This window comes from Eumetopias jubatus, unplaced genomic scaffold (genome assembly GCF_037043125.1).
Source record: "Eumetopias jubatus isolate StellerSeaLion01/CBP00866 unplaced genomic scaffold, mEumJub1_p1.0 scaffold_2, whole genome shotgun sequence".
Taxonomy (NCBI): Eukaryota; Metazoa; Chordata; class Mammalia; order Carnivora; family Otariidae; genus Eumetopias; species Eumetopias jubatus.
In genome coordinates, this window is record NW_028274808.1 from 117804627 (window position 1) to 117948805 (window position 144179).

The 144179-nt window shown below is 36.4% G+C and overlaps 1 protein-coding gene across 1 annotated transcript; it reads left to right on the forward strand.

Annotated features, from left to right (window-relative positions):
• Positions 1 to 2264: 2264 nt before the first annotated feature.
• On the forward strand, positions 2265 to 76919 carry TACR3 (tachykinin receptor 3). The gene is made up of 5 exons (XM_028091229.1): positions 2265 to 2800; positions 38836 to 39024; positions 41462 to 41612; positions 74949 to 75145; positions 76610 to 76919. The coding sequence occupies exons 1-5, from the start codon at positions 2265 to 2267 to the stop codon at positions 76917 to 76919; spliced, it is 1383 nt and encodes a 460-aa protein (XP_027947030.1).
• Positions 76920 to 144179: the final 67260 nt, after the last annotated feature.

The following is a 144179-nucleotide window of genomic DNA, read 5'->3' on the forward strand; positions in this document are numbered from 1 at the left end:
AATCCAATGAAGGCGGAATTACAGACCTGATACTCTGTATGGGATAAGTAAAGCACAGAATAAACTGAATGGATTTCTACACAACTAGGTAATTTTACAATGTTAAATATTTGATCAAAATATGCAAAATTACCAAGCGACCACATGACTTATTTGATGACTGATGAATGTCATACAATTTTTTTTTTAAATTCTTCCTTGATTTCCTTATGGAAGAAAGAGATTTTCATTTGCAACTCAAGTAATTTCTAAGTGGTGAACTGGCAGAAAGAAATAATCTGCCTTTCAAAAGAAAATGGTTTAGTTTAGAATTAGTAAACAGGACATGTGGAATCTCTATTAAATTCCTTTATGATTTATCACATATTTTCACAGGTCTTTCTGAGAAGAAATCATAAATAATAACTTGATAATTTTCAGCATGCATTTATTTTGAAGCAGGGTTGTATCAATATATTTATTATCAGGTTGCCTCAAAGTTATTTCTATACACTACCTTGTGTGTCATAAAAACTACAAGAAAGAAAACATTATTCATTACCAGACATCCAGGTCTACTTGTATAATAATCACTGCAGAGTTTTGGAGAAATATGTTCTACACCAGGAAACTAAAGAATACAGAATGTTCACAAATCACATGCTACCTTTTCTTGAAGCTAATAAAACTTTCTGTGCCAGTCTATTTTACCTGAAAATGTTTAGATGAAATAAACAATGATAACAAGAACAAAGGACGCTAACATGTATTGAGGTCTCCCTCTTGCCTTCTGTTGTTGAAAGTCTGTTGAAAACTACTTGCCCCCTAATTATTCTGTAAATTAGATTTTTTTAAATATTAACTTTCAAATGAGGAAACTTGGGTTTAAAGAAGTCAATGTTTTGGGGAGGTTGCTAAAATATGTTTAACCCCAAATCCTGTTATTCCTGCCTCCAAGAAACTAATAAAGAGTTTCCTCTCTGGAACATACTGATAAATTGCCCATAACATCCATCTCCAGCTTGCACTCCATAAACACTGCTGCTCACCTGCTCCCAGCCAAAGTTCAAGAAGTCAGGCCCTCCGGGTCTGCACAGGAAACAGGTTACTGTCACTCACCCTTATCAGAGTGTCCTCATGGTCAGCCCGAAAACTAAGGCGCCAAATGTCCAAAGCCATATAACCAAATGAATGTGTTTAGATTGCTTACAAGATATGTTCACACCAGAGAAATGAAGAGATTCAAGTCTTGTCATCGTATTTCAAAAAAATCTGCATCTCGGGTTTCTGATTTACCCTCAGTGTGTTATGGCATTCCAACGTGAGCAGAATCCTCCAGGAGAAACCAGTCTCTGCCCGGGAGGAAGGCAGAGGAAACTGATTTCTGGTGACAGAGATTAGAATAGGACAAATGGGTAGACTTCGGAAGTGGGTGAGGAAAAGGGATCTGAGAAGTGAGAACACACACACAAGCAGAAAGTGGAGCGAAATTCCAAAGGCCAGCGACACCTACCAAAGTGAGCGTCTAGCTGTACCCGCAGCCTGCAGCAGTTTACACACACACACACACACACGCTCTTGACGACAAATCTGGGATAGTGCCTCTGCTTTAGGGATGAATGGTTTAATTGGTTTAGAAAAGAACAGCTCATAAGAAATGTCTGAGAGCAGGGACCTCAGCAAAAATATCTTGAAGTTAAAAAAGGAAAAATCAATCATGTACAGATTTTAATTACAACTGAGAAAATGCAGCCCTTCCTGAGTGTCTCAACCCGCCACGCTCCAGCTGCGTGGCTACAAGTAGCGAATGAATGAAATACGAAGGGCAGGACGGAGGAAAGGAGCGCAATCATAGCCTGCGAAGGGGTTCGTCAGCTCCGCGGCCCCCACAACGTCACCAAAGCAGGGGACTGTACGAGACTATAAAGCCAGCTGCAGCGCCTGAACCTCAGTGCTCCAGCCAGGGCCCGGGAACCAGAGAAGAGGCAACCCCGGAGTTCCCCGCTGGTGACAGCTCCTAACGTCTCCCTTCCCTCCCATCTCATTCTTCCTGCCTGCTCGAGTCGGAAACTCCTCCGAGAAAGTGACTCCCCTGTTACGCATCACCTGCTGGCTCCAAGCATCTCATAACCAGCAAGGGCTGCGGTAGCTTCTCCACCTTGCTTCCAGGAGGGGCTGAGGTCCGCCCAGCAGCAAAGGGACCAGGAAGCAGAGAAGAACTTCGAGGGAGTCGGCTCCGGCTGGCGGCGGTGAGTGGGGAGATCCGGGGCTGCAGACCCGTGGCGATGGGCTCTCTCCCCGCAGCCGCAAACTGGACGGACGGTGCGGGCACCGCGGGCGCGGACGCCGGGAACCTGAGTGCGGCGCTCGCGGCAGGGGCGGCTGAGGCTGAGTGGCTGCATCTGCTGGTCCAAGCCGGCAACCTCTCGGCCTCCTCTTCCGCGCCGGGACTGCCTGCTGCCTCCCCGGCGCCTACGCAGCCCCGGGCCAACCTCACCAACCAGTTCGTGCAGCCGTCCTGGCGCATCGCCCTCTGGTCCCTAGCATACGGCGTGGTGGTGGCCGTGGCGGTCTTCGGGAATCTCATCGTCATCTGGATCATCCTGGCCCACAAGCGCATGAGGACCATCACCAACTACTTCCTTGTGAACCTGGCTTTCTCCGACGCCTCCATGGCTGCCTTCAACACCTTAGTCAACTTCATCTATGCGCTTCACAGCGAGTGGTACTTCGGCGCCAACTACTGTCGCTTCCAGAACTTCTTTCCTATCACAGCGGTGTTCGCCAGCATCTACTCTATGACGGCCATTGCGGTGGACAGGTGAGGAGAGAATAGGGAGGAATGGGGGAAAAGGGAGAGAGAAGACCTGGGCAGTGGGATAAGGTTACCAAGGACATGGTAACAAGATGGATTTGATGAAAGGAAAGGGCCTAGGAAAGAGTTCTTGGAGAAAGGAGGTCACCAACACATGGTGTTGGCTGAACCAGCTTCTGCTTCTATGGCCTCCCTCACTCTCCCCAACCCCTGATCCCACTAAGAGCATCTAGAGGGACTGAGAAGACCAAGGAGGGAGACGGGGAAAATCTGTCATTCCAAGAGGGACAAACTCAGCTAGAAACAATCCTAGCAAGTTTCCCAAATGGCTTCAAACTATTGCTACAAAACTTACATTCTCTGTAAAGGGTACTTTTTGGTCTTCCTTCTCTCTGTCAGTCACTATTCTGTCAGAGAAATGGAGGATGAGTCACCCTCCACCCTTCCCCCCTCTCCCTGGTCTGCTGGTCCTCAACCCCACCAGCCCTATTCCCTATCCTTGCTCCAAGGCCAATATTGGCTTGGCCCCCCAGTCATGGAACATCCAATAGAGGTAACGATGTCCTCCAAAAGATTGCTTTATGCTGAAAGTTTCCACAGTGACTTGGGTTAGATTTCACTTTCAATAATCTGAGGAGGCTATGACCTGGGTACACCTTGTTCCTGGAAGATTACCTTCAGCCAAATGTTTCAGACGATGGGGGGAGGATCCTAAATAATGAGATGTACCACTTTATAGCTATTTAAGATGATTTTTTAGAATGTTCCCCCATTTACAGTGGGGATTCTGAGATCCTTAAGCAATTAAAAGAAGCCTGACAGACTGCCAATATTTGTCCTCATAATTTAGTTTTTAAAATTTCTGTTTGCATTTGCTTTCTCCTATTGAACATTATGAAATATGCATAATTGTGTTAATTGTGTTAAGACAATGGTAAACCCCTACTTATTACTGAAAGCTGGTTACACTAATTCAGTATTATTCTAAAACCCAACACCACCAGTTGATTCGTGTCTGTTCTGTGACTGGCAGCTGCATGGGGGATGTAGGGGGGTGACGTGACTTTAACTTCAAGCCTCAAAGTTCTTGACCATGAAAAGAAAAGAGCACTTTTTTTCTATATTAACAACCTGTTTCAAAATGAAATGAGACTTAATATTCTTACTACATTAGCATTTTTAGAAGGCCTCTAAAATTGATCTTCCCTTTATCTCTGATCTTCCACATGTATCTCTTCCCTCACTTTTGTAGGAACACGAGTGAGTGCAAAGAAGGAACAAAATCAGCTCCAAGTTGAGGAATAGGTGAAATTGCCTCTAATTTTGCTCCACCAAGATAGAAACAAATGTTCCTTTAGCTTGAGCATCTTCCCTTTTGTTTTGTTTTGGTTTCCTTTTCCTTCTTTTTTTAAATTACTTGTAAACATGTGATTTTCAATGGGATCAGGAAGGGAATTAGCATATCGTGTTATAAAATTCTCACAATCTTCTTGAAATATTAATAATTCCTAATGAGATTTGATGAAATTTTAGTGTTGTGAAATTGGTATTTCAAGTCTGAGGGGAAAAAAGTGGTACTTTTCCAGTTATTTTCTGCCAACAGTTAGACAAAATCTGAAGTGGTCTTGGAGTTATTTTAAGTGATAATATAATGCTATGTCATCACAGTCACTGATTTGAAATTAATGAATACTTTACTTCTTCTTTACTATTTCTTTAGTAGAAAACATTATTTAATCAGCAAAAAAATGCAAAATTTATCAAGCATGTAATTTGCAACAAAATTTGAAGCATGCTCAGCTTTGTTACTGAAAATGTTTTTAAAAACTGTTACTTAAAGTAATATTTTGTGCACTCAATTGATGAAAATCAATACAGACCTATAGAAAAACCTGTTTAAGATAATTTTTAGAATCAAAGATCATTCAAATATAACAAGTTATTAGAATTTTCAATAGTTTACCATCCTTGCTGGATGGATGGAATCTTTCTACACTAGTGTCTTATCAAACATGAACTGGAAAAGCTAGTCCTGTGGTATTTGCCATTACTTTATAGATTCAAGTTTGCAAGGTTGACCCTCTCTGAGAAATTTCAGGTGAGTCATGGTGCCTTTGGTTATGGCTGCATGGACTCCCCACCCCATATAGGATATAGGCAATAGTATGTGCTCACAGAAATTATATTTTCCTGTGTAATTAATGCTTTATTGAAATAATCATAAAGGTTACTAGTTCCCTAATTAGTTCTTATTGATAAAGGAATACATCATTTAGACTGTGATGTGAATACTTGTCTTATTGAATTGTGTTTTCTATCCTCATTTAATATGAACTGAATTGTATTCTCCCAGCCTAAATAGAAAACATATTTAACTCACTCTGTCCCTCTGCATAAAATCAAAAAGATCCTCTGAGCTTGAAAACTACTTCAGCTTTGACTCAGGCACAAATGGCTTTTCTTCAGCTAGAGCAAAATGGTTACAATCTCCTATGAACTTGGAAATTTTAGACCTGACTATAGATATTCCCCTAATGAACACATGTATTTTACAAATGGAGAACATCAAGCTAACTGCCACACATTTTGTTTTGTTTTGTTTTGTTTTTGTATAATTCTAGTAATTCTACCAAATATGTGCATGTGAGGTCACAGGTTCTGGTCTTACCCTGATACATGTTACCTTTTGTTTTGTTAAAAATTTCTGCAAAACTCTTTTTATTGGCTCAGAAACCATCTTTCAGTTCTACACAGTTCCCTCTTGCCTGGAAGTCTACTTCAGCATCCCCACACATCCATACCCACACCCACACACATACACACACACACACACACACACACACACACACACACACACACACAAACACACACACACACACACTGGAATTATTTGCCAATCAGGTCAATGTTTCTCTTCACCATCCTTCCCAAATTTACCATTTTTAACTTTAACATTTAAACATAACATTCATTCAAAAGATGCTAAACTTTCCCAAGATCATGCAGTAGAGCCAAGATTCAAACCACTGTAACCCGCTCAAGGGTCTGTGCTATTCTCAGCCTCTATGTTAGTAAAATGGCTCCTAAGGAATTCTGATGATTGTAGAGTTTAATTAGACAAATTATTACCTTCATTTAAATTAGAATTTAGTGCTTGTTTATACTATATAAACTATATATCTATATATTATATATCTTAAATGTACATTTAACACCTTATGTATATAGTACCTTTGTTGTAATTGAGAATGTAGATAATAGAAAATTATTAATATAATACAAATATTGTCATTTTATTTGTTTATGGCCATATACCACTTGATATGTGGGAATATATTAAAAAACAGAAAATTTTTTCTTCCGTTTCTAAGCACATTTTTGAGATTAAGTTAGAAACTCTAGGAAGGGTTTATTAATATGTAGTAAAGGAAAATTTCAGAGCTCATACTCCAGTATTGATTGTAATATTTAATTAGAGAATTTTTTAAATGACATTCACTCTTTCTTACCTGGAAATCTTAGGGAACTATTTCAATATGTCTTATTTAATAGTCCTAAAACATTAACAAAGACAGCAAAAAATACTTTATATTCTTCAAATCCAGGGACACACGCCCAGCATGAATAATTGTAAGAGAAGTATTTTATCTAACTGAACTGTTTTATTTTTCATCCAAATAGATAAAAGTTGATCTTATATGCTACTCTCCATTTTTTTTTAATTTCTTTAGGAGGATCCTTTTTCATAAAGCTGTTATGCAGAGTATTCATAGAACCTCTATTTATTTTGAAGTTTATTGTGGACAAATTAAAAATAGGTAGTTATAAAAAATCATGAGGCCTCGGAGTGCCTGGGTGGCTCAGTCGTTAAGTGTCTGCCTTTGGCTCACGTCATGATCCCAGTGTCCTGGGATCGAGCCCCGCATGGGGCTCCCTGCTCCGCGGGAAGCCTGCCTCTCCCTCTCCCACTCCCCCTGTTTGTGTTCCCTCTCTTGCTGTGTCTCTCTCTGTCAAATAAATAAATAAAATCTTAAAAAAAATCATGAGTACTCAATGTGATAAAAATTACCTAAATGTATTGTGGTTACTTTTACATCACTGCTATGAATATTATGGATATAAACACTTCAGTAAATTTTTTAAAACTCCCTCATCGGTCTTTAATTCCGGTGCCCTGAGCCAAACTCCTCATTCCTCTCTATTTTAGGGACAGCTACTATCCATGCAGATAATATTCTTTATTAGTGTTATGGTAAGACTTGATTCAATATTTAACCCAGATGATGAATTGGATGAGTTTAGCCTAAGATTAATTGCTCTATCTTTGCTTTATTTACAAAATAGTAACTAAAACTATGTTTGGGAAAAGATTGTTTTTAGGGTATTTACTATGAATCTTCAGCTCTTTCTACAATTTGTAGTTGTTATCTAAGGCTTTTAAAATATCCCATTTATATCTACTAAAATTACTGCTGTAGTGAGCTGTGAACATTCTGTTAAAATTATAGTGCAAATTCTTATAAAATTAATCATGAGCACATAGTGAAAGCAATAAATATACATTAATTGAATGGGTGAAACATATGATCATTATAGTATAAGATATAATCACAAGTGGCTCTTCTATAGCTAGCAGAACTCTAGTTGATATCAAGGTTACATTCACCGCAATGGGAAAGACTATGTTGAAAAAAAGTTTGCAGCATATTTAACAGACCTAGTGTAAAGACAGAACCTTAAAATATAACACATTCTTACACACTAATAAGAAGATACAGCATTAATATAAGAAGAACAAAAGACATAAACAGAGAGTTCATAGAAGAAAAAAATGTCTAACAAACATAAAATTATGGGCTGCTTAGATTCCATATCTCCATTTCTTCACCTGCTCTTTGCTCCTCAAGCTACTCAAATCTGAATTCGTCTCCCAAAACTCCATCTGAAGACAAGTTGTGAAACCCAGTGGGCATTTCACTCCTTAACTTCCTTGATTTTTCAGTAGCATTCCTATCAGGTAGCTCACTGCTTCTTGGCTTCCACCTTCCCAGGTCCCCTCCTTCCTCCTTGGTCTGTCTTCCATGCTTATATTTCTGATTCTCCGCCTCTATCTAGTGATTAAATACATAGGTTCCTCAATGCTAAGTCCTGGGCCTGAGTTTGTCCTAACTTTATCCTCTCTCCCCAGGTAAGCTCATCCAAGCCCATCACCTTATTTTTCACTTTTGAATAAAGAGCTCCCATTTTTTCTATTATCTAATTGGTTTTCTTCTGGATTATAAAGATACATGACCATCTGTACAGTAGACAAGTATAAATGAATGAAAAATTAAGACTGGAGAAAATACTAAAAAAGCAGGGTGAATTTATAACAGACATTTAAGGTAAAGAGTTCTAATCATTAATGAAAAGTTGAGCTTCAGATATGTCTGCAACTCTTGATGTACATGCAAAAAAACACAATTAGTAATATAGCTTACACCGTCCATAAAAATAATACATACACATTCATTAAGGGCTAAGGAATTTCTGGTATTGAGTTTTAAGAAATTCTTTGTTGGGTAATAAAGAGGACACTGTCTTAACCCATGCTGTCACAAAGGGTTGTTAAGTGTTCCTCTGGGTGAGCCAAAGCAGAATTCAGTGAATGAAATCCTCAAGGTCCCAATTCTCTATTTGAATAGTTTCCAGATGTTCAGGTTGGATGTATTGAAGAAACTACAAGAAGGGATAAGGTACATTTCCCCCAGAAGTATTTTTCTCGCCTGAACTTTGGATATAGTTTGAGAAGCAGAGAACTCAAAGTTGTAAGGTATGGCTAAAGCCCTCTAAATATTCTTCCTTTCAGCCCCCAGTCCCTGATCCTTATCTATCCTCTATGCCAGTCTTTTATTCCAATGTATTATTTCATTCATTCGTTTTAAGAGGCACATATGCACAGTGTAAAAAATACAACAATATACCTAACAATGAATCATGGATCATTACATCAAAAGCTAATGAAGTACTGTATGGTGACTAACATACCTACTCCCCAAATATAGCCAGCCTATGATCTTCATATTCATATTACAACTCTCATTTCTGTGAGATATGTATATAATCTCACATATATGTATGACATATATACACATCTCTCGTGCATAGTACATTATATACAGGCATAAATACAGATGTCTTTCCTTTAATTACTAAAATAATGTCATGTTACTGTCATTTTTAATTTAATAAACTTATTAGACTTTTATTGAACAAATTATAAATCTCGGACATTATTTGATATGAGAATATACAGATTCATCTTGCTCTATAATGTTCTTTAAATTTTTAATAGACAATACATATATTTTGTTTAAAACTCAGTAAATGCCTCACAATTTAAAATCCTATGTCTAAACCTTCTGCGAGCTCTGGTTATGTATATTCAATTACCTAATTGACATTTCCACTTGGATGCATAAAAAGCCCCTTAAACTCCACCCAATGCCATTACCTTACCTCTAAACCTTTTCCTTTTCCAGTGTTCCCCATTTCAACAAGCAGTACAAGCATCCATTCAATTGTTCGAATAGCTCCCAAATCTATTACCTTTTTTCTGTCTCTACCCCAGTTTCCCAAGTCCAAGCTACCATCATGGTCACACAAAGAATGATGCATTCAAAATAAGAACATGTAAGAACATGATTCTGCACCCCTGCTTAAAACCCCATGTTTGCTCAATGCTCTTATGAGAAAAAGAATTTTCATTTTAATTTTTCCTCTCATACCGTAACTCAACTGACCTAATCTCTGTTCCATGCACTCCTATCTTCTTTCAAGTCCCTATTTTTGCCACAAAGCTTTTTTGTTGTTTTTTTTTAATGCTATGTTAATCACCGTACATTACATCATTAGTTTTTGATGTAGTGTTCCATGATTCATTGTTTGCGTATAATACCCAGTGCTCCATGAAGTACATGCCTCTATAATACCCATCACCAGGCCAACCCATCCCACCACCCCCCTCCCCTCTAGAACCCTCAGTTTGTTTCTCAGAGTCCATAGTCTGTCGTGGTTCATCTCCCCCTCCAATTTCCCCCCTTCATTTTTCCCTCCCTACTATCTTCTTTTTTTTTTTTAACGTATAGTGTATTATTTGTTTCAGAGGTACAGATCTATGATTCAACAGTCTTACACAATTCACAGTGCTCACCATAGCACATACCCTCCCCAATGCCTATCACCCAGCCACACCATCACTCCCACCCCCCACCACTCCAGCAACCCTCAGTTTGTTTCCTGAGATTAAGAATTCCTCATATCAATGAGGTCATATGACAAATGTCTTTCTCTGACTGACTTATTTCGCTCAGCATAATACCCTCCAGTTCCATCCACGTCATTGCAAATGGCAAGATCTCATTCCTTTTGATGGCTGCATAATATTCCATTGTGTATATATACCACTTCTTCTTTATCCATTCATCTGTCCATGGACATCTTGGCTCTTTCCATAGTTTGGCTATTGTGGACATTGCTGCTATATACATTGGGGTGCACGTACCCCTTCGGATCCCTACATTTGTATCTTTGGGGTAAATACCCAGTAGTGCAATTGCTGGATTGTATGGTAGCTCTATTTTCAACTGTTTGAGGAACTTCCACACTGTTTTCCAGAGTGGCTGCACCAGCTTGCATTCCCACCAACAGTGTAGGAGGGTTCCCCTTTCTCTGCCCCCCCCGCCAACATCTGTCGTTTCCTGACTTGTTAATTTTAGCCATTCTAAATGGTGTGAGGTGGTATCTCATTGAGGTTTTGTTTTGGATTTCCCTGATGCCGAGCGATGTTGGACAATTTTTCATGTGTCTGTTGGCCCTTTGGATGTCTTCTTTGCAGTGATGTCTGTTCATGTCTTCTGCCCATTTCTTGATTCGATCATTTGTTCTTTGGGTGTTGAGTTTGATAAATTTTTTATAGATTTTGGATTCTAGCCCTTTATCTGATATGCCATTTGCAAATATCTTCTCCCATTCTGTTGGTTATCTTTTGGTTTTGTTGACTGTTTCTTTTGCTGTGCAAAAGCTTTTTATCTTGATGAAATCCCAATAGTTCATTTTTGCCCTTGCTTCCCTTGCCTTTGGCGATGTGTCTAGGAAGAAGTTGCTGCGGCTGAGGTCGAACAGGTTGCTGCCTGTGTTCTCCTTTAGGATGTTGATGGACTCCTGTCTCACATTTAGGTCTTTCAACCATTTTGAGTCTATTTTTGTATGTGGTGTAAGGAAATGGTCCAGTTTCATTCTTCTGCATGTGGCTGTCCAATTTTCCCAACACCATTTGTTGAAGAGACTGTCTTTTTTCCATTGGACATTCTTTCCTGCTTTGTCGAAGATTAGTTGACCATAGAGTTGAGGGTCCATCTCTGGGCTCTCTGTTCTGTTCCATTGCTTGATGTGTCTGTTTTTGTGCCAGTACCATGTGGTCTTGATGATGACAGCTTTGTAATAGAGCTTGAAGTCCGGAATTGGGATGCCACCAGCTTTGCTTTGCTTTTTCAACATTCCTCTGGCTATTCGGGATCTCTTCTGGTTCCATACAAATGTTAGGATTATTTGTTCCATTTCTTTGAAAAAAGTGGATGGTATTTTGATGGGGATTGCATTGAATGTGTAGATTGCTCTAGGTAGCATTGACATCTTCGCAATATATTTTCTTCCAATCCATGAGCATGGAACGTTTTTCCATTTCTTTGTGTCTTCCTCAGTGTGTTTCATGAGTATTTTATAGCTTTCTGAGTACAGATTCTTTGCCTCTTTGGTCAGATTTATTCCTAGGTATTTATGGTTTTGGGTGCCATTGTAAATGGACTCGGCTCCTTAATTTCTCTTTCTTCTGTCTTGTTGGTGTATAGGAATGCCACTGATTTCTGCACATTGATTTTATATCCTGCCACTTCACTGAATTCCTGTATAAGTCCTAGCAGTTTTGGGGTGGAGTTTTTTGGATTTTCCACATAAAGTATCATATCTGCAAAGAGTGAGAGTTTGACTTCTTCTTTGCCGATTCGGGTGCCTTTGATTTCTTTTTGTTGTCTGATTGCTGTGGCTAGGACCTCTAATACTATGTTGAATAGCAGTGGTGATAGTGGACATCGCTGCCGTGTTCCTGACCTTAGGGGGAAAGCTCTCAGTTTTTCCCCATTGAGAATGAATTCACTGTGGGATTTTTATAGATGGCTTTTATGAGATTGAGGTATGTACCCTCTATCTCTACACTCTGAAGAGTTTTAATCAAGAAAGGATGCTGTACTTTGTCAAATGCGCTTTCTGCATCTACTGAGAGGATCATATGGTTCTTGTTCTTTCTTTTATTAACGTATTGTATCACATTGTTTGATTTGCAGATGTTGAACCAACCTTGCAGCCCAAGAATAAATCCCACTTGATCGTGGTGAATAATCCTTTTAATGTACTGTTGGATCCTATTGGTTAGTATTTTGGTGAGAATTTTCGCAGCCATGTTCATCAAGGATATTGGTCTGTAATTCTCTTTTTTGATGGGGTCTTTGTCTGGTTTTGGGATCAAGGTAATGCTGGCCTCATAGAATAAGTTTGGAGGTTTTCCTTCCATTTCTGTTTTTTGGAACAATTTCAGAAGACTAGGTATTAATTCTTCTTAACATGAATATTTGGTAGAATTCCCCTGGGAAGCCATCTGGCCCTGGACTCTTGTTTGTTGGGATATTTTTGATGACTGCTTCAATTTCCTTAGTGGTTATTGGTCTGTTCAGGTTTTCTCTTTCTTCCTGGTTCAGTTTTGGTAGTTGATACATCTCTAGGAATGCATCCATTTCTTCCGGATTATCTAATTTGCTGGCATAGAGTTGCTCATAATATGTTCTTATAATTGTTTGTATTTCTTTGGTGTTGGTTGTGATCTCTCCTCTTTCATTCATGATTTTATTTTTGGGGGTCATTTCTCTTTTCTTTTTGATAAGTCTGGCCAGGGGTTTATCAATCTTGTTAATTCTTTCAAAGAACCAGCTCCTAGTTTCGTTGATCTGTTCTACTGTTCTTTTGGTTTCTATTTCATTGATTTCTGCTCTGATCTTTATTCTTTCTCTTCTCCTGCTGGGTTTAGGCTTTATTTGCTGTTCTTTCTTCAGCTCCTTTAGGTGTAGGGTTAGGTTGTGTATTTGAGACCTTTCTTGTTTCTTGAGAAAGGCTTGTATTGCTATATACTTTCCTCTTAGAACCGCCTTTGCTGTATCCCAAAGATTTTGAACAGTCATGTTTTCATTTTCATTGGTTTCCATGAAATTTTTTAATTCTTCTTTAATTTCCTGGTTGACCCATTCTTTCTTTAGTAGGATGCTCTTTAGCCTCCATGTATTTGAGTTCTTTCCGACTTTCCTCTTGTGATTGAGTTCTAGTTTCAAAGCATTGTGGCCCGAAAATATGCAAGGAACGATCCAAGTCTTTTGGTACCAGTTGAGACCTGATTTGTGACCTAGGATGTGATCTATTCTGGAGAATGTTCCATGGGCACTAGAGAAGAATGTGTATTCTCTTGCTCTGGGATGGAATGTTCTGAATATATCTATGAAGTCCATTTGGTCCAGTGTGTCATTTAAAGTCTTTATTTCCTTGTTGATCTTTTGCTTAGATGATCTGTCCATTTCAGTGAGGGGGCTGTTAAAGTCCCCCACTATTATTGTATTGTTGTCGTTGTGTTTCTTTGCTTTTGTTATTAATTGGCTTATATAACTGGCTGCTCCTATGTTAAGGGCATAGATATTTACAATTGCTAGATCTTCCTGTTGGATAGACCCTTTATGTATGATATAGTGTCCTTCCTCATCTCTTATTATAGTCTTTGGTTTAAAATCTAATTTGTCTGATATAAGGATTGCTACCCCCAGGTAAGTATGTAATGAACAGAGCATTTTTACATATAGTTTTAGATTGAGCCCTATGCAATTGCCATTTTTTATAGTTTATTTTTTAAAGATCTTATTTATTTATTTATTTATTTGAAGGGGGGAGCACAGAGGGAGAAGCAGACTCCCCGCTGAGCAGGGAGCCTGATGTGGGGCTCAGTCCCAGGACCCTGAGATCATGACCTGAGCTGAAGGCAGATGCTTAACCAACTGAGCCACCCAGGCACCCCGCCATTTTGTATAGTTTAATATGTCATATTTTATATGGTTTAGCCTAACAGTTGGATATATTTTGTCAAAACCTTCAGCAGTTCAATTTGCCAATATATTTGGGGATATTTTTCTTTCCTCTCTCTCTTTTTTTTTCTTTTTTTAGAGAGAGAGAGAGAGGGTATGCACAGGAGAGAGGAGGGGAGGGGCAGAGGGAGAGGGAGAAAGAAAATCCTAAGCAGGAGCCCATCACAGGGCTCAATCTCAAGACCATAAGATCGTGATCTGAGCCAAAATCAAGAGTGAGACCCTTAACCGACTGAGCCATGTAGGTGCCCCTCAAGGATATTTTTCAAACCAAAATTAACTGAAAACATTAAAAATCCCAAAAAAAGAAAATGACCAAATAAATGATGGGGTATCTATGAGGCCAAAATGAAATTTAAAAGTCATATGTTTGAATATTTTGAATATAACATCAGTCCTCTCAAGTCTCCAGGCACACGTGTATAAATGTAGTAACATTAGCATAAATATCCAAATTTTTTTAGCTCATAACCTGTGTCATTAGACACAGTCAGAGTCTGAATCCCATTTTAGACTCAGCAGAATCTCTAATACATGTGGGATTTTTAGACTATGGATTTAACAGTCTGATATAATTCCATATGTACAACAAGGTTTGTTTGCTCTGAATGGTGAGACTTCAGGGAATTTTATTTTGTTTTGTACTTTTCTTTTTAAATTATTTACAACATGCACTTCTTTTATATGAAACAAATTATTAATTAATTAAAGTTCTGTAGATAGTGGTGAAGGCTGCACAACAATGTGAATGTACGTAATACCTGAACTGTACACTTAAAAATAGTTAAAATGGTAAATTTCATGTATGTTTTATCACAGTACAAATTTTTAAAATATTAAGTAAGTATTTTTTAAAGAACCAATAGTGACTGAGCTATATGCCCAACAAGTTGGGACTCCAGAACAGAACAACTTGATTAAGCTTTGTATAGACATTCTTGTGGTAGATGTTTTATGGCAACATTTTAAACACATTTTCTAGGCTGAATTCAAATTTATGAAGAAATCTCTGGCAAGAGAGTACTGTTAACCTTATAATAGATTATTTTGTAGGCTGTGAAATCTTTTTCCCAAGAATTGTATAATAATATCTCAGATGTGTGGATAATATAACAGCCCGGCTAAAGGTACAAGGATAAACTTAGTTTGGTATGTGACATAGGCTTTAAATATTTGCTTAAATCCCCCATTTTGAGCTTTTATTGTCACCTATGAGATTTTCTTCCTTCCTATCTGCCCAACTATCAAGCTTATTTAAAATTCTTTTTTATGCACACCTGTTAGTAAGGAAAATATGTATATGATTTTTCAGGGGGGAGAGAAGATAGTATTGTTTTATTTTATTTTAAAACATTAAAGAAATTTTAATTAAAAAATTTTTAAGTTCTGGTACAGCTAACATATAACATATAACATATAACTAATACAGTTATATTAGTTTCAGGTGTAGAGTGTAGTGATTCAGCACTTCCATACAACACCCAGAGCTCATCACGACAAGTGCACTCCTTGATCCCCATCGCCTATTTCACCCACCTTTCGACTGACCTCCAAGATAGTATTATTTCAAACCAGCATTTAAGATCATAGACTAAATAATAAAAGAATAGGAAGGAAGGGGAAAGTGGATTGAGAGAAGTCAAAAATCATTAAATAAGTATATGATTATATCACTAAACAAGAGTGGGCTTAGTTTTGTGCTGGAGCTGCTTTATACTGGCTAAAGGGAATCATTCGCACACATATCTTCCCAACTCTGCACTTAGCGATGTTACTTTGGTAGCCTGAAATCATGGTAGGAGTTTACACCATAAAAATCTGCAAACACTAGAAATCAGAGTTTTGTTTTCAGTTTGATTTTTTTCCACAGAGTGCTTGTAGTTAAACATTTACCAGCACACAACTCATAATATTTGTAGTCACTCAACAGGTATTTCGTGAGTACCTCCTAAGTACTACACTTTGTATAGGAATGGTACATTTTGGCATAAATGAGGTAGATATGGCTCAAACACTAATGAAATGAATTAATATATCTAGCTTGAACCCCTCAGCTATATTCCAGAATCTTAAATCCAACAACTTATTCGACTTTACCATTGAGATGTCTAACAGGTATCTCAGACTTTACCGAGATTGAGGTGTCTCCAGCCTTCACTGAGTTCCTGATATTCCTCCAAACTTACTCCTCCTGCAGTCTTCTGAGGTCAAAAATCTGAGCCTCAGGTCAAAACTTTTAGACATATTCTTGACTCATCTCTTCTTTCATATTCCATATCCAATCCATCAGCAAATCTAACACCTCTATTTTCAGAATATATGTAGAATCTAATCACTTCTTAAGGTGTCTACCATTGCCTCCCCAGTCTTAGTCAATCCATTTCTCACCTCACCTGTTTTCCTACTCCTACTCTTGCTCCTTTTTGAGTTGTTCTAAATGAAACCACCAGAGTGATCCTGTTAATAATGAATCTGGTCATTTCCCCCTCAGCAAAGTCTCCAATAGCTCCCCAGTTCTCCCAGGGTAGAAATCAAAGTTCTTACAATGGTCTGTAAGAATTTGTAGTAACTGGTCCTTTGTTACTCTCTGATCTTATCTCCTGCTACTCACCTCTCCACCACTCTGCTCCACTATCACTAGTCTCCTCTGTTTCAGCAATATACTAGTCATATTTCCACTTTAGGTTCTTACATTCTACGTGAAACATGCTTTCTCCAGATAGCCACATTTCTCATTCCCTCTACTACTTCTGAACTGTGACTACTCTACTTAAAATTGCTTTAAAAAAATTGCTTTTTTCTCTATCACATGTATCACCTTCTGAAATACTATATAATTAGTTCATCTTTATTGCTTATTGTTTTTTGTCTGTCTGTCCTACTGAGTTATAAGTTCCATGAGGACCAGACTAGACCTGTATTTCAATTAAATGAATGAACAATAAAGTTCATGATAACTGTAAGAACACATAGTAGGGAAAAGCACATGTGAAGTGTTAGAACAGAAAAAGAAATTGTAGAAACATCTTTTAAAGTTCATTGTACAGAGGAATAGAAAATATCTCCTAATAAATTAACTATGAGTAGTAGTATTTAAATAAAATAAAAATAAAACAACTTAAATACTCTATTCAGCCTAAAGCATGATTATAGTATCCAGCTGAATTATATATAAAGAAAAAGACTTGGAGATTTTCAAAGCATAAGGAACAATTTTGAAAAGATAAAATACTCATAAATTTGAGTGTTATGTTGAGTAAGAACTATTAATCACAATTCAGAATTCCCAGATGAATAAACCTATTAAGTTTAAAAGATGGCACAGCACCATATATATTGATTTTCATACCTTCAGATTGAATAGATATATGTACGTAGTTTTTTCCAGTAAGCTAACTACATGGTATAAAATAAATTCAGAATTCTTAAACTATACATCATGTTTTCATTAGCTTAAAATATTTTACTCCTTAAATCAGAATATTTTCAGTATCTCTTCAACAAAGACTTACATAATCCTAATTTCATGGTGAAATATTTCAGAATCAAACAAAATGAGGATAATCCAATATTATTTTTTTAAATAATAGGTTAAAATATCTTTCCTGTACTATACTATATTAGTACTGGCAATCCTCATTCACCAGTCACAGAACCATTGCTGATAAATATCTTTAATGAACAGGAATGAAACAGAGAAACATATAAAATGATACCAATTTTATAGCTTTAGCAGCTCACGAGCAAAACACGTATGCTGAAGATTAAATAAATAAATAGATGAATAAATATTTGTATGAACAGATTGCCAGTTTTATACATGCACTTCTCACTTGGCACAAATTTCAGTTACCAGATTTAGTTATATATCAGTCCTCTCAAGAACATGGCTAAAATTTTAGTTACCAAGTCATATTAACTGTAATGTGGTGCTGAGGTGTGAAGAAAGGGCACGTGGTCTTGAGTCCTGTGATTAGGGCTAGTCATTTACTGAGCGCATGCCTCTGGCCTGTGAACTTCTGAAGTGTTTTGTTTTTTTTTTTTCTTCCCCCTTAGATGGCACAGGGTAGCTAGAGTGGGCTAGGGTGGGATATCTCCCTTCTACTTGGAAAGCCATCTGGGGCTGGATTTGGGTATAACTTTCCCCCGGGACAGTTAGACTCTGATAATACCCTATCTGATTAGACTCTGGATAACTAGTTTCCCCTGCAGGCAGACCTTACTAAGAACAGTCTTTCATGTGTTTCACTTGGTTCCTCTTCCCCTCTCCTTGCCAGAGCATGATAGTTACCATGGTAACATGGTCAAGTTCCTGGAGATAAATCTGATAATATTGTGGGGGCTCCCTTATGATTGGGCCTCCTTGAAGTCTTTAACACTCAGATATGTCCACTCAGAGCCTCCAGCAATTCACATAATACAGCGCAGGTTTTCCTAACCATACACTAGTTCTGATGGAATTTTTGCTTGTGTGCCTCTGCTCAGATAGTTGCCTGTCTGCCCAATCTTAGGGACAGTGGTTTTTCCCTGCATCCTACCCTCTCTTCCAGATCTGGGAATAGTTGTTGATTTTTCAGTCTGTGCACCTTTTCACTTGTTAGGATGGGGTAGCAGCTTCCAAGCTCCCTATATGCACAACCAGAAACCAGAAGTCCTGTGATACTTTTACAAAAGAAAGTATTTTTTACAAAAAAGAAAAAAAAACTTATTTCTAACATTTCTGTTTAAAATTACACTGTATGAAATATTAGTTTTACTATTTTTTCATTTCCTTATGTATACATAACTGAAAGTAAGATTTTTAAAATTTTTGACAGAAATTTTTAAAGGTCCCAGAAAATTTGTCATTTTTCTCATTATTTTTTTTAAAGATTTAATTTATTTATTTGACAGAGAGAGACACAGCAAGAGAGGAAACCTAAGCAGGGGGAGTGGGAGAGGGAGAAGCAGGCTCCCCGCTGAGCAGGGAGCCCAATTCGGGCCTCCATCCCAGGCCCCTAGGACCATGACCTGAGCCGAAGGCAGACTTAATGACTTAATGACTGAACCACCCAGGCGCCCTTCTCATTGATTATTAAGATCATTTTGCACAGTTTCAACTTACATGGTCATTTTGATGTTGCCATAATACTTGGTAAAGTGAGAACTGCTGGCATGGCAAGTATCACAACCTAATTGCCTAAGTTTGGTAACAAATAAATACTTTTGTCTCAGGCATTTGCACACTATATAGATAGTACATATAGACCATTCTATTCGCCAAACATAATTATGATATTATTCAAGAATAAATCTTGCCATTTGCAATGATGCGGATAGAGCTAGAAAGTATAATAATTAACAAAATAAATCACTCAGAGAAAGACAAATACCGTATGATTTCACTCATATGTGGAATTTAAAGAAATAAATAAATAAGCAAAGGGGAAAAAAGAAGAGGGGGGCAAACCAAGCAACAGACTCTTAACTATAGACAACAAACTGATGGTTACCAAAGGAGAAGTGAGGGGGCCAATGGGTGAAACAGGTGATGGGGTTAAGGAGGGCACTTGTGATGAGCACCGGGTGATGTATGGAGGTGTTGAATCAACTATATTGTACTTCTGAAACTAATATTACACTGTATGTTAACTAACTGGAATTTAAATAAAAACTAAAGAGGATAGTAGGAAGGGAAAAATGAAGAGGGGGAAATCAGAGGGGGAGACAAACCATGGACAAACTGACGGTTCTAGAGGGGAGGGGGGTGGGGGGATGGGTTAGCCTGGTGATGTGTATTAAAGAGGGCATGTACTGAATGGAGCACTGGGTGTTATATGCAAACAATGAATCATGGAACACTACATCAAAAACTAATGATGTAATGTATGGTGATTAACATAACATAATAAAATTATTTAATAAAAAAATAAAAATAAAATAAATAAAAACTAAAAAAAAGTACCTTTGTCAGAGATACAAATTATATAGCTGTGCAAAGAGAATTTAAAAGGAAAATGGGAGAAAGGAAGCATCCAGTAGGAAAGACAACCCAGGGAAATAGGAATTGGCTGAATACCAGAAACTATTAATATATAATGTCAAAAATAAGCAAATGATCATCGAAATGAATTTTGAAATGCATCCAAGATAACTCAATACACATTCCTAACAGAATTCTTGGTGAATTACAATATATGGTACTTTCTTAACATGATAAACAAATATTTATCCCCAAACACAATATGTGAGAACTATATGAAATAAACTTCACACACACACACAGGCTTGAAAATGACATATAGTAAAAAAACTAAATAGTAAAAATGTAATCATTGTCTTAAGGCTCAATGTAATTCTAGTAAAACCACAGTGGAAGTTGAATAGAATCTAAAATAGTCTACTACGGTTTTTCTGAGAGTTGGTGGGACTAACCAAGAAATGTTTGTTAATAATAAAAATAATAATAAAGGGAATTGCTAATGAGAATGAGAAAGTATTATAAGTTATAATAAATGAAAAAATTTGGAACTGTTGAACAAGAACCAAGTCAGGTTGATAATATATGTAATGAAATTCCTACACATATAAGATTATACAAAGAAAATATCACAAGCCAATAAAAGCACAACTAGTCAAAATAAGAAATTTGGAATTTATCTAATTATTTTGGAAAAACACAAGTAAGTTAGAGTCTCACTTTACACCATGTGCTAATAGAAGTATCAGATAGACTAAATAGTTAAAATATAACAATTAAACCATGAAGAATAAAATAGAAAAACTTATTAAATAATCTTAGGTGGGAAAAAAATTTCTAAGCATCAGGACAGGAAAAGAATACAGAGAAAGATATTAGTTGATTTGACTGTAAGAAACTATATAACCAAAACTTTATATAGTATAACCACAAAATCAAAAGTATTAAAGCATAATTAAATAGCAAGCAAACTGTTTTAGTTATTTTCAATATAAGTGGTAGACACAAGGTTAATAAATTTAACTTATAATGAGCTCCTATAAACCAGTAAGAAAATATTAACGCAAATATGCAAAACAACAGTTTTTAAAGGAATAAAACTACTACATAAATAAATGAAAAAATATTTATCTTAACAATAACCAAAGACATAGACATTCATTTAAAAATATTTTATGTTAATACAGTGCTAATGAAAGTTAGAAAGGCAGGCATTCTAATTTTTTGCTGGTGGAAACAGAAATCAGAACATTTTGAGAAATCAATTTGGTAACGTATATATTAAAATTGCTCATTCCATTAGACACAGCAATTTTAACTCCAGGTATCTATCCATAAAAAATAAAGTTGCAAAGGATGACTTTATTGTTTGCAGTTTTTTCACATCATAATAGTTCAGAAATAGACATTCTTATGCACGTTTTAGGATATTATGTAGTAATTAAGAATAGTATTTTGAGAATATTTATATTCAAAGAGCATGCAATAAAATATTAATTATAGAGAATGTAGATAATTATAAACAGGTACAAGATATAATTATATATGGGGCACCTGGGTGGCTCAGTCAGTTAAGCGGCTGCCTTCCGCTCAGGTCATAATCCCAGGGTCCTGGGATCGAGCCCAGCATCGGGGTCTCTGCTTGCGGGGGAGCCTGCTTCTCCCTCTCCCTCTGCCTGCCTCTCTGCCTACTTGTTCTCTCTCTGTATCTCTCTGCCAAGTAAATACATAAAATCTTTTAAAAAAAGATATAATTATATAATGATACATGCATAAGTACGCATATGCATAAATAAAATAGTAAAAAGGAAATGAAAAATGAACCAAGATATATAGCAATATTGTCCCTTAGTGGTGGGATTATGGGGAATTTGTATTTTCTTTTTTTTAATTTTATTTATTTATTTGAGAGAGAGAGAGAGAGAGTGAAAGCAAGTGAGAGAGAGAGAAAGAGAATGAGCACAGGGAGGGGCAGAGGGAGAGGGAGAAGCAGGCTCCCCACTCCGGGGAGGATTCCAGGACCCTGGGATCATGACCTGAGCTGAAGGCAGACGTTTAACCAACTGATCCACCCAGAAGCCCCTGCATTTTCTTAATATATCCTAGTATCCTCAGTTTAATAATCTGAAGGGAAAAATGTAACTTTCTATAAAGCAGGATAAGATTATTTTTCCACAATTTCATTTTGTAGAAAGACCTGAATGTTCATATGCTTTCTCGTTACTCTGTTACTTTGCTAGAAGCCTGGACAATGGTTTTCCCTTTGCTGTAACCTGTTCCTTAGAACTCATCCTGAGGTTTTTTACATGTACCTGTGCCAGCAAATCTCTGGAGTTATATAATAGGGGATATTTAATGACCTTTTGTACAGTATTTTCCATTCATCTGCTATTTGGATATGGTTCCACTATTCGATTTGTTAATTTTTAGGGAAAATCACTCTGAGAGGTTGTTTTAAAAAATCCTACAAGCACCACATATATAAAGTTTCAAAATAAATCAAGAGAAGTGTTGACATTGTCTGATGTGATGAACTCTCCTCCGTAAGTACATCAAGTTTATTAATCATGTTCACATCTTCTTCATCTTTTCTAGGTTTTGTTATTGTTGTTTTGCTTTCTGTTCTATCAGTTACTGAGATAATTATGTGATACTCCAACTGTGACTGGAATGTATTTTTCATTTTAGTTCTGTCCATTTTGTTTTGCATATTTTAAAGCAATGTTAATACAAATCTAGGATTTGTTATGCTTTCCTGTTGAACTTATTCTTTTTATCATTATGAAATGTCCATCTTTATGTTTAGTATCACTTCATGCCTTCAAGTCTAATGTTTGTGAAACTTATATAGTCAATCTTTTTTTTTAAAGATTTTATTTATTTGGCGCCTGGGTGGCTCAGTTGGTTAAGCGACTGCCTTCGGCTCAGGTCATGATCCTGGAGTCCCTGGATCGAGTCCCGCATCGGGCTCCCTGCTCAGCAGGGAGTCTGCTTCTCCCTCTGACCCTCCCCCCTCTCATGTGCTTTCTCTCTCATTCTCTCTCTCTCAAATAAAGGAATAAAATCTTAAAAAAAAAATAATAAAGTTAAAAAAAAAGATTTTATTTATTTGACAGAGAGAGCACAAGCAGAGGGAGAGAGAGGGAGAAGCAGGTTCCCTGCTGAGCAAGGAGCCCGATGTGGGACTCGATCCCAGGACCCTGGGATCATGACCCATGCCAAAGGCAGCAGCTTAACCGACTGAGCCACCCAGGCGTCCCTTATATAGTCAATCTTCCAGGGGAGGTGGAGTTAGTGTTTACATGATAACCCTTTTCACACAAATATTTTAATACGAAGAATATTTAATATGATTAGAAATCACAAATTTAATTTCAATGATGTGTGAAAATCTAAATTCCAAATATATAACTTTATTTTAAAATTAACATACAGTAAAATTGATTTTAATTGATGTATAAATGCAGGATTTTTAATGCATGAATAGATTCATTTAACAGCCACCACAATCAGAACACAAAATGATTTTTTTCCTTTATGCTATACCTTTGTATTCATACCTTCTCCCTGCCCTAAGAACTGATTATCACTGATTTATCTTCCACCATTTTAGTTCGGTCTTTCTGGAAAAATATCATATTAATATAATCATACAACATGTAAACTTTGAGTCTGGATACTTTCACTAACCGTAACATCTCTGAGATTTATCTAAGTTGCTGAGTGTTTCAGAAGTTTGCTGCTTTTTATTTCCAAGGATATTGCATTGCATGGATATACCAAAGTTTGTTTGTTCATCCACTGTTGGTAAAACATTTGCATTGTTTCTGGTTTTGAACAATTATAGAGTTGCTATAAACACCCATGCAGAGATTTGTGTATGAACAGAAACTTTCATTTCTCTAGGGTAAATAACTAAGAGTGAGATTGCTGGGCCATGTAACAAATAAAAACTTTATAAGAAATTGTGATATCACCTCATACCTGTCAGATGGCTATTATCAAAAAGACAAGAAATTAAGTGTTAGTGAGGATGTGGAGAAAAGGGAGCTCTTCTGTACTTTCAGTGGGAATGTAAATTGGTGCAGCCACTACAGAAAACAGTATGGAGGTTTTTCAAAAAATTAAAAATAGAACTACCATACGATCCAGGAATTGCATTTCTGAGTATTTATCCAAAGAAAATAAGAACACTAATTAGAAAAAATATATGTACCCCTGTGTTCATTGTAGCATTATTTACAATAGCCAAGATAGGAAAGTAACTGAAGTGTCCATCAATAGCTGGATGGATAAAGAAGATGTGCTATATGTATACAATGGAGTATTACTCAGCTAGAAAAAAAAAAGAATGAAATTGTACCATTTTCAACAACATGGATGAACCTAGAGGGTATTATGCTAAGTGAACCAGTAAAACAGAGAAAGACAAATATCACATGATTTCACTTATATGTGGAGTCTAAAAGACAAAACAAAACAAAAACAGACTCATAAATACAGAGAACAAACTGGTGTATGCCAAAGGGGAGGTGGGTGGGCAGATGAGGAAAATAGGGAAAGGGGATTAAGAGGTACAAACTTCCAGTTATAAAATACATAAGTTATGGGGATGGGAAGCACAGTGTAGGGAATAAAGTCAATAATATTGTAATAACTTTGTATGGTGATGGATGGATAACTACACTTACCATGGTGAGCATTTTGTAATGTATATAAATGTGAAATCACTGTGATGTACACCTGAGAATAATATAATATTGTATGTCAACTATACTTTAATAAAAAGAAAAGAGAAAAAAAATTTTGAAACTGTTTTCCACAGTGGCTGTACCATTTTTGTATTCATATCAACAGGATATGAGAGTACAACTTATTCCAGATCCTCATCAGCAGTGGATATTGTCAGTAGTTTTGTTTTTATTTTAGCAATTCTAATGTTTGTGTGGTTGTATCTCAATGTGGTTTTAATTCTCATTTCATTAATGGATAATTATGTTGGACATTTTCATGTGCTTATTTGTCATTAATATTTCTTCATTGGTGAAGTGTCTGTTCAAGCCATTTGCCCATTTTTAAATTGGATTGTTTTCTTACTGTTGAGATATTATTTTTAATAGCCTTACTGAGTTATAATTTACATGTCATAAAATAGTCATTTTAAGTACATAATTGAATAATTATTCATAAGTTTTTAGTTATGTAACCATTAACACAGTCTAATTTTAGAACATTTTCACTACCCCAAAAAGAAACCTCATTCTAATTGCAGTCACTCTTTGTTCCACACCCAGACCTATACAACCACTGTGCTATTTTCTCCTGCAATATATTCGACTTTTCTGGAATCTGTTATAAATGGACTCATACAATATGTAGTCTTTTGTGTGGACTTCAAATTGTTTTCTCTGCTTTTAAATTGGGTTATATATCTTCTTATTAAATTGTAAGAATGATTTGTGTATTTTAGACACAAGTCCTTTATTAGATGTATTATTTGCAAATATTTTCTCCCTGTCTTTGGCTTGTCTTTTTACTTTCTTCATGGTGAATTGAAAGAGCAAAATGTTTAATTTTGATGAAGTACAATATATCATTTTTTTCCCCTTCATTGTTTGTGCTTTTGTGGTCAGTCTAAGAAATCATTAGTTACCTTAAGGTAGAGAAGATTCAGCTCCATGTTTTTTTCCCAGTCGTTTTATAGGTTTAGATCTTACATTTATTTATGATCCATTTGGAGATAATTTTTGTGTATGGTGTGAGGTGTGGGGTAACAATTCATCTTTCTGTGTGTGGCTATCCAATTGTTCCAGTACTGTTTGTTGAAAAGACTACCCCTCACTAAATTGCTTTGGCACATTTGTCAAAAATCAACCAATAAATGTAAGTGTTTATTTCTGAACCCCCGCTCTTTCTAGATCATTGATCTATATGTCTATTTTTCCGCCTGTACTATACTATCTTGATTACTGTGGGCTCATAATAGGTTTTGAAATATGGAAGTGTAAGTCTTTCAACTTTGTCCTTATTTTTCAAAATTGTTTTGACTGTTCAAGGAGACATTTCCAAATTATTTCTAGGATCAGCTTTTTAAATTTTGAAATTAGAATAAGGATTTTTATAAGGATTGTGTTGAACCTTTCAATCAACTTGGGAAGTAATGTCAGCTTAATGAGACTTCCCATCCATGGACAGTCCCTCCATTTATTGAGATATTCCTTGATTTCTTTAGTATCTTTTGGCAATGTTCTGTAGTTTTCAATGTACCAGTCTTTCATTACATTTATTCCTAATATTTTATCCTTTTTGGTGCTGCTGAATGGAATTTTAAATTTTAATTTTTATTTAAATTCTAGTTAGTTAACATACAGTGCTATATTGGTTTTAGGAATGGAATTCAGTGATTCATCACTTACATACAGCACCCAGTGCTCATCTCAACAAGTGCCCTCCTTAATACCCATCACCCATCTAGCCCATCACACGCCACCCTCCCTCCATGAACCCTCAGTTTGTTCTCCATCTTTAAGAGTTTTTTATGGTTTTTTCCCTCTCTCTTTTATTTCCCCCTCCCATATGTTCATCTATTTTGTTTCTCAAATTCCTCATTGCTGAATGGAATTTTTAAAGTTCATTTTCAGATTCTTCATAGCTACTATGTAGAAATGCAGTTGATTGAACTTGTATCCCTGTGACCTTGCTGCACTTATTTATTAATTTTAATGGGTTTTGGCTTTTGTGCATTCCTTAGGATATTCAGTATGGAGGATCATGTCACTTGCTAATAAAGACATTACTTTCTTCTTTTCAATTTGCGTGTCTTTTATTTCTTTTTTTCTTTTCTTTATTTTATATTTTATTTTTGTTTGTTTGTTTTTTGCCTGATTGATTAACCTGGCTAGAACTTCCAGTGCAATTTTTATTGGAAGTGATGAAATTGGACATCTTTGCCTTGCTTCAGATTATAGGGAGAAAGAATTAAACTTTTCACAATTAAGTATGATGTTAATTGTAGATTTTTCATCAATGCACTTTATCAGGTTGAAAAAGTTCCTTTATATTCCCAGTGTGTGGAGAGTTTTTATTCTGAAAAGCTTTTGGATTTTAGACAATTATTTTCTGCCTCTGTTAATATGACCACATGGTCTTTGTTCTTTATCCTATTACTATGGTATATTATATTAACTGATTTTCAGATCAACCTTGAATTTCTGAAATAATTTCCACTTTTCCATGATGGATAATACTTTTTGTATGTTCCTGAAATAATTAACATATTATATTATATTAGTTTTGCATACACAACATAATAATTTGATTTGTATATATTATAAAATTATTACCACAATAAGTCTAGCTAACATACATCACCACACAGCTACAATTTTTTTCTTGTGATGAGTACTTTTAAGATCTATTCACTTAGCAACTTTCAACTATACAATACAGTATAAACTATAGCAGCCATGCTGTACACTACATTCCCATGACAGGTCATATTTTTTCATTAAATGTTTAAGCAGATTCATCACTGAAATAATTTGAACCTGATTTTTCTTTGTGGGAATATTTTCGATTTCTGATTTTATATCTGTATTTGTTGTATATAAATTCAGATTTTCTATTTTTGCTGAGTCAATTTCAGTCTTTTGTTTCCTTTTAGGAATTCTTCAATTTTACTTAAGTTTTCTAATTGGTTAGCATATTGTTGTTCAGAAAAGCATGGAAGGGTTATGGCCTACAAAGAAGAAAAGTTATTAAAATAAAATTATATTTATAGTTGTGTTGTAAGAGGACAAAAAAAGCAACTCTTACAAAGAAATGAATAGATACCTTTCATTTTCTCAGTGTATATCATGTGTGAACTGAGTGATCACCGTCTAAATAGTAGCCTCATGTTATTTTCTACCCACATATTGTGCTTTGTTTTTCTTCATAATATTTACTATTATCTATTTTGTTTACTACTATATTCATAACATCTAGGATAATGACTACATATATTTGGCACTCAATACATATTTCCTGCATGACTGAGTGAATGGAAAAAATTTTTAAAATTGTTTTCCTAACATTGAATAATTTGAGCACAAATTACCTTAAAAAGATATAATGAAAACATAATTAGAAAGAAAATAAGATATGAAAAAGCTTTCATTTTCCATCTTTATAATCCAAGTTTAAAAGCTATTACCTGTTTTCTTCCATTTGCACAGTTAAAGAAACCTTTACATCATCACAACTTAAATACCCAAAGATTTAGAAATCCTCCTGCTTTATGCGTGTCATCATCTCTACGAGTTTAAAGATAATCTAGTGGATTTGCTACACACCACTATTTATTTCAGAAAGGAGTTTGATATGGTGTAGATCCACATTAGACAAAATTGATTCCTAGTATACACAAAGAATTTTTAAAATCTCCAAATGTAACACTGAATATTTCCATTTAATCATTGAATCACTGAGCATTAGATGTCCTTATTGAAGTTGCATAGAAATTTCATTACTCCCTATATAGAAAATTGTTTCAGATGGAGAGATTTAGAAGAGAAATACCTATACTGTTGCTACCCTTATGGGATTGGTTTGTGTTGAAGAGCTAGGGACAATATCAAAAGATGTTTTTTCAATCCTTAGATTAGAATTTGGACATAAACGTGTTTCTCTTTCTTGCCAATCACAAGTTCTAAGAACCATGTTAAATTGTTTTGTTTGTTTTTGTCTCAAACTTACCACTTTAGCTGTTTTGTTTTTGTTTTTGTCCTAAGTGTTTATTTCATTTTATTCAACATAGTTAGGAATGTTTTAGATTGAGTGTCTACTGTGCTTGACATTAGCTAAGTCTCTTCGAATATACTGTGTTATTTAATGTTATTTTAACCTTATAATCATACTCTGTATTGTTTATTTTTCCCATTTAGCAAAGTTAAGAAAGCTATTCCTTTAAAAATTGTATACATGCTGAAGTTTCCATTTGTAATCAATTATTCACTCCATCCAAATATTCAACAACCATAGAAGTATTCAAGTATTCAACATCCAAATATGTAATAACCATTTGCAGTCACTATGAAACTATCGTGTCAACTACTGTAGATACTTTGTTAGGTGCTACAGAACACTGAGAAGAATAAATCAGTAATTCCAATGAGCTAAAATCAAAATATGAGCATAAGCCTGTTGGAGCCCTGAGAAAGTTAAAAACTAACTCTGGACAGAGAGAAGGGAAGGAATCCACGGTGATCATTCTGTAACCTGAGTGGAAACTGAAGGATGCCTAAAAGTTTAGCAGCTGTAGAACTTTAGAGTAAGTAAGGTATGAGCAAGAAAAATCATTCCAGCAAAGAAACTACCAGGTGAGAAACATGAAATTATTAAAGGCTATGTGAGCTGGACAATTTCCATGTCTCAGTTCAGATTTACTCTCTACTTAGTCTACTCCATTTTTCTGCCCCTTCCCCACCAGGCTGACCATAGCTGTGGACTTAATGCATCTATAGGGTCCCTTGCTCTCTGGTCTCTTCTTGGCTTTGCCTAATGGAGACACTTGGAGGAAATGGGAGGAAGAGAGAAGAGCAACTTTGGGTTGTATTTACTACCATTCCTTCCATTCAGGATTGCTGCAAATTGGCTAAGCCCCCAACATATCTCTTGTCACGTACTCCGCCCCCAAGGGTTCATCTCCTCACTTCAGATTATAGCATTCTTTCATCCTTCAGACCTGGCCAGGGGGGACACCCACTCCTCCCACTCCTTGCTATTGCTAATCCTAGGAATGTTCATTTCAAGTTGATTTCCTATTACACCTTTGTAAAATGGGGTTTGTAAATGGCTTATCTATTTAACTTTATAAATGACCTCTTTATTAAACTCTCTAGTTTTCCCATGCCAGTGTGCCATCTGTTTCTCCTGGAGCTCTGACTGATACAATGTAGTAAGTTTGAGTGAAAGGTAAGATATTTAGTGCCACTGTAGTAAAGGGTGTGCAGAATTGCAGTTAATCCTGTCAAAAGTGAAGAGACAGTGAAATAATTTAGAAAGATAACTTTAAAGACATTGTGAAGAAAGAGTAGCATCAGGGAAACCCATTATGGTGATGTTCCAATAGTTCAGGAATTGAGAGCTGAAAGGGAGGACAGAATAGATTTGGTGGTGTCAGAAGCTGAATTGATAAGGTTTATGATTGTGCAAAGGAAATGAGAAAAATAAAGGGGTTCAGAGTAACTCATATGTACATATGAATAATACTTACAATGAGCACACTCAAAAAGTATTCATTTTCCAAAAGTGTAAAACCTATTATTGAAACATAAACATTTTTTCATATATGCATAGTAATATTCATGGTTTTTTTTCTGAAGTCATTCACACCGTCAAAGAGTAGATATAAAATGTTTCCATCCAGGGGCGCCTGGGTGGCTGAGTTGTTAAGCATCTGCCTTCGGCTCAGGTCATGATCGGGCCCCGCACTGGGCTCCCTGCTCAGCGGGAAGCCTGCTTCTCCCTCTGCCGCTCCCCCTGCTTGTGTTCCCTCTCCCGCTGTGTCTCTCTCTGTCAAATAAATAAAACCTTTAAAAAAAAATGTTTCCATCCACTCTTATAATCTCTTAATGTTGCTGTTAGTTAAGAAAAATGTCTGCCAAAACTATTGACTTGTAGTGCTAATTATAATATGTAGCTTTTACTTAATCAATGCATATAAAAGTCATAAAAAGAGAAGTCAATTATAAGGGGAAGCTAATAGAGGGGAAGTGAATTTTGGCTCAATACTATTTGATATATGAGTCATACTTGCAAATTACACAAAGTACTCTGCAAATTACACAAAGTAATAAGTTACTTCACTCAGTTGTCCCAATAATCTGCTTCCTGTTGTAATTTTGATGACGAGGGCCTGGAACTATAATTAGTTTTCTGACAACCTCCCTCTGATGAAAATTAGGATCTCAAAGTTGTGTGGGAGACTACTTTTATCTATTTCAACAATTCACCTTACGTTTATAATCCTTTAATTCACTCAATAAATGGTGACTCATTTTATTCCTGATTCCTGAGTGCCTCAACAACAGAGAGAGAGAGAGAGAAGAGAAGAGAGACTTATTACCACTGGAGACAATCTATTGTCCCCTAGGGAGTTGTGATTCATCTTTCTCCAGAAACTGTAGTCTGAGCTCTACCTCCTATAGTGATCTCAAACTGCTCTACTATCTACACTACAGCTCCTTATACATTTGACTAAAGCTAGCAAGTGTCCTGAGTCTTCTCTTCTTAAGAAATTTCACTTCCTTTATCCATGGATTATAATTTGACATGTCTATTGCTCCCACCTGGGAGTTTCTTTAGCCCTTACTCGAATTCCTCCACTTTGGGGCAACCTTTTGAATTGTCTCTTCATCTAAAAACTCTTTTCCTTATAAAATGAAATTAAACTGGATTGAATATCTTTTCTTATTGTTCTGAAAAGGGGTTTTGTATGCATTTTAGGAAGCATATTACCTTATAGTATAAATAGAATATCATGTATAATTATACTATACACAATTACGTATTGTGTTTTGTGTTATCTCCATAAAATACTGAATACTAAAAATATTTATAGGTCAATTTCAACTTCAAATTTTTTTAAAGATTTTATTTATTTTTTTGACAGAGAGAGAGACACAGCAAGAAAGGGAACACAAGCAGGGGGAGTGGGAGAGGGAGAAGCAGGCTTCCCGCTGAGCAGGGAGCCTGATGTGGGGCTTGATCCCAGGACCCCGGGGCGATGACCTGAGCCGAAGGCAGACACTTAACGACTGAGCCACCCAGGCGCCCCAACTTCAGATATATTTTAATGAAGGCATTGCTTCCAGGAAAATAATTTGCCAAGAGTTCAAAAGTATTTTCAAGAGGAATTAGTTTCTTAGCAAAGAAACTAATTAACTTTTTAGTACATGATTGATAACATAAAGGTGACTTTGTGAAAGCAGTACTTTCGAAGTGATATATAGAAGTGGTGATGTATGTTCCCATTATTTTTCTGAACCAATATAGAAATGACACAAAATGTTAGTAAATTGGACTTTAAAAAAAGTGATTTAGAGTTTTATAGTATCTCATGGATGAAATAACCTATTATGTTCTGATTTTTGAATTATTTATCATCAGAGGTAGTATAAATAACATTAGAGAATCGTTAGCAGTAAGTTTTATATTGTCAATTTAGAAAACCACTTCTAAATTCGTGTCTGAAATTTTGAGGAGAAATTGTTTTATGTCATACTCACTAATGAGGTAGCATTTTGTTATAACTCATTTTGTAATTACTACAAATGGAATTTAAAGATTAAATAATTTATATATAAAGCTCTTAGAATAGCATCTGGTACAGGTGTTAGCAATTATTGCTTTTATTGTCAAAAAAGAAAATCTAAATATATATTGGATATATAATATCAGTGAAGTCATGATTAATACCTACATCTTCAGCCTCATTTGACACCTCTGCTTTTACCTCTTCTGTGCTGTAGAGAAGCTAGCTTTTTTAGTTCCTCAAATACCTCATGCTTTCTCTAACCTCAGGACTTGCTATTACTTTCTCTTCCAAATCCACCTTCATTCTAATTAACTCCTATTTATCATTCTAAACTGATGTTGCTTCCTCAGGGAAGCCATGCCTATTAATATCTCTACCATCATTTCAACCTATACCCCAGACTGAGTCAAATTGCTTGTTTTATGCTTTATAATTACTAGTACATGTCTTCATAACATCATGGTGTACACAAGGGAGACAATTTTATTTTGCAGACTTCCCAAAGGATTATGTTAGACAGATTAGCCTATTGACAGTACCCCAGGGAACTGGGTTAAACTTCTCAAGGCACTGTACATGAGAGGGTCACCCATGGTATGTGGAGAGTTTTTTTTAAATTACAGAATATAAAGTGAGTATAACAAAGAGAGAAAGTTGAGTTTAGAATCAGGACGAAGAGTGCCAGTATATTCTCCCCCGCCAAACTCCTAAATCCAATAAAATTTTGAAATCTGAAATGCTTTATATAATTGGATTTGTTGTGGAAATCATCAGTACAATTTCACAGCCAGCTTCACAATGGGTGAGATGAATGTATTTCATACAGATTCAAAAACAGAAACAGAGGGTACCAAATAGGACAGATTGGATTTCACTTAGAAATCATGGGGGAGGGTGCTGAACTTGCGCAGGCCATTACAATAAAGCGCCAAGGAAAGTTTAACTAAATATCACAGAGGCAATGTTTCCTAAGCAACATTTAGGTAGTAATTTCTTAACATATTTTGTGACTATCTGAATAATGTGTTTCTTCTGCATTAGACTCTGAACTCCACAAGAGTAGGAACTATTATCTATTTCATTTACCAATATGGCCAAAGATTGTAATACAATCTTGAAAAAAAGCATTCAAGAAATAGTTGAAAACAAATAGCTGATATTCAGTTAATAAATGAATAGATAGACCTAATTGCCAAATTTAAATTGAAAGTATATACAGTGAGAGTCAAGTACTTTTACTATTCGGAAACTTTATTTTTTAAATATAATCTCCCTCAAATGCCTGTTTATAAATTTTATTTATAAAAATCAAAAAACTTGGGATGCCTGAGTGGCTCAGTCCGTTAAGTGTCTGCCTTCGGCTCAGGTCATGATCCCGGGGTCCTGGGATTGAGCCCCGCGTCGGGCTCCTTGCTCAGCCGGGAGCCTGCTTCTCCCTCTGCCTGATGCTCCCCCTGCTTGTGTGCTCTCTCTCTGACAAATAAATAAATGAAATCTTTTTAAAAACTTGATTAAGTAGTGATTTGTTTCTCGCTTGATAATATTTTAAAGTTCCTATTATATGTGTACATGTATTTGAATGTATGTATATATGTTCATTTCAATAAATACTTGTTCCTTTCAAAATTCACTAAGACAATGTAACAGATTCATTGGCTCACTCTTGCTTCTTTAAAACACTTATGAAAAAGCACAAAATAAAATTTGTCTACAAAATGCAATTTCAGAAAAGATTATATTTCTCTCTAGTGACTTCTCAAAGCAGAAAATGCCTTAGCACCAAAGGTCAGAAGTTGAAATTTTATGTGTCATGAATACCTATTGCAACTAATTTTTACTTTGCGCAGACAATAGCTAGATAGCATTTTATATATGGGCTCTACAGACTAAGACTTTGTCTACTGTGGCCAGAAGCAAATTGGAAAACAGCCAGACCCATGTCATTTCAGGCAAATATTCTTTGCATTGTTAATATAATCAAGTACCCGTCTGAAGAGTGCACTCTGTCTTCATACCAAAATTTTAAAATTTGCAGAAGCATAAAAAGATCCAGAAACAGAGCTTAATAAAAATGTTAACAAAAAGAAGAATTATACCAGACAGATATCAAGAATTGCAAAATGGAAAAGGCTTACTTATTGAAAAAGTTATGTCAAAATATTCTATTTTAGACATCAGAAGGACCAGAAAAGACCCTTCAATTATATCAGAAAAAAGTAAGTGGTAAAGGAATTCATTAGAATGAAAAGGAAAATTGATAAAATATGGCATTAAAAATATGAGCTTTCAATGGATGCTTCTAAAAATTTCAGACTCAAAAGATAATAAAAAGTGACTTTAAACTTGTTTAAGTGATATGGTAATTGGAAGAGTGAAGAATCCAATCTTAGCTGTTACATATGAAATAATCAGACCGAGGAGACTAACATATTTGAGAATCTGTTTAGTGAGGGAAAAATGGTAGCAAGAAGCTCAGACAAAAACCTAGCAACAGCTAATGTGATCACATCAAAGATACGAATTTCTTGAAAGGAGAAATAAAAGTACTGACAATCATTTAGGTGATAATATAACTCAGATTAGACCATTTCTTCTCAGGGTCCAGAGGATATTCATGTGGATGAGCCCAAGGATCCTTTTATTTTTTATGCCTACTTTCGAGCAAATTATTATTGCTGGAGAGAGTCACAGAATAGGAAATATTGATGCCACAGTGAATTCTTAATTACCAATTTCAAATCGGTCTTGTCAGCAGTGCCTGGCAATCGTACCTACTTCTTTGGCCAACTGGCTCTCCCTTTCTACAATGTTTCAACATCCTTTATTTTCCTCAGACCATTAACATAATTCAATCTCCAGGTAACACCCTACTCCAAGCAGCAATCCTCTCATCGAAACAAAAACATAGCCAAGTCACTTACTCCCCTGCTTCCATTCTCCTCCTTCCTTCAGTCCATTCTCCATACTAAAATCTGATTATTCTCCTCTGATTGATCACCTCACCCTACTTGCCACAGGACAAGAGACCTAGAACCTGCTGTACAACCCCATCTCTAACCACTTCCCCCGTTCACTTTCTGTGTTTCTGTTACAGTAGTCTTTAATTACTCAAGTGCCCAATGCTTCCCCCCCCCCTTACCCATAGCTCTGGTTTCCTGGGGCTGTTGTAACAAAGTAACACAAATGGAGTGACTTAAAACAATAGATTTTTACAGTCTTAACAGTCCTGGAAGCTTGAAGTCTGAAATCAAGGGGTTGACAAAGGCCAAGCTCCCTCAGAAACCTGTAAGGAAACCCTTCCTTGCCTCCTCCTAGCTTTTTGTGGTTTGCTGGCAGTCTTTGGCACTCCTTGGCTTTTATTTATTTTTGTTAATTTAATTCAATTAGCCAACATCATTAGTTTTTTGGGGTTTTGTTTTGTTTTGTTTTGTTTTTTATTATGTTATGTTAATCACCATACATTGCATCATTAGTTTTTGTTGTAGTGTTCAGTGATTCATTAGTTGTGTGTAATACCCAGTGCTCATCACATCACATGTCCTTCTTAATGCCCATCACCCAGTTACCCCATCCCCCCACCCACCTCCCCTTCCGTAACCCTCCCTTTGTTTCCAGAGTCAAGAGCTTCTCATGGTTTGTCTCCCCTTCTGATTTCTTTAGATGCATCATTCAGTCCTCCATCTTCATATGGCATTCTCCATGTTTCTCTCTGTTCCCAAATTTCTCCTTTAAATCAGTCATATGGATTAGGGCCCACACTAACGACCTCATTTTGACTCAGTTGCCTTTATAAAAACTCGATTTCCAACTAGGGTCACATTCTGTGATACGGAGCTTTAGGACTTAAACATATCTTTTTTAGAGACACACAATTCAACCAATAAAATCCCATTAACACAGGAGATTTTCCCATGTCCTTTGCTCTTCTACAAATCTTCTGGCACTCCTTATTCTTCTGCCGCCTTGCCTAGTCACCTTTCCAAACTTCAAGCCAGAATGACTTTTCTTAGGGAAGACTGAGTCACAATCTAAATATGTTTTTCCCAGTAAATGCATTCACATGGCTATATGTTGCTTGCCTTTGTAACACTTGTCATATTTGTAATTTTATGTTTACATTATTTGATTAGTATCTATCTACTCCACTGGACTGTGAGCTCTGTGAAGGTCGTTTCTCCTCAGTGTTGTATCACTGTAGTGTTTAGCATACCACAGTAGGCATTCAATAAATGTTTGGTTGGATGAATAATGGACCAAACCAGAAATGATAAAAATGTCAGCTGGAAGTTCCTAAATTTCTATTTTCACTAAAGTGCTGGTTAACGAGAATATAAATTGATTGTTTTCATATAATTCGTATGAGACGATATTCTCCCTGTCAGGAAATAATTTCTGTAAATATAGAGTAAGTCACCGAAACAATCAATAAGCAACTTGCACCTTTTTTTGAATTATTTGAGTTGTAGTAACTGTGGAAAATTCTAACCCTGCTCATGTCACTCAAATTCTCTTTTTAGTCTCAAAAAATCAACTGTCTAAACATCCAAACTGCAGTCATATACTTCCAGGGCAAGCAAAAAAGCCAAAGATTATAATAGAGTTGGGGAATATTCAGTTCAGTACAACAAAATTTATTGGTAAGTGCCGTGCTTGGCTCTAGAAACGTCCATTAAGCAACAAGTCAATATAATGAGAGAAATGCTGTGGTGAATCGTAATCAGCAGCAGTGGAAACAGAAATGCCCAACGACAAATATTACCTATCTATGCTTGACTTCTGTCATTAACATCGCACATGAATGCTTTTGGATTCCGAGGCAAAATGTGATTCTTTCGATGGCATCTACCTTATATATTTTTCTTTCTCTTCCATGATTCCTTACATGAGCAGTCATATTCAAAGCCACAGTCTAAACATACGGACTTTGAAGACTGGCAGAACTGGTTTAGAATTCTAAGCCCTTACCATCTGGGTCATTTTGAACAATTTGCTTAATGTCTTCAAGCTTCAATTTTCTGTAAAATAGAGATAATAATATTATTTGGTTGACTAGATTGTTCTGGATATTAAATATATATAGTGTATATAATAAATTTCTTGCTTATGGTTGGCAATCAGTAAATGTTGCTATTATTCACCAACATAAGCACAAGAGGTACGTTTTCAGTTTTACACATATGCATTTTATTTTCTTGTGTGGTTTACTTAATTTTCTGAAACTATGGTACTGTTTTTATGATTTTTTTTTCATACCTAACATTCACTTATACCTATTAGCTGTCATACATAATAAACTAAGGATAGGGCGCCTGGGTGGCTCAGATGGTTAAGCGTCTGCCTTCGGCTCAGGTCATGATCCCAAGGTCCTGGGATCGAGTCCCGCATCGGGCTCCCTGCTCCTTGGGAGCCTGCTTCTCTCTCTCTCCCTCTCTCTCTCCCTCTGTCTCTCATGAATAAATAAATAAAATCTTTAAAAAAATAAAAAATAAAAAAATGAAATATTTGGGGTTTAACTAACACTCATTCTTTGATTAAATTGATTAAATTAAAGCCTCTGGAAATTTTGCATAAATCAAAATATATTTGAAAAACACAATATGGTCAACAGTAAAATAATTTAAATAATGTTTTATTGATAGAAGTGCAGAAATATAATTGATTTTATGTATAATTTGTAATTAACTTTCTGCTCTATTAGCCAGAATTTGGCAATTAGACATATTATCCAATTTAAAACTTTAACTGATTCTCCCAGACATGGCTACTATTTTACCAAGTGAAATAGCTTGACTTTTGTTACCATATTCAAAGAGTTTCCAATTTCCTAGAAAGTTGCACTACAAAAACCATATGTTAAGTGTGTTTTTAAGAGTCTCAAATATATTTTTCTTATAACTATTATGTTATACAGAGTTACATAGATACTGTGAAGGTTTTCATGATAAACCATGAATTCAATTTTAGAGGTAACAGCAGGGCACAGCCTCAGTCAAACTTGACTTATTCATTATTATCTGAATCCTGAACTTGTATCTTGATGTTTTTAAATGAAGTTGTTAATGATATCTTTATAGGGGTTCCTCATCTTTGTCCATCATATCCATATTAGTTCTCTAGAATTTTCTTTCAAACAGGTAAACATACAGAAGAAAAATGGAGGTCTTGAGGTACAGAACTCATATTTTTAAGCACTTACTACACACTTTTCCAATTCCATTCAGCAGACATTTATGAATTCTGATAATGTGCTAGGCACAGCACCAAATAATCAATACCTTTCACTTACATTATTTCTATTAATCTTGACTTCACCCCCTACGAGGTGGATGTTCTTATTTCTATTTTTAAAATAATGAAGCTGAGATTCAAAAAGGTTAAATAAGTGACAGAATAGGATTTGAAACTTAATCTGCCTGATTCCTAAGACTATGATGTGATTATCATTCTATGCTGCCTCTACCTAAGCAAAATCCTCATTAACTTGCTTACCAGAGAGATAACTCCTTTGAATCTCCATTTTTAACTCTGTAGCAAGAGATTCAACAAAATGGTTTTGTTTGTTTTTATATAGGTATATGGCCATTATTGACCCCTTGAAACCCAGACTGTCTGCCACAGCAACCAAGATCGTCATTGGAAGTATTTGGATTCTAGCATTCCTACTTGCCTTCCCTCAGTGTCTTTACTCCAAAATTAAAGTCATGCCAGGCCGTACTCTTTGCTACGTGCAATGGCCAGAAGGTCCCAAACAACATTTCACGTAAGTTAATTCTCTATTGTGGTTTTCAGTTCAATTTATTGAACACTTGAGAAACTACAGGTTGGGAGAAACAATTAAGCAAATAAGATATAAGCATTTCCTCCCAAGGGTTCACACATTACTTGGGAAAATAGACATATTAAAATATTGTAATACATGGAGTGCCTGGCTGGCTCAGTGGGTAGAGCAACTCTTTATCTCAGGGTTGTGAGTTCGAGCCCCATATTGAGTGTAGAGATTACTTAAAACTAAAATCTTTTTTTAAAAAAAGGTTTAAAATACTACAATATGATATGATCAATAAATTTTATAAGTTACAAAGGTTTCTAATAAGAAAAATTTGATGACATTTATATGGGGTAGAGCTAGAGAGTTTCCTGGAGGAGGTGATAAGATCCCTGGAGATGAAAGCATTACACAAACGAAAGCAGGGTTATTATTGATTGAGAAAAGAATGAGAAAAGAAGAACTGAAGCCCAAAGGTGTTGACTGCCCTTTTAAAATCCTGGCCAGGGAAAGGCAGTTCTAGTAGGCTCTTAGTTGTGTTCCTTTCTTTTAGCATTAAAGAAACATAAACACTAGGTTAGAACGGAAATACGAATTCTATACGATAGAATTTGGTATTTCATATTTTGGGCCCATCTTTTAAAAAGAAAAAAAAACATAACTGGGCAACTGTTTGCATTTTTTAAAGATTTATTTATTTGAGACAAAGAGAGAGAGAGAGAGAGAGAGAGAGAGACTGGGGGAGGGGCGGAGGGAGAGGGAGAGAGAATCCCAAGCAGACTCGGTGCTCCCAAGCATGGGGCTCGATTCCAGGACCCTGAGATCACGACCTGAGCCGAAGTCAAGAGTTGGCAGCTTAACTGACTGAGCCTCCCAGATGCCCTTGTTTGCATTTTTTCTTGTGATCATTTAAATTTTAATTCAGTAAAATCTTATGTAGTGTCCTATTTTTCCCTTTAACAATAACAAGTAATACAAATATAATGGTCATCTTTTAAAGCAGCTGTTTTATCACACTGGTCTATACCCAATGTCCAGATTTTTTTAAGTTTTTATTTTAATTCCAGTTAGTGAACATGCAGTATAATGTTAGTTTCAGCTGTACAAAATGGTGGTTCAACATTTCCATATAATACGCAGTGCTCATCACAAGTATATTCCTCAGTCCCCATCACTTATTTAATCCATCCCTCCACCACCCTTCCCTCTGGTGACCATCAGTTTGTTCTCTATAGTTAATAGTCTGTTTCTTAATTTGTTTCTCTCTCTTTTTCTTTTCTTTGCTCATTTGTTTCTTAAATTCCACATATGAGTGTAATCATATGGTATTTGTCTTTCTCTGACTGCCCAGAGTCCAGATTTTTAAATAAAAATGTTAAGAAATATTTACTGAAGGAAAAGAAGGCAGCGGTTATTAAACCGAGTACTGTTATTCTGATATTAATAAATCTTAGCTGTATAACAAAATAAAAGTAACCATGATAATAAAATTCAATTATTTTTTGCCTGAATTCCTTCCCACTGACGGTAATTCAATATTTAATAAGCTATCAGGAAACGGGAAGGCAAGGAGATTTAAGATTCTCTTTACAAAGAAACAGATATTGAGATGACTAGTGTTCTAAATTCTTTAATTACTTTAAAGCCTTCCTAAGACAGTGGAAATTATGCAAAACTTCTACAAATTCTAATTGTGTGGTTATATTATCAGTTGCCCTCCTATTCCTCCCCAACTGCATCCTTATAATTTTGACTGAAAGCTATGAAGTCCTAGAATTTAGTTTGCTAAATAGTATCATGACACTGGTGTGACTAAAACATCTGAATGTTATTTACCAAATTAATAATGCTATCAGATGTGTCATGACATTGGAAAAATGCATGAAAATGTCATTACCTGATTTTCTTAAATTACAGTCATATAGCTTGTGGATCCAAAATTGGCTTAGAGTATCCAGTTACATTTTTTATTCAGATAAAAAACAATTTATTTCAAATATGACTGTTGTTGCAGAGATATATAGAATAATTTTACATATGAGAAAATATCAGTCAGTTGATTCATTTAGTTGGCCTTACCTCTTTCTCTCTGATGATAAATTTAATTAGATTAACTGAACAATTACCAAGCAGAGAAATGGCATTCATCCTGAACCTCTAGGCAGGGAGAACAGGGATGGTTTAAATCAGCACTGCAATGCCCCTATAGTTTTTGCATGTGAATCAGAGATTGACCAAGATCAACTGGCAGCATTTGGATGCCTGTAGTAGACAATAACATGATATCTTGATGGATTTGGGAAATGAGGACTTGGAGCAAATGTGGAAGTAATCTTTGGAATTTTCCATTATTATTTAAAAGGGAATGAATTCAGAGTTCCACATATTGCATCTCAATATGCTCTTCAGCATTTTTTTTCATCTCTTGCAGTTACCATATTATTGTCATTATACTGGTGTACTGCTTCCCATTGCTCGTCATGGGTGTCACATACACCATTGTTGGAATTACTCTCTGGGGAGGAGAGATCCCAGGAGATACCTGTGACAAGTATCATGAGCAGCTAAAGGCTAAAAGAAAGGTACTGTTCCATTATCATTTTACCTAGCATTTGTGTTAGTGGCCCATCAGAGAGGGGAAAACCTAGTCATGGCATTTTAATATAATACAATGGGATGTTTTACTCTTATTTTTTTTGTCATGTTTTCACTCTCTCTATCAATTTTTTCTTTTAATTTCTTCATGTCTTCTATAAGCACTGTCTATGTACAGTATCAGTCTGGAATACAGTCGGTTTCTTACAGCAGGACTTGCACTACCTTTTGCAGAGTGCTCTCAATTACTCCACCTGAAACTTCTGAAATTTCAGTTGAAGTCCCAGTGATTATGTTTCTGCAGCTATAGCTACCTTTGTCCTTTATTGAACAGAATGCCTCTGATGTCCTCTAATCTTCCAGCAGCTTCTTTTACCCCAGGAATCTCTCCTAGTAGGTGCTATAATTTCCAAATATCTATCCACCCATCCCTCTCCCCCTACACAGGCCTCCCCTACGCCCCCAGCCCCATGTGGTTTCTAGCCAGCCATCATGCAAGCCTGGTGAAGAGATGCGGGCTGCACCAATGCTCTTCTATGACTTAGTGGGTGGCAAGAAAAAGCTTATTTTTGAACAATTCACATGAAACAAAAAGCTTCTAAAAATTATTATATTGACATTTTATTAGGATTTCTTTAATGAAGATTTCTTTTCTATCATCATATGACTCAAGTGAGATTTTTAAAAAATCTGTGGAGTTGAAAAGAATCCTAGAGTCATCTATTCCGTCTTCCTCTCTCCAGTCGATGTGTTCCTGATACAAATCAGAGAGGTTTTCCCAAAGATGAAAGAGTCATACTGATTAGGCCAATTATTATTTATTCCATTTGCGATTCATTTATTTATGTAGAACTACTCCTTACTACATGGACACTTCCCTTGAAAAAACACTCAACAATTTAAAAACCACTTACCTACAAATTCTCACTTAACAAAGATCAATCACATTTTAAAATCTGATGTAGCAAATTGATTCCATTTTAGTACTGTTATGCTTTTCCTGTTATCATTAAATAATGGAAGATAAGATTTATGTTCAGTTCACATTTTATCATGGTCTCTAGTATTTGAAAACAAAAAGTAGCATGAACTTCTGCACATTAATTTCGTCATTTCAGCCTATAATATGGATAAAGTTATAGACTTATTTCTCTTTCAAAGAAACTTACCTTAAAAATGAAGTGCACAATTAAACTATGCCTTTAGCACAAAACAACAACAAAAACCCTAAATCTAGAAGAACATCAATAACACACATCTTAAATGAACAGTTTCTCTTTCTACTTTGTGGTTTCAGCTCATTTTCCAACATCTTGCTCATATTTCAGAATACTTTTGAGAATCATATTTTTATAGCTATGTTTTAGGGGTTATCACATTAAATAACTGATAGCTATTTCAGAATAATGTCTGTGTCTATAGTACCCACTTAGTTTCCCATCTTTTATTTCTTTCTTTTGGTTTAGGCATCTCTTTTTTTTTTTTTTTACATTTTTTTCTTGTTCACTCCTAAACAAATTAAAATAAGCCCAGTAATTGTTGATGATTGTTCTCTTTTTCTCATATGCATGTAATATTGTCTAGCAAGAAATGAAAAGTTAATGTGAGTGCTCCGTTTTATTTTTTATTTGAGTCCCAGAGGGAAGAGAAGCAAGAGGGAATATTTTTGTCTTTGCCCATCTATAACTGATGAGAACAAGGCATAAATATTTACTTTTTATTTCATTACTCTACAATTCCAAAGTATAAATACCAATTCAAACTGAGAGAGTGACCCTTCTAGAACATTTCAAAAAAGTAAGACATTTAGAAGTTCCAGTCCATATTTCTGTCATACTGTGTTCTGGGCTAAAATAAGACAAAATGACATCCATGACATGGACTTCTCATAATAAATCACCTTGCCCTTGGATTTCTTTCGCAGGCACATATTAGAATGATCATCGGTATCTCAGAAGTAACACTCATTTTGTCTAAAACTTTTAAATTTCAAAATAGAGCTGGCTTTTCTCCTAATTTCTTTATTTGAACCTAAAATTAAAATATTGTCTGATATAGTCTGGGATACAGTTATTTATCTAGTAATCATCTGTTTTTTATATTTTAATATGACAACTTAGGTTTAAGATGTAAATCCTACTCTGGATGAGCACTTTAATTTTTTATATTTCAATATGACAACTTAGGTTAAAGATGTAAATCCTACTCTGGATGAGCACTATCATTTAAAGAATACATCCTTGATAATACAGATTGGACTTCAGAGATTAAATAAGAGGGTATCGGTTATGACAGTACAAATTCATGATGACTGTGGGGAAAGAAAAAACTCCATAAACAACTCTGAGTCAGCCTCCTAGTAATAAAAGAGTAGTGGAGCCCCCAAATACACATGAACAAGAATAAATGAAATTTAGGCAAGTCACTGAGATCTCTGCCACCACTGAGAAGCATTACTTCCATTTCTCTTTCTCCCACAATCTGCAGGAATTATGCTCAATTTCAAATATTATACATTAAATTCTCTGAAGAACAGCCAGTAAAATGTCTATTACTATGTCTAAACCATAATGAATTTAGCAACCTAAAAATTAAACTAATATAACACTTTCAGATAATTAAGGATTAACTTCCCCACTCAATCTTTACAGATGACCTGCCTAAGTATATGTATAGTTTGAAAATAATACCAGTAGTTCTAGCCAGCACCAGGTAAAAAAAAAAAAAAAAAAAAAAAAAAAAAAAAAAAAAAAAAACTAAATTATTAGTCTTGAGAAATAAGTTAATACCTCTAGAAATATTTCATCATTAAAATTGGAGTGTTGAAACTGAAAATCAGTATTAAAATTCGATGGCTCTAAACAGCTCACTAAACTCTAGGAGGTAATAGGTAGGATTGTCTGACATTTGAGTCACATATATAGAACCAGTCTTCCAAAAATATGTTAGAAATCACATTAATAAACTCTTATGTAAGTGTATTTTACAACTTCACAGCACTATGTTTACCTCATAGCACAATCAGATATCCTTAATTTATAGTAGATGTGCTAGATTTTAAAATATTGTATGTTACATACCCATTGGCTTTCAATATGTCTATTTAAATATGCATATTGAAATAATAATGTACCTTTAATGTATAAAGTGGTTAACTTAAGAATCCAGGCACTTTAAATAAGATTATCTTCAAATAGTAGAAAATATAAAGTTTCAATTAATATCACAGAATCCCCAGAGTCTTAGCTCTCATTGGTTCTGTTTTTTTTTTTTTTTTTGGTAGTAATTGGTCAATATTCTTGCCAAAGCTCTCCTTTCAGGAAATGTGTATTATTTTGTACACTGCTATAATATTCAAATTGAAAATTGAAATTATAATATTTTTATAAATTTTTAAGAGAATGCTTTTCTAACATTATCCTGTTTGCTGAGCTTGTTATACTAACGCTTACATTCCAGTGTAGGAAAAATTTAGTGTCCAGAGGAAAAGCTGATCCTGTTTATTCTACTTACTAGTGGATGTAGTCACAGATTTTGGCTACCTGTGGTTGAAACGCTATGCATGAAAGCAATCTACTTGAAGTCATAACAATTATATGACAAAACCTGAAGCTGTATCTCTTTATGTTGGCATATAAAAAGTCAGATTTTAAATATCTAGTGGTCAACTCACAAGGTGATTTTAAAATATATTTGCAGTTTAAAAAATGTGTTCTAGAATGACAGATCTGATCAGAACCTAAAATTTCATGAATCCCTTGCTTATTGCTATTCTGGATTAAAATCAAATGCAGTATAAGGAAGAAATGGGTATGGGGTGCTAACATCTCATATTTAGGATGTTTTGGTTAAAAAAAAAAATCAAGTATGTTCTTTGATGTTTTTTCACTCCTGTCAATATTGTTCCATTTCCTTAAGTATCTAGAAATAAGAAAACTATATAGATACTGTCTCAGAAGCCATTGTAATGCTTATTTCGGTTAGGATCTTATCTACAACTAAATCTACACAGCTACAGTTTGAAAGCTGCACTTTGGAAACAGAGAATAGTTGCTATCCATCTCTCCCACTTAGTATTCTCATATAATGACTACTTCCTTGGCAATGTGGGTGAAAAAAAGTAGTGACATTCTCCTATAAATAATATTAAATTCTTGGCAATGACAAAATATATCCCAAAATATATGTGTAAGTCTGCTGACATCTTGGAGTAACTATGTAGAACATAAATTCCAGAAGACCAGTGATAAGCAAGATGGAAAGAAAATAAATTATGTTTATTAATAGGTATATGAGTTGGACATAAAACATAGCTTAATACTTTAAATAATTATAATTATTAAATTCATCTATCAGAAAAATAAGTGGTGGCTAGATAGAGAATGAAAACACTGGTAAGAACTATATCAGATCAACTTTAACTCATTCATCAAAGGTGATATATTAAAAGTTCCTATTGTAGAAATACCACTGACAAAGTTTGTCTGATACCAGAAAAAAAGTTGCTATCTTGTAATATTCTTATAAACCAGATAAAGAAAAATGGCCTTGTTGCAAATCACATTAGTATTGATTGAATTTGGATGCTCCATGTGTGCTGATGAAGAGAATGATGTCAGTCTAAACAGAGGCTCTGAGGGGCACGCCACAGAGCTCTATCCTCAGTACTAGCTCATTCAAAATTGATCAGTAACAAGAATATCAACTCTGTGGCCATGATAAATAAATCTACATATAGAGACAGAATATTAGATGACTGAAGTAAGATCTAGGAAGGCCTAGAACACAGTGCCATGTGCATGATAGGTTGTGCATGCTGGATGGTCTTGATCCGTTGGCTGACCAAAAAGGGTGGGGTATTGGATGTCAATGATCTCTATCTCTATTCTTTTTTTTTTTTAATTTAAAGATATTTATTTATTTAGAGAGCAGGGGGAGGAACAGAGGGAGAGAGAGAATCTCAAGCAGGCTCCATGCTGAGTGCAGAGCCCGACCTGGGGCTTGTTCTCATGACCCTGAGATCATGACCTGAGCTGAAACCAAGAGCTAGGTGCTTAACCAACTGAGCCACCAGATGCCCCACCAATGATCTTTATTCTAGTTACTGTCCTATCAGTGTGATCTTAGACACATCTCTTTAACTTTCAGAGTCCCTGTTTACTTAAGACTGTGGAGGTTTGAAAAAGGACCTTTTGTATTAAAATTCGGTGGCTTTAATGCACAGCGTCATGCCTTTTACAAAGCAGGCACTTAGTTCCTGTTGATATTTCCCTCTTCTTGAGCCATTTTCTACCTTTTTCAACATGGAGAACATAAAACTGAGTGGAGAACTCATGCCCAAACATTTATATCTCACTCTCACTTTACTCCTTTAATAAATCAATGATTTGTATTTAAGATGGCTGTAGATTTTATCAAGACTTACAGTTAAGATAAATTCCATTAAAGATAAAATCCATTTCCAAGCGGTCAAGAGTTGTTTTTTTCTATGCATTAACTTAACAAAAAATATAAATAGAAAATTTCCTGTGACGACATTTAACCAAAGTAACAACAACAACAGCTCAACCACAAGGGGAAAAAGAGTTACTTTCCATTTTTCAGATTTAGCCTATAAGCCTCTTAGTCTTGGAAAATATCCATTAAAACAAGGTGAATCAATAATTTGATAGCACATTTCCTTCTCTGTGTTTTACTATTTACATCACATTTTATGCTATTAATGTGATTTTTTTCCTAGCAATTGTCTTCCTTTAGCTACCCAGCTGTAGCAAATAAAGTAACACAACATGTGCATATTTTTCTAAAAGAGCTCACTGTGCAATGTCAGCAGTGGCAGGCATTCAGATTAATTGAGAATCTGCTGAAATGCTGGCTTTGTGAATAAACTAGAAGTTTTGTGTCTGACCCTTTCCCCATAATCAGTTGTTTTATCTTTATGTACTTCACTTTGTTGCAGTAAAAAAAAACTTGATATTATCTATATGATTTAGACTTCAAATGCTAATACATTATGTAAATGTAAAAGGGAGTGTAATTCAGTGTGATTCTCCTATCTTTGTGTCCCTTCCTCATTTCTGTGTCTCCATGACACATTTCCACTTATTTCCATGCATCGTTCTCCGATAACTTGGCATAATATTATTATTCATATTATTAATCATAAAACCATATATCCCTTTTAAAATCTCTACATTTTAAGAAATACATATCTTCCTTTGTCTTCTTTCCTTTAAAATATATACTATAAGTATACATTTTAGGTGTAGGTATACATATATATATAGGTATATATATGTGTGTGTGTATATATATATATATATATATATATGTAAACCTAAAGTTTATACAGGCAAAAAACCAATATTTTAGTAGTAGATTTTCTATGGAAATGAAAATCAAGAACTATAAAATAGCTTTTTTAAGTTTTTGTCATGTATCACAAAATATCTCCCCCACAAAGAAAAATAAATATTGTAAGCACTTTTATATAGAAGTTCATGATAATTTATCAACTATTTTTCATTCATATATTTTGAGACCAGTTTGTGCTTTGGCTGATGAATCAATGAACATCATTAGAACATATCTGCTTTTTTTATTTTGAAAATTATATAAATACTTTATTCCATCAGGATATGATGAAAATTTATATGAATTGGGTCTTTAAAAACCTTGATGTCTTCAAGGAAAAGAACTAAGATCAAAACAAAGTCAAAAAATACCTGAAATTTATGATAGTTAGGAATAATATTACCACGAAATACTTCTAATTGAAATAGTGAAGCTTAAAGAAACTAAGAGCTGCTCTGTCTCATTAACTTCTACCCCACCTGGGACTACAACCCACAATTAGGAGTGCCTCCTACACCTGAGCTTTGCATTGACTGCAGATGCCACTTAGTTGCAATCTTCTCCCTGCTCTCTATGGGTGGCAGTGGATGGCAATCATTTTGAAAAACCTAGAAAAGTTTCTGTGTATTTCTTTCTGGTTTTCCAGAGGTACTCAAGAAGAGGAGGTGTATATGAGGAATTCTTAATCTCAGGAAAGAAACTGAGTGTTACTGGAGTGGTTGGGGGTGGGAGGGATGGGGTGGCTGGGTGATAGACATTGGGGAGGGTATGTGCTACGGTGAGCGCTGTGAATTGTGCAAGACTGTTGAATCACAGTTCTGTACTTCTGAAACAAATAACGCAACATATTTTAAGAAAAAAGAAGAAGAAGATAACAGGAGAGGAAGAAAAGGGGAGTATGTCAGAGGGGGAGAGGTACCATGAGAGATGATGGACTCTGAAAAACAAACTGAGGGTTCTAGAGGGGAGGGGGGTAGGGGGATGGGTTAGCCTGGTGATGGGTATTGAGGAGGGCACGTTCTGCATGGAGCACTGGGTGTTATGAACAAACAATGAATCATGGAACACTGCACCAAAAACTAATGATGTAATATATGGTGATTAACATAACAATAAAAAATTAAAAAAAAAAAAAGAAGAGGAGGTGTTTACTCCTTTTTGAAAAGATAGCACTTGTGGAGGAAATGTCTGCAGCCCTTCAGTGCTTGGCAATTACTTGAAAAGATTTCGCCATGGATTACCCATTAATAGTTTTCATTCTGCAATCACAGGTGCAGAGAATTTTGGGACCAGGTTCAGAAGTAGTGGAATTCTCACAGGAAAATTAAGCTTAGCATATGAAATCTATAACAAGTACTACAAAATCAATACGCAGGAATCTGTTGCATTTCTACACACTGATAACAAACTATCAGAAAGAGAAATAAACAAAACAATCCCATTTACAACTGCATCAAAAAAGAAAAAAATACCTAGGAATAAATTTAACCAAGGAGGTGAAAGACCCGTACACTGAAACATTGATGAAAGAAATTGAAGACAACACAAATAAATAGAAAGATACTCCATGCTCATGTATTGGAAGAATTAATATGTTAAAATGCCCATACTACCCAAAGCAATCTACAGATTCAATGCAATTCCTAACAAAATTCCAATAGCATTTTTTACAGAAAAAGAACAAACAATCCTAAAATGTGTATGGAACCACACACACACACCCACACACACACACACACACCACACACAAAACCTAAATAGCCAAAGCAATCTTGAGAAAGAAAAACATAGCTGGAGGGATCATACTTATGATTTCAAACTATATTACAAAGCTATAGTAATTAAAACAGTATGGTATTAGCATAAAAACAGACACATCAATCAATGGACCAGAAATGACAGCCTACAAATAAACTTACATATTATTTTACAACAAAGGAGCTAAGAATATAAAATGAGAAAAGGACAGACTGTTCAATAAACTATGTTGGGAAAACTAGACAGCTATATAGGAAAGAATGAAACTGGACCACTGTCTTAAAATTCTCAATACTTCAGGACACACAAACACACAAATGCACACACAAGAATGGTATCAAGTATTATAGGTTTTACAAAATCACCATATGGATAGATAAGATTGAATCAAAGTCTTCTACTGGTTTTTGTGTGTTTGTTATTTAAAACTTAGATCTATCTGAAGTTTATATAAGTTGTAGAATGAGAAAACAGTTTTATTTTCTAGATGTTCTTCTGTTGTACCTGCCAGTATTTACTGCATAACCCATCTTTTCCAACACTAACTTAAAATGTCACAATTATCATATCCTAAATTCTTAAATGTGTTTGAGACTCAGGAGAATTTCTATTCTCTTCTATCTGGCTGTTCATGCATTATCACCATACAGATTAAATTAATGAAACTTAATGTATTTTAATATCTGACAGGGCAACTCTCCACTCCATTTATCTTTTTTCTTTCCAGAATTTTCCTAGCTATTCTTCCATGTTTATTTTTACATAAAAATTTTATAAAATCATTTTGTCTAGTTAAAAATGATTTTTGATTTTGAAATTAGATAACATTTATTAACTTTGAGAGAACTGGACCACAAATATTTAGTAAGGGAAAAAATGGAATGGGTTGATGAATGGATAAACCAATGGTATTCTTTTACGTTACTTGAGACAATTGAATGTAATGACTGGGAACAGAGACTCTTAGTGTGCCAACTTCAAATGCTGACTCTGGCACCTATCTTGGGCTATATAACCTATCTGAGCCTCAGAGAGGTTACAACCCTTATAAAATGAAGGAAAAATAATAATAATGCATATACATGTGGTTGTATAGAGATTAAACAAGGCAATGAATGTTAAGTACTCCAAAAAGTGGCTAGCACATAGAACTGTTCTCAGTAAATGGTACCTGTTAATGCCGGTACTTCACTGTGAATATATATGCCAGTATTGCAGAGATCAGAAAGCATCATGTGATAGCAAAGTAAAGAGGTATAAAATTGGCCATTTATCTTTTTAAATATAATATTGACATACATTGTGTTTCTGTGTGCTCTTAATCCCCTTCACTTATTTTGTCCATCCCCCTATCCACCTACACTGACTTCCTTCCACATATATATTACTTAATTCTCACAATATCTATGTGACTTTTTCTTGCTTTACAGAAAAATGAAACTGAGTCTCAAGCTTATAAAATTCATAAGAGGCAGAACTTGGACTTGAATTCTGGACAGAAGTTTTTAGGGCTGTGTTCTTTTAGAGAACTACTTAGTTCAAAGAACCAGGTTTGAGAATGATACTTTATGTCTGAGTATTATTTGTTTTATACAAAGTGCATTCTTATATACTGTCTGTACTGAGCTTCATAATTTCCCTGAGGAAGTAGGCCTGGTGGAAGGTGTTTTCTTCCACTTAACAAATCAGGAAACTGAAGCTCCGGGAAGGTGAAAGTGTTCCAAACTTACACAGCTGATAATGGTGTACATGGAGTCCATTCAGTACTATGGAATGCAAGATGACCATTCCTTCCGTTATACTCAACTGCAAAGAATTCGCAACTACCCTTAGCCAGTCTTTTGTGCATTAAAAATTTCTTCCTGGTCATTCCATTACACATCCTGATTTACTCTAGACTACTGCTGTCCAATAGAAATTTCTGCAATGATGGAAATGTTCTGTATCTCGACCGTCCAATGGGATAGTCATTAGCCACATGCACCCAACGAATGAACACCAAGTACAGCCACAATAACAAAAAATGAAAATTAATTTACTTATTTTATTAACGTAAATTGAAATTTAAATGCCACATCTGGGTAGTGACTACCATATTTTTATCAGTGCTACTCTAAAAAGGCAGAACAATAAACCAACCAGTTATTTTACAACTAGTGTTTACTCTCATTTACTGTGATAATGTAGTAAGAATTGAAGAAAATGAATAATTCTACCATGAGGTTCATAAAAAACTGAGATTCCTCTACTTTAACATTTTGCTCATAGAATTCTGGTATTTGAAATACTTTTTCTCTATTCTTGATCCTTATTATGTGTTATATGTATTTTAACTATATTGTGTCACATATATACACTTATTTTGGCTACTAAGTTTCTTGAGCCATAAGTAAAGATTTCTTTGTAAGAAAAGGGCCATCATGACTTCCTTAAATTTCTGACATGATGCCTAACACAAACACATGTAACATATTTGTACAGTGTTAATGGGGAAAAAAACAAAGTGAAACCATGAACTGTGGAGTCCGATAGGCTGGTGTGATTCCTGGATTATTGGCTACTGGTTCTCTCACCCTCCATTTCTCATTTATAAAATACCAAAATACTATTTCTTTTCTTGAAACTTTTTGATGAGGGCTAATCAAGATAATGTATGTATTAAAGTGTCTGGTACCTAATGCTCATAAATATGCAATTCCAGTCTACACTTACTTTCATCTATTCGTGAGACAAAAATAAACTTAATTATGATTACTAATAAAAATAATGCTTATGATAGCTTTATAAAAGCAACAGCATTTATCGTTCTTGTTACATGCCAGACACTTGATTTGGGTGCTTTAAATAGATGAGCCAACTGAATTCTGACAACCACATGAGGAAGGTACTATTATTATTTCATTTAACAGATGAAGAAGCAGTCAATAGATGGGGTAAGGAATTGCCTAGTCTACTGAATGATAAAGTCAGGATTTGAACCCAGCAAATCTGATTCTAGAGAATGTGTTCCTTTTTTTTAAGATTTATTGATTTATTTTAGAGAGTGCATACGTGCATGGGGGGAGGGGCGGAGGAAGAGAGAATCTCAAGCAGACTTCCCTGCTGAGTGCAGAGTCTGATGCAGGGCTTGATCTCAAGACCCTGAGTTCATGACCTGAGCCAAAGTCAAGAGTCAGACACTTACCCGACTGAGCCACCCAGGCGCCCCTAGAGAACATGTTCTTAACCTCTCTATTATACTGATCATTTCCATACTTTGCTCCAAATACGGGGGGGGGGGGCAGTAAATAAGAAAAAAGAATTCTTCACTTATTTTTGAATTTATTTAATTACCGGTAATACAATTGAATTATATTATTGTATTATTTATTGACATATTCTGAATTAAAAGTCTTTTGAAGATTAAACTAACCAAAATACATAACATTGTTTTTAAAAAATAATTATTTCCCAGTACCAGCAGTCAACTTAAAATTTATTTCCAGCATCAGCAGTCAACTTAAAAATTAATTCTTAGAAAACAATCCATCAGTAAACTAAGACTGCGTGTATTTACCAAACTGAAGAGGCATCTATTTTAGCTACGCAAAAATGTGTTACTGATCATTAAAAATTGTAAATCAGCTCAATATATAGTATTGTTTTGGTTTTTGTTCAGATCAATTTTTAACATTCTAAAGCTCCGTTTAATACATAAGAAATAAAAACAACAAGCCCCCCCAACAAACTGCCCTTAGTTAATATAACATCCTAAGGCATACTGATATTAATTAATGGTTTTGCAGTAACTATCATCTCTAAGTTCTCTTCCAACTATAAATATCCATGATTGAGATTCATGAATTATTTATTCAACATCAAGTGTATACTAGGCATTGTGCACAGGTGATTTTATTTAACCTTACAAAATCCTATAAAAGAGGCTATGTTTCAGGTCAGAAATATTAGTGGCCCAAGCTCACTGGAACTTTTCTAATGGGTTCTGTGCAGTTGATTTTGCTTACACACCAAAGTTTTTCCTCCTATCTCTGACCTCACTCAAGCAACTGAAGTCACACATATTATATTAATGTCTGCAAGTGGTGTATCATGCAGGGATACAGATGGGAAGACCCACATTTAAGTTCAGTTCAGCATGGAGTCCCCTCCACTCAAAAATAAAATTTATTCTTCTAATTTGTAACACTTCAGTCCCTACATTTTTTTCTCTCTGATCTCAGCCACCCCTCCACCTCCACCTCCTACCCCCAACTCTATCTAGTTGAGGGGAAGAAAAATTATGTGCTTTTACATGTGCTTAGGCAAATGTTTCATAGGAACACTAATGGGACAGAAAACAGGAAGGAAAATCACAGGAAACATTAATACTTAGAGTATCAACTTATGTTTATAGTGTAAGGTGAGGTTTATATGCAGTAGTTCTGTGTCCATTACTTATATAAATATGTATTCATATAAAATATACATAATGTTTTTCTATGCACTGCAGCAGTGCACTAGATGATGAGGTAAGGAGGCAATAATGGAGTCTGAAACTAGCTCACAATCTATGATGAAAAAATTTTCCAATTCCATAACCTGTGTAACACACAGTCGCTACATTATTTTACTTTACACTCACAGTAATGTTCCAGGATAGATAGGAAAGGTTTTATCTTACTTTAGAGATACATAAGCAAGAGAGTCAACATTAGAGAAGGTAAAGGTGAAATAGAAAGAGATCAATGTGAAAAACTTAAAATAATCATCAGAGTTTGGTGACTGATTAGATATGAAGACTGAGAGAGAGGAAATTAAAAGTTCTATTTAAAGACTAAATTGCTGAGAAAATTGAGATGCTTGTGACAAGAAATTTGCTTGTGAGCAAATCCAGCAATTTGGAGTGAAAATGAGTTCACTTTTAGAAGAACCCAGCAAGGTGGAAATGGTCCACATGCAACTGGAGGTGTGTTCCAGCAGAGGGAACGTTTACTCGTGCTAGGGAAGATGACAGCTCATATTACAACTGCACAAAATGTCTCACACTTCTTTAATCTAACACTATGAGTTTCAATCAATCTATTCTGTACTGTGATTAGAAATTTTCATAAGAAGAACATTCTATCCCACCCTCTGAAGGACATAATAATTGTGAATATAGGTGCGCCAACTACTGAGTATCATGAACACAAATTCCTCTACTCATGTCCTCTGCTCATGTTCCTTCCTTCCTCCCATTCTCCACACCATCAACCTCCCAAAGCCCAAGTCAGAGGAGCAGAGAAAAATTCTTTTGCCAGAACTACCTGCTTCTATTTATATTTATTTCATGATTTCTATTTTTTATTGTTTCCAATTCTGTTAAAAAAGATTTTTCAACCCATGCAGAAATTTCCATCGATAGAATTGTTCCTCTTTACTAGAAGTAACCAGTTAATAACAGGTTAGTAAAATATTCTTTGAAACAGATGGATGGCTAACTGACCATTTATGCCGCTATTCTTGTGCTCTCAAAAGTAAGAGAGTGAATATCACCTGTCTTCCTCTATTCCTTTTTAATTTTGCATCATCATCATACAGCCTGTTTTAATAATAATGTGTAGTCTTCTGCTTGTGAAGTCACCTGATGTGACGGTAAAAGTCAAAATCATGAAAGGGGAGAACCAGTTCTGGAATTTAGACTTCCTGAGTTCTACGCTGGAACTCTGCTCCTTGTCCCGACGCACACAGGAAAGATTTTAGTCTAAATCTGTGGAATAAAGTGAATGTCTTCAGGACTGTATTAAAATCCTCAGCACTAGAAATGAAGTCTACTGCTCTATTGCTGAATGAGTTAAACTGTTCTTGAAAAGTTTCCATATTTCATTAAATAAAAATATTTCTTAGCCCTGCCACAAGTAAAATAATACATAGGACTCTCCCTATTGTATAGATTCGTGATACGGTATTCCAGTAAGCTAAAAAGTCTAGCCAGTAAAAGGAGTTTATATGCATGCATATAATATTCATTATATAATTCCAAATTCCTTTAACATCAAACTGTGCTGGGAAAAAAAAAGCTTCCTTTCTTTCATAAAGGAGAAAAATACTTCAGTGTTATGCAGGACTAACTTTATCAATATCAAACATAAATTGCCTGACCATGTATAATAATTAATAGACAGGTTCAGCTAACAGAATGATGGATAGCAGAGGGTATACTCCTAGGCTTACGTATTGCATATCCCCACAGCAGGTTTGCCATCCTAGCAAACGTTTCCACAAACCTCCCATTCTGCGCATGCCCTCAGCTGGTAACATTAGTCATGAAGCTTTTTCTAAAAAGAAAACTCCCTTCCAAAAACCCAAAGAATACATGAAGAACAAGCCTTTCTTTCTTAGTGTCCTTTTGGTTGACAACTAGGACACAGGAGTTGACAGAATCAAGGGCTCTCTCTGCTGGAGGTAACCAGTAAGAGATACCAGATTAAATTTGCCATTTCAGCCCCAGGAGCAGCTATGTGAACTGCACATGTATCAGGCTTACTGTGGATCTATCTAGGTTAGGTAACAGAATATAAATATCAGTTATATTTCGTAATACCTGCCACAAATGATTTAGAAGTGGTAAGGGGATGTGAGGAAGAAAGGTGGAAAGAAAATGTATGACTTTGTTAGAGAAGCCATAGCAAACAACCACAGACTAAGTGATTTAAAAACAGAAATTTATTTTCCCAAAATTCTGGAGGCTTAGAAGATCAAGGGGTCGGAGCACCTGGGTGGTTCAGTCGTTAAGTGTCTGCCTTCGGCTCAGGTCATGATCCCAGGGTCCTGGGATCGAGCCCCACATCGGGCTCCCTGCTCGGCTGGAAGCCTGCTTCTCCCTCTCCCACTACCCCTGCTTGTGTTCCTTCTCTCGCTTTGTCTCTCTCTGTCAAATAAATAAATAATCTTAAAAAAAAAAAGAAGAAGAAGAAGATCAAAGGTCAGCAGGGTTGGTTTCTTTAAAGTCTCTTTCCCTGGCTTGTAGATGACCATCTTCCTCCAGTGTCTTCATATGACTTCCCTCTGTATATAAGGGTACCAGTCATATTAAATTAGGGTCCATCCATAGGACCTTCACTGTGTCTTATTTAGCTTTTTAAAGGCCCTGCTTCCAAATACAGTCCCACTCGAGGGTACTGGGGGTTAGAATTTTAACATATGAATTTGAGAGGGGGACACAATTCAGCCCATAGCAAAGATGTCATTCCTAATTTTTAGAAAGGAACCCTCTGATTCAGTCACTTGACGGTTCTGGCCGCTTGCTGGCACCAAGGAGTATTTCTGCTCTGTTATGAAGAGGCAAGTTCCTTAACAAGGGAGAGAGAGTGCACTAAATGAGGGCTAGGGTAGTGCTCCTCTCCACTTCATTCCAACAGGCTTATCTTCAGCTGAAAGAAAATTGAAACCATTTTTCTGTTTGTTTGACTTGAATGTTTTATTCTTTTTCATCCCTAGTTGGCAGTTTGCTTGTGAGAGCCCTTTGCACTTCACCGTTCTCCTCCAGTCCTCTTTTTTCATTCCTGCCCTCAAAGAAACTGTTCCTTTTGAAATGATTTCACCTTCCCATCATTATGTAATCTCTGCAGTCCTGTTAAAGTGCCTGGTATGATGCCTGAGCCCCCCAGCACAGCACTCTGTGAGTGACTCTTACTCTCCTCATGTTTAATGACAGCCCGTTCCCAGGACTCTCCGTATTCATTTATCATTAGTTATGTGACCTGGTTTTTAACTCACTTCATACGTATCACTTTTTTCATATGTCCTGAATGAAAAATGTAAACTCTCTCAAGGACTTTGTAGATTAGTTGAAAGAGAGAATTTGCCTCTCAGAACATAAAACTCCTTTAGCGTGTCTTCTCAAGTCAGCAACCAGGTACTTATGTCAGTCTCTCTCCCTCTTCACCTTCTCCCTTCCCACCTTTCCTTCCTGCAGCCCCTCCTTGATCCATTTCTCTGCTCCACAAAGACCATGCACCCACAACTTTCAAGGACAAATTTAGTACTGTTCCTAGAGTTCCAACTATAGTACTGTTCTGATAATTCGAATAGTTCCAAACTTGCAAATTCTCATCTATACCCATTACCCTTCTCAGCAAACAATATACCCTCCCTATACTCAATTTCTCTCTCTTTTCCATGTCAGGAGATTATTACAAACTGAAAAATAATGTTGTTGTTGTTGACGTTGTTGTTTTCTGTCACACTATGTTGACAGACCCTTTATGTATGTGATTCTAATTATTTGATCTAAGTCTTTTTCAGGTGTCTTTGTGCTCCTGTTTTTATTTTATTTCATTTCTGAAAAGATTTCGGAGAGACTTCCCTCTCCTATTTGCTTAGGTGGTCATCCTAAAGGACTATGATTCTCGGTACTTCTATATGCTTTCCTCAGTGTATTTCCAAATTTACGTATTTTTCAAATCATTTATATTCCTTCCAAACCTATCTTGAATCTGTTTTTATTTGGAAATATTTAGAACTGGAGAAATAACATTGTGAATTCTTCCTACATTTTCATTCTCAGGTATTATCCTCAGATTATTTCTGCCTCATTATTTCATCATTCTCCAACATGATCTGGCAGCATTATACAAATCTCTGAAATAGGAATTTCTAAAGCCTTTTGCCGCAGCCATCTAAGCCCAGATGAGAAGAATGATTTTCACTGACACCTTAAAGGAACACGTACATGTTCACATATTAAAACTGTAAAGGAAAAGATCATCTTAAAAGAACCAAAAACAATGGATAGAATAGTAGTTGCATACCAAAAAGGAATTCAGTATTAATTAGAATAAACAACAGGTCATTCAGCATTATCCTTGCTGATTAAAAGGCAGAAGATCAAGTATGAGATAATAATTTCCTTTATATTAACAGTGCCTCACCGGAAATTGAAAACACATGATCGATGGCCATAAGCTCATATACCACATTAATCCAGCTTGAACATCACAGACCAGTTTATTTTAAAACAAGGCTTCATGGAGAACTAGAAGACACTGCTTCATTCACTTGACTGAGAAAACAAACCAGGTCTCCATCATCACAACCCCAGTCTAACTTCTAGCCAGGAGATTTCATGGGACATCTAATAGAACATTTCATTACCAGGGCGCCTGGGTGGCTCAGATGGTTAAGCGTCTGCCTTCGGCTCAGGTCATGATCCCAGGGTCCTGGGATCAAGTCCCGCATCGGGCTCTCTGCTAGGCAGAGAGCCTGCCTCTCCCTCTGCCTCTGCCTCTCTCTCTCTGGCTCTCATGAATAAATAAATAAAACATTAAAAAAAAAAAAAAAAGAACATTTCATTACCAGACCAGGGATTTTACTAGGAAAGAGTCTGTACAGAGAGCTCTAACTCCACTGCTGGGAGACAATTAATAAATCAACTTGCATTTACTTGGGGATCACCTGTAATAGATTGAGTGGGAGACTGCAGACCTTACAACTCGGTTTCTGTTGTTCTCCTAGCTTCTTCCTATAAGACATCTTAGAATCTAGGCAGCTTTGAGAAGCTGATTCAAATGTGAAGGTTTTTACCCGCACCTTCCCTCAAGTCCCACAGCCCCAAAGGGAAACATGGTTCAGGAATGTTTTGCTATAGTGATTTCATTTTTTAATACATATATGACATACAGATGGCTGTTCTATTATATTCTGTGAGGACAAACCACAAAAATATTTTGCCGTAAGCAAAAGGAACTATTTTCCAGCACATGAAGTTGTTAATATTTTTTAAAGTTTTGTAGGAAAGTCACGGAATCCATGTCTTTGGGTGATTGAACAACACAGATCAGATTCTCATCTCTCTGAAATGTGTTGCTTCACACATAAACATTCTTTTCTCATCCAGCTACAGTACCAAGTTATATTAGTTGGCTGGAACTAAAAAAAGCTTCTAGTTGTTTTTTTAGCTTCTAGTTTTGTTTATATTAATTTTAAGGAGAAAAGGATGAATCTATTTATTTTGAATCCTTTTTCTAAGACAGTCGTAGGTATATTCCAGTTTGAGGACAGGTATCCAACAAATGACCTTACACCATTCCCATTGATTTCTGTCCTCCAATTCATTCTGATTCAAACTTCACTATGCATTTATTTTAATTCTAGGAAGTGTGGTTCCTTAAAGCTGGTGAATGCCCTTCCCCAGTGGCCTTAACAACGGTTGTCACTCCTGGGTCCTCTTGCTCCATGCAACTGAGTTCCATGACTCCACAGCAACCCATCTGTTCTGCAGGATGGAACTATATATATATATATGTGTATATATATACATATATATATATACACATATATATATATAGTTATATAGTCATATAGTTATATAGTTATATATTTATAGTTTTATATATATATATACACACACAAGTTATTTATATATATATACACAAGTTATATAATATATTAATGTTTCTTATATTGGAAACATCTTCATAATACATCCTGTCCTTTATCTTTGATTGTATCTTTTGTGCTGTGTAGTGACCCACAAACTGGTACTAATGTTTCACTTCATAGTCTCCAATATCCCACCTTGGAGTTTCCTCTAACACAAGTCATTAATTTCTGACATTACTGATCTGAGTCCATATAATTTAATTTTCTAAATCACTTCCAATTTTCCAGACACATTATGAGGAAGACTTAAATTTACTGTTTTAAAATATATTTCTGGAATCGTTAGAGCAGAGGATATCAGTCTTTCCCAGAAATTACTCATGCATCTAAAGGAGTAGATAGATAGGTTATTTTCTTTTTTCTCAGATGAACTTCACAGGCCAATTGAGATCTTAAATACTAATAGAAAAAATCCTGAGATTGTAAGCCTTGGATTAATTTTATGCTCTACATATTACAGTTAAAAAAATTAAATGGCCATGACAGTCTAAGTGTTCTTTAACTTTTTAAAAACTTTTCTGGTCTTTTTATTGTTCAATTAATGTTTTATTAACTAAGTTTCACATTGCTAATTTTCTAGTGGTAAAGCTAAAAGAAATATCAAAAATAAAACATTTATTATTCTTTTTCTTCCTGGTAATATAATAGTTTTCTTACATAGGAAAGTTTTTTAAGGAATACCTGTTATCCTGTTGTTTTATAGAAATATGCCATGTTGGAGAAATGACAAACCACTATAAGTACATAATAACTGGGCTTGTTGTTTTTTTATTCTGTAATGGAAAACATGGATTTGATGTTACTTCCACTTTCTGCTTCCCTCTCTCTCACTATCTCTGTCTCTATCATTCACAATCACAGACACACACATTCACACACAGATAGTAGGACTATGCTTGAAAAAGAGCCATTCTTAAAATTCCTATTGTCTGCACAATTTCTGTTACAAAATTTGACCAAATTTCTTGGCTCTCTAGTACTCAATTTGCGTTTTACCCATTGTCCCCCAGCCTGCCACCATAGTCTTTCTTTGCCTTTACAAAAGGCATGTTTGCAATCAATTTACACGGTACCGACGATTTAAAATTTGCTTATAAATTAGTCAGATTGGGGAATGAAGTGAAAATGAATATCTCAGCATGCCCAGAGTATCTGATGAGCCTGGCATCCACACTTCCATTTAATCTTCACAGGCCATACGTGAAAAGTGTTCTTGTCTTTTCTTAACTAATAACACTGTTGATATGAGGAAAGATTAAGTAATTTTCCCAAGGTCACGTAGCTGTTTATGAACAGGCTTAGATTTAAATCAAAGTCTTAAGAATCTAGTGCTCTTGACACTGTAGTACATTGCTGTGCAATGAAGGCTTCAAGTCTTCTAACTATTCCAGAGAGTGTATGCTTAAAAACACACCACTGCGCAGCCATGTGATGAGCCATTACAATTTTTTTTGCCTCAACACTAAATAGAACCAAGTTAATAATGCCTTGAAATATCAGGGAAAGAATTCCTCTCAACAACTCCTCTTTTTTTTAAAGATTTTATTTATTTATTTGAGAGATAGAGAATGAGAGAGAGCACATGAGAGGGGTTAGGGTCAGAGGGAGAAGCAGATTCCCTGCCGAGCAGGGAGCCCGATGGGGGACTCGATCCAGGGACTCCAGGATCGCGACCTGAGCCGAAGGCAGTCGCTTAACCAACTGAGCCACCCAGGAGCCCTCCTCTCAACAACTCCTTAAAAAAGTTGTGTGTCTCTCCAAATTTGGAAATCATTCTTCCTAGGCCAAACAATGAATCACAGTATATTAATATAAATATTAAAACTAATATCAAAAAAAATTACTTTCTAGAAAGCACAGTAGATAATTGGCAACTCAAAGGAAAAGTCTAGAAAATAAAAGAACTAAACACATCCTAAAATGAGCACTTGAAAATATATTATCTTACACTTATCATTGCTAAGGACAAATTGTGTCCCCCCAAAATTCAGATTTTTGGAGCTCTAAACCCTAATATGATTGTATTTGAAGAGAGGGCCTATAGGGAGATAATTAGGGTTAAATGGGCTCATATGGATAGGGCCCTGGTCCAATAGGAATTATGTTCTTATAAGAAGAGACACCAGAGAGCTCACTCTCTCTCTTTGTGAGCACACAGTAAGATGGTGACTGACTACAAACCAGGAAGTGGACCCTCACCAGAAACTAACCATGCTGGCACCCTGATCTTGGACTTCCAGGCTTCAGAACTGTGAGAAAATAAATGTCTGTTATTTAAGCCAGCTAGTCTATGATATTTTGTTACAGCTGTCTGAGCTAAGACAGTTATTGTTTTATTATTAGCTATTAAAATATAATAGTAGCTTTGGCAGTTTACCCCAATAAGATGCTTAAAAGCATTATTTGAAATAATCTTCATCACAATCCTATGTAAGGTTAGTCTCATTTCACATTTGAGAAAGCCTAAAGTTCTACCTTCTCATCTACAACTTGTTAATTCTGAGTGAAGCAGCAACTGAGATAGGACAGTGGACCAAGCTCGGAGGGGTGTGTGAAGCCCAGGGGTGCTGCAACCCAGGAAAAAAAGGCCCAGGGTTTTATGCATCAACCTCATCATTCCTGAGACCGTGAGAATGCTAATGTTCCCACTAGGTCCACGTGGGGCAGACTGCTTTTTGCATCCTCCAAGAACACACAGCAGATTTGCTGCTTGAGGAGAACACTTTCAGTTTATCTTTATAAGCAAGGATGAACAGGGCCTGGAGTTGGACAAAAGAAATAAAAGCAGGGGCCCCTGGCTGACTCAGTCAGTAGAGCATGCAAATCTTGATCTCAAGGTTGTGAGTTCAAGCCTCATGTTGGCTGTAGAGATTACTTTAAAAATTTTTTTAAATCTTAAAAAAAAAAAAAAGAAGAAGAAGAAGAAGAAGGCACCTGGGTGGCTCAGTCATTAAACGTCTGCCTTAGGCTCGGAGGGATCAAGCCCCACTTCGGGCTCCCTGCCCCACGGGAAGCCTGCTTCTCCCTCTCCCACTCCCCCTGCTTGTGTTCCCTCTCTCACTGTCTCTCTCTCTCTCTCTGTCAAATAAATAAATAAAATCTTTTAAAAAAATAAAGAAATAAAAAGAAAAAAAGAAAGAAAGAAAAGCAAGCCTCAGGGATCCCAGCCACTAGAAACAAGACAAAGGAGCAGAGCACTTAGAATAAGCTGTACTTCATGAACTAAAACACAAAAGATAAGTCACTTCATTATGATAGAAAAATTATGAAACTAAATACATGATTTTTAAATGTAAAACTCCAGTTGTTAAAAAGATGTCACCTCAGGTATTGGGGAGGGTGCGTTCTGCTTGGAGCACTGGGTGTTGTGCACAGGCAATGAATCATGGAACACTGCATCAAAAACTAATGATGTAATGTATGGTGATTAACATAACAATAAAAATTATTTAAAAAAAGGATGTCACCATTGTGAAGTGAAGAAATATATCAAAACACAAATATACAAAATACTTAAGGACCACGAGGGAACAAGTAACAGAAGTTTAGAGGAGTCTAGGTTAGTGATATGAATTCATTCCCTTGAATAACGAAGAACTCACTGTATAGAAGAATGTTTTATTTACCTTTATGTCCAGAATCAGCCTCTTCTACTTCTTGACAACATTCCTTGTTAGAAAAGAAATGCATGTCTAGTTAACTGTAACTGAAACGCAGTAGGGCACCTCCAATATGGACCAAGTGCATCAGTTAGAGTGAGGTAGCACACAGAATACGTGTAGCACAGTCCTTTTCATAGAACAGGTCCTCAACAAATTTTAGTTTCCCTTCAACTTAGAAGGCGACTGTTTGTCCTTTACTTTTTGAAGTACTTATTTATTTCTTATCCTCTTTCCTAAACATTCTTACAAAACCAAATGCACCTACATGTTAGTAGCACATTCTGAATTAATTTCTTACAATAGAAAGTCATTTCTTTCCTTATACCATTGCTGCTATTAAGAGAAGAAAGTACAAGCTTTTAGAATATATGTCTTGACTTATATTTGCCTTAGGGTGTAAATAAATCTATACTGACACAAGATCACACTCTACAAAAAGAAGTTTGTATTCTGTAGGCACCACTGAAATAAAAGACAATGCACAATACAGACATGTATCTAACCTGCCTTTTATTCTTCTGTCTGTACATCCTCTAGGTTTCAGCTTAAATAGTGCTTCCTCAAATAGACCTTCCATTGTATTCTACAAATCTACATGTGATTATCTTTATCTATAGAATTTACCATAATATGTAATTTCATATGTTTTCTATACTTATTGTTTAACAAATGTCTCCTTGAGAGGATATAAATGCTGTGAAGATAGATAACATTTTTTCTTTTTTAATTTAGCACTGTATCCCTAGAGTCTGGAGCCTTGGTTTCTTTAGAAAAAATGGCATTATTGTAAAACAATTGTTACATAAGTGTAAAATAAATTAAGTACGCAATAATAATTGACTTCCTTCTAAGCCTGAGCCATCACATGGTTCAAATATTCTTTTCAAACTTTGTGCTAAACACAAAAGTCAAGGGCAATAATAATTATCTTAATTTAGATATAAGATATTTAAATATATTTTTGTTTTATTCACTTAAATAATATTTTTGAAACAGAATCAGACCTATAAATATACAGAACAAACTGATGGTTGCCAGAGGGCAAGAGGATAGAGGTTTGGACAAAATGGATGAAGGGGAGTGGGAGATACAGGCTTCCAGTTATGGACTGAATGAGTCATGGAAATAAAAGGCACAGCATAAGGGAGTAGGGGGAGAAGGAAAAAAAGAAAAAGAAATTCTGCCTTCCTACTTCAAAAATGCATATTTTTGAAATCCTATTATGTGCATGATAGGGCAAAACACTCGTAAGACAAAGATAAATGATGCTTCTTGCAATTAAACTGTTCATAAAATGAGTGAGAAAATTCAATACCTTCAGTCACCAGGTAATTTATTCAATGTCAAGAACTATGCTAGGTTGGGCGCCTGGGTGGCTCAGTCGTTAAGTGTCTGCCTTCAGCTCAGGTCATGATCCCAGGGTCCTGGGATCGAGTCCCGCATCGGGCTCCCTGCTCCGCGGAAAGCCTGCTTCTCCCTCTCCCACTCCCCCTGCTTATGTTCCTGCTCTCGCTGTCTCTCTCTGTCAGATAAATAAATAAAATCTTTAAAAAAAAAAAAGAACTATGCTAGGTTCTGGAGACACAAAAACGAATAATGCATATGCCCGTATTTGGAAGGAAACAGAAACACGCTTGACTATAACATGTATCTGCGTTATAAGATGTAAGCATTCCTTTTCTGTGTTATAAGATGTAAGCATTCCTTTTCAAAAACTCTTGTTAAAATTACTCTTGCTAAATCTCATTAGGAAGTATCTAACAATACCTGCAGGAAGAAATGAGGGAAGCTACTGAGAGAGGTGAACTTGAGGTGACCTCCCAAAAGATGCATAGAGAATTTTACAGGGAAAGATATCAGATCGGGGCATTCCAGAGTGATAAGCATGTGCGAATCACATAGGTTTATTTCAAGGTAACTACAAATCAGGACAATAACATTATTTATAATCCACGCCTTATTAGATTGTCATATATCATAGAGAAAAATATTAATATTCAGTGGCTGATCTTATTTTCTACCAAATTTAGTGTAGTAAAACGTATTTTTAAGTATTCTCTCCTGTTTCAAAAAGCAATTAAGGTATACACACCTTTAAGACAAAAAGCCAACTGCAAAAGTACTTTAAGACACTGGCTTACTTAATATTTCAGACCGCAGTATATTAATAACAGTGTATTTTTTAAAAGGACAAGTTATGTCAACATAGAGCAAGACATAAAATCTCTTGGTCGGGCAAATGATGTCAGCCTAGCCTTTCTCACCTGGCCAGGCATACTCCCGAGATACCAGATCTCCCCCAGCAACTCCGGGAACAGAAAAGGAAAAGCTGACCCCATGCCATGTTGCCAGCAGGCCAGCAGCTGATTGCAGCTGTTTGCTCTTTCGCACTCACTTCCCCACGAAGGTAATTGAGGCAGAAATTCTCTTCGCTCACTCCCCTTCTGTGAATGTCAAAGGATTTTAAATCCCAACAGTAACCATTTATCTGGGACCAAAGTAATCCTTTTCCGCAGACTTGCTTTATGGCTACTAGGTAAAAAGAATATAGGAGATTGTCAAGAATTTATACTTCTTGTCCTTTTGTCTTTAAACATGCTCAACATAAATGAAATCTGTGGAAGTTAAGTGGTGCCACATGAGCCCATACAATATTTGAAGTTCCAAGTCCCTATTTCATAGTTTTAGTGCAGATAAATCTGCCCATATTCCCGTAGCAATAGATAAAGCAGATTCCAACTTCAAGTTCCCAGCCCACTCCACCATTCCAACTCCTTTTCTCACTCTTTGATCTTCCAGCTTTAGGAAAAGATCCCATCTTACACGAAGCTCAAATGGGCAATTCCTTGGCAAAATAAGGTTGTCTGACTACCCTTCACTTAACCATCCCCTGAGCATGTTAAATGAGGAAAGAAGCCAGGACTATTTCTAAAGGTCTTGAGAAGGAGAGTATATGCAAAATGAGGCCTTAGCTAATGAAGAATTAAGAGATCCAGGAATCCTAGCTCTGAACCTACCTTTGGGATCCTGAGAAAGCACCCCACCTCCTGGGTTTTAAGTCTTTCACCCATAAAATGGAGAAGCTATATGGTCAAAGGTTTGTCATGAAGGTTAGAGAAGTTCATACATTGGAAAGATTATTTTTCAACGATTATAAAAAGCACTAAGCCTGTTACTAAAATCAAAAGTGAATACAACTCTACTGAGTCATCCCTCAAATGCATCTGCTGGCCTTGCCTCACTCAAAGGACAATATTGCTATCAGCATGCTTTTCCTTTGCTGAGCCTCAAAATGAGTGTTAGAACTACCTGACCGATGCATAGAGTGCAGCACCTGGGCTGAACATTGCATTCTGTAGCACAGAGTCTGTGGCACCAGAAACAAGCACAGGAAGGTAATGAGGGAAAAGATAAGGGAACGGAAGGTTTGGAAGGTAGGATGAAATAAGTAGAGCACAGGATAAAATTGAAAACACTACTGTACCTTCTAGAGTTTATAAAGGAGAAATCGGAAATGCAGAGTCAGGAATGGGCTCTTCATGGCACTCCAGTTAAAATGTAACAACCCAGCCCCTCTCTCTAAGAGCACAAATACTGATCAAAGAATTTCAAACTTCATTCCCATTACCAGACCACTATCTCATAGTCCATTATGAATTAGTATTATGTTTTGTCAACATGTCATGAATTGTATTCTTGTATTACATTTTTGTGTTAATTTGCTAAACATACACTTTAAATTAATCCACACTGCTTAACCATACTCTGACATTCCTTTCCATTCTAATAAAACAGAAGCCTCAAAAACATGACTTTGTCCCAGTATTCACAATATGTAACAATTCCTTTTCAAAAACGCCTATTAAAATTACTCTTGATTATTTGGATACCCATGAAATGCTGGTAAATAAATCTACTTCTACTGTTTTTGTAAACCATAGAAATCGTTGTCTGGCTATTTTCTATTTTAATTTTCTTCCTCTAAACTAACAAGCCATAGCAGCTCTGCTCCTTCAGAGGTGAACACCTAAGTATGATAACAAAGAAGCCTTTTGCCTTAATCAAGGGGACCACTCCTCAGTCTAAGCTCAAGTGACAGATTCAATTGGATTTTTGAATTGTATAACAACCAAGAAAAATCCATCATCTCATTTAGCAAGCAAGCTTTCTATATGCAGTGTCATTATTTCTGCTGCAAAGGAATTAACCATGGAAAACGACGGTGCGGCTGAGGAAGACCGTATATAACCTAAGAGAGGCTCATCTGATGCAAATGTAGATCCTGGTCTATTTCTGATATTGCTAAAAGCAATTCTACAGGCAATCCAAACCTCTCTGGAAATCTCCATTTTCTGGGACCCTCTAGGGTATTTTGCCTCCTATTTTGCTGGCATGAAGCCATATCATCTAGTGCCCTCAGCATTTCAAACACTTGCTGTCTTTTCAGGCTGCCATAACAACACACAATAGACTGGTGGTTTAAACAACAGACATTTATTTTCTCACTGTTCTGGAAGCCAGCCATCTGAGTGGAAGGTGTCATCGGAGACGGTTTTCTCTAAGGCTTCTCTGCTTGGTGTGCAGGTGGCTGCAAACCTCTGTCTTCCCGTGGTCTTCCCTCTGTGTGTCAGTGTTCTAATCACTTCTTCTTTCAACAACACCAGTCATACTGATTAAGGCCTCCTCCTAATGAATTCATTTTAACTTAATTACCTCTTTCAACACCCTATCTCCAAATTCAGTCTCACGCTGAGGTACTGGGGATTAGGACACCAACATGAATTTTGAAGACTGACATCAGCAAGATGACAAAATAAGACATCTCTTGTCATCTCCCTAATAACAATGTGGCATGCATCCACAGGCAAAAGTGCCTTTGTAGGAGCTGAAGGATCCAGATAGATCTGGTGCAGTCCAAGAAAGAGGAGAGTCATTTTGAGAAGGCAGGCCTGCATCCAGGAGGCTAAAACAAGGTCCCAGCTATAGACCCAGAAACAGCTCTATACCCCAGAAGATTTGGCTCTTGCCTCATTTGGCTTTGGCTCTTTCACCAGCACCAAACACCAAGGGATCCAGGAGGAATCTCACCCACCGTGAGTCATGTGATGGACCTCCATGCAGCTGTTGACCCTACCGTGGCACATGAACCAACTCTAGCTCCTCTCGGCTACAGTCCAGGGTCCCTGGAAAAAACTGATTTAGATAATCACCCATGGACCAGAGAGACATGTGGAAGTCCAGGAGTCTAGCAGAGAAGTTCCAGCACAGCACTAGAGAAAAGAAAAAATGTGATGCAGATGCACTGGAGAGGGTAAGAAGACAGTTTGACAGCACCCACATCACCTCTCCCTGAAAGTGACACAGCTCAGAGCCAAGAGGGTCTTTCTCAGAGGTGATTTCTCCCAAGGGGGGGAAATGAAAGTATGTGAGTGAGCGAGTACCCACTGCCCCAGCTCTGCAGGGTGCTGCCAAAAAGGCCCATTTCTCTCTCCCTACATCCAGAGAACTGAGTCATGAGCTGCTGAACGAGCAGGCAGGTGAGTGGCTGGGAAAACAGCAAGCAGGGTAAATGGAACCTAGCAGGAGGACTTGGATTCTACTAACCAGTCATGGACTCTACAGGAGGCCGGTCCACAAGCAGCTGGGGATGCCTCTCCTGCAGGTCTCCCACTGGCCCAGTTATAAGATGAATACAGTCTGAGGATCAGATGTGAAGCATGGGGACTATAGTTAACTATACTGGATTACATACTGGAAAGTTGCTAGTAAATTTTCAATGTACTTACCACACACACACATACACAAATCAAACCCAGTAATTATGTGTAACCTTTTGTGTTAATCATCTCACAATACACACATGTATCAAATCATCACATTGTACACTTTAAATATACACATTAGATATCAATTATATCTCAATAAAGCTATAAATAAATAAATAAATAAATAAATAAATAAATAAATAAACAAGGCTTGTAAACTTTAAAAAAATGGGGGAACACAATTTGGTCCATAAGAAGCTTCCATACATTTTTGTCTCCAACCATGAGCCCATTACATCAGACCTTATTCATCTTGCTTTAATGTATTTCCTTTTCTAATTTCATCTCATCTTCCCTTTTGTGGCTGCTTCACTTTCTTTGGCTTTAGACCATCATAAGCCTAAAATTTTATGATGCTCTCAAAGTCTAAGTTTTCAATGGAAAAAATGAAAATACATTAAAAGCGAAACATGTAAAGAAGGAGAGTCCAAATATAACACTGCACACACACACACACATACAGAAATGTTTTCCACACTTGCACTTACACACACACACACAGGTTTTTTTTCATTTGTTTGGACTTGACATAATTTCTTACAGGCATTACTCTAACATTAACTGTGTGCACATGTTACTTGGAATTGGCACCAGTGTCACATCTCTTGGATAACACTAACACAGTGCGCCCGTATTCTCATCTAATTCTAAAATCACCAGCAAAATTCAACTCGGCTTCTGGGCCACGGTGTCCTTTTCTTCACAACTATTATTACTGAGTTCTTATGTTCTCACTCAAAACTGCAATTTTTAAGCCTACTGAATGTAACTGAAGCAGCGAAAGTTCAACCTAAATAGCCCATGAAATGATACCTTACATCTTGATGCTTTTATGGAAATTTTTCCCGTATCCCTTCTCTAGAGGGTATTATCTTAATTTGCTAATGTGTGGTTAACATAAGCAGACCTGAAATTTTGACTTAAATATTATGGTCCATTTAAGAATGTTTGTGCAGACAAAAGGCGTGGTGAAGTGGTAAGATGTGACCCATGGGACAGTCCTCCAGAACATACGTTCTGAAGAGGTTCTAATCACAGCAAGAAGCTTCCTGTCACATGACGTTGAAAACTTCCGGGTCGGACATTTAGGAAGAATAAGTCCTACACTGAAGAATATAATCCTAGACATTTTTTACAGTTGGCACCATTTTATTTCATTTCCTAGACTTACTTGTTTTCTCTTTTATGACCTAAACCTCAAAATCATACCTCCTACACTAATTTAATATGAAAGATAAGAACAGCTGCAGGCATTCCAGGCTAACCTGTACAGGATACAAAAATCAAAGATTTTTTTTTTTACCTTTGATACACAAACAAAAGGTTCCCAAAGCTTATTTTCACTTACCAGGACATGCATTTCAATCCTGCCTATGTGAGTAAAGTGGATTCTTAACTACTAAAAACAGACAGTAGAACTGTATGAGCTACATCACTTTTGTCCCACCTCCCTTGTCTGTGCCAAAGACAGTGGGCAGCCACGACTGTCCTTGTTGCCATGGAAAATGGAAAATAAATCCCATTGCCTCAGAAGTGGGATGCATCTCAGATTTATGAAATACCCAACATCAATCAATCTTTATATCAAGTTGTAACACAATTTGTTAAGACATGGTGAAAGATTTGAATTGTCTCCATCCCAATCTCTTATCTTGCCTAAAAATTTCAGGATTTTCAGGAAGTCTACCAAACTAAATCCTTTCCTGCTTAGTATTTATGTGCTAGTGCCATTGCCCAGCCATGAGACACAGGGGAACTGTTCACAGCTTTTGCGCATCTATCCTTGCTCAAGGTTTGTGCTTCGAAGTGCTCTTTTCCTTAGCAATTTAAAGAGTAGGATTACAATTTCATGATTTTGGCACTTCACAGAGCAATGCAATTTCTCCCACCTATGACCCTGCTTTTGCATTTACATGACACCTGAGGTCACGAAAGTTGGATATCTGAAATAATTCCACAAGATTTTGTGAGCAGAGACTGAAGCTAACAGTTAAAATGTATTTTATAGAAATAAAAAAATGAAGTATATTATAACCATGTTTCACTGTAAAAGATATTTTCTTTGAGTCTTTTAGATTTTTCCTTATCTTCAAATAAGTTTCTATATGTTTTATAACAAGGTCCATAAGGCCTTATATCTGTGAATTAGAAGTTATCTGAAACTTCTGTTCCAGAGGCATTTTCATTTAATTTAATTCTCCACATGCATTTTAATTTTTCTACATTATTGATGGTTGGAATTCACTTAAAAGATTCTGATAGCCTTTGTAGGTCTTTAACTACTATTGTTGGAAAACAACTTCATGCACAGGGAGTTTGTGGACAGCCTGCAAAAAAGCATCCAAAGGAGCTTTTATGCATATCTGCTGATACTGTATTTAACAGAGTAGCCTGTACCATGTTCACACTGTCATGGATTTTTTTTTTTTGCCCTTAACACTTATTCAGAATAAAATTTAATGTTTTCATGCACCTAAAATAATATATTGGTTATATTGTTTGTACACTCATATTCTTTTGAACTTGTTTGCCTAGAAAAATGAAATAGCAATAAAACATCAGGTTCATTTTATACATACATGCCCATTTTAAACTTGGAGGACAAATGATACCAGTAATTAATGACTGAGTAAAATTGGGGACATCTCTTAACCACCTGTATGACTCTTCATTTCTTTTTTTATTCACTTCCATGTATTTATTTAAAAAAATTTTTGAGCACTGATTATGTATGAAGTCCAATCTATGTGCCTGAATCCATCAACAAAAAACAAAGCAAGCAGAAGATTCTTGCTCTCTTATATTCTAACATGAGGAGACAGAAAGGAAAGAATAAACATAACAAACTGAAAATAAAGAGCAAGCTAAGGAGTTTGGTGCTGGAAGGGCAGACTGCAATTTTAAACAGGTTCGTCAGAATGGGAGTCACAGAGAAAGTAGGTGCAAAGGCGTGAAGAACATGAGCGTGGTACCCTGTGGGAATAATTGGGGGAAGAGTGTTCTGGAGGGCAAATAACTGGGGCAGGAGCTTGCCTGTTGTATTCAAGGAATAGTATGATGTTCGTATATTCAAAATAAAAAGGTAATAGAACTTGTTTCATTCAGTCTTCTATCCCTGGGCTACAGTTATCATGCACCGAATCATTCTTGCTTATAATAAACTAGTAATTGCTCATAAATATTATTTCAATTTTATATGCACTTGTTTACGTTCACCACATTTCCATGCATTTTTTATTTACATTTTTTCGTTATATTGTAAGCTTCTTCAGGATAAGAAATGGGTCCCCTACTCATTATTTTTCTCTATTCTGTTTTCTAGACCCAAGAGACATTCAAAAAATGTTATTAACTGTAGACAGGAAGAAAAAAGACTTAAGAATCTTAGTTTTAAAACTCCAGCCATGTGGCGCCTGGGTGGCTCAGTTGGTTGAATGTCTGCCTTCGGTTTGGGTCATGATCTCAGGGTCCTGGGATTGAGCCTTATGTTGGGCTCTCTGCTCAGCAAGGAGTCTGTTTATCCCTCTGTGCTTTCCCTCTCTCTCTCAAATAAATAAAATCTTAAAAAAAAAAAAACCTGCAGCCTTGTTTCATGAATCACAGTGGTCAAATCTTTTGGTCTTTGCCTTAGTTTCCTAAAGCACAATTGAAAACCAACTAATAAGTTGTTAAATACATGAAACATTGTATAAATGTGAATTAAAATATGGTTCTTACTTATATTCCACAAATATATGAATAAGAAATCAGAGAGATAAATGCAGAAATCCGAATACAGCTTTTCAGGAAAAAAAAAATCAGCTTTAAAAGCATTGAGAAAAAAATGCTTTAGATGGTGTGGCCAGGGATGACATTCTGTGACCTATTGACCTAGATCTTCAGCTCTGATGAAGCTCAATACTAGTTACCTTGATGGTACGGTGATTAGGCCCTTGGGAAAGCTTTGCCTTCCACATTGATCCACTTCATGCTTTGCCTTGTTCTAGAATCATGTCTCTCCTGACTCTTAACCTTGCCAACTTTTCATCTGAATCCCAAACTTGCAGTGAAATGATGAGTACAGTCCATAAATATTGTATTTTCTTAGTTCTAAGATGCCTCATAGATCACTGATGTCTCTCTGATTTGTGTGCTGATCTGACTAGGGATAAGCCCCAAAATTATTTTATTTAACATATATCATTCTAAACATTTTACTATTTCCAAATTGCCAAAAGAAGTATGGATAAATTTAGTAGACAGATTGCCAGTGAGAAATATTAAATGAGGTCATCATAGAATATTATTATTTCCTTTTCCACACAAAGCCAAGCTGCTTTGAGTCTACCTTTCTTAGAGTCACAGACAATGGACAGATTTTATTTCATTTAGGGACATATAAAACATCCTCCCATTCAACCTACTATTGCAAATTGTACATTGTCATTCATTATTCATTCATTCCATATCTAATTATTTATTTTCAGCTATATACTTTGGATTGTGCTAGATGCTGGGAATATTAAGATAATTAAGACAGTCTCTCTGCCTTTTAGGAATTTAAGGCCTAGTGGTGGAGAAATAAAGGTTGATAGGCTACTTTGGCCAGGGCTTTCTAGAATATTTTGTTTCAAAGGTGTGGAAACCAAGGAAATGATCCATGCTTACCAAATTCATAAGACCTAATGTATAAACCAGTTGATTGCCTATTTGCAAATTTAAAGTTAATGATATTTCCTCAGACTAATGTGAATACTCATAATCACTATCCAGAGAAACCTTTCCCAATACCAGATTACAAGAGAAACCAAGTTGATATTCAGAAGGTTGCCTGGTGAGCATGGTATTAGAGTAAAGAAATCTGAATAGTCTTAAGCTATAGTCAGGCTATAGTAAATACTGAGGAACCAGCCCAACCCTTACAGCCTAAATTACCCCCACCATGACTCAACAGTCAGTTTCTCTACATATAATATCTCTGCTATTTTACTGTTCGGGCTAGCACAGCCAAATCTTGCTCCTCTCTCCCCTAAGCTTGTTGGATTTTTGTAAACACTTATTTTCTTCAGGCCAATTAATATATATATTTGTTTCTGTTTGAGTTAGTGCCATCCATTCACTTGGGCTAGGCAACGAAGGAATGGTGACATCAGCATGCTTTCTTGGGACTTATCTTAGGCAGCTGTCCCTGGCTTACCTCCCACTTTTTAATACAAATCCTTAGGCATGCTATGTATTTAACTATATTGGCAGAAAAATATGATCTGCAGTAAACTACTGCAACTAATACATTTACTGACTTTTAAATTTTCCAAAACTGACCTCTTTCCTTCTTTCTTTCTAGGTTGTAAAAATGATGATAATTGTTGTGGTGACATTTGCCATCTGCTGGCTGCCTTATCATATTTACTTCATCCTCACTGCAGTCTATCAACAGCTAAATAGGTGGAAATACATCCAGCAGGTCTACTTGGCCAGCTTTTGGCTGGCAATGAGCTCAACCATGTACAACCCCATCATCTACTGCTGTCTGAATAAAAGGTAGAAACAAAATTACCAAGCCCAAGTTTCTTGTCACTCCTGGCTTAGCTGAAAGCATATAATTTTGTTCCAGCTTTTTGGTGCAAATTAAAAATGCAAAAGGAAGGGAAAATTTAAAAATTCACTGAGAGGAGTACAGAGCTTGATTTTTTTCTAGACTTCCTCCTACTTTCTGAAATATCCCACCTTAACAATTACGTCCTCAAAACAGTGAACTTAGAAGCTCTAACTGAGAAATTTTTATATGGCCTAAATTCTCCCTCCAGACCCTTCAGAATTTTGTCAGCTAAGAAAAAAAAATCCATCATGATTGAAGGAGGTGAGTTGAATATGTGCTCAAGTCCTCAAAGAAATGAAGACATTTCATAAACATATACAGATAATTTTTATAAGATGGGGAGAAATGATGGCATATGTGAGTGGACTCTATTAAGAAGGATGTCTTGTAAATAGACTTCAAAATAGCAGATGTTGCCGTGAGGGTTATAGAATCAACAGTAAGGGGAGGAGACTTCCAATCCTCCTGCCTATACAATGAGGTCAGTGAGTAAGACAGGGTGCAGTCCCCATGGAAATGGGCTGTGAAGAAATTAAAGTGGTCAGGGCAAAGCTACTTTTACAGTAAAGTTTTTAAAAGGTGGTATTTGACTATAGTCAAATTTAAGACTGGAAAGGAAGGTAAAATGTTTCCAGATAAAAACACCTTGATTGTATGTATAAAACACACGGAGGGGCAGGGTTAAATTTCATAAGATTAGTAATTCCCTGAAGAAACCAATGTGTTTTGAGCACAACTAGAAATAGAACTTCATGTAAGTAACTGTGAGCCAAATCCTAAACTCTCTTTCCAGTTGGGCCTCCACTACACTGTGCCTAAGTTTGTTAAACACTTAATTCTCCCTTTTTTTTTTTCATTAATTGCATAAGCTATATATCAATTCAAGCCACCCCACAAGCAGTACATCTGTTTTTAATCAACTTCACTTAATGGTTTACAAAGCAAAGTCTTTTGTGCTTTCATATGCGATTAGATAAAAACCATCAAGATTAGTAATTAATTCTAACATTAAATGAGACTTTAATGTATAAATGTGTAATCATTTCCGAAAGAAGCTATTTTGAAATATGTCATTTTTAAGTGCCTTAACCCCCAAGCCTAATTCAATCACACTTCTGCAAACCTATAAAATTACTGAAGAAATGTACACTGTTTCTTTGGCATAAGGATTACCTGACACTGTGCTTTTACTCTTCGATGACTTGCTTCTCATTAATAGGAAACTAAAATTCAAACAAGAAAACTTAAAAGACTAGTACCAATACTGTGGCATACATTTAAGGGTTGGAAATCAAATTCAAAACCTGATTTTGCTTAATTGCCTTAAGTAGGGCTTTCTGTGGGAATTGAAGGAAATTTCCACTTGAAAACATGACTTTTTCTTTCTGTGGCCTGCTTCTCTTCAGATTTCGAGCTGGCTTCAAGAGAGCATTTCGCTGGTGTCCTTTCATTGAAGTTTCTAGCTATGATGAGCTGGAGCTCAAGACCACCAGGTTTCACCCCACCCGGCAAAGCAGCCTGTACACGGTGACCAGGATGGAGTCCATGACAGTGGTGTTTGAGCCCAGTGATGCAGACAACACCAAATCCAGTCAGAAGAGAGCAACTCCAAGAGATCCAAGCTTCAGCGGCTGCTCCCACAGGAATTCTAAATCTGCCTCCACCACGTCAAGTTTTATAAATTCACCTGGCACCTCTGTGGATGAATATTCCTAAATTCATTTCCTGAAGTGAGAGAGTCGTGTGAGGGCCTCATGGTGTCAGCATAAGCCCCTATTCTCCTGTGTAGCAGTCCTGCCCTACCTACTCTCTGGAAACAGAGGGCAATTTTGTACAGCTGTGCTTCAACTGAGGAAGGTAGAAGAGAAATGTAACAAGGACACTATGAAGATATTTGTCCCCTCAAAAATAAGATGGGCTTTCCATTTATTCTTTGAAAATTCTAAATTATTACATGCAACAAACCAACAATAGATCTGAAAAATACTTCTAAGGTGTTACATTTTTCTCATCTAAAAGTTGCAATTATACATTTATGACACTAAAGTAACATAATGATTTTTCCAAGAGAGTAAAGAAACTTTAAAAACATCATGTTTTGAGTGAATAAAAACAAAATCCATATAAATGAAACATTTTCATCTGTAGCTATAAAACAGAAAAAAGAATAAATGACTCATTTTCCCATTGGAATGAAGGAAAATTGCCTCAAAGAGTAGGAATTAATGAAAATCTTTGCTCAAATGAACTTACTTTGTAGAATGAAAAATTTTAAAGATTTAAAGATTTTCTCCATGAAATGTAACTGGAAAGGAAATCTAGCAAAATTATTAGACAGCTGTACATGTCATTCTCTTTATTATTTTCTCTGAGAAAATGGCTTCAAAAGAAAAAATAACCCTTTACTTTTTGACTATTATATAAAGTACCAAGTTAAGAAATAGTCACTTAGGACCTTAAAAGGATGAAGCAAATTCCTATGATCTTCTTTACTTTATTTTTCACAAATATTTAAAAATTTTTAGCAAACAGGCAGATTATAAAACATTAAAGATGCCTTCTAATGAAGAAGGGAAGAACCCCATTTGTCTCTAAAACTGGCTACCAATTTTTAGGCAAGAATTAAAGATAGTAATTCATAATTATGATGGCAGGCAGGAACATCTACCAGCTCCAAAGGAAGAAGTGTTTCTCCCCATAACTCAAGGAAAAAGCTTAAGATGGACATCGACTTTATCAATTGCATAGTGTCCTCCTAGCCTCTCCCTGCACTGAAAAAAAAGTAAGGACTAGGGGAAAGTATCAGAAAATATACTCAAATGCAAATCCTTAGAAAAGTAAGTCTACGTACCACCTATATGTACTAATAAACATGTGTAGAAAGGTGAATCAACTGTTAGAATAGAAAGCAGAACAAGAGTGGACACATGTGAACTAATACCAGGCAGACAAGAGTATAATACACACCTTTCCACAGAGAACTTTCCTTTTGTCTGTTTAGATAATTCAGACATCCCCCAGAAAGAAATGAGCTAATGGTCCTAAAGAAGCATCTGTTTACTATAAAAAAATTTACAGTCATATTTCTGAGAGCCATAACACAAAAAAAGTACACTTTAAGTGTAGAATTCAGTGCTATAATCATCTTTCTTTGAATTAAAGATACTGTCAATTTTGCTCAAAAAAGCAGAAACCTGAGAATGTGTATGTACAATACAAACTTTTCAGGAAGTTTAAAATACTCAATTAGATTTTTTTAAAGCTATCCAGCTAACCTAATTACCTATAATGCTTTACTGGATTCTTATGCTTCCATCAATATAGAACCAGCTATTGTTTTGAAGAACAAGATAAAAGCATTATTCAAAAGCAAATCATGGTCTATTGCTGCCACTACATTAAATTTTCCAATCCTCTTTCCTATTTGGGCCCAAAGCCAAAAATATCTAATTATTACAAAGTCCTAAAAAAAAAAAAACTATACAACTCCACCAGGTGTTTAAGCTGATTTCTTCTGATTGTACCAATAAACAGACACACAAATATACACTCACAGGTGTGTACATACAATCATTCTAATGTATGTAACAGCTTCAGAGAATTAAATTCAAAACTGAATGCTAAAATAGTAAGTTGTTATTACAGAGTTGCAACAAAAAGATCAACAAAATCTATGAAGCTTGTGTGCATGCTTTGGATAAGCAAATTTATCATTATTTAGTATTTAATTGTTGAATATAATTTTTTAAATGTTCATTCCAAAACATGTAAATGCTTATCATACAATGTTAAAGTGTCAAGAAAAAAATCTAATATTTTTTATTGTTATGTTAATCACCATACATTACATCATTAGTTTTTGATGCAGTGTTCCATGATTCATTGTTTGTTCATAACACCCAGTGCTCCATGCCGAATGTGCCCTCTTTAATACCCATCACCAGGCTAACACATCCCCCCACCCCCCTCCCCTCTAGAACCCTCAGTTCGTTTTTCAGAGTCCATAGTCTCTCATGGTTCATCTCCCCCTCCGATCCCCCCCCATTCTTCCCCTCCTGCTATCTTCTTCTTCTTTTTTTCTTTTTAACATATAATGTATTATTTGTTTCAGAGGTACAGATCTGTGATTCAACAGTCTTACACAATTTACAGAGCTCACCATAGCACATACGCTCCCCAATGTCCATCACCCAGCCACCCCATCCCTCCCACCCCCCACCACTCCAGCAACCCTCAGTTTATTTCCTGAGATTAAGAATTTCTCATATCAGTGAGGTCATATGATACAGGTCTTTCTCTGATTGACTTATTTCGCTCAGCATAATACCCTCCAGTTCAATCCACGTCATTGCAAATGGCAAGACTTCATTTTTTTGAGGGCTGCATAATATTCCATTGTGTATATATACCACCTCCTCTTTATCCATTCATCTGTCCATGGACATCTTGGCTTTTTCCACAGTTTGACTATTGTGGATAGTCTGCTATAAACATCGGGGTGCACGTACGCCTTCGGATACCCCTAAAATCTGTATCTTTGGGGTAAATACCCAGTAGTGCAATTGCTGGATTGTATGGTAGCTCTATTTTCAACTTTTTGAGGAACCTCCATACTGTTTTCCAAGTGGCTGCACCAACTTGCATTCCCACCAACAGTGTAGGAGGGTTCCCCTTTCTTTGCACCCCTGCCAACATCTGTCGTCTCCTGACTTGTTAATTTTAGCCATCTGACTGGTGTGAGGTGGTATCTCATTGAGATTTTGATTTGGATTTCCCTGATGCCGAGCGATGTTGAGCACTTTTTCATGTGTCTGTTGGCCATTTGGATGTCTTCTTTGCAGAAATGTCTGTTCATGTCTTCTGCCCATTTCTTGATTGGATCATTGTTCTTTGGGTGTTGAGTTTAAGTTCTTTATAGATTTTGGATACTAGCCCTTTATCTGATATGTCATTTGCAAATATTTTCTCCCATTCTGTCGGTTGTCTTTTGGTTTTGTGGACTGTTTCTTTCACTGTGCAAAAGCTTTTTATCTTGATGAAGTCCCAATAGTTCATTTTTGCCCTTGTTTCCCTTGCCTTTGGTGATGTTTCTAGGAAGAAGTTGCTGTGGCTGAGGTCGAACAGGTTGCTGCCTGTGTTCTCCTTTAGGATTTTGATGGACTCCTGTCTCACGTTTAGGTCTTTCAACCATTTTGAGTCTATTTTTGTATGTGGTGTAAGGAAATGGTCCAGTATCATTCTTCTGCATGTGGCTGTCCAATTTTCCCAACACCATTTGTTGAAGAGACTGTCTTTTTTCCATTGGACATTCTTTCCTGCTTTGTCGAAGATTAGTTGACCATAGAGTTAAGGGTCCATTTCTGGGCTCTCGATTCTGTTCCATTGATCTATGTGTCTGTTTTTGTGCCAGTACCATACTGTCTTGATGATGACAGCTTTGTAATAGAGCTTGAAGTCTGGAATTGTGATGCCGCCAGCTTTGCTTTTCTTTTTCAACATTCCTCTGGCCTATTCAGGGTCTTTTCTGGTTCCATACAAATTTTAGGATTATTTGTTCCATTTCTTTGAAAAAAGTGGATGGTATTTTGATGGGGATTGCATTGAATGTGTAGATTGCTCTAGGTAGCATTGACATCTTCACAATATTTGTTCTTCCAATCTATGAGCATGGAATGTTTTCCCATTTCTTTGTGTCTTCCTCAATTTCTTTCATGAGTATTTTATAGTTTTCAGAGTACAGATTCTTTGCCTCTTTGGTTAGATTTATTCCTGGGTATCTTATGGTTTTGGGTGCCATTGTAAATGGGATCGACTTCTTAATTTCTCTTTCTTCTGTCTTGTTGTTGGTGTATAGGAATGCAACTGATTTCTGTGCATTGATTTTATATCCTACCACTTTACTGAATTCCTGTATGAGTTCTAACAGTTTTAGGGTGGAGTCTTTTCGGTTTTCCACATAAAGTATCATATCATCTGCAAATGGTGAAAGTTTGACTTCTTCTTTGCCAATTTGGATGCCTTTTATTTCTTTTTGTTGTCTGATTGCTGTGGCTAGGACTTCTAATACTATGTTGAATAGCAGTGGTGATAGTGGACATCCCTGCCATGTTCCTGACCTTAGGGGAAAAGCTCTCAGTTTTTCCCCATTGACAATGATATTCACTATGGGTTTTTCATAGATGACTTTTATGATATTGAGGTATGTACCCTCTATGCCTATACCCCGAAGAGTTTTGATCAAGAAAGGATGCTGTACTTGGTCAAATGCTTTTTCTGCATCTATTGAGAGGATCATATGTTTCTTGTTTTTTTCTTTTATTAATGTGTTGTATCACATTGATTGATTTGAGGATGTTGAACCAACCTTGCAGCCCAGGGATAAATCCCACTTGGTCGTGGTGAATAATCCTTTTAATGTACTATTGGATCCTATTGGCTAGTATTTTGGTGAGAAATTTTGCATCTGTGTTCATCAAGGATATTGGTCTGTAATTCTCCTTTTTGTTGGGGTCTTTGTCTGGTTTGGGGACCAAGGTAATGGTGGCCTCATAAAATGAGTTTGGAAGTTTTCCTTCCATTTCTATTTTTTGGAACAGTTTCAGAAGAATAGGTATTAATTCTTCTTTTAATGTTTGGTAGAACTCCCCTGGGAAGCCATGTGGCCCTGGGCTTTTGTTTGTTGGGAGATTTTTGATGACTGCTTCAATTTCCTTAGTGGTTATTGGTCTGTTCAGGTTTTCTATTTCTTCCTGGTTCAGTTTTGGTAGTTGATACATCTCTGGGAATGCATCCATTTCTTCCAGATTATCTAATTTGCTGGCATAGAGTTGCTCATAATATGTTCTTATGATTGTATTTCTTTGGTGTTGGTTGTGATCTCTCCTCTTTCATTCATAATTTTATTGATTTGGGTCATTTCTCTTTTCTTTTTGATAAGTCTGGCCAGGGGTTTATCAATCTTGTTAATTCTTTTCAAAGAACCAGCTCCTTGTTTTTTTGATGTGTTCTCCTGTTCTTTTGGTTTCTATTTCATTGATTTCTGCTCTGATCTTTATTCTTCCTCTTCTCCTGCTGGGTTTAGGCTTTATTTGCTGTTCTCTCTCCAGCTCCTTTAGGTGTAGGGTTAGGTTGTGTATTTGAGACCTTTCTTGTTTCTTGAGAAAGGCTTGTATTGCTATATACTTTCCTCTTAAAACCGCCTTTGCTGCATCCCAAAGATTTTGAACAGTTGTGTTTTCATTTTCATTGGTTTCCATGAATTTTTTAAATTCTTCTTTAATTTCTTGGTTGACCCATTCATTCTTTAGTAGGATGCTTTTTAGCCTCCAGGTATTTGAGTTCTTTCCATGAGAAAAAGTCTAATATTTTAAAGCAAACATTATCTTCTTAAATTTACAATGATTATGAGAGTAGCATTAACATTCTAGATACGTGGGGCCATATTCAGCTGCAGAACATGAATGTGAAGTTTGGCCCTCAGGTTCACTGTAGTCAGCCACCACCAGATACAGTTTGAAAAACCTAACTCCTGGCCTTCATACGTTAGGAAAATTTAGTATAATTTGCCAGGACATCTGTGGAAAAACATTGCTTCAATCTGCTGTTTTGTTTGGTTTATTTTGTTTTTTGTTTTATTGGGGTTTTTCAGTAGATTTGTTGTTGCTGTGCTTACCAAGTGTCATCTTTCAAGTGTGACAGAAATACCTTAGGTCCAGATGGCACCAGGAAAACTGACATCATTAACTCAATATTTATGACCTTCAATGAAGCAGAATTTTTAAGGTCAAAAGTTTAAAAAATAATATTAAAATCAGAACAATGTGAAAGAGAAGATTTTAGTCCTTTAGTCTGAATTTTGACACTGAGAATTATAGAATAATACACATGGAAATCATTTTCAGTAGAGGTCACTTTAAATAAAGCTATGCTGATATGTTCACATTTGTCAGGGCTTGGAATAATTTACCTCCAAAAATCACCCTACTCTCTGATGTTAAAGTTTACTCCAAATCTTTTTCATTATTTGAAGGTAAAAACTGACTAGAAATACTAGGCAGATGGTTAAAACATCCTAGGATATTTTGGATTTAAGTCAGCAACAGAAAAATACAAAATCTTTTGAGAAAAATCTGAGAGAATCCAAAAGACTTGCATCATTTTAAATATTTTTTTTATAAGACCAAAGTAAATAAATAATGAATGTTGTATTTTCATTATTTTGCATCTGGAAAAAGTGTTTTTGGAAAGTACCTGCATAGGAAAAAATTAAAGTAAACATGATTATTGTAGAATCTTATCTAACATCTTTTATTTTTTAGCTAGCTCAGTATGCTCCTGCAATTTTCCAACTCCCAACTTCATCATGGTGACATTTCTGACCCAGCAGCCAAATTTGTATTCTTCTCCAGATCCTGCCAATCTCTTATCAACAGAGATCCGACCAACTTCAAAGTGACCTCCATGCTTACAAAGCACAAAGAAGAATGCCAAGAAGCTTAGCATCAAACCTCAGAAGTACAAAATAAATGTGAAAAATCAATGCTAGCCAGCTCAGATTTGAACTGGAATTTTGTTAATGCAGAATTTCATCAAAAAACTCTGATTAGTGTCTGGTAAATTATTCCATCAAATGCAAAGTCAGTAGATTTACAATTTCTCACACTTTTAACAGTAACAAATTAAGATCCCACTTGTTGCTAATAGCATTCTTAAAGTTAAGGAAATGAAGCATGACACTGGCCATGTAGAATAATGTTGTAATAATTTCCCTTAGGGCTAAGCAAGAATGAAGAATAAAGTACAATAGCTCTGTACAAGGTCAGTGATTGTGTGTTATAAAATAGCTTGTCAAAAATTCTGTGTATATAAGAAAGAAATGAATATAAAGTCTGTAGCTAGTGAATAAAGTATTTTTAAGTTGTTCTAGTTATACTGAATAGTTTAATATATTCATACCCTTTGTATATGTGGTAATATGTGACAGATTTGATTTTGCTTTTTTCTTTAAAAATATTAAAAATAATATTAAAAACAAAAGCAGTCCCAATATTTTCCTCCTGGCTAGCAAAAAAAGGTCCTAAATTGTCTGAACACACTCACCCTCAGAACTATGTTGTGCTTTGCTTTCTTCCTTAGTTTTCCTCATTGAAAATATCTAGTTTTCCTTAGTTACCTTGATGCAGGAGAAAAACATCTATGGAAAGAAAAGTTATCAAAATGTAGAAAATATCCGGTGTGGAGAGTACATGAACTGGAATATATAGAGCATAGCATTTTAGAGCTACAGCATCAGGTTTCTAAGAAATGACTGACAAGTTTAAAGCTAAGCCTCACTAACTGAGAGCTGGGGAAACTGGGGCAAGTGATTCTGCTCTGAGCCTCATTTTAACTCATCAATAAAAAAAGAGAAAATAAAATTTCTTCAAAATGCCAATGTGAGAATTGAATGAGCTTATGCATGAATAGGACAGGGCCAAACATTAAACACATGTTCAAAACTTCATTAGTATCATTGTGTGCATGGGGAGAATATTAAAGAAACCTTTTCATGCCTGTATCAATCTGCCCCCATCCAAAGCTCTTTGAGGCATTAGTAGCCATATAGCCTCCTATGCCTTAGCCCTGGGCTATTTTCAGAGTCTGCACAAGATCTCATGGATTATGTATGCGTTTTCTGGGAATGTGCTGTCTGGCCCTGGGCCCCCGTGTAGGGGAAAGCTGTATAGGTGAAGAGTTAGAAATGGCCAATTAATAGAAGTGGCTTTGGACATGTGAAGTTAAACTTGCTTCTCAAGAAAGATGAAGCCATTTTAGGTTGAAGAATAAGAATATTCAGAATAAAATAGATAAGGAAGAGAATGCAGAAAATTTTCTTTTCAGAGTTCCTGGGCAGCTCCACAGACTGCTTTCTTGGTGCTCCCCCCATGTGTCTGAGAAGAATGCCCAGAGACAATTCCACATCAGGTGTCAGCAATGACCCTCATTGCCTATCCATTTCCAACAGCCATAAAGACATCTTCCTTGATCTACTTCCTCAACCCCACTCAGATAAAAGCCAAGTATCCTCCACTCTATCTTACCAAGAGAAAAAAGAAGCAGGCTATCTTCACCGGCCCACCACACATCCAAAGCATCAGGACAGCTTCTAGCTCTTAAAATATACCCAAGGTTCAACTGATACACACCATGTCAACCGCTACAAACCTGGTCCAAGCACCAACATCTCCTACCTGGATTATTGCAAAAGTCTCTACACCATGCCCTCCCAAAAATTGATTCTCAATAAAGCAATCAGAGTGATTCTTTTAAAATAACTTCACATCATTTCACTCCTTTGCTCACAATCCTCTCAGGGCTTCCCACTTCACCTAGAAAAAAATATTTTCTTCAACCACAGTGGAATGAAACTGGAACTCACTAACGACAACAACAACAACAAAAAGTAGAAAATCCATAAATATCTGGAAATTAAACAACATGCTCTTAAATAATCAAAAGATCAAAGAATAAATAACAAGGGAGATTAGAAAACACTTGAGATGAATGAAAACAAAAATACAGGGCGCTTGGGTGACTCAGTCATTTAAGCATCTGCCTTCTGCTCAGGTCATGATCCTGGGGTCCCTCATCGGCTTCTCCTTCTCCCTCTGCTGCTCTCCCTGCTTGTGCTCTCTGCCTCTCTCTGCCAAATAAATAAATAAAATATATTTTTTTTAAAAAAAAGAAATACGTATTTGGCCCTAGGTCCCATTTCTAACACAAAGCTCTTAAAACTCTTGGAATTTCCTAAGTTCTGAGAGCAATAATGAGTTGTTATGTTAATGAGGTGACTTTTGGACCCCGCCTAAGGATTAGGATTGGTTACCAAGAGAACAAACCCTGTGATGAAAGGGTTGGAACTTTCAGTCTCACCCCTTTACTTCTAGAGAGGAGCCATGGAATGAAGTTGAATCAATTGCCAATGGCAGTGATTTAATCCATCATGCCTATCTACGTAAGGAAATCTCCATAAAAACACAAAAGCACTGGGTTCAGGGAACTTCCGGGTTGGTGAACACATGGAGGTACTAGAAGAAGGGCGCACCTGGAGAGGGCATGGATGCTCCACACACTTTCCCCACACCTCGCCCTGAGCATCTCTTCCATCTGGGTGTTCCTGAGTTATATCGTTTATCATAAGCTGGTGATCTAGTAAGTGAAATATTTCTCTGAGTTCTGTGAGCTACTCAAGCAAATTAAGTGAACCCCAATAGCAGGTGATGAGAACCTCTGATCTATAGCCAGTTGGTCAGAAGTACAGGTAAACAACCTGGACTTGCAATTGACATCCTGAATTGGAGAGGGTTGTTGAAACTTCCAATCTGTAGCCAAAGGGTAAGAAACACAGATAACAACCCTGGCTTCAGACGCATATGAATTGGTCAGCAGGGAAGCAGTCTTAGAGGATCAAGCTTTTAACCTCCAGATTCTGATAGACTGTCCAAATTGAGTTGAATTCTCAGACACCCTGCTCGTGTCTGAGAATTGCTTGATGTTGTGTGGGAAGGCCCCCTGCCCGACCCCCCCGCCCATACACACACATACACACACGTTGCGATTGGGTCCAGGAACCCAAAAGACCCTGAAATGAAACATAAGAATGTCCTTCAGAAAACCCTAGCGCAGGGGTAGAATTTACCCTAGACTCAGAAGCATGTTGCAATAGGATTCCAATCATATAACAAAAAGTAATCCGCTGATTCAGTGTTTCTGGTTACAAGCAATAAAAATGAACTCAGGTACTCTTAGTCAAAAAGAATTTTATAACACACGTTAGGTATCTAACAAACTCCGAGAACTGGAAGAACAGGCCTGGGGCAATGCAGTCACTGGCGACAGACAAAAGAACATCTCAGAGCCACGAAAGTAGCAATACTGCCGCCAGAACTGCTGGGCGCAATCATTGTTCTTCACAAAATTTTCATCCCCCAAAGCAGGCAGCCAGCACGGCTGAAGTACCGCTGCGGCTTTAGCCTCTGGAAATTGCATGTTGGTGCCGCTGCAGCACCGCCTTCGCCGGACTGGGTCTTCCTGCGTCTCTGCTGCTTTGCTTCACCAGCTTCCAAAATCCAAAGCCCATGGCGGCTGCATCCGATTGGGGTAGCCTAGGCTGGGTGCACGCCCTCAGCTCCAGGTCCAGTTGAAAATGAGGATTAGATTTCCTGCTTCTAAAATGGGAGACAGGCTTTGCCTCATAGGTGGAAATTCCCCAAACACACATGCTACGTATTCAGTAAGGATGGCAGATGGTTGTAACAGGTGCCTTGGGGAAAGGAAATATATTTAAAAGTTATGTAAATACCTTTAGTTAGTAGAAGCACAGTTTACAATTTTCCTTTTATTTTTGTGTTAACCATATTTTCCTTAACAAGCAAACACTGTATGTTATAAAAATTTTCAAGAGCATTATTCTGCAGAAAAAAAGTGAAGCTTTCAATTTTAATTGAATTCATAAGAAATGTCCACTTTTTTCAAGGTTATTGTTACCGTGGTTTGCGAAAATGAAAAACAATTGCTACAGTTTTTGGAGGTTAGACTATTTGGCTACTGATTAGCAGATGACGTCGCTATTAGGGGAAATGAACATAATTACTCTCTAAATATAATGTCACATTCATAAACACATGTATAAATTAAAGTAACTCCTGTGACTCTGACAAGCCACACAAGGAATGATGAATGATGACCCCATCTCCTCCTAAGGAACTTGAAATTGCCCAGTCTGAGATTTCAGGAGGACAAGGTGAAGACCTCTTTTGATTAATTTATATTTTATTAGCAATAAAATGGTCTTTTCAATTTATAGCAAGACACATGTAGCTCCTTTTAAAGTATATTGGAAAAGCTATAGAAAAAGATCCTAGCGTATGAATGAAAAGACATCAGAATATGGTCCTGTGTGCTAAATCAGAATTCTCATTTGCACCGGAGGTCTCAAATGTTGGGTTCCATCTTCCTCCAACCTCCTAATAACTTGAGAGTGGATCTGTTCGGGCAGTCCTAGGTGGCCTGAGAAGACAAATGCATTTTAACAAATACATTCTCTGAGCATATGCTTATGCACCAGGCTAAAGAAAGCACAAAAACATGTAAAGCTTCAACTTTGTGTCTCTAAAAGGCAGACCCCAAAAGTACATGACTCTATTTAACACTGCACCATTAAGTCTTAGATAAGCAAGTGTAGTGGGTGGAGAGAGTTTGCGGGATGCATGGTTGAACTAATTGATTTCAAAATAAGCAACAAATCATGACAGCAACAAATTCTGAGCACCCAAGAAGCTACCGAGAACCTGAACTAGGCAAAGAGAGACCAAGTGAAACTGACCTAGTGGGGAGTGCAGTGGGGACTCTGGATCAGTGAAGAGTTGTGTGATGGTTTTAAGCAAGAGAAACTGACTCAGAAATGTTCGGTACTAGGAGAAGAACCCAGACATCTCAAAGACAATTTTGCATAGTTAAATATATGTTTGTATATTTGTAGAATTCATGCTAAAATGACAATCTTGAAAAATATGGCTCATTACTAAAAAATGAAGGAATTTGGCTGAAATTAAACTTTCTCTGCTTATATAATAAAGGCACAAGAGATCAAGAGCATAAATTTCCTAGACAACAGTCTTCACCCTTTCATTTCAAGGCCTCACGAGTATAGGTCAGAATAACATTGTTTCTTTACTTAAGAATAGTCATCCAGACTAATTGGTCCAAAAAATTGTGAAATTTAATAGCTGTCATATCTGAAAACACATGAGCCACAAACATACGTATAGATTCAAATGGAAAAATGAGATATCATTAGCCTCCTTTAATATTGACTATGGATGTTAAAACATGAAATAAGTAAAAATACTCCTTATAAGAAAATAATCACACAAAATAATTAATCATTACACTGATTTTTCCCCAATTACACAGAAGTTTTTCCTAATATCCTGGTCTGTAGTTCAATCGTTTGCTCTTATATCCTGAAAGGTGCTGTATATTCTTACGTGATTAACAAATATTTTAATGTGCCATGTATGGACACTGAAGAATGGATCTTTTAATATAGAAGATTTAAATATTTTAGAAAAAAATTGTTTTCAGTTTTGTAAGTATGCATGCAAAGATTTAAAGGAAGTATCCTTCCTTGTTCCTGGATTATGGGAAACCTTCTTTCAGACTTGGAGGTCCAAGTTCCTGGTGAACCAAAATCAAGCAACCTCTTTGCAAGATCTTTTGACTCTGACTATGACAGCTAAAGGATACATGCTAGCTGTTCGCTTCAGGCTGAAAAACCTACCACCTTAAGTTCAGAGATGGCTGCTTCCTCTCCTGGCTGAACCTCTCCTAAACTTCACCCCCTGATTTCTCCCAGAAATCAAAGGAACTTCTGCAATCATGAATCAGCCATTTCCCTTTTATGGTGGTCAGAGTCCATGGAGATGATGGTGAAATATAAAATGTAGTTCCCACCTACCTCATATGATAACAGAAAAGCAGCCTATTAAGGACAGCCCTTTCCAGATAAAGGTGAAAGCAACTAAAACAATCTAAACATTATGTAATTGCATTGCTAATATTCTTCAGTGATTACATGACATTTTATTGTTCAGAATGGGGTTGAGACAATAGTAAAGTTTCAATTTATTGTTATGATCATCCTCAGAGAATATAGTGAGTATATAGACTATTAGGGTATACACCATTCACAATAGTCCATAATATTTTACCAAGGACACAAGGATCTCCTTTCCACATAGACTTAGAGAATGTTCAGTTTATTCCTCTTATTTTGTCTGTTTTGAAAAGCAAATATTTGTGCAAAGGCAAGAGGATTTAGTAGATTTCTTTTTAAGTTAGCATGTTTATTTCAGCAAATAAAGTTCATCACCATCTTCAATCAGCCTCACCCTCCTTATTACCAATTTGAGCACTTAGTCTACACTTTTAAAGTCATAGGTGGCTTATTAATTTTTCACACAACTTTATAAAGTAATTAAGAAATTAATTTAATAAAGAAATTAAAACAGAGATTTTAAGTATCTTGCCCAAATCATAGGCTTGCTACTGGTAAAACTTAACTTTTTTTTTTTTAAGATTTTATTTATTTGAAACAGAGAGAGAGCACAAGAGGGGGTAGGGTGAGAGGGAGAAGCAGACTCCCCACCGAGCAGGGAGCCTGATGCGGGACTCGATCCTAGGACTCCGGGATCATAACCCGAGCTGAAGGCAGTCGCTTAACCAACTGAGCCACCCAGGCGCCCTTAAAAAAATTTTTTTTAAAGATTTATTTATTCCTTTGAAGGAGAGAATGTGTATGCACGAATGGGGGGGCAAAGGGAGAGAGAATCTCAAGCAGACTCCCCACGGAGCACAGAGCCCAACACAGGGCTTGATCTCACAACCCTGAGATCATGACCTGAGCTGGAATTGAGAGTTGAACACGCAACTGACTGAGCCACCCAGGCACCCCCCGGTGAAACTTAACTTTGAACCCAGGAAGCTTAACTCCAGGACTATCTATGCCTTTGACTAGTAGTCTGAGATCTGGCCACATGGACTTGGTGAAGTAAAGTCTGTATATGTCTGTCTCTGATAATAATCTTAGGAAACAACCCTGACACATTCTGATATTTTAATCTTTAAAGTATGAATGTCATGCATTTAAGGTGGTAATTTTGAAGTAGATGAACTACTACTTCCAAATGTCTGAAAACATGTAATGTTTTCAGAGAAGATGCTGGTCAGTAAGATGCTAAGACATTTCATGAGGTCTAGTTATCCTGATGAATAAACTTTAGTCCTGGTTCTTATTCTAAGCCTGAGGGTATCTCAGGGTTGATTCCAAATCAGGAGAGTTAAGTTATTTTAGCAAAACTGACAGGAAACTGGAGAAAATACCGGAATGTTGGCTAACTAACACACTAACATCCTACATGGAAAAACAATTATTCAGGAAACTGAGGAACATGGAATCACAACAAGGGTTATTATATAGTCATTTTCTTTTATTGATTTTCTCTATTCTTTTTCCTTGGACTACAATTCTTATCTGTGACTAAGACACTGTTGATAAATATAGCATCTCTCCTGTGGAATCTATCTTGTTGAATCTTCAAAATGTTAAGCTCAGTTGAATTTATGAACAATAATTTCACTACAACATAATAAATGATTAAGAGATTTACAGTAAGGCACCATGGGAACAGATTGGGGAGAGCACCTCTGCCTCCCTGGAAAAATTGCAAGGAAAGAAATGCATAGAGAATAATTTTCACAGATGATGTTTGAGCTGAATCCTGAAGGATAAAGAAGAATTCTCCAAAGGGAAGACAAGTCAGTTATAGAGAAGAGTGCACAGAGGCAAGAAGGCCTAAATAATCCACAGGTTTTTTGTTTTTTTTTCACTAGTTGTTAAATTACTTTCAAAGTAAGAGTAAAGAAAGCCAATATTAAAATTGTCTTGAGGTTTGAATTTGCCAAATAATTGATTACTTCTGCCAGCTTTTATAATACCAATTTAGATTCACACAACCAAAGAAGTGCTCACATCTCCTCACATTCTCCTTAGGTTCTTTCAGCCGTGCATCAAAGTCATATGAATGGACACTAATCTGGTTATGAATGACCAAGGCCTTTCCTGTCTGTAACATTTCACATTAAACTCGGTGTGCAGAGAATTTCTTGAATCATTGCAAGCAATGAAAAGAATTTTTTATTATTCTATGCTATTGGTACAAGCTGTTGGATTTGTTGGGTACATAACATTTTATTTTGACCCAAAAACATTAATGCAATCATTTTTTTTAATTTCAGGAAGACTTTAGTATGAAATATTCAGCTTTGTTTTATTATCATACTGTTTAAAACAGACGTGTTCACTCCATGTCTGAGACCGACCTCTTAAGGTCAGGGATGAAATGAAGGAAAAGATGAGGGTCAAGTATGAGTGGAGAGATAAATGGCTTAGGGTAGAAGAAAGAAATATATAGAGATCAGAATGGAGTGACATCAAGTTCAGAGTGAGTCATGGCTGAAGCGAAGATGATGCATGAAGTAACTCTGAGGCATTACTCCATTTTTAACAAAATCTTCCCATATTTGTCATATGTTAATATTTAAGAGATGTATGCAATATAAGAATAACAACATAGATGATAGATCAATCAATCGATAGATAGAATTATTTTGCTACAGAACTCTATATTAACTGGTGTGTCCCTCCTTAGAATTATTATTATTATTTAAGTCAATATGACAGTTCAAACTTCAAATAGATTTTTTTAAGAGTGAAGCTGAACACAGAAACTTATCAGTTCAGCAATACTAATATTTTTTAAAAACTATTCCAATAAGCTTTCGTAGGCATAAGATAAAATGAAAAAAACAGTTGAAATTGGTTTTGTTTTTATCCTTACTGTTAAACGGATCCCTTCTACTTCCACTTATGACTGAGAAAAGAACAATCCAAGTGTTTACTGTTCATTCACACTATACCAAGCCTTGTGCCAAACACTAGAAATATCATTAAGAACAAAACAGAGGGGCACCTGGGTGGCTCAGTTGGTTAAGCGGCTGCCTTCCGGCTCAGGTCATGATCCCAGGGTCCTGGGATCAAGCCCCATATCGGGCTCCCTGCTCAGTGGGGAGCCTGCTTCTCCCTTTCCCTTTGCCTGCCGCTCTGCCTTGTTGTGCTCTCTCAATCTCTCTGTCAAATAAATAAATAAAATCTTTAAAAAAAAGAACAAAATAGAGATCAAGATGTCTTAGAACTTATGGCCAAGTAAAGAGATAGTACTCAAATAATTACCTGGATATGCATTTAATTATGATCATCAGAATTGTAAAGGAAAAATCCACAATGAGAATACATAGCAAGGAAACATAACCTAACCTGAGAGGTCAGGGAGGTTTTCCTGAGAAGACATTTAAGCAGAACCTAGGATGATCCTGATTATACAGAAGAAAATGGGAGATTGTTTTTTCAGGCACAGATGAAAGCACATGCAAATATTCTGAAGAACTTGTTTTGTTTGTGAAAATTAAAAGGTTAGCTAAGCTTCAGCATAGGTATTGAGGGAGTGTGACATTAGAGAAGGCAGGGCCATGTGGTAGGTACCTATATCTCTGCCTGTTGCAATTTCTCAGGGGATAAGTACTTACCCTATTAGATAAGAAACCCCACAAATTGTGACATTGGCCTTTGAAAGACAGATAAGGCTAACTTCCTATGGAAAAAGAATGAATGCTTCTTTTTTTGTTTTAAAGACTTATGTATTTATTTTATAGAAAGTGTGGGGTGGGGGGTGGGGGCAGAGGGAGAGAAGCAGACTCCCCAATAAGCACAAAGTTCAGGGCTCAATCTCAGGACCCTGAGATCATGACCTGGGCCTAAACCAAGATTCTAATGCCCAGTGGACTGAGCCACCCAGGTGCCCCTGAATATTTATTTTCTATATCCACATGCCTTAGATTCCACAGGGGATTTTATTGTCAAAATTAAACAATGACTAAACACTAGAGACCAGTAGACACCACTGGTTTCACTGAACTATAAATGGGGACCAGCAAAAAATGTCCAATTTCCTCTCCATTTCCCACAATTCCACAAATACCCCCTGCTCAAGGTTATCAGGTTGTAAGTCCAAAGACTACTTATCTTACAAGACAACTCAGGAGTATTTGTCACGTATGATCACTTCCTTCTTGAAATGTTTCTCTTGGATCATGATACTTTATCTCCTGGTGTTCTCCCTATCTCACCAGCTACTCTTCCTAGTCTCTTTGATACTTCTCTCAAAGTGGAAATATACCCAAAGCTAAGTCCTGAGCCCTTTTCTGTATCTATGTACTCTCCCATCCAGGACTATGACTTGATATATCAATAGCTCCTAAATCATTACCTCCATTTCTGACTCCTCACAGTTCTAGATGTGTATATCCAACTTGACAACTCCATGTGAATGGAATCTTCACACAAACATCTCTCTCAAATATAACATAGCCAAAAGAACTCCATGTCCCTTCTGTATTATAAGATCTAGAATTTCAAGTGCTGCCCTGACATCTTTGAGCCTCACAGGGCCCCAAATTCTAGCTGTGAGTTCCTCTGTTCTTGTCAGAAGTGCTCCTACCCGGTGGGAAAGTTTCCCCATCTGACTACTTCCCCATTTGATTCGTTTCTTTCCCTCCTACGCAATCTAATCAGTTTAAAAGTCCCATCAACTCTGCCTTAAAAATGGTTTCTTTCCATCTGCTTTACCTCCTGTGTTTAGCTAACATTATCTCTCACCTATATCACTACAGTGACCCCCTCAGGCTGGACCCTTTGCCTTTACTTTTATCATAAAAAATTCATTATTCACACAACAGCCAGTTTAAAAATCTCCAGTGGTTTTCCATCACACTTAGAATATAAATTCTTTTGCTAGTTTACAAAGTCTTAAATGATTTTATTCTGCCTGCCTCCTTGATCCATCTTGCCTTCTGCCTCACATCACCCACTCTGCTTCAACCATATTAACCTTCCTCTGTCCCTAGAACTAGATTCTTGCCTTTGGGCTTTTACATTAGCTGTTCTTTCTGCCTGGAAAGAGTTCCTTCTGATCTTGTCATGGCCGGCTAATTATTGTCAATCAGATCTCAGTTACAATGGTATCTCCTCTTAGATATATTCCCTGATCTCTCAGTCTCTATCATATCATCTTCTTTTAATTTCCTTCATACATTACCACCATCTGATATCTCTCTTGCTTATTCATTTGCTCATTTGCTTTGTAACTGTCTCTGCTACCAGACTGAAAGCTGATGAGAGCAGGAATCATGGTTGTCTTATTTACAATCTCAGTATCCAGGGCCATGACTGACATATAATAAGAAATTAATGGCTAAAAGAACAAATGAATAAAACAAAGGAATGCAACTGTTAAAGCATAAAGTTTGGATTCATAGAGGCCATTGTTCAAACCCCCGTGTATGAGCACGCTGAATCGTAGTTTTCTTCTGTTTCAAAAGTGGTTGCAGTCATTTATACTCCTGTTTGCAGTCGTTCCACACCTTCAACAACTTTTGGATTATCTGTCTTTTTCACATTAACTGTCCTGGCAGTGGTACATTAAGTTAGATTATTGTTTTAATTCTTTACTTATGACCAATGAACAAAGCTGAGCACCTTTTTAAAAATATATTGGTCAGGGGCTCCTGGGTGGCTCAGTCAGTTAAGTGTCTGCCTTCCGCTCGGGTCATGATCTCAGGGTCCTGGGATGGAGCCCCACGTTGGCTCTCTGCTCAGCAGGGAGCCTGCTTCTCCTTCTCCCTCTGCCTGTTGCTCTGCCTACTCGTGCTCTCTCTCTATCAAATAAAGAAAATCTTTAAAAAAATGTATTGGTCCTATTAATCTATTCTATTATGAAGTGCTTGCTCGAGTCTCTCGCTCAATTTTTTATTGGATTATTTGTTTCTTCTAATTGACTTGTAGGATATCTATGTATTTTAAATATGAGTGCCTTGTCAGATACGTACATTTAAATATAGTCTTCTACTGTGTAGCTTGAATTTTCTAACATTTGATTAATATCTTTTTATGAATAATAGTTCTTAATTTTAATATACTACTCTTCACCAATCTTTCCCTTTATAGTTAGTGCTTTCTGTGTCCTTAAAGAAATGGCTGTCTACCTCAAATTTAGGAACATAATCTCCTTGGATTTCTTTCAGAATCTTTTTTGTTTTACTTTTGACATTTAGATCTGCAATCTGTATGGAATGATTTCTGTGTATGATGTGAAGTAGGTGTCAAGACTTTTTTTTTCTTACATATATCTAATTGCTTCAGCACCACTTTTTTGAAAAGACCATCTTTCTCCCACCTCACTAAATTGAAATGCCACTTTTTGGCAGTATGAATATGTGTAGTTATTTTTCTGGATCCCACTCTATTCCATTGGTCTGTTTGTTTATCTCTGGTCCATACTCTCTTAATACTATAGCTTTTACTAAGTTGGTATGTGTAGGTGAAATCCCTCCAATTTTTTTTTTTCCTTTTCTTCAGGACTACTGTCTTGGCTATTCTAGGTTCTTTGAAGTTTTGCATTAGCTTGTCATTTTTAACAAGAAAATCTGTTCACCTTCAAATGAGATTGTAAGGTGTGAATATAAGAATAAATGAGAGGAAAATTAATATCTAAACAACATTGAGTTTTTAATTTATGAATATATATACTTGCATTCCTTTAGGTTTATTTTATTTTTCTCAATAACTAGTAACCTTCTGCTTAGAAATCATTGGAATTATTCATAAATACCAGATGTTTTAAGATACTATATTAATGGTATCAATTTTTAATTTTATCTTATACCTAGCTGCCTCTGGAACAGAAAAAACTTACTGTTTTTAATAAGATTCTTGTGATTACATTGGGCCCACTGAGCTAATTAATGAATGGATGAATAGAAGAATGATGGATGGATTGACTATCATCCCCCAAAAAAGATTTTATAAATTCCAGGCACAACTCAGAAAGGTTTTTAACTACAGAGAAATGTTGACACAACAATTTCATCCAGAAAAAAAAAAGTCTTATTTTTTTAAAAGATATGGCCAAATTCGAGAAGGCAAATGATTAATTTTACAACTGTGATTAGCACCAGATCACAGGGATATAAAAAACCCTCGTGTTTGTGGTAGGAGTAGGAACAGTTGGAAGAAAGTAAGCAAAGGAAACAGTTGTTGAAACTTTTATCACTATTCTGTTCAAACATACACTAGAACTATTTTGGAAGTTGTTAATTTTCTATTTAAACCTGTAATATTCCAGTCCTAGCTATATACCTGAGAAATCTACACATTTGTGTACCAAGAAATGCATTCAAGAATGCTTATACCAGTACTATTCATAATTGCCCCAAGCTAGAAACAACCCAAATGCCCACTAGCAGTAGAATGGATAAATAAATTGTGGTATGTTCATTCAACAAAGTACTGCAATAGCAATTTCGCAAACAGCAACAAAAATGAACAAACTATTGAGAGAGAGAAAGAGATGCCTAAGGACTCCCAGCTGTTTCAGACCTCAGCTGTTTGAGTCTCCCCAGACTAGGCCCCAAACATAAGATTGAATAAGCCTTTGAGATGACTCTAGCCTTAGCCACTATCTGGACACATCAGCGTGAGAAACCTTGAGTAAAACAGCCTAGGTGGGCCCAGCCAAGCCCCACATTCATAAGCAAAATAAACTATTGTGGGGAGCCTATCTGGCTCAGTTACTTAAGCATCCAACTCTAGATTTTGATTCAGGTCATGATCTCAGGGTCATGAGATCGAGCCCCACGTCGGACTCCGGGCTGGGTGGGTGTGGGGCCTGCTTAAGATTCTCTCTCCCTCTCCTCTGCCTCTCCTGGTCTTTTTCTCTAAAAACTAAATAAGTAAACTATTTTGACTATTAAAAAAACAACAACAATAACAAACTGGGCAGGGGAGTACTAAGGGGAGTACTCAGTGGATTGCTTGGTAGCCATATTCTTCCTGCCCTCAATGTGTAATATTGTCCATACCCTCTCCTGATGATAAGAATCAATTACCTCTGCCAGGTTGGTGACTCCTCTTTCTTCGGGATGGTTGATGAGCACAAGGAGGATAAAATGCACAAGTGGAATTTGTAGCTTATAATTCAATAACCCGGAGTTCTAGAAACCAGGCACCCAAATTTCTCTAATCTGGTCAATTAGAATAATGGCAAGTGATGGTCCTGCTTATATGCCCTTGTTTTCCAGATCCACGTGCTCTCCTTTTGAGGACCAGAACCATACAAAAGTTTTTTACTCATGCTGTATACTGAGGCCTAGAAAATGACTCCCAATGCTACTGAAATATTGCCTTGAAACAGAACTTCACCTGGGCCTTCAGCATCCCATTCCAATTCTCTATTAGGCAGCAGCTTCTGGGTGGTGTAAAATGTCCTATCACCAGTGAATTCCATGTTCATGGGTCCATTTCCACGCATTGTTGCTATAAAGCGGATCTCTTCAGCTGATAATGTTTTTTCTGAGAATTCCATAACAGTGGATCAAAACAAATACGTGTAGTGTCTAATGTTTACAACAATCCTTTGCAGTTCTCAAAGCACTTTTATAAAAACAATTTTTTGTCTCTTCATAATAATCATATGTAATAGGTATTAGTGTCTATATTTTACATTTAAGCAAGTCAGAGTTCGTGAAGGTTAAGTTCTTTGAAATGTACAAATAGATACTAATGATTATTTAAAATACACTTTAAAAATACGATCCAGAAAAGGACTTGGCATTTAAGAAGTATAGATGTGATGCCTATCTTACATGTAGACTGAGAGTAAACAGTTGACCAAGATTAGGAGCAGACAGTTATCAGAAGTATGATTTCTTAAAAAAGTCATGTGAAAAAAAATAATATAATATTTGTCAGGGTTTTACTGAAAAAATATAAATTTGCTCTACCTGGTTTGAGCAGAAAGCAATTTAATTCCTTGAACTTTCTAAATCATTAGAATGCCTTGAGAGGTAGGCCCTGGGCAAGCCTCCAGGAATGACTCCAGGAAGGACGTCAGAGATGCCACCTGCCCAGGGTGCCACCTGCTCTGTCTTTCCAAAGTCACAGAGACCAGATGATTCTTCTTCATTACCCAGCCAGAGTTCAAGATTAGTTGTAATCTTTGGGAAGACTTTGCAGAAACCCCCCAAATTTATGGCACCTCTGTAACTTACATGATATTAGTACCATGCAGTTTCCATTTGCATTCCATTCCATTTGTCTCAATGTGCACTTCTCTTAAACTCAGTTCTTAAGGATGTGTTCTCTTTTTAGCTATATCCCAAATTGTTTATCACAGGCACTGAATTATAGTAGGCCCTGAATAAGTTTTTTTAAATACTTATTTCATATCAGTTATAATTCTATGAACTTTACATGAATTAACTTATTTGATATTCAAAATTTCCTTGTGAGGAAGGTCCAGTTATTATCCTCATTTAAACCTAGGCAGTCCAGACCCAGAGCTCACAACCTAACCACCATGCTACCTTTCCTCATTGTAAAGGTAATGTGTCCCAAAGAAAGCAGTTTCGGTAGATTAGACGAAAAGCAGTTTAAAAAAAAAAAAAAAAAAAGGAATATTGGTGAATAAAAGAAACACTGAAGCTCCACAGATTCAATCAAGTTATAGAGTCTTTGAACTAATTTGATGGAACTTTAATGAAAAGCTTTTTGAAAGCCATCTACATTGGAATAAATAATCATCTGTCACAGTTTATTGCTTTTTGCAATTAAAGAAAAAGTAAAGCTAGAACCTGTTTATAAAGGCTTTAAATGTGACATTCTATGAAAGAATTCAGATATGGTAGATGATGACTTAAGAAAAGAGCTCAGCACTCCCTGATCCGAAGCTTGGTGGGATAAAGTGCATTGTAGATGGAGAGCTTTGTGACGAGAGTTTTGGGGGAACGTGACTAGAAAGCACAGTGTGGAAAGAAAGGGCTATTGTATTTTAAGAACCCTTAAATAGTTTTTCAGTAAATGTTGGATATTAAGTCAACGGACTAAAAAAAAGCAGTAGAGTAACCAATTTTCTCTTTCTCCATTGAAAGCATTATTTCAGGAATATATATCTGAAAAGGCATGCAGTATAATAAAGAAGGCAATGTGAAGATCCTAGACAACGTGGAAATTGGATAATCAGGCCCTTGGAGGGCTATAAAACAGAAACTACTGCTTTGCAGTAATTCATATTAACTGCTCATTTCAATGGCTTTTTGGGGAATAGTGCAATATTCCTATAATCCATTCTTTATCTACTGAAGGAAAGGTGGGTTAGGTGACTCAAGACTGCCCATAGCAAGACAGTGGTAGCTCTGAGACCATTCTTTCATGCCCATTTGTCAGCTCTCTGCTATGTCTGGGGAGAATTCTTTCCCTCTTAAAGGAACAAACACCACACATAACAACTGCTCAACATTCCAAAACCCAAATGAAAATACTGTGAAAAGAATAACTATTTCCTGAAGCTTGTTCTAAGCCAATCCTCATAAATATTTTATTCTCTTTCTGTTCAAGATAATTGCATTGGTCTTTAGCCACTAGAAGAAAAAAAAAGAGATAAACTGTATCAAGTCTTTGTTCATTGGCCATCTCTGCCACCAAATTACCTTTATTAAGATACAATCTTAAATATTTTTCTTCATAAGACTATCAACATAATTTGTGTTTAATATAACACATTTAGATATAACCAAAACAATAATAACATCGATAATAAGTTATTGGGCTAAAAATTCATTCTCATACTTCTGATCTTTTGTTTTCATAAAGGGCATGCACCTGTCTTGTGTGTTGAGAATTGTTGTGAAACCTATGTATAGTCAAGAGAATATACTAATAATAACTACATATAATTTAAGACCAGATAATGCTTTTCAATTCCATTGTATATAAAATAGATTCAATTATGTCAAAATGGATTTTTAGAAGTAACTTAGTTACTGAGTGAGCCAACCAAAATTTCAGTATTCAAATCTCATCATTGCTTAAATCTTGCTATTTATCACACAAATTCAGCAACCCTCAGAAATTTAAACTTTACTGAGTATTAATGTGTGAAATGTATAAGCTACAGAAATATTCACAAATTTAGAAATCCACCAAGCTCCAGAACATGTATTTCGAAGATAAGATGACTTTATGTTCTGGTTCCCCTAGGACAAAGTTTTTGCATCTTTGGGCTCCACATAAGAATAGTAGCACCCCTTTCATTCTTGCTGGGCTCTGTTTAGATGACAGATCAAATGGTTTCCCTGCTCACTGATGACAAAACTCCATTGTATTACCAAATTTTGATAAGAAATGTTTATCCAAATGTTCATGGGCAACATTGGCAAAAACAAATAACAAAGATATATAAAGTGGTTTTGACTTTGTCTCTCAATTATTTTAATAAAGACTAAGATGTTCTCATTTTGTTAAAGTTCCATCACTAAGACACCTAAGAATCTGAACCTTTAGTTATACTTTCCTATATTTCTCCTTCCATCCAACCTGTCAGTAACCCATCACAGCCTAATACGTCAGCTCTCAATGTATGGCAGTAGATACGTGACTATTTTCAAAATAGACTTTTCACTCCCTTTCTTCATAAATGTATGGTAGAGTTTTCCAGAGACTATATGATGTATGATGACATCATCACTCCAGTAGTTAATGGAAAGCATGCTTGTGTATTCTGTCATGTTCTAGATTTTTCTAAAGTAGGGTTTAGGGGATAGAAGTGTACATGTTCGGATTTAACTCATTTTTTCTCAGTACCTCTACTGTATTGTTACTATGGTCTTTCGTTATACTCATTACAATCTCTATAACTTCATAATCACACAGTGAATCATTACTTTAAAATCTCTGAATTTTTCTTATTTACTTATCGCCTCCTACATAGAAATAAAACAAGTACGTTTACTACATAATTTTGTTTTGTAAAAATAGTTTATAATTTTTTGGAAACATTCCTAAATTTTACATTTTATGTGGAGCTGTCATTGTTTTAGGATTTAAAAATATTTAATTCTAAAATTAAAGAAAAAAACTTTTTCTTATGGAACATTAGTTTTATTTATTTTTTTAAATTATTTTTGAGAGAGAGAGAGTGTGAGCAGGGTGAGGAGTAGAGCGAGACGGAGAGAAAGAATCCCCAGCAGAATCCACACTGCAAGTAGAGCCCAACTTGGGCTCGATCTCATGACCCTGAGATCACAACCTGAACCAAAACCAAGAGTCAGACATCCAACCAACTGAGCCACTCAGGTGCCCGGATCATTAGTTTTAAAAGAGAGGGCCTCCCTCCAAAGAAACTGGGCAAAACTATAAATAACAACACAAAAATATAATGAAAGTTACTTTTCCCTTTATAGATATTAATAATTTACCTTCCTATGCGTCATTTTATTCAGTAAAACATGTTTAATAATATTATATTGGCTAAGTTGCAGTGTCACTTTAAGACTGTGTAGTCTTTGGCTTCTTCTACTTTGCAAAATGCATTTAAAGTTTATCTATATTGTTGCAGAATCAATAGTTCATTTCATTTTATTGCTGAATAGAGAACTCCATTGTATGGATGTACCACAGTTTTTGTTTGTTTGCTTTTACTTTGTTTTGTTTATGTATTTGTTTGTTTTTATGCATTCACCTGTTAAAGGACATCTTGGCTATTTGCAGCTTGGGGCAATTATGATAAAGCAGCCATAAGCATTTGTGTACAGGGTTTTGTGTGAACATAAATTTTCAATTCACTTGAAGAAATGCCTAGGTATGAAATTTCAGGTTGTAGGTAAGATAAAAGTTTGTTTACCTCTATAAGAAACTGTCAAAGTGTTTTCCAAGGTCACTGTATCAGTTTACATTTCCACCGATAATGAATGAGTATTCTCATTGCTCCATATGGGCTTCAGATTTCCTTCCCTTCCCCCACGGTCCTTGCTGTTGCTTTTGTTCCACATTTGAGTGAAACCATATGATAATTGTCTTTTTCTGCTTGACTGACTTCACTTAGCATAATCCCCTCCAGTTCTATCCATGTCGATGCAAATGGTGGGTATTCATCCTTCCTGATGGCTGAGTTATATTCCATTGTATATGTGTGCCACATCTTCTTTAAAATTCCTTTTATTTTAAACTGAAGTCTGGACTAACCTGGAAATCAGGGATGTTCCACAGCTATACTGCTTGCAGCTCAAGGAACCCACTTCTGGAAAGCTGTTTCCTTCTAATCTCATCCCACTGCCAGCATAATCCTCATTGACGTAATTCTCTTATTCTTGCGAGGTCCTGGTTGTCAGAGCATGACTGTTACAGAGAAAAAAAATCCAAGTAAAGGAGGATATGCATGAGTTTTAGCCACTCTGGAAAACAGTTTGCAGCTAGCCTCTCATAAAGTTAAAACAAACATACTAATCCCACTCCTGGCTATTTATACAAGAGAAATAAACTTATATGCACACACACACAAAATAGTCAAAATCTCATCCCAAACGGTTGTAGACATCAGTTTCCTGTACTCCTAATTGGGGCCCACTGCCCAGTGTAGTCATGCTCATAGGACACCAGGAAGACCAGAATAGAAATATTATAAGTCTGATGACAGTTAAAGAGAAAATAAGTGTGGCTTTTTTAGTTCATTTTGAGTCTTAAGAGAATGAAAAAGCAGCTAATGTTCTCAAATGGATTTTAAATCAGATTTGCTTTAGAAATTGACCCTAGTGAAGTGTTTCCCTACAAAACAAACTCTGTTAGGGTAGAACAGACTATTAGCTTGCTCCAGTTTCCTAGGGAGATCACACCGAGTTTGATTTTTTAGCCTCTCTGAGTACATTAATCTCTTGGGTTTGTAGGAGAATTCTGTAAAACTCAACCCTGTAGAATAAAAGATAGAAAAAGATAGAAAGGATTTAAAGATAATTAAAATAATATCTCAATGCCTTTAAAAGATGATATAACCTAATCCTTGATTCTTAGACATTTATCCAGTTCTGTGACATTTTATTCAGGCAGAGTGATAGGCTTAGTTTTAGATTCGGTTTGTTTTGCCTTAGTGTGAGTTTGTCTTCTAATCTCTCTTTGACATTCTTTTCCAGTTTTTCTCTTTGTGAATTATTTACACTTAAATAAAATGAAGTGAAAATTAAGCATGTTTATATATTTAGAGGATAAGGAGGAACAGATTTACAATTGAAGTGCGTTAATATATAGAATGCCTCAAAGCTGGAGAAAATGTATGATACATTTTGAGAAGCACACTGAACTTTTTTTTTAATTTTATTTATTTATTTGAGAGAGAGAATGAAATAGAGAGCATGAGAGGGGGGAGGGTCAGAGGGAGAAGCAGACTCCCCACTGAGCAGGGAGCCAGATGTGGGACTCAATCCCGGGACTCCAGGATCAGATCATGACCTGAGCGGAAGGCAGTTGCTTAATCAACTGAGCCACCCAAGCACACTGAACTTACTAGGAGCTATGCAAACAGCTCCTTTGACAACTTCAAGCTAGATGAAAATGAAAGAAATCCATAAAAGTAGAGAGCATTATGGTGGTTCCCTCATGAGGGAGAGTGGAGGGGTGCTTAGCCTCCTCCTAAAGATGGGTTGGAGAAGGAAAAGGAACTCATGGAATTTGCAATTGTCTGCAATGGAAGAGACTAGAATCTTAGATTTGTGAGGTCTTCTCTTTACTCTCACTCGTGGAAGCATGGAAGCCAGGTGAGTGATGCTTTTATCCCAAGCACACTGACCTCCAGGGTTCCCACCTGATGCCAACTGATGGTAATGTTGCAGCTGGATGATGGAGCATTAATGATCTAAAGCTCGGAAACCAAAAGTACATACTTCTAAAATGGAAATATATATACTTATTTAGCTCCCTCTATTCATTATATCTCAAATATAAATATAAACCCCAAGTACTCAGCAATGTGTAGTGAATTACAGCCCAAACTTTTTCATCAATTACACTTGTGTTTTCATCCTTTCCTTACCAGTTATGTAAACTTAGGTGAGTTATACAACCTCTTTAAGCTTCAGCTTTCTCACTGGCAAAATGTCAATATATTATATAATATATATGTGTGTGTAATTTAAGTTTCTGATTGTTGTACAAATTGAATAATACGTGAAAACACTAAGCATAACATAATGCATAGTCATTCTTCCATAGGTATTGTTGTTATTGCTGTTATTATTTCTTTAAGGACAAGGTTCATATCAGTATAATAGTATCTACTTACATATTCACAAGTATTTGATGATTAAATTACTTTTTCTAATTAATGTCTAGTACACATATACATTATCTCAATGGAAGAAAATATTTGAGAAGAAAATTAATGTCTATTGATGAAGATTGTCTTAGTAGCAATTATGATCTACAAAATATCTCAACCACACTTTCAAATGTTCCAAGACAAGGATTCTAAGAAGCTTCTTAATGACCACTTCCAGTCTCACTGAGCACATTTTTTGATAAATTTTCTAACATGTATTACCCCCAAAATTGCTTTTATAAACAGGATACAAACTGTTACAGCCAAGCATTGGCTAAACACCTGGTTTGTCATTTATGGCAAAGCATCAAGGTGAGGGTAATTTGCAGAGGAAATAATGCATCATCAGTGGTGTCCTCTGGCAAATACAACAGAATTTCTCAGAGACCAACTTGAGGGAAGGTTTAATCATCGCACTAGATGACTCATTGAAAGGTGGGAGGTCAATACTGGTAATCTGAAGGCAAACTTCTATTCTTAACTTTGTAAGTGTTCTGTGGCATTCTTACATGCCCAGGAAAAGAAGGTTACTTGAATATATACTTACCCTGTTTTTCTGTGAAAATAGCTTCCAGAAATTTTAGCAGGTTTGGAAACTTTTCTCTGAGTGATCATGTCTCCAAAGCTATTTCAAGTTGTTTTTCCCTGCCTTTTGGTTAAGGAACCATCTATTTCTGAAAAGTCAGTCCTTAGAGAAACGACATAAAAAATTTATAAGCTATTGTCAAAACAAAAATTCCAGCAGAGTTAAACAAGTAAGGAAGACTTTAGTCAAGTCTATTGTAATAAGGAAGAGAGATCAGAAGTCAGTCTGTGCTCAACTCCCTAAAACAAAAGATGGGATCATTTTCAGCACTGAGGTGAGATGGAACACATTGGCCTTCTGTGTCTGCTAATTGGCCACATCCAAAGAAAAAGCAAATTTTCTCTTATCTTCATGGCAAGAGACAGTTTTATAACTTGCAACAAGATACCCACTGAAATTAGGCACCTACCCTCCCACAGAGACTAGGAGATAGGGGCACTATCTTCTGTAATGTTTACATTTCAAAGAGACGGCTCTCAGATCCTTGAAAAAGATAGTTCTGGTACTGGCAAAACTGGCAAAAGGCATTTAAAAAGATTTACATCTCCTTAGGCAAGGGAAAGAAAAGCAAAAATCAGCTATTGGGACTACACCAAAATAAACGCTTTTGCACAGCATGGGAAACAAAGAGGCAACCTACTGAATGGAAGAACATATTTGCAAATGATATATCTGATAAAGGGTTAATATCCAAAATATATAAAGAACTTACACAAATCATCACCAAAAAAACAACAATCCAATTTAAAAGTGGGCAAAGGAACTGAACAGACATATTTCCAAAGAAGACATACAGATGGCCAATAGACACATGAAAAAATGCTCAGCATCACTAATCATCAGGGGAATACAAATCAAAACTACATTGAGAATAACTTCACACTAGTCAGAATGGCTAGTATCAAAAAAAAGATAAAAAAATAAGTGTTGGAGCACCTGGGTGGCTCAGTCATTAAGCGTCTGCCTTCGGCTCAGGTCATGATCCCAGGGTCCTGGGACCCGCATCAGGCTCCCTGCTCAGCGGGAGGCCTGCTTCTCCCTCTCCCACTCCCCCTGCTTGTGTTCCCTCTCTTGCTGTGTCTCTCTCTGTCAAAGAGAGATGAGGATGTGAAGGAAAGGGAACCCTCATGCACTGTTGGTGGAAATGTAAATATAAACGTAAAGCCACTGTGGAAAACAGTATGGAAGTTCCTTAAAAAATTAAAAATAGAACTACCATATGATCCAGTAAGTCCACTACTGGGTATTTACCTGAAGAAAATGAAAACACTAATTCTAAAAGATAGATGCACCTTTATGTTTATTGCAGCATTATTTACGATAGCCAAGATATGGAAGCAACCCAAATGTCCATTGATAGATGAATGGATAAAGAAAATGTTATATATATATATATATGTGTGTGTGTGTGTGTGTGTGTAATATTATAAATTAGTAATATTATAAATATTACTCAACCATAAAAAGAGTGAGATCTTGCCATTTGCCACAACATGGATGGTCCTAGAGGGTATTAATGTAAGTAAAGTAAGTCAGACAGAGAAAGAAAAATACCATATGATTTCATTTATATGTGGAATCTAAAAAACAAAACAAATAGGCAAACAAACAAAAAACAGAAACAGGGTGCCTGGGTGGCTCAGTTGGTTGAGCGACTGCCTTCGGCTCAGGTCATATCCCGGAATCCTGGGATTGAGCCCCACATCGGGCTCCCGGCTCAGTGGGGAACCTGCTTCTCTCTCTGACCCTCTCCCCTCTCATGCTGTTTCTCTCTCTCTCTCTCTCTCTCTCAAATAAGTAAATAAATAAAATCTTAAAAAAAAAAAAAAACAGAAACAGACTCACAAATATAGAGAACAAATTGGTGTTTGCCAGAGGAGAAGGGGGTGGAGGGTGGACAAAACAGGTGAAGCAGATTAAGAAGTACAATTGTCCAGTTATAAAATAAGTCACAGAGATGGAAAGTACAGCATAGGGAATATCATCAATAATATTGTAATAACACTGGATGGTGACAGATAGTAACTACACTTACTGTGGTGAGCCCTGATAATATATAAAGTAGTTGAATCACTATAATGTACACCTGAAACCAATATAACACTGTACGTTAACTATACCTCAATAGTAAAAATGTTTTAAAAAGTAAAAAATAATAATAACAAAGATTTACATCTCAAAGGGGCAGAGGAAGAATTTATAATTGCAAGTGTTCTAAATTGAATACTCTAAGGGAGGGGAAGGATCTCTAGGGCATAGATTCTGTAAGGACCAGGATGAGAGTGAGGGATCTGAAGACAGAAAGAAGTCTGTCTAAATTTTAGACTGAGGAGAATACTAAGGCCATCCTGATCACTGCAAAGTTGATAAGTAACACAAATGATAAATTTATAAAATAAAGAGATTGTATTATTTTCCTCATTTTCCCCTCAAAATTACCATGCCCTTTTATTTTATTCCACTTAAATTTTAATTTGCATTTTTATACAAGTTTTTTTTTTCTCACTCTGGTATTCCTTGAGATTATATTACAATCTGCCTCTTGTTCTTGGCTCCCAGGAATGCTTGGATCCAGATATGCAGCAACAACAATACAACTTGCCATCAAAGCCCCAGCTGGAACCCTGAGGCTAGTTACTTTCAAGTATGTCCCATCTTCCTCTGTATTCCCTGCCTTTCTAGTGCCCTTGATCTATAATTCACATTGCAAACCTTCCATCTAATTTATATCTTCTCTTTCTCAGAGCTATCATTCTCTTTCTGATTCTACTTCTACCTCCTTTTACTGAAACTACATAGAATCCCATCCTATTTCAAAGAAACTTCTCTATGACACACAAGACCTTGACAGTTCCCTCTACCTCTTGGCCCTAACTATAACCTGGCTCTCCTCTAATGATATAATTTTCCTCAGTAAGTCCTCAAAAGAAACTAATTCTCCTTGCATTTTATAGTGAGGAGGTATCTTTCTCCTCACTATTCGTTCTCATTACATTTCATTCTCACTACATTTGATACTCATCCAAAAACCCCTCCTCATGTGAGTCCCTGAAAATTCAACTATACCCTGTGTTACTCATCTTCATCATTGTCATCAACTGACCTCCACCTCCTCATGCAACATTTATTGAGGACTTTGGGATCTGGATGACAGTCTTTCCACAGAGTCCAGTCATCATTCTGAAAAACAATGCCCATTTGGACAGCCATCTAACAAAATTCACTCTCACTGCCCTCTGACAAAAGACTCTTAAAGTTTCTATTCCAGACTTCATCATTTTCCCAAATTCATTTTCTGATCTGAGATTTGCAAATATAATTTGCACACCTGTCTTTACATCTCTACCACTATTTCTTCTCACTAAATATCCATGAGACCTTCTTTACTCAATTAACCTTAGGAACCCACACCTCAAGGACGGGGGGAGAAGTAAGGAAGGATGGAGTTCAAGGTGCTGGTGAAGGTATGAATCAGATTCCTGGACTTCCTGATATTACTGGAATGTGGAAATTCATTACTCTTCTCTTTCCAACTGCCTACTTGACATAACCATGTTTATCAAATAGGGTCATATAATGTGTCCACACCTGAACTTTTTTGATTCTAACCTCCAACCCCAAAACTTACTTACCCCCAACCTTTCGCATCTTAGTAAATGTTATCATTATACACCTAGTTGCTCAAGTCCAAAATTTACAGGTCTACACCATACACAAAAATTAACTCAAAATTGATCAGAGTTTTAAATATTAAATGGAAAATGATAAAACTTCTAGGAGAAAATCTGCATGACCCTGGATTTGGTGAAGAGATTTTACATATCAAAAACATGATCTATGAAAGAAAAAAATTAATGTTAGACTTTATTAAATGTTAAGTCTGCTCTGCCAAAGACACTGTAAAAGGAATGAGAAAACAAGCCACAGATCAGATGAAAACATTTGAAAAACACATAACTGACATAAGACTTATATGCAAAATATACAAAGAACTCTTGTAACCAAATACATATACATAAAAATCTTAATATATATAATATATATGTAATTTATATATAAAACTTTATATGCATGTGTATGTATATATAAATATATATAAAACTTTATATTTATTTAAATATACATACATAAAACTCTTAAAACTCAACAATAAAGAAAAAAGCCAAATTTAAAAATAGGCAAAGATCTGAGCAGATACCTCACCAAAGAAGATATACATATAACAAATATATAAAATGGTGCTCACTACTATTTTTCATTAGGAAATACAAATGAAAACAATGAGATATCACAATGTATGCATCTATCAAAATCATTGAAAAATACAACCAAATAGAATTCTCATTCATTGTGGGTAGAAATGCTTACATGTTCAAGAAGACAATTCTGTTCACTTTTCTTATACAGACTGTTTTCAAGATTCTATCTGACATGGTCCACAGCATGTTCCATATTTTGGAAATCAGAAACAATTCTACAAAATAAAATTGAACTCCAGGAGTAGATCTTCCAAAATATATATTTGTCTAAGTATTTTTATAAGAAATTATAACCAATACTGAAAGTCTTTTTTTGATTTTTCAGACTTACACTCTTGCAGTTCAGGAAAAACAAGAATCAAATTTTTATTGAGAAATATTTAGTTGTCATCTGCCTTCTCCTTTATACAAGTGAATTTAAATATATGTGATTTTTTTTCCTCTAAAGACTGAGTTTGTTGAGAATTTCAATTATTCTTATGCACCCCTCAGATAGATATTTTTTTATTTCACTGTAAAAAAAAATAAATGGTTTTTTAAAAGTAAAACATTACCCTTATGTTATGCACAATGAATCATGGAACCCTACATCAAAAACCAATGATGTAATGTATGGTGATTAACATAACAATAAAAAAACTAAAAAAAAAAAACCATTACCCTTAACTTACCCTTTCTTTTTCCCATATTATGATCTTGTCCTTGTCCATATGCATTCATATTTTAAATAGCTGGAAAAATAAGTGTCATGTTATAAATTCTCCATCTCTATTCATATTCCCTATTTGTTTCAGCCAGTATCTGAACATACTTTCCAGTCCAATACAACACCCCACATTTCAGCACTTTTCTGAGTTTTAGGAAAGAACATAGAAACTCCTGGATTCTACGCTCCCCAGAGTTTCACTCATGGTTCTGAGTCTTGAGTGGTGAGAACATCTGAATAGCTTGGGAGAGCAACGCACTGGTCCCCCACCTTGTAAGAACGAAGGCAAAGTTCCAAGTACCTTCCAGCTCTCCTTTTCGTATCATCTCCCCTTGCAGAAGTCCTTCCCTTGTAAATTCACAGTATTCTCTTGCTACTCCTAGGAAGCTTCCTAGAAAACTTCCTGAAAGAAGTCAGCAACATGCTAAATTTCAGGTGAAAATGTTCACGACTTAATATATTTATTTTTTTAGAAGTCCCATTACCACACACTGGAGAGAGCAAGACTTCACTCCAAAAAGAGCACTTACACCATAGTGAAATTCTAGACAGTGTAGGATCTGGGTGGCAGAGATATTTCAAAAAGGTCTTTCTGGTACCCTCCAACTGCCTTCCAAAAAAGGCAAAGCCAGCTGCAAGCTCATCTCCCCAAAGACATAACAGAGGATTAAGCTTACCATGTAATTATAGAAACTTGTAGCTCAGTAAATTCTCTTTTTACCCTTAATTGCTCCCAAGAGGATAAATTGGGACTACCACTTATCTATGTACTTGTTGGTTTGATAATTTATATATGTGACCCATTACACATTCCTATAAATCAGGATGATTTCTTCTATTGTTCACCAAATTCTTTCTCCCTAAGTTTTGCTGAATGCATTGGCAGAAAATGTTTCCCTTTTCTTTCATATCCTCTGCTCTGCAGTTTAGTACATATTGAAACTTAGTTTCAATAAGAACGGCAAACTACAAATAAGAACTTCCATCTCTGCTCCTACATTGCATTCTCTTCTCCAGTGTATGTGAAAGAAAAAGGACATTATTCCTTGATACTGCCCTCATTTGAAGTTATTTACTCTCTGTAGTGGGTGCTTTTAGTGGGCTAATCATTCAACTCACAAACTGAGAGAAAATGTTCCTTAAGTCATAAAAAAAGCACAATTATTAAATATAACAGATATAATAACTTAAAAAATTGAAATTTTCAATGTTCCAGGCCTAAAATATCTTCTCCAACAAGTATTCCTTATATAAATGGATAAAATGAAATGTTCAGAGACAATGCAATTGACACATCCTAAAATGGTGTTCACCGGACTATAAATTGGTAACCTATGTAACAGAATGTTCAACTGGACATTTCCCATAACTAGAATTTCCTGTAGTAGGCAAAATAATGGACCCCCAGAGATGTCCACACCCTAATCCCCAAAACCTGTGAATACATTATTTTACACGGCAAAAGAGATTTTGCAGATGTAATTCAGGTTAAGGATCTTGAGATGGAGAGAGTACCCTTGGTTATCTGAGTTGGCCCAGTCCAGTCACTGTGAGTTCTTAAAAACAGAGGATGTTTCTTTTCTATAGTCACAGAAAGTCACTGGTATGACTATAAATTATAAACTTGTTTCCTCAAAATTCATATGTTGAAGCACTAATCCCCAATGTAACTGTATTTGGACAGAGGGCCTTGAGAGAGATAATTAAGGTTAATGAGGTCTTAAGGGTGGGGCCCTAATCTGATAGGGCTAGTGTCCTTTTTTTTTTTTTTAAGATTTTATTTATTTATTTGACAGAGAAAGAGAGAACACAAGCAGGGGGAGTGGGAGAGGGAGAAGCAGGCTTCCCGCTGAGCAGGGAGCCCGATGCAGGGCTCAATCCCAGGACCCTGGGATGATGACCTGAGCCGAAGGCAGCCGCTTAACAACTGAGCCACCCAGGCGCCCAGGCACCCCAGGCTAGTGTCCTTTTAAGAAAAGAAAGAGATTACCAGACCTCTCTCTGTCACTCCCTCCCTCTCTGTCTCTCTCCTTCCCTACCCCTCTACCAGCCCCCACCTCTGTTCATGGATAGAGAAGAAACTGTGTGAAGACACAGAAAGAAGGTGGCTGTCTAGAGCCAGGAAGAAAGGTCAGAAACCTGAGGGCACCATGATCTTGAACTTCTAGTATGCAAAACAGAAAATAAATTTCTAATGTTTAAGCCACCTAGTCTGTAGTATTTTGTTATGGCAGCCTGAACAGACTAAGACACTACAGAAAAAGGTTCAGAGAGATTCCATATTGTTTGCTTTGAAAACGGGGGAAAGGGGTCATGAACCAGAAAATGTGGGTGGCTGAAAATGTAAGAAAGTGAGCCTCCAAAAAAGAACACAGTTCTGCCAACACCTTGATGTTAACCCAGTGAGATACGTCAGACTTCTAACTGAAAGAATAATAAGGCAATAAATTTGTGTTGTTTTAAGCCATTAAGTTTGTGGTAATTGGTGACAATCACACTAGAAAACAAATATATTTTCTAAGACTGAAAGATAGACTATTAATGGCAGAATGGCTAAAAAGAGAATCCTACTAGGTTTGTGACCCTAACCTCATCACCCTCTCTGGCTTCTGTTTATGTATAAGAACTATCATGTGGGGGCATTTGCAGAAAGGTGTGATAGGCCTAGCAGTAACATCATGCTAAGGTTGTGATTCCCTTCCAGGCTGTTCTCAAAAGATGGGCAGGCTGCCCTCCAAGCCAGGAGAGGGGAATAAGAAGCTCCAGGAGACAGCAAGGAGGTTGCTAGAGGAGAGACTCATCCACGGACTGGATATTTGCTGAGTGCAGAAGCTTGCAGGTCTTTGTTCTGCTGCTACTGAGGAGACAGTATGACAGTCCTTGAAGAAACTTAGGGATGAGGTACAAAGATCAGAGCTTACCTTTTGCCTGGAAGACTCAAAAGGCAAGAAGTGGCAAGAGCTGCTCCTGGTTGCTGATCAAGAGCAATGAAAAGCTGCAGAAAAAGGCTTGAACTTCTAGAGCTTGGCAGAGGAGCAAGAATATGCATAATTTCCATAAGCCAAAATGGACACTCTAGAAGTTAGCCAGGCTTGGTCAGTTTTTAAAGGACTCCCTCCCAGGATAAAAACCTGCTGTGGTTATGAGAACGAAGCAGAAAGAAGCAAGCATGGCACATGGCATTATGAAGCTGTTGAACAAGAGCCATAAGAAGCCAGTGGAGGTCAATGCATCAGGAGCTAGAATATCAAAGATTATCAGTTGGGGTGGGTAGAGTTTTCCAATAACCTACAAAAAGGGGCTACAAGGGAAAGCTAACATCCATGCATCTGCCAGACAGAAGGCGTAAAGCCAAGTGACAACAGTAGCATTTCCTCTGAGGCTTCTCCCTGCCCTGACATTGGAGGTAAAGGAATGCAGTGCGGTGAGAACAGAGTGGAAGAACAGGTGGAAAAGAGGAAAAGGCTGATCACATCCTCTTTCTCCACTGGACTGTAAGAGCTGGGCTGAGCTGGGGGTAGAGACACAGTGGGAGTTTGGAATGGAAGAGAGATTGACGTTTCAATGTAGTTAGGTCTTGGTTTTTTAACACATCAAAATCTGAACTGTTAATACCTGAAGAATGACTAGCAAACAGTGTGCCCTACCTTAAAGTCTAATCTCAATGTCTATATGCCCCAGCAATGTTAATGAGACCTGGTGACAGTATATCACTTTTGTAAAACCATACAATAAAATCACTACCTTTGAATTTCAGTATGCCTCTGCTTATGTTCGTTTCTTCATTTTATTTTCCCTTCTGTATTTATAGATCTGGTGTGGGTTCTTTCCTGTTTATCTTTCATCTTTTTTTCTGTCAATAGGGCCTGCTCTATTCGGACATCTGCTTGGCTATTTCTAGAAATGTGGGATCAGCACAGGAATAGTGAGTTGCCAGGAAAGGGTCATAACGACAATGCTGGCTTTATAGTTGGGAATGTCCTACTACCCAATCTCTTTTGTCCTCTGCCTAGGGGCATGGCTCACTTTGCTTTTCAGCATTTAGGAGACAACTTCAGAGAAGCTCCTTAAATCATCCTCTCCTCACGTTGAATCTAGAGATGTTTATCCTCTCTCCACCTCTGTCCTCACCTCCATATAGCCTCCACCAGTAGAAGGCTACACTGCAGATGACCACGGTGTGCAGGTGACACTCTCACGTCCCAGCCATGTTGTGGTTTCAGTGGTATAGAGCTGAGGCTCTTTAGAGACATTGCCATGTTTCCAGAGCCCTTTTATGCCTCAGATCTTGCTGCTCTAAGCTAGGAAAGGAGTGTTACAGAAATCTTTCAGAAGCACAGCCCTTACTTTTAGAGTAACCACCATACCCAGGTTCTGAGATGATATGAACTATCTCAGCATCTTGTCTCATATGGGTCCATATTTCATTAATACTACAAATAATAGTGCATTTTTAGTGAATTTTGGCATATTCTATCTATAATATCTTAATTCTTTTCAGTGTTCAGCTGGTGGTCAATGGTTTGGCATTGAGACTATGATGCTAGTGCTATTATTAATTCTTTGAATGATAAGGATTAATACTATTTCATTAAATAGTAAGGATTATTTTTCTTTTTTGCCATTGTGGTTGCTGTTTGTTTTACTGGAAGATGAAAGAACACACAGCCTCGTCTTCAGACTAAGCCATACAAACGTTTTGCTGTCGTCATACTTAGCATTTCCACTGACTTGAGCATACACAGTTCACAACCCAGACCTTCAACCATGCTGCTCCTTCCACCTCCTAAACATCCAATTCTTCATGACATTTCAAGATTTACGTCTTTGTGACAGCTTCTCTGATTTCCCCAGAAAGAGTTAGCCACTACACTCCCACAGCATTTTCTTCCTGCCTTTCTCTAATATCTGACCTTTATATGGGAAGTCTCTCTTTCCTACCCCTGAAGACTCCAAGCTTTTGAATCTCTAGCACTCAAATAGTACCTTGCACAAAACAGACACTCAATAAGTTATACAGAATAAAATTCATAATAATAAATATCAACTAATCAAAAAAGATTTAACAATCTATTCAGTAACTTGTATTTTACACAGCATGGGAAAAATAGGCAAACTTATGTAAATCCCTCACAAAAATGCTAAATATAAAAAATGTTTAGTACTTAAAAGAAATATGATTAATTTATATGGAAAATAATTAGGTAAAATATGGGTATTGATAAATTAAGCAGAATATGGATATTGAAAAATTAAGCATCATTGCAACATATTCATTCACTTATTTCATTTTCATACTTTTAACAGTATTTTCAAATCATTTTCAAAGAACAGTTCTAGTAAAACTGAAACACACCATTTTTCAGTGGAATAAATATTATTAATACATATCAAAAAAATCTGTGTTTGATGTATTTGTTAATATATTGTTTGTGCAGTTAGCCAAAAAGTTCTTTGAGGAGACTGGAAAAAGATATGGGATAATAAATGAAAACTGCAAATTGAGAGTTTGCAGAGTCTTCCATAATTATTGAAAGTACACACTACTAAATATTTTTTCCAAGAGTTCAGGTTTAATAATCTTCTGATTTCTTCAGTGAAGTAAGCCCATCTGTATGTAGATATGTATACCAAAAAATGAAACTGCATTAATTACTAAAAGTATACGTGCTGACTTAATGAATTTTGGCTCTATTCGTGACATTTTAATTTATTCTAGCAGTTAGTCAATAAGAAATTTCAATGAACATCTATTCTTTGAAAGGTATGATCTCACATGTTGCAATACAAAGAAGAATAAAGCATGGTGATTGTTTTCAGGAGTCCCATAATAACTGAAGAAACAGTTATTCAGCAAAGAAATTATTTTAAGTGCCATAAAGAGACCTGAATATTGTGCCAAAAGTATCTAAGGACATGAGCCCTGAATGGATAATATATGAACTGAGTTTAAAAAGTAGCTTGATAGGGGCACCTGGGTGGCTCAGTCACTTAATCCCATCTGACAGCTTCCACCTGCTAAGATTAAGACCAAAAGCCTTATCCTAGACACCTACATCCTGTGTAGCTGCTCCCCTGCCTATTAGTCCAAATTCAGTGCCTACCTCTTGCCCCCTTTCTCTCTGTGTTCCATCCACACAGACCTTCTCTCAGTCTCTCAATCAGGTCATGTTCATTACCACCAGGAGGTCTTTGCTAATGCTAACCCCTTTGTTAGGAATGCCCGTTCCTCTATTTTTTACCCAGTTATTTTTTTTTTTCTCATACTTTAACCTTTCCCGACTACCTTCTCCTCTCAGGATATATCAGGAAGCTTTTTCAGACACGCTCATGGTACCCTATCCCTTTCCTTCAGAGTATTTATTTCTGTTTTAAATTTCGCATTCGGTAGGATGATTATTTAATATCTGTCTCCCTTCCCCCACTATGTTATAAATTCACTTCAAGAGGAATACTTACTTTTGCCCACCATTATATTCCAAGTACATTTAATAGTAATTGTCATGTAGTGTCATCCAATAATATATGTGCTGGATCAAGCAATGAATAAATAAGGAATAGAACATGCCTACCTGGGATGGGGAGAAGGGAGAGGAAACATGAACAATTTCAGAATCTTGAAAAAAAACTGGCACATATGGGGAATGATGGTCATTCAATGCAGACGGCATGTAAGTTGCCTGTGGAAAGTCAGTCAGAAAAAAAAAAAAAAAAAAACAAGAAAAAGGACAGAAAAAATAGCCTGTAACAGTCTTAAAAGGCTTACTATCCCAGAATGGTTTTTGTTCATATTTTATAAGTTAATGGGCTCAACAGATATTTTAACTAAGGAAACGATACACTCTATTTTGTTTTCTGGCATTGTAATTCTAGGATAAACTGGAGTGGGTAGAAATTGGTGGGGCAGAGATCATTTTGAAGGTTATTGCAAAAGATGATGTTACCTTGGAAAACAGAATGATAGTGAAAGTGGAAGACAAGAAGTTACAGATAACTCTAAGGAAAAAGCACCTTCACCAGACAGCACATTAATTATTGGGTGTGAGAGAGGAAAGGTCTCTAGATTGGGAGACTGGATGGATGCCATTCCGAGTGCCAAAATGGATATAGAAGTAAAAGTAGTTGAATATTGGATGATAGTAACTTTCCATCTTGATATGCCAAATTGAAGGTTCATATAGTGTATGTAGTACAGTTGTTCAAAGCAACATTTGGAAAGGTGGGGGGGGAGATGCATACTTATGAATTTTTAGAATGCAAGATGGCAAGTGAAAACATGAAAGGGATTAATTCAACAGAGAAACCACCTAGAATTAGAAAATAGTAGGAAGGGAAAAATGAGGAGGGGGGAATCGGAGGGGGAGACGAACCATGAGAGACGATGGACTCTGAGAAACAAACTGAGGGTTCTGGAGGGGAGGGGGGTGGGGGGATGGGTTAGCCTGGTGATGGGTATTAAAGAGGGCACGTACTGCATGGAGCACTGGGTGTTATACACAAACAATGAATCATGGAACACTACATCAAAAACTAATGATGTAATGTATGGTGATTAACATAACATAATTTAAAAAAAAGAAAAAGAAAAAACAGAGAAGGAGTCACTGAAATGGCAGAGTTCAAAAGTTGTTAGAGGTGAATGAGACCCAGGGTATATGCTGGTCTCAAAAAAAAGAGGAAAGGTCTTCAGTGAGTGGTCTGCTGTGTCAGAGGCTGATGAGAAATAAAACACAAAAAAAACTGAGCATAGGACTTCAGATTTGCAATTAAGCTATTAGTGCTTTCAGAAAAACTATTGCAGTAGAATGGCAAGGACTCAAGTGGATTTTTAGGCATTGATGAATGAAGTTGAGAAAAGAAACAGCCATGCAGTTTGAGCTTTCAAAAAGTTTGTCAGTGAAGAGAGAGAGACCACAGTGATAGCTAAAGAGAGGAGCATATATAGGCAAGATTTTGTTTGCTTGTTTATAAATTACTTTTAAAGCATCAAAAATACCCCCAAATAGTTAATGCCTAAGAGGAAAGAAGAGGTTGTAATAAAAGACTGGAGAAAAAAATATAAAGAGTGTGAAAATTCTTAAGTGTTTCCATTTTATGTTTTTATTATTTGAGATGGAAAGTGGCCTCACAGCTCATTAATTTACTTAGTTAAGTGTGTCAGATTTATACACACACACACACACACACTCACACACATTAAGGCGTCTCTCTCTCCTTGAGGAACTTAAAATTTTGTTAGAGAAAGAACACAAAATAATAATACAAAGATTGATCTTGATTAATTCATTTAACAAATATCAGTGCTTCCAATCAGCCAAACATAATGACAGATACAAAGAATGAGGCAGGGGTCATGCCAGATGTGGTTCTGGCCTTCATGGAGCTTGCACTGAGCATTAAAAATGAAACAAATAGCATAAAATGCAATAGTTATATAATAATTATTTTCTACATTCCAGGAGATGTAAAGAAGAATTCAATGAAAAAAAAAACTTTAAAGTCAAGTAATCTAAAACACGGTCTCATCTCTGACAGCAGAACAAGTCAAATACAGGAAATCAAGCTGTTATCTTTTTTTTTAAGATTTTTCTTTATTTATTGAGAGAGAGAGAGAGAGAGAATGGTAGAGGGAGAGCATGAGAGGGAGAAAGGTCAGAGGGAGAAACAGACGCCCCGCTGGGCAGGGAGCCCGACGCGGGACTCGATCCCGGGGCTCCAGGATCATGCCCTGAGCTGAAGGCAGACGCGCAACCGAGCCACCCAGGCGCCCATCAAGCTGTTATCTTAATGCTAATGATAGAATAACAAGATGAAAAATTAAAACTAAGCACTATTTGTTGTTACTGTTTTAAGGCTTAATGAAGTATAAACTTTAATATGTATGTAAAATTTTTTAACTTGTTCTCATTAGGGATATCCTAATTCAGATTAGCCAGGTGTTTACATTTTTAGATATTTATACAAAACCTACCCAACCCTGGAAGATGAGAGAAGACTATTATTTAAACTAGATTCCTAAACTTGTACAGCGTAACTCTTTTTCTTGATCTTAAGTATGAATACATGCTTTCACTCTTTCTTCTGCAGCCCTCCCATGTGTTGGCTGTTTTATCTCCTAAACTACACATAAAACTGATCTTGGGAGGGAGGCCATGCACTTCTGTTCTATAGCACCACTTCTAAACCATTGTTGTTCCTTATTCCCTAAAAAATACCTGCTCTCAAGTATCTGGCTGTTGTTTTTGTCTAAACCATTTGTCCCTCTATAAGTCTTAACTCAAATCCCCACCTATACAAGCTCTTCCACACCTTGACTTTAAACTTATGAACGTAAATTCAAAAATTCTAATAAACTGCATTTCCTCATTTCATTCATTCTCCCATGATGGCAAGAAGCTATTCCTACCTTCTTTCTCCTTAAACCTCCAACAGACCCTCCCTTTTTACTATTTTCAGCTACTGATCTTTCTTATGTCACAGAGAAAAAAAAGCAATTAAGAAAGAACTTCCACAAACTTCCATTACCTCACTTACCCACTTTTTTTTAAAGATTATTTATTTATTTATTTATTTGACAGAAAGAGCTAGCGAGAGCAGGAACACAAGCCGGGGGAGTGGGAGAGGGAGAAGCAGGCTTCCCGCAGAGCAGGGAGCCCAATACCGAGCTCGATCCCAGGACCCTGGGACCATGACCTGAGCCAAAGGCAGACACTTAACAACTGAGCCACCAGGCGCCCCTCACCTACCCACTTTTATCTGTACTCATTCGTATTCTACTTTTTCCCCAATTATAAAGGCAAACTGGAGGGTATTATGCTGAGCGAAATAAGTCAGAGAAAGACATATATCATATGACCTCACTGATATGAGGAATTCTTAATCTCAGGAAACAAACAGGGTTGCTGGAGTGGTGGGGGGTGGGAGGGATGGGGTGGCTGGGTGGTAGACATTGGGGAGGGTATGTGCTATGGTGAGCTCTGTGAATTGTGTAAGACTGTTGAATCACAGACCTGTACCTCTGAAACAAATAATACATTATATGTTAAAAAAAGAAGAAGAAGAAGATAGCAGGAAGGGAAAAATGAAGGGGGAGAAATTGGAGGGGGAGACGAACCATGAGAGACTATGGACTCTGAGAAACAAACTGAGGGTTCTAGAGGGGAGGGGGGTGGGGGGATGGGTTAGCCTGGTGATGGGTATTAGAGAAGGCACGTACTGCATGGAGCACTGGGTGTTATAGGCAAACAACGAATCATGGATCACTACATCAAAAATTAATGATGTAATGGTGATTAACATAACATAATCAAATAAATAAATAAATAAAGGCAAACTGTCTGGGGTTCTATCCAAGGCCAACTTCTCCACTCAGGCACTGGATCTCACCTTCTCTCACTTACTCTAAGTAATTGCTTCTGAAATTATACCTTGTCTCATCATCAATTTTTTCACACTCCACTGGCTTATTACTATCACCATACAAACATGCTATGACATTAAAAATCATTCCTCCCTAGATTCCATATGTTGTTCTAACTACCACTTGACTTAGATCCTTTTTATAACAGCACTTCTGGAAAGGACTGTCCAAACTTGCAAACTCCACCTCCTACATCCTCTTGAGCCTGTCCCAGTTAGACTTGCCCTTCCCAAGACAACCTTATTGCCAAATCTAATGATCAATTCCTTCTTGCTCAACTCTTCACAATATTTGACATGAGTGATCACTCCATCCTACTTGAAACACTGTCTTCACATGACTTCTGGGATGCCACAACCCCTGATTTCCTTCCTACATAACTCATCGCTCTGTTAGCCTCCTTTGCTGCACCTTCTTCTGTGTCTACACTCTATAAGTTGGTGTCCGTGAGGACTCAGTCTTTCTAGCCATTCATATTCTCTCACATATCATTTTCACAGTAATGACTTCCAAATTTTTACCATCAGCCTGCATCTCCCACCCCACACACCTCACTTTTTATCCAATTCTACATCTCCACCTGATTTATAATAAGTGTCTTATACTTAACAAGTGCCTGACAGAATTCTTGACCCATTCACCTGAGGCTGATGACCATGGATTTTGAATGAGATCAGACAGAAAAAATGTTTTTGTTTTTCTCCCCATTTTAGCTGAAGCAGTTCAGGCTTGGAGTAGACAGAGATTTAGATTTAACCAGAATGTGATTTTTCTAAACAATTACAAAGAAACAAAAGAGGGGCAGTCAGTTGAAGGTGCATGTGTCTATATAGTCAAGACTACAGAACTTTTGATCAACTGATCCCTGGCTGCCTCTCAGACCTCCCCTTTTCCTACCACTTTCTCCAGCCTGTTCCTCTCCAGCCATCCTCGCCTCCTTGTGCATTCCCATCTCTGAGTCTTTGGACTTGCTGAGCCTTCTTCACCAAATACCTTCACCCTGAATATTCATAAGGCTTGCCCCTTTACTTCATTTATACCTCTAGTCAAAAGGCACATCTCAGAAAGAACTTCTCTCATTAACTTATCTAAAATAGCATCCCGATCACTCACTATCCTCTCTCACTCTATTTTAATTTTTTATTGCTATTTATTATTTATTTATTTATTTATTATATTTATTGCTCATATACTTATTTTATTTCGTGCCTCACCTTTGAGAATATATGGTCCATGAGGTCAAAAGTTTAGTTTCTCCGATTTACCTAGAATTTAAACAGTGGTTTCAAATAGCTAACACTCAATAAATATGTGTGAAAATATGATCACTCAAAATATTTATTTTGTAGGGCAACTCAGATGCTATCTATTTGATCATAACATTAATATTCTTACAGGATAGCTATGGAAGTTCTACTAATAACAACAGAAACTTCAAATGAGAAAATCTACATAGAGTACTTAAAACAGTGCCTGGCAAATAATGATCATTTGATACTTCCTATCATCATTAATTATCAATAGAAATAATACTTAAAAATTCAGAAATGCTCAAAGTACATTTTTGGTTTTATATGCCCTAATATTTTGACTAATAACAAAGGAGAAAAAGGATTTTAAATGACCATCTCTCTTTTTCTTCTTGATCATTCTAGCTTGTTTCTGCAGTTCTGTTATAAATATTATGAAGAGTTTTAAAAGGAAAGAGTTAGAATCAATGATCTCTACAATGCCTTTAATACTATAAAATATAAAAGTACATCATGCTGCCAGCTCCAACCAGTCATGCATATTGTTCTCAGATAGCTGCCTTGCATTCCCCCCTTATCTCTAATGGATCTGTGAAATGCTCAAGAATTACATGCTTTCAGATAGATATGGAGTAATCAAAACTCCTATGAAAGTCAAAATTGCAATTATTTTCTGAGATGTATACCTAGAAAAGTAAAATGTACCTAGCCTTGACAATTTAATTATGGTCTTCTTCAGTTTGAGGATAGAGTTTTCTATAACATTCACTCTAGACTGCTTCAAGTCTGAGTCATGAGACCATTAAATTGCCTGGTTGGTCATCACCATGTTGCTCAAAACTATCAAATTTAACATGTCTTGGCTAAAGTAACAACACACCATTTTGAAATAAATACAGAGGGTTTTTTTTATGAGAATCAGGTAAAAATAATAAAATCTAGTATTTGGGGTAATTCCATTGAACAAAATGAATTTTTTATCGGGTTGGACAAGGGCAATTTAAGGAGTGAAGTCAGGACTCCAATTCAAGATCCCTTCAAAGTAGAAATGAAAATGCCTAATGGACTTCTCATTGTATAAGTGAATTTTTATAGAGAAACAATCTATTTCCTTTTGTTATATTTGAAATTATTTTTGTCAGTTTGTTTCAAGTTTTTATTTAAATTCTAGTTAGTTAACATATAATGTAAATATTAGTTTCAGGAGAATTTAGTGATTCCTCACTTACATATAACACCCAGTGCTCTAATTCTTCTAATAATGATGAAGATCAGTAACTTGTTGTCGATGTATGTTACTGATTTTCATCATTATTAGAATAATTAGAACTGTTCAGTTTAATTGTTTAATTGTGTAATCATTTTCCCTGTGTTAATACCTGGTCATTTCTCCAAGTATTTGTGGTCCCTTTCATTCTCTGGAGAAACACAGAGATTTAAAAAGCTGTGGATTTTATCAATGTGAATTTTTATGCACATCATGGCTTCACATGGCCAAGGAAGTAGGTTTTACATCATCGCATCTCACATGGATTTACAAGCCCTCAAATATCCCCTTCAAAAGATAAGTGGAGGTATGATGGTGCTCTCCAATATCACCCCAAGGCCCATTAGATGAATATTTCATTTCAGTCGTGCACAGTTATAATTATCTCAGAGAAAATTGCCTAGGAATTCCAGAAGTCTAGCAAATCACACATTAACAAGGTAAGGTTAAGAAAGAGTCCAAACACTTGAATATTAAACAAATTGGGAAACTTCTCTAAAGCTCGTTTTTCTCTCCTATAAAATGGATCTCCATTTCATAACAATACAATAATACCTGCTGCCTTAGTTATTTGGGGCACTGTAACAAAAATACCATAGACTGAGTGGCTTAAACAACAAATATCTGTTTCTCGCAGTTCTGGAGGTTGGGAAGTCCAAGGTCATGATGCCAACAGATCCTGTGTCTGGTGAGGGCACTCTTCCTGGTTCATAGATGGCTGTCTTCTCACTGTGTCCTCACATGGTGAAGGGGTGAAAGAGCTCTCTGTGGTCTTCTTTGTAGGGGCAATAATCCCATTCATTAGGGCTCTACCTTCATGACCTAATCACTTCCCCAAATCCCCATATAATACAATCTTATTGGGGATTAATTTCTGAGCATGAATTTTGCGGGGACATAACATTCAGTCCATAACACTTCTTTATAAAGTTTTGAGATTTTGACAATGTCTTATAAGATCAGGTGTTAAATATATGTTGAATGACTGATTCAAATAAGACATTACTATTTAAAACATTTTGACACAACTTGGGCCATGGTAGGCACTCAAAATATGGTAGAAGGGGTAATAGCAATAATGGTAATGTCAGTACTTATGAGAGTTGTAGGGTACTATTAATGTTAATATTAACATTAATCAATGTTATATTGATTTATTTAATATTGGATTGCTTGATCATTTTTCCAAGTGCTAAGAATAACAAGAATTATGCCCGAATCAGGTTTCTACACTGTAGATGTGATGTATGTTTTTCCTGTTCAGCTCTTCACCCATCCCTGACTGTATATAAATTTATCAAAACAAACTTTATACTACATTCTTCTTCTAGTTCCCCCTTCTCTCCAAGCCTACCCTAAAAATCCTAACATCCTGTGAAGAGTCAGCTCTATGATGTTATTGAATAGATAATAACTTCAAGATAGGACTTGAGTAATATCAAGATATCACCTACATACCTATCTCAAAAAGGAAAGAGGATAAATTTTACAAATTAATTATCCATGGGATCAGATAGACCTGGGTTTGAATTCTGACTCTGTTCTGCATTAAATTCTCAGAAAATTATTTGATCTCTGAATTCCAACTTCCTCTCATAAAATGGTGACAAAAACCTACGCTGTTAGCTTACTGTGAAGATTAGATGAAATAAAATGTGAATTAATATCAGTGGTATGCTGGTAATGTTTAACAAACAGCCTTTTAGAAATAAAGAACATGATTTGTAGCATTTGTCAATTTCTGTGGTATAAATACTCCCACCATAGCTGTTGTTGTTACCAGTATAATGTGATTGAACAAAAAGATGTGCACCATCAGCTCTCATTATAAGTTGATTCCAGTACAGCATGGGTTGATAAACATTTGTGAAATAATTGCAAACAATTTCTATTTCTCTTTGGCAATATAGACCCAGCTGTTAAGTCACAACAAGATATGATAAAATCCTTATGACTGAACCTGTTTTATAACTCTACAGCTTTTATGAGATACTAATCCATAGCCAATTGAAAACTGTAAATGGATCTTACTTCCAAGATATCTTACCATCATTTTCTAGGCCACTGTGTACTAATTATGGACAGCTCTCCTGTTACCTACATTAATTGTAAATTAATTTAACATTACTAAAATTACTAATGTCCAGAGATTTTACTTATTTTTGAAGACTCAAAATGTGATCTAATAAAGAATCTTGCATACAAATAAAAAATAATTAAAATTTTAATTTATCCCATCTATATTTGAATAGCTATGTAGAATATTATAAATTGGAAATGGTTTAGTTTTTAAAAAGATTTTATTTATTTATTTGACAAAGAGAGACACAACGAGAGAGGGAACACAAGCAGGGGGAGTGGGAAAGGGAGAAGCAGGCTTCCTGCCGAGCAGAGAGCCCGATGTGGGGCTCAATCCCAGGATCCTGGGATCATGACCTGAGCCGAAGGCAGACGCTTAACAACTGAGCCATTCAGGAGCCCCCCAGGAAATGGTTATATTCTAGAGCAATATCTATTCCAGCATGTTTTGTTTTTTGTAACTGAACACCTAACAAAAGGCTTTCTTGCTAACTTATCATTGTATTACTGAAAATATTACATCTTATTTAGAGAAAAACTTGATAGCATACTAAATTATGCAAAAAGTAGAATGCTTCAGTTTCTTCAGTGAGGATATTTTATTATTAAATTTTAATATGGGGTAGCCCAAATATTTGGTATTGTTCATTGTGTTCATAAGTATCTATTCTAACACCAGACCTTAGAATACAGTTTCTGATTTTTTCTTTTTTAATAAAAATTCTAATGTCATTTCTAGAATATAGTACCAGAAAGTAATAGGGAAAGCTAATAATAAATAACACTAAAAAGACATAGCCTTTAAAAAATAATTTTATATTGAGTTTTTCATAAAAGGCCAGATGCAACCAAATAATCAGATTATAGAAGCAGGAAGAATACTCAACATAAGACCTACTCTTCTAACAAATTTTTAAGTGTACAATACAGTATTTTTAACCACAGGCACAATATTCTACAGCAGATCTCTAGAGCTTGTTCATCTTGCATAACTGAAACTTTATGCTTGTTGATTAACAACTCTCCATTTCCCCTTGCTCCCAGCCACTGGCACCCACCATTCCACTCTCTTGATTCTGTAAGTTTGACTACTTTAGATACTTCATATAAGTGGAATCATGCAGTATTTGTCTTTGTCTGGTTTGTTTCATTTAGCATAATATCCTCCAGCTTTATGCAGGTAGTTGCATATTGCAGAATTTCTTCATTTTCAAGCCTAAATAATATTCCATTGTATGTATATACCACATTTTCTTTATCCATTCATCCACCAGTGGACTTTTAGGTTGTTTCCATATCTTGACTAATGTGAATAGTGCTGTAATAAACATAGAAATGCTATTATCTCTTTAAGATCTTAATTTCAATTCTTTGGAATAAATATGAGAAGTGGGACTGCTAGGTCATATAGTTGTTCTATTTTTAATTTTTTGAGGAATCACTATACTGCTTTCCATAGCAGCCACATCATTTTGCATTCCCACCACCAGTGTACAAAGTTTCAATTTCTCCACATCCTCGCCAACACCTGCTGACTTTTGGTTTGTTTGTTTTTGGTAACAGCTATCCTAGCAGGTGTGAGATGATATCTCATGGTTTTACTTTGTATTCTCCCTAATCTTGATGACATTGAGCATCTTTTCACATACCTGTTGGCCATTTGTAAGTCTTCTTTAGGGAAATGTCTATTGAAGTCTTTATTCCCTTTCTTAAACTAACTAATTAGTTCTTTTACTGTTGAGTTGTAGGAGTTCCTTACATTTTAGAAATTAATCCCTTATCAGATATAAAGCATGCTAATATTTTCCACCAATCCATAGCTCGTTTTTTCACTCTGTTGATGAAGTCCTTTGCTGTGCAGAAGGTTTCTAGTGAGAAATTACTTCAATATAATAAAAAACATTTATGAAAAGTCTATAGCTAACATCATACTCAATGGTGAAAAACTGAAAGCTTTTCCTCTAACACAGGAACAAGGCAAGATGCTCACTCTCTATTCGACATAGTACTGAAACTTCTAGCCAGAGAAATTAGGCAAGAAAAAGAAATTTAAAAACACCCAAATCAGAAAAGAAGTAAAATTGTCCTTGTTTGCAGAGAACATGATCTTGCCCATAGAAAACACTAAACACTTCATAAAAAATTGTTAGAACAAATAAGCAAACTCAGTAAATTTACAGAACACAAAATCAACATACAAAAATCAGGGGAGCCGGGGTCGCTCAGTCAGTTAAGTGTCTGCTTTCATCTCAGGTCATGATCCCAGAGTCCTGGGATTGAGCCCCACATCAGGCTCCCTGCTCATCAGAGAGCCTGCTTCTCCTTCGGCCCCTCACCCTGCTCATGATCTCTCTCTCCCCCTCTTTCTCTCTGAAATAAATAAATAAAATCTTTTTAAAAAATCAATTATGTTTCTATACACTGACAATGAACTATCCAAAAAGGAATTAGGAAAACAATTCCATTTACAATAGCACCAAAAGGAATAAAATATTTAGGAATAAACATAACTAAGGAGGTAGAAGACTTGCACACTCAAACCTACAAAATATTAATGAAAGAACTGAGGACACAAATAAATGGAAAAACATCCATGCTCATGGGTTGGAAGAACTTAATATTGTTAAAATGTCCATACTACACCAAGTGATCTACAAATTCAGTGTCATACTTATCAAAATCCAAATGGCTATTTTTTTTACAGGAAAAAAAAACAACTAAAATTTCTATGGAACCATAGGGAACCCCAAAAACCCAAAGCAATCTTGAGCCTGAAGAACAGAGCTGGAAAAAGCATCACATTTCCTGATTTCAAATATATTATAAAACTATAGTAATTAAAACAATATGGTACAGGCATAAAGACAGACATATAGACCAAAGGAACTGAATCAATTCATTCCCAGAAATCAGTCCATGCATTTATGGTCAACTGATCTTCAACAAGGGTGCCAAAATAAATAATGGAGACACTCATTTTAACAAATGGTATTGGGAAAACTGGAAATCCTTGTGCAAAAGAATAAAATCAGACCCTTACCTTACACCTATACAAAAAGTGACTCAAAGTGGATTAAAGACTTAAATGTAAGCCCTGAAATTAGAAAATTTTTGGAAGATAACATGGAAGAAAAGTTTCATGACATTAGTCTTGACAAAGATGTTCTCAATATGACACCAAAAGCACAGGCAATAAAAGCAAAAATAGACAAATGACATTCTCTACTACAGCTAAATAATTTAGGTTACTGAAAATAACACTATATGCCTACCCCTCCATAAATAAAGCTGCTGTAAGTATTTTTGTACAAGATTTTTGATGGACATGTACATTCATTAGTCTTGGGTATATACCTGTGTATACCTGACAATATACCTTGTGTATACCCATATATATTCCAGACTAATGAATATATATGCTTACCAAAACAGTTGTACAAGAATGCTTATAGCAGCTTTATTCACAGTAGCACAAACCTGGAAACAATAGAAATGTCCAATAATAGTAGAATGACTTAGTAAATTATGGTCTATTCATACATACGCAGCAATAAAAATTATGAATATATTACTACATGTAATAACATGAATCAATCTCATAGACATAATGTTCAGTGAAAGAAGTCACACATAGAAGAATTTATATGGTATGTTTACATTTATTTGGAATTCAAGTATTGTCAAAATTAATCTATGGTTTTAGAAGTCAGAAAAGTAGTTTCCTTGTGATGGTAGTCTCATTAACTTGATAGTGGCATGAGGAAGTCTCTGAGGAGCCAGAAGTCTTTCATATCTTAATCTAGTTAGCGATCACATAATTCATACATATTTTTAAAATTCACTGAACTATATATCTTACATCTTTTTAAAAATCTACTGAACTGTACACTAAGAAATGTGAATTTTACTTTACATGTCTATATCTCAATAAAGAAAGATTAAACCCTCTAAATTAACTCATTACTAATCCCAGTACTGGCTCTGAGTAATTTTGCAACCTGTATTGACAAATGTGTTGAATCTTTTGTTTAAAAATAAAATAAAAATAAATTTAGAAAATAGGGCCAGAACAGATAAAAAGTAAAGATTACTCATGTCTAATTAGCATATTTAATTAACAACTCATATTTATGCTTAGCTCCTAAGACTGTGAATTCGTATACACTTTCAGGGAGAGGCGGCAAATTTCCCAACCTATCATATCTTCTAACAGAAGCCTCAGGCTTTCTGGCTTTCTTTCTAAGTAATTAGGATAAAAGTTAATGTTCCTGTTAAATAATCAGAGCATTGTCTCGAAAAGCAGTTCAGGAAATGAATTCTTTGCTCAAGCAAATACTGCCTTAAATATCACACTAGAAGTCCTTTTCTATCTTGTCACTCCAGATATTCTCAAAATAGGGATGACTGAAAAGTATAATTTTTTAACAGAGATGCTGTGTATTTGATTAAATGGCTACTTAGGACGAAACGCTAACAAGCACAGTTTCCAAGCACACCTACCGCCCTCTTCCCAGCCGTGTGTGCGCGTCTGCACACATGCACCACAGAAACGCAAATCTCAGTGGATTCTGCCACCAAGAGTAGAAGAAGAACATCTGAAGTGTTCATGGACAAAAGGAACTGGGATTCTATCTAGGGGTTAAACATGAATGGCCACAAAGGTCCTAATGAGAACCTGAACGATTTTGAACCTATATCCTAAGTGTTTTAGGAGCCTCCTGGGGATGGTAGTAATTGACAGCCCTGCAACAAGCACCAGCCCACACAGAGGAATGAGTTCCCACAGCACCACAGTCCTCTGTGCCCTATCAGCAGATTCAAGACGAGGAGGGAAATACTGAAGTAGGAAAACAGACCAGATTGTAAGGGAAAGTACCTGTATCTTTTCAGGGGAAAATATAAAAAATATTTGAAATGAGAGTCATAAAATTCTTAGAAACGTTGTCTGTGAATAATTCTGTATCATGATTGCCTAAATAAAATTTTATTATCAAATTTCATGGATGTACGATCCTTAAGAATTTCATTTTCTGAGAACAATACCTCCTAAAAAAGAAAAACATACAGTAATGTCTTTTTGGAAAGGCAAACTTAAAGAACTGACTGTGAAAATTCTACTGAGAAAAATAGCTAAAAGACAGAAAACACATTTTATAAAAAAAAAAAAAGTTGCCTGTATGACAGGTCATTTTAAAAAGAGAAGAGTTGCATACTTTCCTATAGAAAGAATTCACTAAGTTCGTGTAAAGACTTTGAAGGGTAAAATGTAATGCCATTACCTACAGTTTAATCCTATCTGTGAACTGTTTATCTTTTTCATTTGGTATTTTACCCAGAGAAAGTCTATTTTGGGGGCCTTTTTCTAATACACTTTCCTTTCTTTATTGGCAAGTAGTCGTGACTCAAAACAGGGGCAGTGGTCCAAGGGCAGGAACAGAGGAAGAGCAAAACAAGTATGATAAAGACATTATCAGAAAGCTTGAAAAGTCATGGTCCCAGAAGGAAACAGCTCAACACAGCTGGGTTATAAAGGACTATTTACAGAAGTTTGTACAGGGTGTAGGGAAATCAGAAGAAATGATGCAGTATCTCCATGGATGGTAACAGTAGTGAGCTATTACCAACCTCATTCCTAAGGGGCAAGGGGGGAGAGCCTGTGTAGCGGGTTATCCAATAGGAGTTGGTGGTGGAGAGGGGCGGACAGCAGAGGGTGTCTCAAGCCAAGGCCTCACTCACTCTCCCTCCTAACAAGCCTCCACTGGAAGCCAAAGAGCAAAGGAGCCTGTAGCCATCCATACAAGATAGCTGCCTAGGGCACAGAAAAGCGCACAGAAAGGAGAGTGAAATTAGGGCATAAAACAGATGAAAACCAAAACAAAGTCTATCAAAATAACACCACTATGTGGTAGTTTATGAGAGCCTAGTGAAATTAAACACTCTGCTGGAATTGCTCAGAGGAAGAAATCTCCTGATTGGAGTAATCAAGGAACATTTCAGAAAGGAAGCATTGCTACAGAATGTTGGCTGCCAGGGCTTGGGGGCAGGGGACGAGGAGTCATTGTTTAATGGGTACAGGTGCAGTTTTGCAACTCTTTTGAAAAGAGTTCTGGAGATGGGTGGCACAACAATGTGAGTAGTTAACACTAAGAACTATGCATTTAAAAAATGGTTAAGGTAATAAATTTTATGTTGTGCATACTTCATCACAATTAAAAAATATTTAAAGGAGGCAGTACATTTTAGTTGGATTTCATTAATATGGCAAAAGCTTTGCCAAGAAGAAATAAGGAGAAGATGGAATAAGGGCGATCCAAATGTGAGACTTTTTGTTCAGAGCTGAAGGAAAAAATATAGGAACGCCAGAGAACTAGCTATGATATTCCAAAGGAATTGGGAAGAAAATAAAATATGCTTCTCAAAAAATAAACCAAGCAACCAACCAACCAAATAAACAAACAAACAGAACTTTAATAGGGCAGAGGGTAGGGGTTTCTGTAATACAAGCAATACTTTATATTAGTGCAAAAATCAGAAATACTGGGCCTAAAGACTCTGAAAATATAAATTTATATCTGAATTTCAGGTATAATAATTCATGTTATTTAGTCAAGAATTAAACAAACTCTCTTAGGCAAGTCCATTCATTTCTACTTCTGTTGTAATAAATTACCCAAAATTTAGTGGCTTAAACCAACACAGATTTATTATTTTATGGTTTTAGAAGTCAGAAATTAAAAAATGGGACTCAACTGGACCAAAATCAAGATGTTCTTTCTGGAGGCTCTAGGAGAGAATCCATTCCCTAGCCCAATTCTTAGGGGTCACCTGCGTTTCTCATTTCATGACCCCCTTCCTTCTTCAAAGCCAGAAATGGCTGGTTGAGTCATTCTTACATCACATCACTGGGACACCAACTCTTCTGTCTCCCTCTTCCACATTTTAAGAACGCTTGAGACTAGATTGGGACCACTGAGATAATCCAGGGTAATCTCTTTATTTTAAGGTCAGCTGACTAGCAACCCAAGTGTAATTCTACCTGCAACCTTAATTCTCCTTTGCCCTATAATGTAACTTATTCACAGACTCTAGGACTATGATGTGAACATCTTGGGGGGGGGGGTCGTCATTCTGCTTATCACAGCAAAATTACACAAGTAAGTTTTAAATTATTTTACTTCTCTAAATGTTTTATCAGTGAGGTGTTTATCTAAACACAGCTACATTTTCACTGTCTACTTGAATTATTCTGTAGTCAGTAAATATATCAGAGAGGGTGGAAAAGAATAAAAAATGGAATTTCTTTATCACTCAAGCTAACTAGTTGAAATTTAATCAGAAATCAAGCTCCTTTAATTTTCAGTTTTAAGAAAATTCTTAAACCTGCTCTACATGTATTCTTTATATCAAAAAGAACAAAAAGAAAAGAAAAAGTGTGTGCCTCAGTCTGGTTGTTAACAGATGAGTCTCTAATAGTTAGAAAAATGTATGATTGTATCTGCCAACCCAATGGGCCCTGTGCCATAACACTACTGTTTTACAATTGGATAGAGCTTCCAAGTCATAACAGTTTTTATGTGCATTTGTTCACTTGATTCTTTCTACAAATCAGGAGATTTGACAACACTAAGATGACTTTCAGGGGGAGGGGGTGGTTACCTCCTAATAGATTGTCTCCTGCAAAATTATTGTTGTTTTATTACTAAAATAAGGCTTTCAGATTCGATCTTTTTTAAAAAATTTATTTATTATTTTAGAGAGAGAGAGCATGAACATGCAGGTTTGGGGGTGGGCAGAGGGAGACAAAGAATCTCAAGCAGACTCCCTGCTGAGTATGAGCCCAACTTGGGGCTCCATCTAATGACCCTGAAATCATGACCTGAGCTGAAATCAAGTCAGATGCTTAACTCACTGAGCCACCCAGGCATCCCCAGATTCAATCATTTTGAAATAAAATAGGCAAAAGTGTATTCATAAGAATTAGAAAGCAGCACCCGGGTGGCTCAGTTGGCTGGGCATCAAGCTTCTGATTTTGGCTCAGGTCATGATATTGGGGTCATGGGATCAAGACCTGCATCAGCCTCTGTGCTGGGTGTGGAGCCTGCTTGGTATTCACTCTCTCCCTCTCTCTCTGCCCCTGACCCACTCTCTCTCTCACACACACACACACTCTCTAAAAAAACAAAATAAAAACAAAAATAAGATAAAAAGAATTCTCAGAAAATCTTTTTGTGACTGGAAGGAATGCTTTAATAAGTTTATTGGGGTGGGTAACTGAGATCCCCACGCTTTGAGTAACAATAGAGGGTATAACACTAATGGTAGGTAATTTCTAACCTCAATCAATTCTATAGAGTTCACTAATGCTTGCTTAAAATCATGAATTATTTGATGGAAACCAAAACAGGTGTAGATGCTTTGGTTAAAGTTTTCTTGAGAATAAAAGAACAGATAATAAACTTGGAGACAAAAAAGAAATTACTAATTTTAGTAGTTCAGTAGTCAGGGGATGCGTGAGTGTCAGATTACAGTTCAGAGGACAAAACCAATGAATCCAGCTCATTCTTAGAAAAGAAATAGAAAATAGTATCCCAATATATGGATAATTTAAGGCAGGATTTGATTGAGTTATTTAAGGACGTGCAGGTAATTCAGACAATTTTTATTCAACAATCTTTTTGCACCATATTTTTTTCCAATTCATGTCTCTTTAGCTATATCAAAGACTTCCAATACCCTAACCTTGACTGAAATTATCTAGTTTGTAGAAATCAGTGTGAAGAAAATCATGAAAAGTACTCAGTCTTCAAATACATTTTTCATTCATTAATTTAATAAGGATACATTAATGATCTAATATGTTCAAAATAGCACATTAGAGGCTGTAGATAAAAAATAAATTAGTAAGAAAAGGCACTTTCCTTAAAAGAACTTGTGATCTTGAATTATTTGTAAAATATTAAAATTCTTAAAGAAAGATCAAGTTGATTATTCAGGCAAAGTGACTGATGAACCACTTACTATGAGCTCAGTGCTATGTTTTGTGCTGGGATGGTTACCAGGTCAACAAATTAAATAACTTTACAACCTATCTTTCCCATTTATGGCAAATGCCATTGATGCATCTAGCTTCCCTTCAGCCAAAGAGAAGATTATATTAAATTCCATCCTAAATTTCCCATAATGATATTGTGTCAGATTACCTAAACAGAGTCTGAGAAAAACTGTTCTGCCTGTCCTCACAGGTCTAAACTAAGGATCTGTGTACCAACATCTCAAGGAGCATCTAGTTATGTGGACAATTGCTTTCCTATAAATTACAGTGTATGAGTTGTCCTACGACTTATATATGGTCTATCATAGCCTGAATTTCTATTTTAGACCTGGAAAGAAATTAGAGAAAATTGTATACTCCACGTCTATTTGCAGATGAAGACTTGGACCTGAATAATTTAGAGACATTTCTGACACCAATCAGCTCATTAGGGACAAATAATGACCTTTGTTTGAGTCTATTAAATGCTAAACAATGTGGTACTTTATATGTATTAAGTATTTAATTCTCACAAAAAACTAAGGGATAGACATTATTCTTATTCCCATTTTACCAATTAAAAAAAAAAAACCTCATGTTCAGAAAAGCTATATAAAATACCCAAAGTCAGACCAATCAAGGCATTTAGAGCTTTGAATTAAACATGGATTTGCCTGAAAGCAGTGCCCATTCTCCTAAACACTCCTAAATTGTTCAGTTCCTAATACCCAATTTCGTACTTTACCCATTAAACTACATGAAAAAGTCAGTCTACACTATTATACATCAAACAATAATTAGTCTGAATATTTAGCTGGGGAAAAACCTAAAGCAAGCACCTAGTCTCAGCATTTCACAAGAATCCTATGTTGTAGGCTCTATTTCTACATCCACTCTATATCTGAAGAATATGAGACACAAAGAGTTTGAGTAATTTGCTCCAGGTCACAAAACTACTAAAAGGCAGAGCTGAGATTCATACCAAGAAAGACTACTGCCAGAGCCCTGCTTTTTACCTCTGTTTGATACTGCATAAATCAGAGATAAATGAAAAGGAAAAAAAATATTACCATCCCTTTTTGCAGTTGATAGGAATTTCTAACTAGGAAATCCAAAAGAATCAACTGAAACATTATGTGAACTACTAAGAGAATTCATATAAAAGATAAACATTGATGTCGGCAGCTATCATGTGCACTAACATTTTAAAAATTTGACAATTTGGAGGAGGAGCAAGATGGTGGAGGAGTAGGAGACCTGGATTTCGTCTGGTCCCAGGAATTCAACTAGATAGGGATCACACCATTCTGAACACCTACAAACTCAACAGGGGATGGAAGAGAAGAATAGCAGCAACTCCATGAACAGAAAAGCAACCACTTTCTGGAAGGTAGGATGTGCAGAGAAGTGAATCCAAGGGGACATAGGGGAAGATAGATGGCAGGGGAGGGGTCCTCCATCAGCCGCTACTGGCAAGTGATAGAGCAGCAGAGCACAAAATCGGAACTTTTAGAAGTCGGCTCCGCTGAGGGACATTGCTCCAGTGGCTAAGGGGGGGGGGGGGTGGAACCCTCGCGGGACAGTGTGGTCTCAGGACCCTCGGGGTCACAGAAAGACCGGGGGTGCCTGAGTGCAGCAGAGCTCCCAGGTATTGAAGCGAGGAAGCCAGCTACAAAGATGGAGCTGAGGAGTGGGTTCTCAGCTCAGGGTTGCCATAAACTGGGATCTGCAGCACAGTCGGCCACTGCTCTTCCAGCAGAGACCCAACAAGCGGCAGATCCGGGGAGACTCCCCTTCCTCCCCCCGGGAGGAGCGGCACAAGAGTGTACCACAGGGATCTGCTCGGTTTGGAGACTCCACACAGGGTTGTGTGCCAGAGATAGAAATGCTCGGTCACAGCCTGGGTGAGCACAGAGTGTGGCCAGAGGCCGGGGAGATGGGAGTGATTTACTGCTTTTCTCTGGAGGCTCGCTGAGGAGTGGGGCCCTGAGTTCTCGGCTCCTCCAGGGTGGAGATTGGGAAGCCGTCATTTCACTCTTGTCCTCCAAAGCTGTATGGAAAGCTTGCAGGGAACAAAAGCTCCCAAGAGCAAACCTGAGCAGATTACTTAGCCCCACCCCAGCAAGGGTGGGGCAATTCCACCTCTGGCAAAGACATTTGGGAACGACGGCAACAGGCCCTTTCCCCAGAAGATCAGCAAGAAAAGCCAGCCAAGACCAAGCTTACCAATCAATGAGAACCACAAAACTCCAGCACTAGGAGAATCCAGCACATAGAATTCGTGGCTTTTTTTTACATGATTCTTTAGTCTTTCAAAGTTAATTTTTTAAATTTTTATACTTGTTCTTTTTTTTATTTTTCTTTTTCCCTTTTTCAACCAACATCCTATCAATCCCTTTTTTATAAAACATTTTTATTTTTCAGTTTTAGAGTCATATTCTATCCCTTCATTACAGTCAACCTTATTTTTGGTATACATATAGGTTATTCTCTCTTTAAAACTTTGGTATACAGTTTCTTCTAACAGACCAAAATATACCTAAATCTCTAGTGTATGGTGTTGTTCTAGTTTCCTGCCTGATCACATTCTCTCCTTTTTTTTTTTTAATTTCTCTTCTTTCTTTTTTCAACCAACTTCTTATCTTATCAATTCCTTTTATAAAATCTTTTATAATTTTCATCTTTAGAGTTGTACTCCAATCCTTCATTGTATGAACCCTTATTTTTCTACATACATAAGTTTTTCTTTCTTTAAAATTTTGGGAGGCAGTTTCTTCTAACAGACCAAAATACACCCAAAATCTAGTATGTGGCACTGATCTATTCACCAGCCTGATCATATCTGATCATATTCTTTTTTCTTTTTTTTTTCTTTTTTCTTTCTTTCCCTTTCCTTTCCCTTGGTGTCGGGTCTCTTCTGATATGTTTAGTGTATATTTTTCTGGGGTCGTTGTTACCCTGTTAGCATTTTGTTCTCTCATTCATCTATTCTCATCTGGAAAAAATGGCAAAACAGAAAAACTTACCTCAGAAAAAAGAACAAGAGGCAATACCAACTACCAGGGACCTAATCAATACAAACATTAGTAAGATGTCAGAACTAAAGTTCAGAATGACGATTATAAAGATACTAGCTGGGCTTGAAAAAAGCATGGAGGACACTAGAGAAACCCTTTCTGGAGAAATTAAATCACTAAAATCTAACCAAGTCAAAATACAAAAGGCTATTAATGAGGTGCAGTAAAAAATGGAGGCTCTAACTGCTAGGATAAATGAGGCAGAAGAGAGAATTAGTGATAGAGAAGACCAAATGATGGAGAATAAAGAAGCTGAGAAAAAGAGAGATAAACAACTACTGGATCACAAGGGCAGAACTCGAGAGATAAGTGATACCATAAGATGAAACAATATTAGAATAATTGGGATCCCAAAAGAAGAAGAAAGAGAGAGAGGGGCAGAAGGTATATTGGAGCAAATGATGGCAGAGAACTCCCCTAATTTGGGGAAGGAAACAGCATCAAAATCCAGAAGGCACAGAGAACCCCTCTCAAAATCAATAAAAATAGGTCAACACCCCGACATCTAATAGTAAAACCTACAAGTCTCAGAGACAAAGAGAAAATCCTGAAAACAGCTCGGGACAAGAGGTCTGTAGCCTATAATGCTAGAAACATTAGATTGGCAACAGACCTATCCACAGAGATCTGGCAGGACAGAAAAGACTGGCCTGATATATTCAGAACACTAAACGAGAAAAAAAATATGCAGCCAAGAATACTATATCCAGCTAGGCTGTCACTGAAAATAGAAGGAGAGATAAAAAGCTTCCAGGACAAACAAAAACTAAAAGAATTTGCAAACACAAAACTGCCCTACAAGAAATATTGAAAGTGGTCCTCTAAGGAAACAGAGACCCTAAAAGTAACATAGACCGAAAGGAACACAGACAATATACAGTAACAGTCACCTTACAGGCAATACAATGACACTAAATTCATATCTTTCAATAGTTACCTTGAATGTAAATGGGCTAAATGCTCCAATAAAAAAAAAAAACAGGGTATCAGATTGGATTAAAAAAACAAGACCCATCAATATGTGGTCTGCAAGAGACTCATTTTGGACCCAAAGACACCTCCAGATTGAAAGTGAGGGGGTGGAAAACAATTTACCATGCTAATGGACATCTAAAGAAAGCTGGGGTGACAATCCTTATATCAGACAAATTAGAGTTTAAACCAAAGACTATAATAAGAGATGAGGAAAGACACTACATCATACTTAAAGGGTCTATCCAACAAGGAGGTCTAACAGTTTTAAATATCTATGCCCTTAACATGGGAGCAGCCTATTATATAAGCCAGTTAATAACAAAATCAAAGAAACACATTGACAACAATACAATAATAGTAGGGGACTTTAACACTCCCTTCACTCAAATGGACAGATCATCTAAGCAAAACATCAAAAAGGAAATAAAGACTTTAAATGACACACTGGACCATGGACTTCACAGATATACTCAGAACATTCCATCCCAAAGCAACAGAATACACATTCTTCTCTAGTGCCCATGGAACATTCTCCAGAATAGATCACATCCTAGGTCGCAAATCAGGTCTCAACTGGTACCAAAAGATTTGTATCATTCCCTGCATATTTTCGGATCACAGTGCTTGAAAACTAGAACTCAATCACAAGACGAAAGTCAGAAAGAATTCAAAGACATGGAGGCTAAAGGGCATCCTACTAAAGAATGAATGGGTCAACCAGGAAATTAAAGAAGAATTTAAAAAATTCATGGGAACAAATGAAAATGAAAACACAACAGTTCAAAATCTTTGGGATGCAGCAAAGGCAGTCCTAAGAGGAAAGTATATAGCAATACAAGCCTTTCTCAAGAAACAAGAAAAGTCTCAAATACAAAACCTAACCCTACACCTAAAGGAGCCAGAGGAAGAAGAGCAAATAAAGCCTAAACCCAGCAGGAGAAGAAAATTAATAAAGATCAGAGCAGAAATCAATGAAATAGAAACCAAAAGAACAGGAGAACACATCAACGAAACTAGGAGCTGGTTCTATGAAAGAATTAACAAGATTGCTAAACCCCTGGCCAGACTTATCAGAAAGAGAAGAGAAATGACCCAAATAAATAAAATCATGAATGAAAGAGGAGAGATCACAACCAACACCAAAGAAATACAAACAATTATAAGAACATGTTATGAGCAACTCTATGCCAGCAAATTAGATAACCTGGGAGAAATGGATGCATTCCTAGAGATGTATCAACTACCAAAACTGAACCAGGAAGAAATAGAAAACCTGAACAGACCAATAACCACTAAGGAAATTGAAGCAGTCATCAAAAATATCCCAACAAACAAGAGCCCAGGGCCACATGGCTTCCCAGGGGAATTCTACCAAACATTTAAAGAAGAATTAATACCTATTCTTCTGAAACTGTACCAAAAAATAGAAATGGAAGGAAAACTTTCAAACTCATTCTATGAGGCCAGGATTACCTTGATCCCAAAATCAGACAAAGATCCCATCAAAAAGGAGAATTACAGACCAATATCCCTAATGAACATAGATGCAAAAATTCTCACCAAAATACTAGCCAATAGGATCCAACAGTACACTAAAAGGATTATCACCACAACCAAGTGGGATTTATCCCTGGGCTGCAAGGTTGGTTCAACATCTGCAAATCAATCAATGTGATACAATACATTAATAAAAGAAAGAACAAGAAACATATGATCCTCTCAATAGATGCAGAAAAAGCATTTGACAAAATACAGCATACTTTCTTGATCAAAACTCTTCAGAGTATAGGCATAGAGGGTACATACCTCAATATCATAAAAGCCATCTATGAAAAACCCACAGTGAATATCATTGTCAATGGGGAAGAACTGAGAGCTTTCCCCCTAAGGTCAGGAACACGGCAGGGATGTCCACTATCACCACTGTTATTCAACATAGTACTAGAAGTCCTAGCCACAGCAATCAGACAATAAAAAGAAATCAAAGGCACCCGAATTGGCAGAGAAGAAGTCAAACCCTCACTCTTTGCAGATGATATGATACTTTATGTGGAAAACCCAAAAGACTCCACCCCAAAACTGCTAGAACTCATACAGGAATTCAGTAAAGTGGCAGGATATAAAATCAATGCACAGAAATCAATGGCATTCCTATACACCAAGAACAAGACAGAAGAAAGAGAAATTAAGGAGTAGAGCCCATTCACAATTGTACCCAAACCCATAAGATACCTAGGAATAAATCTAACCAAAGAGGCAAAGAATCTGTCCTCAGAAAACTATAAAATACTCATGAAAGAAATTGAGGAAAACACAAAGAAATGGAAAAATGTTCCATGCCCATGGATTGGAAGAACAAGCATTGTGAAGATGTCAGTGCTACCTAGAGCAATCTACACATTCAATGCAATCCCCATCAAAATACCATCCACTTTTTTCAAAGAAATGGAACAAATAATCCTAAAATTTGTATGGAACCAGAAGAGCCCCCAAATAGCCAGAGGAATGTTGAAAAAGAAAAGCAAAGCTGGTGGCATCACAATTCTGGACTTCAAGCTCTATTACAAAGCTATCATCATCAAGACAGTATGGTACTGGCACAAAAACAGACACATAGATCAATGGAACAGAATAGAGAGCCCAGAAATAGACCCTCAACTCTATGGTCAACTAATCTTCGACAAAGCAGGAAAGAATGTCCAGTGGAAAAAAGCCTCTTCAACAAATGGTGTTGGGAAAATTGGACAGCCACATGCAGAAGAATGACAATGGACCATTTCCTTACACCACATACAAAAATAGACTCAAAATGGTTGAAAGACCTAAATGTGAGACAGGAGTCCATCAACATCCTAAAGGAGAACACAGGCGGCAACCTGTTCGACCTCAGCCGCAGCAACTTCTTCCTAGAAACATCGCCAAAGGCAAGGAAAGCAAGGGCAAAAATGAACTATTGGGACTTCAACAAGATAATAAGCTTTTGCACAGCAAAAGAAACAGTCAACAAAACCAAAAGATGACCAACAGAATGGGAGAAGATATTTGCAAATGACATATCAGATAAAGGGCTAGTATCCAAAATCTATAAAGAACTTATCAAACTCAACACCCAAAGAACAAATGATCCAATCAAGAAATGGGCAGAAGACATGAACAGACATTTTTCCAAAGAAGACATCCAAACGGCCAACAGACACATGAAAAAGTGCTCAACATCGCTCGGCATCAGGGAAATCCAAATCAAAATCTCAATGAGATGTCACCTCACACCAGTCACAATGGTGAAAATTAACGAGTCAGGAAACGACAGATGTTGGCGAGGATGCGGAGAAAGGGGAACCCTCCTACACTGTTGGTGGGAATGCAAGCTGGTGTAGCCATTCTGGAAAATGGTATGGAGGTTCCTCAAAAAGTTGAAAATAGAGCTACCATACGACCCAGCAATTGCACTACTGGGTATTTACCCCAAAGATACAAATGTAGGGATCTGAAGGGGTACGTGCACCCTGATGTTTATAGCAGCAATGTCCACAATAGCCAAACTGTGGAAAGAGCCAAGATGTCCATCGACAGAAGAATGGATAAAGAAGATGTGGTAGATATACACAATGGAATATTATGCAGCCATCAAACGAATGAAATCTTGCCCTTTGCAACAATGTGGATGGAACTGGAGGGTATTATGCTGAGCGAAATAAGTCAGTCAGAGAAAGACATGTATCATATGACCTTAGTGATATGAGGAATTCTTAATCTCAGGAAACAAACTGAGGGTTGCTGGAGTGGTGGGGGGGTGGGGGGATGGGGTGGCTGGGTGATAGATATTGGGGAAGGTATGCGCTATGGTGAGTGCTGTGAATTGTGTAAGACTGTTGAATCACAGACCTGTACCTCTGAAACAAATAATACATTATATGTTAAAAAAAGAGAAGAAGCTAGCAGGAAGGGAAGAATGAAGAGGGGGAAATCGGAGGTGGAGATGAACCATGAGAGACTATGGACTCTGAGAAACAAACTGAGGGTTCTAGAGGGGAGAGGGGTGGGGGGATGGTTTAGCCTGGTGATGGGTATTAAGGAGGGCATGTACTGAATGGAGCACTGGATGTTATACACAAACAATGAGTCATGGAACACTACATCAAAAACAAATGATGTGATGTATGGTGATTAACATAACATAATAAAAAAGAATCTAATGATGTAATGTATGGTGATTAACATAACATAATGAAAAAAACTAATGATGTATCGTGATTAACATAGCGTAATAAAATAAAAAAAATTTGACAATTTAAGAAAAATTAGAGAATGGTAAACAAATGTACATGTAACAGAATAATATTCAGACATAAGAAACTGTTAAGTAGATTTTGGATGTATTTACCTCAAAAGATATATTATTTTTAAGGTTATATAACAATATGGAGTGAAGAAATAGGAAACACTTAGCTTATGTACTCTTTATATGTAAATTATTGGCACTTTTAAAATAAGCACTCATTCATATATTATCTTATGTTTAATTTTATGAGTATAAAATTGATACATCATATATGTAATAATTTATTATTTCTCTGAAAATGAAATTTTCTCCTCAAAAGGATTCAAGTTTAGGAAAATGTGGGTCTGTGCCTTTAACTGGGTCACAAACAAGAAAGCTTATTGTGCCCTTTTCTTTGACCATCCCAGAATAAGCCAACCTGCAGAAAAATCCTGCAATAGGTTGTACTCTTCAAGATCAGAACAAGATATAGCATTGTCAACAAAATCTGACAACACTGGGTTCAAAAAAATTCCAATTACCTAATTTATTATGTAACTTTAGATTTAACCTCTCCATCTCTTGGTCTCTTTAAATGTAAAAAAGAACAAAGGACGCAGAAAAAATAAAAGACTGAGTGGTTAGTTGCCATAGCAAGGTGGCTCAGCAAAATGGTCAGGGACAGTCTCTGGTGCCAATCTTCCTTAATTCAAGCCATGGCTCCATCACTCACTAGCTGAGTGACCTTGATTTCATTCAGTCACCTCTCTGCATTCCAGTTCTCCATTTGAAAAACGGGGTTAGTAATGGAACAAGGTGTAGCATCAGTAAGCAAATTAACACTTACTAAGCACACCAAACAGTGCCAGGCTCATAGTTAAGTGCTATGTACGTGCCTTCTAAAATTGTTACTGCTAAAGCCACAGTCCTTCCCATTTCTTCAAGTTTGTTTGTTTATTTATTTATTTATTTATTTATTCTTTTTAGTTTTGGATTTCTTCATCAATTTTTTAATTTAAATTTTGTTAGTTAACATGTAGTGCAATATTGGTTTCTGGAGTAGAATTCAGTGATTCATCACTTACATACAACATCAGTGCTCATTCAAGTTCACTCTTAAAACCATCTTCCAGGGTGATAGACATTGGGGAGGGTATGTGCTATGGTGAGCACTGTGAATTGTGTAAGACTGTTGAATCACAGACCTGTACCT

Bases quoted from the DNA above. Each gene is read 5' to 3' on its own strand.
- TACR3 (XM_028091229.1), top strand. From the start codon at position 2,265: ATGGGCTCTCTCCCCGCAGCCGCAAACTGGACGGACGGTGCGGGCACC. The intron at 2,801-38,835 runs GTGAGGAGAGAA...GTTTTTATATAG, and splicing joins ACGGCCATTGCGGTGGACAG to GTATATGGCCATTATTGACC. The intron at 41,613-74,948 runs GTACTGTTCCAT...CTTTCTTTCTAG, and splicing joins AGCTAAAGGCTAAAAGAAAG to GTTGTAAAAATGATGATAAT.